Here is a 143,697-nt window from a genome sequence, read left to right on the forward strand (position 1 = left end):
GTTTCATTGTGCATGGCTTATTAGAAAAGGAAAATAAGAACAAAAAGTAAATACAGAGGAGAGACCAGCTAAATAAGGAGCCCAAAAAACTCCTTTCCTCTTTCACTTCTGCACGCCTGTGATAAAATCACACATGAATTCAGCATTCAAGGGTCCAATTTCCCACAGACTGCTTACCAGATGACTAAAAAAGTCACAAGAAAAGCTCACTTCTCTGCCATATGTTGTTATTATTATCATCATTTTTATTTCAGCACCATGAAGTGTACCAGTCACGCTCTTCAACTGCTCTTGTACTGATATTATAGATCACATGGTTACGTTTTTTACGGCTTAATTTCTTTAGAATTGCACTACTTAGCATTTGAATGTAAGAACAAGCCCAGCAAAACATTCTGAGTTTGCTGGGCTTACTTTCAATGCAAATGGACCACTGGCAGAGCTGGCTTCTGACTCTTGTGGCGTTAATCCTGTCCCGTACCAGTTGACACACACACACACACGCACTCTCCTCTTTACTGATCTCAGACCAGCACTGGCCCTTCCACTGTTGGGAATAATTGCGGTCTGCCTTGTAGCATGGATACACCGACGAGGGACTCTAAATATATCCAACCAGTGTGTCTGAAGGGCTTGGGCATGAAGATCATATACTTACACTGGAAAGCTACACCTTGCTCTATTAATTTTTCTGCTCTATTGTGTGCCAGTGTGTGTAAGTATATGTGCATCTACTTAGTGCTCTGACACTCACTCTCTTGCTTTTTTCATTTCATGCAATCATTTGATATTCCTATCAACAGCAACAGGAAAATAAGATTCTTTAATCCATATATCGGTCTTTTTTTAACACTAACAAACATAAGTTTGGACGTCTATTTAAACAAGGTGAGGCAGACAAGCTCAGAAAGACCTAGAAAAACAAGCATTAGTAAATCTAATATGATGTAAAATGCAGGTCTTTTAAGTGATAGCAAATCACTCGAGCTGCAGCATTACATTTAAGTTAGCATACATTCCTCCTCCTGGGTCACCTGTTTTCTCTTAGAAGCACATGTCACAGAGTGAGTGAAGATAAACCCAGCTGCTTTTCGTATTCATTTCAGGGCAGCACTGGCCGTCCCCTTTTAACTACAGCCAGCCTTCAGCTCAAAGCTCTCAAATCACCGGGGGCTGATATGAAAATAAACAATTTGTAGTTGAGCAGAAGATGCCTGGAAGCGCTGGCATGTTTAAGGGTACAGCCTAACCAACGACTTGCAATAAAGGACATTAGAGGCTTACTGCAGCTCAGCTGGGCAGGTAAAGTTCTTGGCATTTGTTGCTCAGTGAACCCACAAAGTAGTCACAGAGGTGTACTGTGATACTGTTCTATCTTGTAGCAGCAGCAATCTGTCGTTGACTCAAAGATGGTATTGTTTTCAGCTTGCGGTGCCATGGAAAGCCCCACTCCCTCCTTCTCTGTCCTGCACAACAAGACAAGGGTCAGTCTGTCTTTCCCTCTCCAGTGTGTTTTCAAGTCACTTCTCCTTCAGGAAAATATTGTGTAACCTTTGAACGTTGGCAGTGATCTTTTGAACCCAGTGGTCCCACCTACAGATGGATTATTCACAAGGATGTTAACAAAAATAAAGACAATACGTGAAAAGCAGTGCAAGACTGTGAAACTTTAAAATAATATCCACAGATATAATTAGTTACATACATCAGTTAGACGCGGCTGCTGAGCCAGGTCAGTCTCTGTTAAAGTATAATGAAATATCATTAAAATATACAAATCAGTCACCTATTACTGTATAGTAAACATCCGGACTATGATCTTCCTTTGGGAGGTGCCTATTATGGTTTAAAGCTGAAAAAGAACAAATGAAACATTCATAAAAGGATAATAAAAGTGCAGCTGTGATTATTTGTTTGTGGATGACATTTGGAAACATGAGCACAATACTACACATAATATTTTGATTTTGTATTTTTATGGAGGGCTGATTTACATAAACCTAAGTAAACAAGTACCTCAATGTTACTTTTCATGACTGAGTTCGAGTAGGTCTGCTAGCTCTATCTATCTATGCATTTAAAAGTAGGGAGCTGGAACTGAAGTGACAATGCACACTGCATAAATATCAATCAAAACATATTAAAATATAATAAATAAGAAGATATTTTAGTATTTTTGAGTTGTTTATCTTTTGTTATTGTGTGTCTGCATGTGTATATATGTGGGAATGTGAGTTTTTGTAATGTGTTTTACATGCCCAGGAACTGCACAAGGAAATTACCTGGCAGCTAAACGTGATACACTACATCTTTTCCTTTTATGTAATTAATGTATTTTGGTTCCTGAAAGAAATAAATGAACAGAAACAGAAACAACATTCCAGATCTCCTATTTAACATATCCTGAGTAACCCATCTAATACATAATTTTATTTATTTATTTATGTTATAAATTAAATTAAAGTTTTTACTAGCAGTATAAAATATTGTTAATACAATATCCGAGTATGTGCAGTAAATGTAAGGTGCGATAGGATTTATTTAAAAAGTGTATTTAATTTTTTTAAGTACAGTATTTCAAAATGATAGTCTTTTCAGTCTAGACAGGTCGCCTGGAAGAAAAGAAAAAAGAAAAGAGGAGCCTGTCTGAATGTGGCTGTGCGCTCTCTGGAGATACCTTGTCTTCTCGCCGCCTCCCTGTGCACCCTCCCCCTGTCTGCTGATATCTCAGCCCGGAGAGTTTTGAATCCACTCTGTGGCCTCAGTCGCCGCCATGCTGAGCTGAGAGAGAGAGCGTCAAGTCAAACTTTGTCACGCTGCCTCAACCCTCATCTCCGTACGCACCGGGAAACGTCCCACAGTGAGTACCTTTAAGTTCAGTGAAATGTTTAACCTGCGGCTATCTGCTCGGTGAAAGTAGCATCTGTGTTTTTTGTCCCCCTCTCTAAAACGCGGAGTGATTCAGGGCTGTAGCCTCGCGGCTCCGTACTCGTGCGTGCCGTCGCAGACTTCAAGCTCAGCTGCACTTGTTGCGCTGTAGCTGAAACCCCAACAGAGACAAAGGGAGGTGTGGAAAATGCATCGTTTTAGTGTTTTACTTCTAAGCCATTTTTTAAAACTCCAGCTTTCGGCTTTTACATTACTCTCTCTCGACGTTTCAGAGCAGAAAATAAGATGTTAGCAGCGGGCGGCTCTGGAGTCCATGCTGTCTTTTAATCGCAAAAACCCTCCTCTGTACTTCATTATCTCTTGTCCCCCAGCTCACACGCATTTTTTTAAAAGTATTAAACTGTTATTTTAAAATGCCAGTCTGGCACCTTAGAGGTCAGTCGAGGGTTTTCTACCCTTGGCATGCATAAATCAAGAGAGCGCTTTCACTGCAGCAACAAAAGCCCTTTATTGACAGCGCTGAAGCACACAGCCACGTAACCACAGTTTATATGAAGAGCACCCAAATGTCACCGAGTGAAATAAAGACCTGCAGCATGCACTCTGAGGCCTCTTGGGGGAGTTTTAGGAGTTCTCCAAGTTTCAGGGCATGTTGTACTACCAAGACTGGGGAGGGTCGGCAGTGACCTGCGCATGGGTTTCATCAGGAGAGCGTTTTCACCTGCATGCATGTCTAATCTTAGGTGGTGAGCAGGCTGCACTGAATAATAGGTTATGCTTTTTGTCTTCCTCCTCTCCACATTTGCCCTCTGACCTGGCAGTCCTGCATTTCTCTGTGACTGTTTTTGGTTCTTTGGTGATCCTCCCACGCCTGCTCTTGACCTTCTGTAAGCATGGAGGGAAGGATAGGGACAGGTGGCCTCTCAGACTCAAGTTCTTCTCCTGATGCCAGATGAAAGGACTGAAGGAAAACTAAAGAGGAACTTTAAAAAAATAATAATTGTTGTAATTATTGCCTTAATTATAAGTTAATCTTCCATTTTATGGGCTGGAGGAAAAAGTGTCTGTTCTGAAAACACCATGAAGAGTAGAAAATATGCATGCATGACAAGGTAGAACTAGACAATTTCAACATTTTGGCTCAAAAAAATAATAATTTTTTTTATCTTAGTCTCAACTTACTTTTTTATGTCTAAAAGAATCTATAGGTAACGCAGCAATTGTTAGCTGCAGACTTTAGTACAACAGAAGTTGTTATAAATTGCAGTATTTGTCTTACCTCAATACGTTAATGACTGAATGCCGATCATTTGAGTTATAAACCAGCCCTATGATATTACAATGATTATATACAAGGTTGGTTTACATTGCATAAGCGCTGAAGAATTTTGGAAAGTGCCAGCATCTTGTTTTCACAGCTTTGTTAGTGACTTTACCAGCCCCGCCTCTCTCTTCTCATCGTCCAGCATCGCAGCCTTCCCTGGCGGCTTCAATATGTAATTCTTCTGCCTCGTCGATTTTCATTCCAGAGGTCCTCGGAGGGTCACATTAGGCACGGGGGGCAGACACCCGGATCTTGTCAATATGATGGGCTAGCTGGCACCAAAGCACGCCAGAATCATGTCAGGCAGGGCCTTCAGGGGGGGTTCACAGAACTAGCCAGAACAGGATATTGCTGTGTGATCATTCACCAGCAGTAGACAAATCATTAAACCACTGGCTGCCTGCTGCTGAGCGGGTCAGACATTTCTGTCTGTCACTCTGACTTTCCCTTGGATTAGAGGTTTTAGTTGTGCTTTTTTTTTTAAGGTTTCTAGTGTTTCTTTCTGGGTTTGGAACATCTGCTGGAAAGAAAGGTTAATGTTGCAGAGTTAGTGTTTAGTCTAAAAGCAGTCTGGTTACAGTCATTTAAAAAAAACAACTCTTGTTTATCTCCCCGTACCAGATTAGGATGAGTGATTAGGTCATGTCTCTCTAATTGAAAGCACAGGATTCGCATGTGCTAAGTGAAATCACACAGGACACCGTTGCTTGTTAATGCTAACTGCACACAAACACGCAAACCTATCTTTAGAGTCCTTTAGGAAAGGCAATAATCAATTTAGAGCTGGTTGGGAAATCGGACATTGAGTCAGGAAGCGCTTGGCTGAATGAAAGTTTTGTTTTAAATCTGAACTTTCTGCAGAAATGTCACTTGTTATGGATGTCAGGCCTTATTTAGTTGGATGCCCTGTTTGGGTTTTCAGAACGAGCTCTCGCTGTTTTGCAGAGGAATTTGACAAAAAGTATTGAAATTGGTCCTTGCTGGAGCAGGTCCAGCATTTTTGTATAGGAAGCTTGCAGTAAGCACAAACACAGAGACAGACACACACTGTGTTTGTGTTCACATGCAAACACAACTATTCAGCCACCTTAAAGACAACACTTTTAGACGTGCCACCTTCCTTGGCATACCTGCACTGTATTTAGTATGAATTGAATAAAGTCTTAATGGCTTTTAAGGTGGCCTGAGCAATTAAGCCTTTATTATTTTTCCTTTCACTTGTCTACCAGCTCTTCTCCCTAAAAAGGCACAAAAGAATACCTGCAATTGATCTGGGCAGTGGCACCTTCCCCCTCCTGCTTTGGGAGGTTGGGGGAGTCACCGTAAAAAGGTGTTTTGTCTTTGATGCATAATCCTCATTGTTCTCCCCATCTCATTAACAATACAGTTTTCTTAAGGCAGACGAGAGCGTAAACATGATTCTTCCTTCTTTAAAGCTCAGTCCACACCTGCGTGGCGTTTGGCGTTCATACGTCGCCATTCAAGGAAATATGGGGGACGTGTGTGATGTATGGCTCATTGTTTTGGTCTTGCTGGAGTTAAAGGCTAGGGGTCAGTGGCCAGCTTGTGCTCCTCTGATGTTGAGGTGTGCTCGATGAAATGGACATCTGTGGCGGCCTCCCCCCCTCTTCCTTTGGAAACACCCAACCCCCCCTTCGTGGCACACCCTAGTATCCCTCAGGCTGGAATAATTTCCTTCTGGCTGCAGAGTAGCATCTGGTTCCACATCAGCAGCAGACAGTGGCATGTGTAGGCACTTTTATGTCTGCATGCATGGTACTGGCCATGCATAATGCACTGCTGCATTCCAGAGATCGTGTCACCATTGAATGGTGGTTTTGAGTCGGCGTAGGCGAAGGCAAACACTGGGTGTGAAACTGTGTTCTGTGTCTTTTGTTAAGCACGTTCTGAGAAAATATTCCAATAATAGTCCACACCCTTCAGGGTTTGGCTGCTGTAATGGTTTTCATTCGCCGCTATTGAAGATTGCAAGAGAGTTTAGTTGCAAGTTAGAAAGTGTGACAACCGTAATCGCGATAATGAAACTGTATACAGGAAAGCTGTGAAGATTCCCAAGGTGCTGGCCCCCGCAGCTATGACTGATAATGCTGAGAGAGCAGGAAGCTTAGTGATCCGGCGCTGTCATGCTATCGACAGCTTGTTTGATGTTTTGAAAAGGTTCCCAGCGTTGTGTTCCTGAGAGCAGGGAGCTGGGAGGTAATGGAGTTGGGAGACGACGCCTACATACAGTACATTCTGTCGCTGCGGAGAATATCACGGTGTGACACAGCTGACAAGAGGAGGGCATCTTTCATCTGAGATAAAGTAGTCGTTCTTTTGTCAAATGCTCAGCTGGGTTTGTTTAAAGAGGATAGTTTTTCTTTTGTCAGCCTGACGTCACTCAACGTTTGATAGTTCACTGACTGGATAAACAGGAAGAAGTCCCAGCTCCTCTTATTTATGTCCCCAGGATGCAAACTGTCTTCGCTGTTAACCTACGTGTGGAGTTTTTGTCGCCCGGGGCTGAATAAAGGAGTGCACCGGCTGAACCTGCAGTCCCCATTCACTCCTTAGAGAAGTGGGGGAAGAAAAAAAAAAGGGGGGGCTCCTCAACACTCGTCAACAATAGACACACTCCCACAGATGCACACACAGTCACTACCCTAACCTCCCCTTCCCCCATCTTCTCTCCCCTTACCCACCGCCCCCCACAAATTGTCCCCCTCCCCCTCCTCAGCGATTGTGTGCACTGAGGCTTTCCAGAGGCGCGATCTCAGGGCTCTCGCTCTCCGCCGGTGAGCAGTGTTTGACTGCTGCGACAGGGAGGAAAGGGAATACGAGCAGTTTCGCCTTACGCTCAGATGGAGACAGCCTGTCACTGGCATGTGCCAAAGTGAAATAGGTCTTGAATGCGAGCCCTGTCTCTCCAGCCTTTGCAGCATCTTGCGTTCCCTTTTTTTTCCTTCACCTTCAGTGTTGATCATGCTAGATGGAGAGAGAGAGAGAGACAGATTGCTCTTGACTGGTGAGCAGAGAGGGAGGAGGTGACAGGCTGGTTGTGCTGGATGACCAGATTTTATTATATTTTTTTTAACATCTGTCATGCAAACCTTTCACGACTGTACCAGTAATAACAGTGTGTCTGAGCCACGTTGGAAGAGCTTCTATACCTGCAGGATCTTCCCACTCAGATTATGGTAAGATTCACGTCGCACACAGCTCCGGCTGTATGCTGCCACCTAACAATGATAGATATCAACAGAATTTTATTTATTTATTTATTGTTTTGGCAATAGAAGATGCCTGTCAAAGCTTGCTCTGTAGGGTGGAGAGAGTGTCCAAAATGGTGCATGCTATTTTTACCCAAATCTCATATGTGAGGTAAATAATTCAATGTGCTGGGTGTGCTGGGGCATGCAGCAAGGGAGTTTCCACATTACCTTATTTCCTTTTTGGCTGTTCACTCTGGCTGTGTGAATTAATGGAGAAACAGAAAAGGACAGTATCTTATTTATGGAAATCGGTGTTTATTGGCAGACGTGGAAAGTGTTCGTCTTCTTACAAGCTGTTCATAAATCTCCCCCCAGGTTGGATATTTAAATTTTCCTGTAGCTTGCCACAAGTTGGTCTCCTTATCTGGGTATGAAATCCTTGTAGAAACAATGCTGGGTTTTGCTCAATTTAATGTTAATTTGTTTAGACTGCAGGTGGATCACACGTCTTCTCACTTCACTTCAAAGCGTGTCGTTCTTCTAGCTCTGAGCAGGTCCTCTTTCTGCTTTGCATGTGTGGAAACCACCGGTCTTTTGGCATTCGTGTCACTTATTTATGTTTTTATTTATTTCCCTCACCACTAGCTGCTTAAATCTAGCAGCACAGTTACCGAGCCAGGATCGAGGCACTGCATCATTGTTTGCACGAGGAGAAGGCGGTTTAATTTGGGGCTCTGGGTAAGGAACTCCTCGCTTTTGCAGGAAAACACCAAATGGGTCCAGCACCACAGTGGGCACGAGGTAGTTTCATACTTGAGTGTCTGCCACATTGTGCAAAACTGTGGCCTCTTGCATATTTGGAAAAGTCCAGTGTTGTAAGAAAATGTTATTTTGGAAATACTGGAAGGAAAGCTGACGTTAGATTTATCCTGGTGTCATGGATGAGTTCAGAATTATCAGCGACAACTCTGTTTGTTCTGGAGTCTATTTATCCTTTTTGGAAATAATTTCAACAACAATAACAACAGCATCTGAGGGAGCAGAGGAAATGGCCTCTAAATCGATTACCATCAATTACTTGGTTGTATACAGACAATGCACAAGATGGACTGAAGTTCAGTGAACATCTGTATGAGTGATGAAGGAAATCAATGCATCAGAGAGGGAAAAAGATGGGTGGCAGATGTAAAGTTTAGAGTTCAGGATGGAGGTGAAGAGTAGCTGTTTGCATAGATAAAAGGAGCAGGAAAAGCCACTGTCCACTCACTGACTGGCTGCTACTGGTGCCTCTGGGCTTGAGGCTGATTTACGATTGGATTGGGTGGGGCAGAGACCTTACCTTCACCCCCCCTCATGCACATTTAGCTGCATATGAATTGGTATTTAATGTTTATCTGCTTACAGGAGCTAAGTCCCACTCCTGCAGGTTGTAATCTGTGTCACGTTAACACATAACTGAGTATAATCTATAAATCTGATGTGCTGCTATCATAATCTTTTAAGGTCAGATAAGCTGAGGAGCTAATGCCAGGTTTGGAGATGGAGCATCAGCCAGCGGGACACAGACAGGATACGCCTCATCTGATCAGCTTATTAAACTTTCAGATTCAGAATCCTGGCAGCAAAGTTAATCTGCTGATTTATGATTTATGTGCATATGTAAATGTGCATCATTAGAGGGGCATTATCTAAACATTTTTTTCAATAGATTTGTATGGTATTTTTTAACACCTTGTTGATAATTATCTTTTGACCTTTTCATAAGGATGATTGATGAATTATTCATCCTTTGATCCTGGATTATAACCAGCCCCACTGATTCATAGTGTCTGTTCACTACCCGGTGGGCTCCTTGGTGCACTCTATTTATGCTAGCTAGCTGGCTGGTTGGCTGCTTTGGTAGCTATGGAAACAGTAAAGCTGAACAGACCAGGCCTTGCTTGGCTAATTGTGAGCAGGTCAAGTGTGTCTGCAAAAGTCAGATGTTCCCCAGCACGGACTACATGTAAGATGGTTTTTGGGGTTTAAAAAAATTTTCTCCACAAAATTTTTGTCTTTTGGAGCCAAAGATGTGCTGAACTTTTTCACCCAAGAGAAACTGAGATGCCTGTTAATATTCTGAAGATGTCATTGGTCAAAAATGCATAGCTGTGTCTTTAAATTACATAATTTTGCTACATCTGAAATGGATGGCAGTTCTTTTTTTTTTTTAATTGACTGTTAAAACACATCTTACATTTGAATACATTTCTGAAATGGTGACTATATATGGTGTCACCCATTGAATTACTGTTACTGAATTACTATTATAAAGGTTAGCAGTTGTCAGTTTTGTTTTGTTTTTTATTGAGATAAGTGACCAAACCAAGTCAAAGTGTTAAGCTAGCTGTTATTCAATGCCTATATAAATACAAAGTGGAAACTAGAGTTAAGGCTGTAGCTCATCTGTTTAAAGGTTTATTGGATTGTGCATTTAGAGACATTCGTCTGCATGCCTTGATTGTAATCAGTAGTACTCATGAGGTACTGCTGACTTCCTATCAGCTTGAAGCAATCTGGCAGTTCTCCTCTGACCTCTGGCATCAACAAATGAACAACAGTGCCGGATTCAAGTTCACTAAAATCACCTTCTCATGCAGCAAGTTATCTTGCCCATGTCGGCATGCCAATTTAAAATAAATATAAAAAGAAAATCAACTATAGTATGTTTGTTGTGGGTGTGAAATGATTACGATAGACCAAAACAGCATTTTTATAAACATGTCTATTTCTGGTGTAATGTCAGATATTTTATCTTGGGAGTCTACAAGGATCAACTTGCTTGGAGTCACCCCCAAGTGGTCATTTGAGGAACTGCAGTTTTTTTTGGCATTGGCTTTATTTTTTCAGTCCCGTTGTGACGCGTGTTCTGCTATTATTTACATGCAGAAGAGTGAAAGCGGGTACCCGATTGTTTTTCTCATTTCCGATGATTTACTCTAACCCAATGTTGTTGTTGTTTTTTTTTAACCTCTCTTGTAGACGTGTACTGCGACCTTAGCCCCGGGCGTCTCGCTCAACCGTTTCAGCTGTGTGAAGGAACGTGAAAAGAAGATTTAATGAATCAGTATTCGCTAGCCGACGTGATGACGGACAAGTAAGTGACTTATTGTTATTTCTCTGGAGAGCACGTTCATGTGTAGGCGTGCAAAGAGCTCACAGTAATCAGGCGTTTTGTTTGAGTGAGAAGTAACCAGATGATGCTTGTTCTTGTGGTTATTTTGCTTTGCACCAGCTTGTAGGCATTCCTGTAAGTGTGTTAACCGTGCAGAATTCAAGGAGGAATGGGTTCAGATAGCGCAGAGAGATGTTTGATGTGGTTTACGGTAAGCAGTGTTGGTAAAAAGACAGTCTGCTTGGCCCCTGTAGATGTATGTCATTTGCATCGGGGGCTGATTTGCATTTTCGTTCGCTGTGCTGGTATGTTGCTGTTGCTGCTAGCAGCTCTTTATTTCCCTCACAAAACACAGTCGTTTAAAGGGTTTTCAACCTTTTTCATGCTGCCTCTTCTTTTGCTTATTCTTTGTGTTCTTCATTTTGTTTCCCTTCCCCCTTTTCATTTTGCAGGTTTCTATCTATACTTGTCTGTCTCCTTTTTGTCTCTTTTGTCCACTTGGCCTTTGCTTCTCACTCCAGTGTTTGTTGGATTTGATCTGCAGAGATCTATAGAGAATTTGGGTGCAGTAGGAAAAATAATCTGCTGTCAGCAATCATTATAGGCGGAATAAGTGGTGCAGGTCAGTCAGCTGAAAGGGATGCGCACAAAAACTGCATAAAATAGGTCAAACAAGGCCCAAACTATTATGTGCTCGAGTTTACCAATTTCTCTTTCTGTTTTATAAAGCGACAGAGGGTTATATGCACAGAGTACAGTTGATAAGATTATGTTGTTAGCTGTGGGTCAGCAACTCCAGCATCTCTCCACTTATTGCTAATGCACCTGTTAACCCTTTTGAAAGTGCAACAGGAAAAGGGAGGGGTGGATCTGGTGAATCACGCTGTCTTTATATGAAGCAGGCCTTCGGGTGTCTTCCCTGGTTAACACTGGCGCTCTGTAATGTCAGCTTAAAATATGCATTTAGTTTAGTAAATCCAAATAATCCTATATTTGCCCAGAAGGGAATTTCCCTTGCAAATTAGAAGGTTCCCTCAAGGATGCATTGCAATTTTTGCCGAGCCAGACGTTTTTATAATGATTTGGATGCGGTATAAAGAAGAGAAGATATTCTTGGAAACTTTATTTTGAAAACAAGACGTGGCAGAGTTTTTATTAAGCCTCTGCTGCACGGAATCAATTGTAGCGAGGAACGGGGAGTTTCTAAGTAAGAGATGATGATATTGACAAGCTGGATGAAAGGTATCCCAGCAACCAGAAAGTGGTGGTGGTGGGAGGGTAGCTTATTGTGTGCTAGATGCTCGCCCGTGTTGTAGGATGATTGTTTGACTGGGATGAATGATAAATGTTATGTTGAAAGGAAGTGAGGGGAAAAGTTGGAGGACGTGCCCCCCGATGGTGACGGCGAACAAAGCCTCCCTCAACATGGGTCTACTTAAGATTCACACAAAGGCAGAAGAAGATGGCCACTTATTTTCTCTCCAACACACACACACACACACACACACACACACACACACACACACACACACACACACACACACACTTTTTTTTTCTTAGTTCACTCATGAGCAAACATTTACACATAGCTGGATACCAGTGGACATTCCTGCAGATGTGTGCATTCCACTTGGTATTCCCAAAGTCAAGCTGGCCTCTGGAAACGTGTTTTTTGGATTATTTATAATTTTCTGGCATTTGTTTAATCGAAGAGCTGATCTATGTTTTCCAATCAGATTTTCTGCTTGAGTCAGAAGCTGATTATCCACCTGTACATTTGCTCTAGTATCCTCAGACACGAACATGTTTCAGTTGCTGGATTTTCCTTTGGTACCAGGATGCTCTGGGATGAGGAAAGGTTCTAAAGCCAGATTTGCTCCCTGGTGCTTGGAGGCATTTTTTTTTTTCCTGGTTAAATTCAAGCCTGCATAATCCCTTACAACACACTGTTTTGTGTGTGTGTGTGTGTGTGTGTGTGTGTGTGTGTGTGTGTGCTAAAGTCTAGAGTCTATGTTCTGTTCACTCTGTGTATATTGAGTAAACAGGAATTTCACCTATTTTCTTTTCCCTCTTAAAAGAGTTGCATCAGGGTTGAACATATTACATCACATAGGAAGGACAAAGAGAAGCACAGTGCCTCAAACACACTCCGATACAGACAGAAGTGCGCTGAGTGTAAGCTCTTCATTGGGAATTGCATCTCCATCTGGTGCCTCTGGTCTTTAAGGAAAATGGGGACAGCAAGATAAAAAAAAAAAAAAAAAGCATTGTTCCTTAAGCCCTCAAACCATACTATCCGCTTTCTTTATGTAACTGTTCCTGTCTTGTTTTCCATAAGGAGATTCCTCCTACTCATTTTTCCTTGCCCTTCGCATCTGTTCTCTTCCCTTTCTACAACCACTGTGTGAATTTGCTCTCTCTCTCTTAGCAAAGCCATTTTTCCCTCTCTCCCTCTGTTGCTACCATTTTCCTTCCATCCCCCACCTGTGGTGGTGTTTGCTGACAGCCTTGTCAGAAACTTTGGATGTTTATAGATGGACAGTAATGGTAGCTGCACAGTGTGCATGTGCACGAGGTTGACACATGCACATTGACAGTGTGGTGTCTATTTATGCGCTTTGCTTATCTGTGTCTAGGCCCCATGTGTGTAATCATGTCAGTCTCAGGGGAGTGAGGATGCAAGCTGGTTATATGCTTAATGGCTGCTTACAGTAAAAACCACAGTGGCACCAGAAATGTGCTAAATGTTGCAGCCTTGTGAGTAAAGATATTTAAGGGCACACCACTCTGCAATTTGACTTCTTTATTGGATATTTATTATTAAATGTTTTCTAGTTTCCTCCAGCCACCTGAATAAAACAGGGGATAATACTGGTCTTTGCTTGTGGAAGTTTGTGCACAATTCGATGAAGTTCAGAAGAAGAATCCTGATGACTTAAAAAAATGGCCAGACCTTCCGTCCAGGGTGACATTTGTGGGTTTGAGGAAATTGTTTCAACAACTGTGGGATGAACTGACAATAAATTTGCGCAGAAATTTGTTTCCTTTTCAGGATGAACAGTTGCCAATTTAATGATCCCTTCATTTTTCCTTTTTGCCCACCAGTTGGATTTATCACATACTTCAAAACTAATAACACTTCCATCAGCTGCACTTTGTGGTAATTGCAAATGTTAGCAGAAAAACATACCAAACTGCTCGGAATAAGCATTTTTACCTTGGGAAATATGTTAGCATGTGGAAAGGAGCTATTCAGAGTAGCTTTGTGCCAAACCTGTGTGTAACCTAATAAACTTTGTTTGATGACTCACCAAAAGCCACTTGCATGACTGGAGAGTTACTGTGTACTTTTATGAATGGGAACCAAAGCTGATAAGGCATGCCATAGACATCTGAGATACTTAAAATACAACTTTGGGTTTGGCTTGAACTTTTTACTCGTTGAACTTCTTGCCAGTTTAAACTTTTATGACACATGCACTATGTGGGGGGAGAAAAAAAAGCTACTGGGCCACATTACACCTACAGGAGCTGCTCAGCCATAGAAAGCCATTGCATGAAGATCCCGGTGCACAGATTTTTTGCCAATGTTAATGAGTCTAACAGAGCACGGGCAGTTTTTACACACTTGGCAAACCTCATTCTGTATCTTTTGCACAATCTGACAATTCATGGCTTTTGAAATTCTTCCACAGACAGTTGATTGTGTAATAACTAGAAGGGAAGAAATTTTGCAAACTGACTTGTTGCGATGATGGCATCCCATTACAGTATCGCGCTCAAGTCTGTTGAGCTCTTGACAACTACCTTTTCTTTCACAAATGTTTGTAAAGATAGACTGCATGGCTAAGTGTATGATTATTATTTTTTTATACACCAGTGGGAGTGGGACTGAAAATGTCTAAATTCAAAGATTAAGCCATTTGGCCCAGTACTTTTGTCCATATAGTGTAATCTGAGAGTTCATCCAGGAAGTATTTGTTTCAAAGTTCCTGAATTCATTACTGTTACCAAACGGGGAGAGAGATCTTGACAAGACGTTCCAACAGTAGTTCAAACTGAGAAAATCGGGTGTCACAGAAGAGTGGGGTCAGTATGTTTACCATTAGCTGAGTTCCTGAAGTAGGGCTACTAAAGCGTTTGCTCTGGCTGGAAGAGTCTTCAAAAGGACACTTTAGCCCCATCCTCATTCAAGTCCACTCATCAATTTAAAAACCCTGACATTTCCATTTCCTCTCCGTCCGTTCTCCAGACCGCTGTGTCACCAAGGGCATGTTTCGGGGCACTGGCTCGGCTTGCGCCCAGTCTCAACATCCTGAATTGAGACATGTGAAGGCGTGGTGTCAGTTGTGTCATTGAGGTTTGTGGGTGCACGGTTTAAAAACTTTGTATCAGCTGTCACAGGGTTTTGTGGGAGCAGAGGAAAGCCAAGTCAAAGCGCTTCCTGAAGATGTCGAGGGGGATGCACCCTTTGGCCTTCGGCTCATCAATCTTGCGTCTGTCATCTATTCCCAGTTCTCCATTGATGCTGTCAGAGAGTCAGGGAGACGATGCAGCGCTCGTTTGTATACAAGCTTTTTTCTGTTTGGTGGTCTCGTAGTGAAAATTAGTTAAGAGTGGAAGAAGAGGAGAGAAATTTCTACTTGAGGAAAAAAATGTGTCAAGCAGACTAAATTTTGCCCGACCTATCCCACCCCATTGCAGAATACTGTGGTCTCCTCTTTAACAAATATCAAACCCAGAAAGAGCAATAATATGTTGGCAATGCTCGTGCAAATCTAAAGCTTTATTTATGCGATCAGAGAACTAGCCATGCTTGTAGTCGTCACTGCTTAACATAATCAGATTATTCTTTTATACAGTAGTGTAGGGGGCCTCCATTATAGTAACTTACCAGGCAAATGCTAATGAATCTGCATATTTGGGTTGATTTAGCTGACCTGGATTCATTCGAGGGGAACATTTATCTCCTTGTTCTGAGATAGTTTGGGACTTCTCCAGCAACAATGTCCATTCAGCTTTAGTCTTTTTTTCCCCTTGTTGTGTTGTCGATATTTTCTTGCGTTTTTTTTCTGAAGAGAAATTTGATTCTTTTTAAGAACCTGTTGAAACGGACCCAGAGGCACATATTGAACTCTAGTCAAAGCAAGTGAAACTCTAAGCCGAGTTTAGAGGACTGTGTGAATAAAGCTGGTCTACTCGTGTAGGAAGAATTAATTCAGCCTGTTTTCATTTTGCTCAGAGAAGCGGTGCGAGGGAACCGACTGGAAAGTGTTGTGAATGGAGGCCCACCCATCTGTTTCAGGGACAATAAGAAGATTTCTACTTTCATTCTTTAGACTAAAAAAATCGTATTTTTATGCACTAAAAAATAAAAGGGAAATAATTTTCCACCTGGCTGCATATTATTCCCTAATGTCTGTGTTATCTTTATGTTTCGTTAGTGATGCACAACACCAGGGCTGAGACTGTGCGAAACTTCATAAGCTCTTTAAAAAATATCAGCTCAGGGTTTTTCCTCATGAATACTTTTCTACAGTTCTTTCAACTGTGGAGTTTCACTGTTTGCTACTTTGACTGTTCTTTCTAGTGGTTTAGAGGATACTTGATGTACTTTTTAAAGTACTGACCAGGATTTTAGTAACGTTTGAAACAATCTGATGCACTGAGTGGCAGCACAACAAACAGCTACGCAGTCCAGAGGAAGCAGATGGGTTAAGAATTTAGCTTTTAATAAGAAGTTCACGAAGTAGACAGTGAAGCATAACCAAAAGGTTGACCTTTAGTGTACATTTACTGCTCCTAGAATTCTATTTAAAGTACTGTGCAAAAGTCTTAAGGCACTCATGTTTTAATATATTCTAGTAAAACAGATTAGGCAAGCTTTCTTCAAGTTTCTTTTAACTTTCTTCAGGAACAATTCCCCAGGTTTCTGGAAGGATATTCCAAAGCTCTTCCACAAACTGTTCTTTGCTGGATTTTTTTCCCTATTTCTTAAGGACGTGGCTTTCAGATACTGTTCATCTGCTGCAGATAGTGTGACTTAATTTTTTTATTTTTATGTGTGTAGCTTTGTGGCCTGTCACTTCTTGCTTGTTCAGTTTCCTCAGATTCGTTCAAAGGTTGCACACCAAGAAAAGTACCTCGTCTTTGGCATTTTTCTCAGCTCTAACTGAAGATGACGTGCTTTTTGTAACAGGCTGCTGGTAACAAAGTGCCTGAAGATTCCTAAATTGTCATGTGTAGAGACAACACTGGTTCTTTGAGTTAGGTGCCTTTTTTATGCTTGAGTGATTCAGAGGTCAGTGTTAAGTGGCTTAACAAACAAAAAACATTCCTTGAAAGTGCTGCGATACAAGGACTCGTCTGAAAATGAGGGGAAAAAGCAGCCAGTGTCCAAAGACAAAATCAATCAATCAAAGACAAAATCTGGCTTCTTGGAAGGAAAATTTAAAAAAACAAACAAACATAAAACAAGGGTGGCTCAAGACTTTTGCACAGTCCTGTACACATTTATTGTCAGATTAAGGTGTTTTAACTGTGAACCTCTGTCTTTCTTTAATTCACAGAATTAATACCATTCCCAAGAGCCTCTACTGAGCTTTACAGTTCAGTGTTAACATGCTAAGCTAAGAAAATGGCCATTGTCATTGTATGGCATTGTAGCATTTACCTCAAAGCACTGCTATGGCAAAATACAGCCTGAAAGCTGTGGACTTAAATTTCTTTACTAAAACTTATGAAATTAAAGGAACAGATTTAATTTAGCGTTTTGTCTGATGCAGAATTAAACATTTTTGTCGTTTTATTAAAGTGATGATTCTTTAGAAATTATGCAGAACAGAAGTTATAAGGTTTTGAGGCTTGGCCGTGACGGATGAGATTAGCACACACAAAGCAAATAAAATTCAGTGTGGAAGAGCAAATACTTCTTTATTTACATGTGGTTGTTTGACATGCAAGGCTGGAAAGGAAGTGGAACCTTAGCTGAGGTTAATGGTCATAACTGGCCGCTCACTATTGGTTCTAATATGATATCACCATGATAATACAGTCTTTGTGGATATTTAAGTTGTTATATAATTGTTTTGTCTTTTTAAAAAATGATTATCCACACACGTGCGTGTGCGTGCGTGCGTGCGTGCGTGCGTGTGTGTGCGTGCGTGTGCGTGCGTGTGCGTGCGCGCGTGTGTGCGTGTGTGTGTGGCTATTGCTTCATCTTTCTATAAATGTTATTTACTGTCATTCTGAATATACAACATGGTTTGCATTGAATCATCACTATATCTGTGTCACCATGGTCTAAAAAAAAAAAAAAGACCTAGCCACATTGAACCTTCTTCCTCTTGTAGGCTCTCACACACTACATGAATGTCATGTCTGATCTCTCTGTCTTCTTCCCCCCCTCCCTAGCTTGAGAATTTTATAATTCTCTCCGGAGGAAGAGCGTCGCATCCTTTAAGGATTCACAGGTCAGAAACTCAACTCCTCTCCCTCCTTCCCCTCCCTGTTTGCTGTGCAGACCAACACTGCACTGCTCGCTGGCTTGCAGGCTTCAACACGAATGCTGCATGCTTCTCCAACCTTCTCCAACCCCCTTCCCCTGTAACCACTTTGGGGCTTTACTGTTTTTTGGTGTGTGTGTGTGTGTGTGTGTGCGCGCGTTTCCCTTGCATGATCTCACTTGGACAGCCTGATTCTGATTTGAATCCTTTTGTTTTTGCAACTTCCTTTTTTCCCCCACCCATCATTCCCTTGTGCTTTCCTCTATGAGATTCGGTGTTTCTTTGCTTTTCCAGTCGTGATTCTTCTGTTCTGCGTCTGCTTGGAAGCAAGTTATCGGTCTGCGTTGCCTTAATTACTGTTATCTAATGATGCATGTAGTGACGGGTATTGTGTACACATGCAACTAGCTTTTCACTCTGGCTTTACTCAGGCCCCCCCAGACAGCAATTGTCCAGTCACAGCTTAGCTACCGTAACTAGGCACGGCAGGTCTGTCAAGCTTTGAATTTCTCCATATGCCAAAGTGGTGTCCGGGTGGCTGAAGATAGACAGAAACTTGGCACCTGAAAGCGTTTGGAGGGTGGTGTCTTTTTATCAACTTTCTGAAACTTGAACAGGAGAGCAGAAGTGTTGTTTTGGTGCTCTGCATGTTTAAATGCTAGCGTGCCCAGCTTCACTACCTTTCTAAGCAACTTTCAAAGCTGTGTTGAGCTTGTGGGGTTACGGTTTGCAAGAGCAGCAGAATCACCAAATGGGATAGAAGATGCAGGTATACTAAAATTAGTAGCCATAGCGTCTTTTTTTCTCGTCTCAAAACCAGTAAAGCAAGAATAAACTCTTCTTTTGTTACTTACAGACCCGTAAGTAATTGTTTGAGCTAAAACGTGTTCATTTATAATCTGAGACCAAAGCTAAAAAGAAGTAGTTCATTTTTTTTTCTTTTTAATTTTCATGAAATTAAATGTTTCTTTCTCTTGAAAAATTCCTCACTCAGTGTTCGTTCGTTCTGCTCGTCCCTGCTCCACCTGCAGTGGTTGCAGACTCGACAGACTGTTTGAAAACCACTTCCCTTAAGAAACTGCTAAATGTGAGAGTGAATGTTTGAACCACAATCGCCGCAATTTCATCTCGGCTCTAAAACGTACACAAAATACACAAAGTTAGCGTTCCAGGTAGGGAGGCCTGACGAGATAAAGTCTGAAAACATCAGCTGGCAGCATGGAGTGAAGTCACAGGAGCCTCGCTCCCAGCAAACTGTCAGTACAGGATGCGTCGCTCAGCCACACTCGATTATGAAAAGAATCCGAACACCTGTGGGATGTTTGCTTTTCCCCCTCAGCAGCTCGAGGCCTATCAACATAATGCAGTTTCCAGCCGCAGCCATCAGCCCGCACCTCTTTCAGCTGTTGTGATCAACACCAAAAGTGCTTAACAGAAATAGGACTGATTAGCAAAGTGTTGACAAATGTTCCGCTCACCAAAGACATGCATTAAAATGGTAGTTTATTCCTGTAGAGGTAGTTTTAAATCAGCTGTGATCTATTACCGAATTTGTAGTGTTACAATCCATTTTGGCTGGTGAAAACATTCGTTTTTGTGGGGGGGTGTTGTTTCTTAAATCCTGTCCTGTTCGGCAGCTTTTTGCTATCAGAATTATGATCTGAATGCACTGTTGTGCCAAACACACTGCTTTTCCGAAATGAGCTCTGTAGGCTCCTCTTGTTCATGTTTCTTTTATACATTTATTTATTATTGTTATTTCAGTTATTATGTTATATGTATACTTTAGATAGGACAACAGTCACATGATAAAACTATCTACAGTGTGCATAAGGCCAGGGGGCGTATGGCGGTCGGTTGAATATTTAAACATTTGTTATAATTAAAGTCAGCTGGTGACAAATGGACCTTTTGTATTGGATTTATTTTTAATCTGCTACTTTCACTGTAAACTGTGTATGCGCCACTTGTGAGAAGTGAACACTTGACCTAATTCTGCAGGCCAGATCACGAGAAATTGGTGTGAGAGGAGTTTGAAGTTTTTCTCTTGGCTCCGTGTTTATCCCTCTCCGAGTGCTGCGAAGGAAACGGTGAAATTAGTGTTTTATGTACTGGTTTGCCAAGTTCAGGAGGACACACTGTTAGTGTTGTGGCATCCTGTGGGCGATGGGATGAGTTTTCACACAGCACTCCAAAGGAGGGTTTTGTCTATGCCGGGCCAAAATTACCACCGTGAAATCAGTGCCTGCTGAAGAGTGCTTTGAGAGAGAGGCAGAAGAGAAAGGGGTCCTCTTTAAAGGCGGAAGAAAATATAGCAAGGTTTCAGTGATGTTTACAGCTAATTTTGAATGTTCCTTGACTGGTGGGAAACTGCAATTTGGAAGATTGTTTGTTTGTTTTGGATTTACCTTATTGCACTCTTTAACCACTTAACAGAAAAAGTCATTAACATGTTGGCTAACATTAGCTGATTTAAAATCCAGCTGCAGAGAAGTATCCCACTCTGGGTGCTGTTTTAAAAAGGTGGGGTTTTTTGTTTGTTTCTTTTAAACTACAACCAATGCAACTACCATTCACGAGCTTGGGACCTTCAGCTGGGCTTCCCAAAATAGTCTCACAGTATGTGCCCCATCACAGCAGCCTCAAGGAAATTACATCAAGTGAAAGGTTTATGATTTTACTGCGAGCGGTGGCTTCTGTGTGACCCCAAACTATATTATAGATTGAAGTTATTCACCTCAGACAGAGTGGCAACACTTTAAAAAATTAGATGGATTCTCAATGCAGCACTTAGCATTTCTTAATAGTTTGGTATTTTGCACTGTGTACCAATAATATTACCATTGCTGTATTAAAAAAACAAACTCTGAACACTTGTAAATAATGACAAAAAACAGCAAATTTCAGATTTGTAATATATTCTCTTGGTGATCACCAGAAGTTCCTTTTTCTTTTTGCCAGTACAGATGTCAATAGTAAAACTCCTCCACTTTTTCCCTCCTTTTAATTAAAAGAAAAAGAGCCTGGTGATTATGTTTTCATGTTAGACTACAGAGGCACATTCAGTACTTGGACAGAGAACACCACACAGTAATCCTTGTTCCTCTAGTTAGCTTACTTCACTTGCCTGTATGTTTATAGGGAAGTTTTTCCAGAGCCATGTGACTTAGGGAAAGGGCGTGTTGTTTTTAAAAAGCTTGCCATCGGCAGACTAAATATACCCTTTACTGGACCTGACCCCTCATTTGCCTTTGCTGTGGCCACTTTAGGTCGACAGGCTAGCTCAACAGGGGCCCTACAACTAGTAATTATATAGGAGGGTTTCCATTTTGCGTCCCCTGTATAGTGTTGCCTTCACACAAGCTCTTTTCCTCAATTTAGACATTTGGGTTGTCATCGATGGTTTACCTAGAATTTAATTCTACCTTGTTTAACTAAATGAAACCCAGAAATTATGGGTTTTTAGCCTGTTTTTGGTCAGAAATGAGGACAGTGTACACTTTGTCAACATTCAGTCTTAATGTAAATGGATATAGTGAACCCTGCTGATACATCCTGCTGATAATCCTTGATCTTAAAGCGCGCCCCCCCCCCCCCCCCCCTCCCCCAGCACATCCCAGTGAGATCACCATGGACAATGTAGAGTGACTGCTGTATCATCTGTTGCAGTTTTAAGATGATTTTTTTCTCCCATATGACCAATAGTCAGCTGTGCCGCAGAGGTCGTACAGCTGTTCACTGGCTTTCAGAGGACTTTGTTAAATTAATGGGGCTTTTACTAGGTGGCTTTGTAAGTCTGAGCTGTAGGCTGAAGTCAATCCTCAGTGAAATCCAGATGGCTTGAACCATAACTACAGCTTGAACTGCTGTGCTGATTTATCCTGAAAAGTTAAGCAAATCGCATCCAAGTTAATCACATCAAAGTCTGTTTGCAGGATTGGTGGAGCAATACTTCATACATGTCTGACTGTTCACTTTGACAAGCACAAATCTTAGCTTGAGAACCAGCAGTTCAAGTTGAATTATTGGTAAAATGGATACTGGATACACTAAATTAATAAAGTTTAATTAATTCAGAAAAATAAGGCAAGCTTATAGGAGTGAGCTACAACAGCTGGGTTAACTTTGAGTAATAACTATAAACATAAAGGATCACTCATATTAACTTAATCCGGTTGTTCAGTGATGACGTGACGAATCCTACTTCCGGGTAGGGCTGCTCGATTATGGCAAAAATGATAATCACGATTATTTTCACTGAAATTGAGATCACGATTATTTGACGATATTTATTTCGTCCGCCAGAGCTTATATTATTTTTTTACATGCTGTAGTGCCATTTGTGGGAGCATTTCAAGTTGCTATACATCAATACAACTGTTATAGCCCATATTTTAAAAATGTGTATGCATTAAGTCCATAGTAACTACATTAATTGCAAAAAAGTGCAATAAACTACAAAAAAAATTGAAAATCGTTTTTGTTTTTACATATATTTCTACTTGGAGAAATTTAAGAGGTTTATCCCTCAAAACTTTAAATACAAAAAAGTTGCAAGAAATCCTATGATGCAAATCCTATGATGCAAATTTGCAAAGAATATGCATGTGCATCAAAATAAACTATTTCCAGCAGTGCAATTCGAGTTCTAAGGCCTACAAGTAAAAAACTACATTTTCCGCAAAAATGACGTCACTTGCGATAGTTCACGTTGGTCTTTTTCAATGTGGGAAGTGTTAAGAACAGCTGATCGGATCGGCAAAGCGTGTTTCTGGAATATTATGTTTTTGTTCCTGCAAGCGCTTTTTATGCAATTTTTGCAAAGCTATATGTGGAAGGAAACCGTGACCGAGGACAAGCTGATGGCATAAGATGTAAGTACAACTCCTCCGGTTTCATATGGAAAAATATTTATTGTGCTAGCTTAGCGTTCAGGTTCTACAGGGATTTAAAAATAGTTACACAAAACGAGCATGCTGCTCTGACCGGCTTTAAAGGTTTAACAATAACAATGTATTGAATAATGACTTTAAAAAATAATATAAAATAGTGTGCAAATACTGATAACAGTGCAAATGTTTGCAATATAAGAAATAAATGAAAAATGTAAACTTTGCAGTGTTGCTCTGTGGTGCAGCTACGACACCATAGCAAAGTTTACACACTGTGTCTACTTGATCCACGTCTGACTCCGCGAAGCCATAATGTTTCCACACCACTTAAGTTTTTTTTTTTTTTACCTCTCTTTTCAACCAACGGCAGTCCACTCCTCTCCAAATAACTTCTGCTTAGCTTTCCGAGCTTCCCTCGGGTCCTCTTAATTGTTGTGACGCGTGTTCGAAATGCAGAGCAGTGCGCTTGATTTGCCACATGGAGCAGCGCGAGAGTAAAGCATGAGGGAGGGGCTAATAATCGGCTCAGTCATTTTTAATGATCGTTGAAAGCCCAGATCGTAATCGTGATTAAAATTCGATTAATTGAGCAGCCCTACTTCCGGGTCTAAAGTAGTCTGCGTTTAATATGGCTTTTGTGTTGTTAACATGTTTAATGTTATGTATTTTCTTCTATTTAATCTCCAAAAACTTCTAAAACAGTCAGTGATCACTGTTGACCTCCCTCGGCTTTTATTGCCACTAATCATTTATTTAAGCTCAGTTTTTAAAACCTTACGATGTAACTACAGCCCAGCCCATGCAGCAGTATATGAATGACTAACCTCGTATTGTGGATGGATTATCTCAGTTGTTCTCCTGGCTGAAGTTTGGTCCTTTTACAGCATCCTGCCATGCGATTACATTTGTTCCTGACCACGAGAACACTCACGTTAACTTTTATTGAGTGTAAAAAAAGTTAGCTTGTTTATATTATGCTAGCATAGCTGTGTCGCTAGCGGTCACGTAGCGCATCATTATATACCAGCTAGCCCAACTTCAGTAACCCTACAAACGTCACTGCTGTTTAGTTTTCTGTTTTCATTTATGTTGGAAGTGATAACAGAGCTGTACGTTTTAATTTGTTTCCGAAACCCCGCAGTCAGGACATGCTATATTGTATTTAGATAGAAGCTAGCGAGCTAACTTCCTGCTAACTTCTAACTCCGTTAAATGTCATAAATTCCGTTTTCATGGATGCCTGGATGTTAAACTCAATTGTTGCACCTGGTAGAGCAGAACGCTGATCATTTTATTAAAGATGAAAGACTTTAGACAGTTTTTCAACTCTCAGTAATGCCATAGTGATCGTTTGATATATGGACCTGCAGCGGAGTTTAGGCCCAGACACGGCTAGTGACGTCAGACTTAACGACCGGATACAATGTGACAAATTACAGGAGTTCTGTTTCAGTTAATTGGAATCACACACCTTAGTTCCCTGAATAAAAAATAAAAATGGAATCAGGAAATGTTCATGAAAGCCCACAAACATGAAACCACATTACAAATGCAGCATAATTAAAATGGAGATCCTGACATTACGTGAATTGTTATTTCAACTTTTCAAATTAATAGAAAAGAGTAGGTGTGCAAAGGTCATTATAGGCTAGCAACTAGCTGTGAAATAATGGACATTCTCCATGTTTTCCAGTAGCCCAGAACGCCGTCTTTGTGTATTAATTGTACTTCTGTTGCTGCCGCCCCAGACACATCTGGCCAGTTAATGGATTGGATGTACTCATGTAATTCATAGTGACACCTTTTGGTTCGCTTGGAAATTTTTCTCTGTGTGAAAAGAAACCATATCACAGGGAAAAGGTACAACTTTACAAACTCCTCAACTGATTCAGACCCGAGTAAACAAACAAGTGCAAACCTGTATTAACTGTTACCTTGATTTGTTTTTTACCCTTTGATTTGACCTTGATAATTGCACTCAGTAGACCAAAACAACCGATACCCTTTGGAGGTCATCTTTGTTTCCAAACAAACTCCAGAGCAGTTCAGCCTTGATCTAATCTTGATGTGACACGAGTACATGGTGTTGGCTGCAGATTTAGCTGGCCAATATGGCCAATAAGCAGACTGAATGCTTTCACGTGATTGGTAGTGACTCATTTTGGTTCACGTGGAAACCAGTTCAGGGAAAAAAGATGCAAGTTAACAAGCTCATCAACCGATTTGCACCAGAGTAAATAAACTCTAGTTTATTTAGTTTAAATGTCCATATATAAATTCAGTAAAAAACAGTCCATATATTTAAAGCGCGAGATGTTTTACAAGGAAAGCATGTTTAATAAGATTGTTATAGCCCTGTAATGCTGAATCAGTGCTGTAGTCTTTTAAGATGACTCCCATTAGTGTGGGGAAAACATAAAACAGGGGACAGAATATATCTTTGATCATCTGATCGAAGCGTAATAGTCAGCTGGAGCCAGTAGCGTGTCTGTAAAGCCTTGGCCATCTCAGAATGTCAAAATCGGTTCATCAGCCTGCGAAGCTCACGCAACCCAAAACTCAGATACAGCTGGCAGTATTTTAAGATGGGCCCCACGGTCCCTGTCAGGTTTAATAGGAGCAATTTAATGCCTACGGATGGCATTATCATGTGTGCATGTGAGCAAGCTCGTGTTTCTGCCACATCTATTGCTAAACTCCTTTTAATCTGTAAATGACATTGAAGCAGACGTCTGTCCCCATCAGTGTGTCATCCTCTGTGGTCTCTGTATTTTGTTTCAAATACAAGACCTCTGGCTTATTTATTATTATTTTTTTTTTAAATACAAATATGTTTCACAATAGCACGACAACATACAGCTGAAGTTATTAAGAAATACCTCGGCCATAAAGAAAACCAGATGGTTTTGAAAGAGGAGAAGAAGAGAAACAATTTTTTACATTTTTCTTGCTGGAACCAAAAAAAGAGGTTGAAAGACTCACTACTTCTCCTGCAGTATTGATCAGACTTTAATCAAACTTGCACGCAGTGATAATTTAATGGTTCTTCGCTCAAGCTTAAGGTCAAGGTCACATTAGTCATTTCATGTGCAATAATATGTGAAGGATAATGTGTGGTGAGCTAATAGGTCACCGATGCGGTTTAATCTAAAAAATGACGAAAGATTGGAATGCAAATTGTGAGAACTGTGACTTGTTGAAGACATCACCCATTGCTTTAATGAGGTCATCCTCACAACAATGCACAATAACTTCTCTTCTACGATCATCCCATTGTTGCTAGATGACATAAAATGATAGGGCAGGTCTATTAGCAAGCCCTGTGCAAAGCTGCCTCGTTATCATGCACTCTTAGTGCTGCGTTATCATTATTCCCACAGCTGGGTGGATACTGTACAGATGGTCCTGCTGATTACGTCTGCCAAGAAGGGTTTGTGATTGGTTTGTTCTGTTTGTTTCACTGTCTGTTAGTGGCATTACTTGAAAAGTTGTGGACTGGAGTCCACAGCTTTTTGAGTATTGGAGTTGGAGATTGGCCCGTGCTAGAAGTGTTCTGGGTCCGGAAATTATTGGAAGGATTCTTTACTGTTGTGAGATGGGGCGTTATACTGAATCCTGAAAAAAGACATTCTCCCCACAAAATGAGCTACTTAGAGCACATTTCCCATTACAGTTTTTGTGCGTGGTTAGGCACATTGGTGTAATGGCATCAAACGGAGCAGAAAAAAATGAGTTGCAGGCTCTTGACGTCCTGCGGCAAAGGAAGAAGAGCATCTCTGTGCATTGATGCTGATGATGGGTGAGTGCATGGAAATAGATCCAGCAAAGAGGGGAAAAAGAAGTGAGGAGTTGGAGCTGTTGGCAGGCACTGAATGTCCAATTCCCTCACGTCACCCTCGACTGCGCTCTGAATCTTTGCCCACTCTCTGCTCACAGGATGCGGAGCCTCTTGTCTGCACTCTCTGCATTGGAAATGAAGCGGCAAGTGGCAAAGCTGCCATGTGTGGCTACGTGACAAGTCGGCCTACCGTTTCATTAGAGAGTTAGATGTCAGCCTGTTCTTCCAAATCGATCACGAAGGATGAGTCGGGGTCTTTGCTGACTCAGCTCCACCTCAGACACGGATCACAACAGAATCTATCGCTCACAATCACTGAGTGAGTAACTCACAAAACTATGGCAGTAAAAAAAATTTCTTCTGTTAACATACCCATTGATAGCGGACGTCTACATGCATTACTTTTTGTCAATGCAAAAAGTTGCTCTACAGACAAAAAATGTTGACTACTTTAACATTGGAGTGTATAGAGATTGACTCACTACTGCAGCAGTGTTCGAGTGGCTCTTTGAGGAACTGCAGTTTTTAAAAATGTTCACTTTAAACACACAAATTAAAAAACAAAAACTTGCAGCTTGTTTTCCTCAAGTGATTGGGTTAAGCAAAATAAGAAACGGAATAAATCAGCTAAATAAGATTACACATCTTTGGTCCTTTAAAAGAAGTGCAAACATACGTTTTACTTTCATTTAAACTGACTTGAATTTGTTATTTCTTCTCCTTTTACTTTTGCTCAGACATTCAAAGTTCACACTGCAGATATGCTCAGCTTCTGTTTCTGCCTCTCTGTTCTCAGTGGGCCGCCTGCCAATATTAGTGCCCATTTAACAGCACAGTGCTGGGAACCCCAAGGCCCCAAGCAGGTGTCAACCTCCCTGCCCAGCCAAAGGAGCTGAGAGGGGAACACAAAGGCCTCAAAGAGACTTGCCAGCATGGTAACAGTCTTAAATATCCCCGGCCAGTATGGCCACTCCTCTAAATCTCAAAGCAGGAGAGAGTAGCTGCCAGTATGCGCTTTCTGCTACTGTAACACTGACTCTCAGAGGGTTTTGAAGCTTAAACTTTGCCTTTGACTCGGAATAGTGATGGGCGGCATCGGGAATGCACAGATGGAGCATTAAACGTATTTGGAGGCTTTCATTTATGGAATTTGGTATGAGAGGATATCTTTCAAAGGCACAAAAACCAAAAATTCAGCGTGCCTGGGGTCTTCAGCACAGATTAAGCATTGTTATCTCGTCCTTTCACACTGTTGTTATGTCCGTCCTTTTTGGTCGAACATAGACAGTCTCAGCTGCGCTCATCCAGCAGTTTGTGTTATCTTAATGGGATGCATCCAGAGCTCCTGAGCTTGTGTGATCTTTGAAAACACTAGTTTGGCTCTGGGCTTTCCTCGTGGGTAAGCTGCCCTGGCATTTAGACATTGGCAAGGCTGTAGAAGACCGGGATGAGAGGGAGAAGTGATGTCTCTCTCTCTCACTGTTCATTGTTGGCTGCTCTGCAGTGATGATGTGGATGTGATGGGGGTGGTGGAGTGGGAGTAGAGTGGAGGCTACTCTCATCTTCAGTAAACAATAGGTCCTTGTGTATTTGACCCCCTCTTTAGCAGAGTGGAGTCCATGGCTATGCCTGAAGCCGGGATGGAATTCCATCTTTGCCAGATTAGGTTGGTGGAAACCTTCCCCCCCCCCCGAAAAATAAAGGGGGGGGGGACCTATTATTAAGAGGGCCATGGCCTCTGGGGCCATTTGTTCTCATTTAAAACCAAATCAATAATCAGTTATTATCCTGCCTCTTTTTCTGCAGCTGGGGGTGGGCTCCATTGATTGGCTGTATGTGCTGCTGTATGATGCATCACCCCCTCCCCCGAATAACTAATTACTAACCTATATTTGAGTTGAATGTGACATAATGGTGCTTGTAGGTCATTAAAAGGTAGTTGACAGTGATTTATCTGTTCTTTGAGCTTAAACGATGTTCTATCATTTTAATTAAAAGGTCTAAAATGAGGACAAACGACCCAATAAAACATTTATGCACATTTTGCTCAAAGTGGCGCCTTGTGGGTATTCACCTGAAATTTAATCCTTATCTTACGAGACATCTGATAACCCTTAATCGCATTCCATGCGTGACTACTCCACCCGTTTTTTTTAATTTTGGTTTTGGTTTGTTTGTTGCGGTGTTGTATGGGTGCTTCCACTTCATTCATCGTGCCGTTGTGCAAACCAGAAAAACCGGCTTTGTGATCAATACGCTTCCGTAGGAGACGACTGTGCAAAGCACCTGACCCACCTGCTTCCTGTTTACTACAACAATACTGGCTTTAGTTGAACATAACACAGGGAATGCAGGCCTCAGTAAGCAGTCTGCTCCAATTATGTAAAAGAAGGGTTAAATGAGTGAGACAAAGCAGGGTACCAGCGAGTTGCACGCGTCCATCCGCCAACAGGGCTCCGGTGCTTGAGCTTTGCAATTGCATTATGTCCGTTAATCACTTTGAGAGGTAATGTTGTTTCCGTGTTAATATTTATAAAATAAAATCAGGTAAACCAGCTTCCATTCATGTCAGAAAGAGTTTGGTTGGCAGTCATAATATTGACCTCAAATCTTGCATTTTTTTTTTCCGTTTTGTCCCCTGCAGAGCAGTAAATTTGGCAATCGCTGCGTGTTTTACAAGCAGGATTGAGAACAGATTTAGAGATTTATTTTAATATTTTACTTAAGCTTTAAAGCTTTGCTTTTTTACCCCAGCTTTGCTGCTGACCTAAAACTGCCAACTTTGAAATGTGGGTTTGTTGAACTGTAGGATATTAACCATTTCAGATTTGAAGGAAGAATCCCAACAAAAAGACTGAACACACCAGAGTATTATTTGTTATGCTAACATGACACAGCATTTCAAGGAAGAGAAGCGGCGGCAATGTGTGACTTTCAAAGCTCAGAGCTGCACACAAAAATATGATTTGTTTGGGTTTATTTCATGTGACAGTGTCAGCCACCTGAGACAGGCCTGGAAACGTTTACATTTACGTAAATGGCACACAGAGCAGCTTAATGGAGGCTTTATCAGGCTCATCCTGAGGTGAAAGCAGCAGGCCTGAGCTGTTAGGAGGAAGACTGATCACAGCGATCTCCAAATTGACAAATGGAAAAGAACATCCGGATCTGATAAGAGCTGGTAGCTGCCAGGAATGCTGTCATCAGTCTGGTCATTGTCATCCTCCTCATCATCATCATCATCATCGCCCGAGGCAAGCGGATACACCTGTCTGAGTCTTCAACAATAACGCGGTGCAGGATGGCACGTCCGTCTGCGCACAACAACAAATGAAAATGTCAAACTGTAATTCACACCAAATCACACACTGCATTCTTCCTTAATCTTCCGGATAGGGTGTGTGTGTCTGTGGTTTTGTGCTTATTTTTAAAACAACAACAACAAACTTTTCTGTTACTGTAAGTCATATTAGATCGTGTGCAGCCTCTTCATTCTGTCTCCTCCTCACTGACTCCTCTGATAGCTCATTCAACTTCACATTTGTTGTTCTTCTTTATTTAACCGCACAAAAAAGTCTTTCAAGTGCTGCAACTATTTGCCAACAAGTGATCGAATCATTTTGTCAAAGTTGATTTTTGATTTCTGATTTGTTTGTGTGCTTGTGTTGTGTGTGAGGATGAACCCTGATAGCTTAGCGGGAGGGAACTAGAGTTGACACCTGTTCCCTTTTAGCATCTGTGCCGCTTGATACGATCTGTCTGTGGCATGTGATGAAATGCTTTGTCAGAACGGGTTTTTGCGCGTGGCTTTACTCGCTGTCTTTGTGTGTCCCTGCAGAGGAAACTTCACAGTTCCAAAGTTATCAGAATCTAATATGGGCTTTGGCGTGCTGGGGGTGTTTCTGGGGCTGCTCCTGGAGGTTTCCACACACGGGCCCCACGGTGTGCCTCGCACTTCCTGGAGACATCAAGGTAAGGCGTGAAATAACATGCCGCTGGCTGGTTATTATGATAGAATCAGAGAATGTAAGAATGTAATGCTTGTTAGTCTGAAACACGAATACGTGATAAAGATCATTCACTTCAGTGCTTGGTGAACTCAAACTGCACTCTCTGTATTACTTTCTAATATATCACAGCTCTGTTATAACTTAGCAATCTACTGTGAAGCAAAGACGTCAACATCTGTCGCCTAATTTTACCTTGAGACAACCTCACCACAGACCCTCAAGTTGGATCCCTTTTTGTGTGTGTGTGTGTCAGGCAGAAGCTGTTTGCAAGCTGCCGTTTACAGAAATAGCTTCAAGTAACTCTGTCTCTGCAAGAGAACAAGCGCGGCTCACCCTTTAACCATGTTTCTCAATTCGCTGGGTCACAGTCACTGTTTCAGTCAGTCAGTGAGGGTATTTGCTTTCATGGTGGCAGTGTTTATGACCTGGCACCTGCAACATGAGCCCACTTGCACCTGGCACAACCATCCAAACACAAACTCTTCCCCCCAGGTTTTCCCATCAATCACAACGCAAAGTGTAATGAGAGTTTTCATTTATATAATGTTAATGCAGAGTACCCAGAGATGCACAAAGGTGTGACTCTAAGATGTGATTATAAGTGCTAAGCAGCTGTAGGGATGCACTGTAATGCGATCACAAAAATTGCTTACGAGGTGGTCTGGGGCCTTTTTGACCACACTGTAAACGCTGATGTGTGCTGATGACTCTGTAACAGAAAATTTGACTTCCCTTTTTGTTTTGGCCTTTTTTCAAGATACAAGGGACTTGTCTTGCCAGTATCTCCAGCTAGAATGCCCATACATACATCCATGGATCCTTCCTTTCATCCTTTTTAAAACCTTTCGTTAGCCTCACTTGTCGTTGCTGACTGAACTGATGCAACTTGGTCGGTTACAGCACAGAAAATAGTGTTCTGCTGGCCTCATTATCTGTCATTGGTTAATGTTCCTGCTTACATGTGTACACTTGAGTCCCTTTAAAGTGTATTAAAGTGTGTTGCCTTATTCTCCTGTGTGTGTGGATGCATATAATTCCCGATTATTCCTGCAAACCTAGTTTCACTCAGCTGGCTAAAGAATGCACAGCTGTGCACAAAAACAGCCAATGACGCAATAAAGAGCAACCGGACTTTCCAATGTTTCCAGTATTTGTTATCTTAGTTTCACCTTAGTTTCACACGGTTTCGAGTATCTCTCAAAACCGGGTCTGAAACGTTTGGTTTATTGAACACCTTCTGATGCATAAACTGCAAATAGACAGCGCACTGTTTTGTTCCAGGTCCTCATCCAGCAAACCTCTCAGCTATTAGGAAGGGGAGAAAACAACCTCGCTCAGTACAGCTACACAAGCCTGGGTGTGCGACCTGGCCTAGTTCTAAAATTTTGGGAATCATAAAATAAAGTAAAAAATGTAGTGAGCTTTATTCACTTACTGCTTCATGAATGCTTGGTTTCACATAGGATTTTATTCTCTTGGATCTCATCTGTGCTTAATATGACCAGTTCTGGTTGTGAGCACAGCAGTGCCAGCCACATGCTGTTCTAATTGGGCAGCCAATCAGAAGAAAATTGGCCTAAAGAAGGAGGAGCTTAAAGCGACTTGTTTCAGATAGTTGATGAACTGAAAGGCTCCACTAATACAGTTTAAACTGAACGAAGATTAGTTTGCACTGTGAGTCATGCAAAGCTACTGTAGTAGAGCCCAAGAATCAAAATAAGGAGCTTATTGCAGTGAAACTTTAAGCTGTTTTTAAGTGTTTTTGGCCACAGAAACACCATAAACACAACGCTGACAGTTTTAGAGAATGATAATGTCCAGCAACAATGTACCTAAAGTCGTGTGTCTGGGTCCACGATGAGTAAAAGTCCATTTGATCTCCGTTTAGCTCCACCTTCAAAGAAACGTCTCGCTCTTCAGCTACTTAATGTTCGACCGTGTTCACCTACTAGTCACTAATTTAAACAGAGCAGTGTACAGTGGGTATTAGCACTTTGTCCCTTGTGACTGAATGTGAAAGCTGAAACTGTTGTGGCTTGGTTAATATTTATTTGCCTGCGCGTGGGTCCATATCTCAAAGCAGCTAGTTCTACTGTACAGATGCTCATTTCAACATATCAGCCATATCAGCTGTAAATTAAATTCTGACTACAGTTAAATACAGATGTTATTGAGTAAAAAAATGGTTTATGATGATTTTTTTTTTTCTGCTAGATTTAGATCTGATGGAGTTTTCAGAGCCGGGCATCTTCAACTACTCCACATTACTGCTGAGTGAAGAAAGGGATGCGCTGTATGTGGGAGCAAGGGAGGCCATCTTTGAGCTCAGCAAGAAGAATGTGAGCGTCAGAAACAAGAAGGTAGTTAAATCTTAAACGATTCATGGTAATGCATGTGGAGGGATGTTTTAAATAATCTGGATTATAATATTTTTTTACTTTATTCCTGTTTGTTTAAGGTTCCGTGGCCAGTTACAGAAAAATCTATGAATATGTGCACGCTGAAAGGAAAATCAAAAGAGGTTAGTTTAACAGCTCTTACATGCTGGGATGCATGCATGGATGCTGCTCTGTCCGTCTGATTAGAATTTGGCAACCGAAGATCAGTGTGACCTCCCAAAACACTGGTTTGGTGACGGTTCAAAAATGTATACTCTGATGACAAAGAAAAATACAAATTTCTGAAAGACAAAATTAAATAACTGAAGTTATGTAATTTAATTTTGAAAATGTCTAACATTAACTCTAGACGGGCGAACTGTAACCACAAGGTCATAATTCTCCTTTTGTTTTGTTCCCTCTTCTTTCAGAGGGAGTGTCTAAACTACATTCGAGTGCTCCAAGCAGTAGATGACACGCGGCTGTATGTCTGCGGCACACACGCCTTTCAGCCTCAGTGTGATTACTTGGTAGGTTAATTTTCAACCGCTCTTTACCCAGACGCCGTACTTCACTGTTTAAACTCACTTATTAACACCGCCGCCTCATCTCATAAGTAATCTTCTCTTTCAGTACTTTGGCAACTTCTCACTTCACGGTAAACCCGAGGACGGCAGAGGGAAGTGCTCCTTTGACCCCTCGCAAAGCTTTACTACTGTCATGGCTGGTGAGTTGAGGCCAGCTCTTCTCTCATCTCATTTCATAAAGTGCTTATTTTGGTTATGGCTGCAGTGAAATTCATAACAATCCCCTTTGTTTTGTTTTGGTTTTTTTAGAGAAGGAAAATAATTTTCTGATGTTTTATTCTCTGTTTTCCTATCAGATGGAGTGCTGTACTCAGGGACAGCTTATAATTTCTTAGGCAGTGAACCGATTATATCCAGATACTCCCCAACCCAGTCTCTGCTGAGGACAGAGTACTCCACATCATGGCTTAATGGTGAGTTGAATGAACTAAACGATTGTCAGGCTGTTGGGAGAATAGCTTTTAAAAATGTGTTTTGAAGGTTGAGAAAACATCTTGTAGAAATGTCCCCCGAGTGCCACTGACTCATGTTAATGGATCTGGATTGATCGAATCCCTTCTTTGCTGCAGTTTATTGACCTGTTGTTGCAGCATCACTTTCACATATGTATTTTGTTGGTTGGCAAAATACATCGACTACAACACCAAGAAAAAAAAAAAACCTCCTTCCTCTTGTTAATTAGAGGCCGTGTAGAAAACACAGCAGTGCTTTTAACTACACGGCTACCAATTTGTGACTGTGTGACAGATCAAAGCTGAGTAGGCCTGAAACCAGTGAAGTATCAACCTGTCATGCTCCCATGTTAACACGCAAACACACACACACACACACACACACACACACACACACACACACACGCTCAAAGATGATGATGAAGAGTGACACAGCTGGCCTTGGCTCTTTTATGATATTGTTGCTGATATGAACACAGCATTACACGTCACCAGAGGGAGATCCCCAAATTATCTCCATCCTGTGTGCCAGATTTAAATGTGTCACATACTTATTTAATCAAAGTTTAGGACTCTTAATCCCACCTTTAGGAATACAGTGAGACTTTTTACAGTACCATATCACCCTACTTGTGAAAAATCCCAGTTTGATTCTGGGAGGAGACACAGTCTCAGGGGGTCACAAGTAAGTGGGAGTGTTGCATCAGGGAGGTTATGCGGCATAAACCCTGCGCAGAATCGGACATCCATCCACTGTGCCAACCCCCTGGGAAATAAGGGAGCAGTCTAAAGTTTTTACCCCTTGGCCGTAAAAGGCTGATGGGGTATTGTCGTCACTCCGCCAGGCAGGACACCCAGGTTTGTGAATGTGATAACTCAGTTCAATTCAGTTTTATTTATACTGCACCAAATCACAAAATCAGTTGCCTCAAGGTGCTTTATATTGTCAGGTAGGCACTACAATAATCCATACAGAGAAAAACCCTCAACAATCATATGATCCCCTATGAGCAAGCACTTTGGTGACAGTGGGAAGGAAAAACTCCCTTTTAAAAGGAGGCCTTAAAGTAATTAATGCCTGAACTAGGTTTTCAGCGTCACTCTGAGACAGGATATTTCTAATTTTAGAGATATTGCACGAATGGAAGCAGTCCCAGATATTTGTTTATGGATGTGCATTGAAGGACATATGCTGCTGGTTAAAAATTGCCTCTGGAGGCAGAGGAAATGCCATCCAGAACTCGAGAACAAAGTGATATAGGATTTTGAAATTGATAGCATTGATGCATCTAGTATCTAAATCTTGGATGAATTAAAATCTCAGTGACCTGGACCTCAACGTCAGAGGTCAGGTTTGCTGAAAATGACCTAGTATTTTCAAAATTTACAAAATTTACTAGGAGGTTGAGGGGTAGCACTGGTGGCCTCCAGGATTTTTTTTTTCTTACCAATACCTTTCTCTGCTTTCCTCCCAGAACCCAGTTTCGTTTTCGCCGACGTGATCAGAGAAGGGGAAAATGGAGCAGATGGCGAGGACGACAAAATCTACTTTTTCTTCACCGAGGTGTCGGTGGAATACGAATTCTTTGGCAAGCTGTTCATCCCCAGGGTGGCGCGTGTCTGTAAGGTCAGTACACGTTGTGCGCCATCTGCACATACCAGCGCTATCAATCCATCCATCTTTAGCCACTATTTCCTGTGTCCTGCATGTTTGCGTATGTATGTTTGTGCAAGTCTTTTTTTCTCCTTTTTTTCTTCCTCCTTCCAGTTCCCTTTGCCTCTTTTTTTTTTTTTAAATTTAACCTTAGCTCATAATTGGAGCATGCACATGCAGAGACCCATGGCACGTGGACAATATAAAACACTGTTCCAGTGCAAGCACTTAACTTGCAACATACATCATAACAGCGTATTGTAATGTTTCAAAGTTAGTAGTATAACAAACAGGATAGTTCTTTTTGTACTATTCATTTCAAGTTTTACTGCTTTGAAAATGTAAAGGAATGTTAGGAAAAGTGGAAATTCTTTCTCTGCTCCAGCTGCCCTCTCATCCCTCACTGCTAAATATCTTCAATATTGTCACGACAGGGCGACCTTGGAGGGCAGCGCACTCTGCAGAAAAAGTGGACGTCCTTTCTGAAAGCCAAGCTGGTGTGCTCCATGCCTGAGCTCAACTTCGTTTTCAACGTGGTTCATGACGTTTTCATCCTGAAGGGGACAGACCGCAAAAACACGGTCATCTACGGAGTCTTCACCTCTCAGTGGTCAGTGATTTCAAGGTTTGGAATTGGTTTGGGTCGGGAGCGTTAAACAAGCAAGCAAAGAGCAGCATTCACATCCAGCCTAATGCAGAACTCGAAACTCACTCCCTTGCCTCATTTTCACTCTTCTCCTTGTCTCTTCCTGACATATGCACCTAGGGGTAACGTGGGTTTGTCAGCCGTGTGTGCCTACGAGATCAAGGATGTGGAAGACGTCTTCTCCAAGGGCAAGTACATGCAGAAGGCCACGGTGGAGCAGTCCCACACAAAGTGGGTACGGTACAACGGCATTACTCCTACTCCACGTCCTGGAGCTGTAAGTAGATGCCATGAGTAATCAAGATGTGATCTACTCAATATAGTAATCATGTTAATTAAAAGAGGATGCGTTGGTCATATGAAGTTGATTACTAACGTCATCGCTATTTGTCTTCCACACCAGTGTATTAACAACCAGATGCGACTGCAGAACATGAACAACTCGCTCCACTTGCCCGACAAAACCCTTCAGTTTGTTAAGGACCACCCCCTGCTGGAGGATCCCATCCTGCCCATCCACAACAGGCCCCGCCTCATCACCAAAGACGTCAATTACACCCAGATTGTCGTGGAGAGGGTCCAAGCACTTGACAAAATTACTTATGACGTCATCTTCACTGGAACAGGTGATCAGTTAAGATGAAATGAAAATGAAGCCGTTACAAGCACTTCCTTGTGAAGTTTTATCAGGCAAATATGCAAATCTGAGTCAGTCAACTTTGAATGTCTGTGCAGTGAGAAAGCCACGACTCGCCACAAACTTGCAGATAAATGTATTAAAGAGTCCAGTTTTCCTGCGATTACCTTTGCAGAATAACTGACATTTTTATTATTCTCATTTCTAGATAAGGGTGTCCTGCACAAGTCGGTGCTGGTTGAAGATGAGGTTCATATTGTGGAGGAGATCCAGCTCCTGAAGAACGCTGAACCCATCAAAAACCTGCTGCTGTCCTCAGAGGTCAATTTATTTTATTGTCAATGAGTTTTAGGAGATGAGTAAAGAACGAAACCAAGAAAATGTGAAATATGGATCACGTTGGCTCATTTTTATAAGTCACTTGGATAAATATGCGATAAACTTTGTGGTTCATGTGCGTTTCCACAGACACAGTGCCTGTATGCTGGGTCAGACCTGGGTGTAGTCCAGTCTCCTACAGCTTTCTGTGGCAGGTATTCATCGTGTGTGGATTGCATCCTGGCACGAGACCCCTACTGCGCCTGGCACCCGAAGACTGCCACATGTGTCAACATCTTTGACACTGCCAGCCAAACACTCAGGTAATCTGTCACTCTTAATGCCACTAAAACAAAGCTAAAAACACACGTGCACTGATTCGTCCTCCAGCTTGACCTGCTTTACAGTCTTTGTGCAGTTATTGCACTGTGCATGTGTATTTTTTGACTCATAAAAACAATGCATGTCTTGCAGGGGGCTGATCCAGAGCATGAAAGGTGACGCAAACATGTGTCCTTCAGGTAGGCCTCAACACGCTCACACACCCATATACAGGCTTCAGTTTTATAAAGTGGACAATGCTGTGTGATTTAAACTGTGACTCAGATGAAGTTATGCATAGATGAAGAGATTGTGACCGTAAGTCAGCCATAACTTTTGCATGCCATGTCAAACATTCATTTTGTTGTTGGTCGTTACTTATCGGTTTTCATCATTTGCAAATTCCCTTTGGCTGCTGTTTTTTTTTACAGCTTATCCATTACTCTTAGTTAACTGTTAACTTTTCTGCTGAAACCTGTTCAGGTCCACCCAGTTTATTTACACTTCTTGCCTACTGCAGTGTGTGGGTACTTGTACCTCGTGTTGGGAATTGTCCCCGTTAGACCAGACAGTATCTAAAACTCACAATTGTCTCTTTTGTTTGCTTATTTTTAGTGCCAGTTCTGTTTCGGAAGGACTACAGGCATGTGGCGGTGAAACTGGGGAGCTCTGCCGAGCTGCCGTGCCTGGTACATTCCAACCTGGCCCAGGTGATGTGGAAATCTAACGACTCGGTTCTCACCGAGGCCTCTCGCTTCCACCTCATAGCCGAAAACGGGCTCCTCATTTACAGCGTGGCTCCAGAGGACCAAGGGTACTATGAGTGCTGGTCCGTGGAGTGGTCTCCCGCTGCTGGCAGGAACTTCAGCCGCCTGCTGGCCGGATACACCCTGACTCTGGATCTTCTGCCCAGACCGCCGCACCAGGCGGGGCATGTCGTCACCACCACCCTTGGTGGCCACGATGCAGCTACCACGGGTGCAGCTGAAGGTAAAGTAGAGATGGAGAAAGCCGCACTAACTTCAGCCCTTGCCCCTCCCAGCTTCACAGCAGCAACAGTCCTACCACCCTCCCCTCCCCAAAGCGACGCGTCACTAACCCCGCCCCCCAGCAGCACAGTCAAGCTCCAGCCAAAGGTAAATCTTCTTCCCACTAATTCCAAAGGCCCCCATCCTGACAGTCGGGACCCCTCGGCAGAGTATTTGCAGCACAACAACACCGCTGCCCTCCTCTTCCTCTTCCTCCTGTTTTTCCTCCTCTTCATGGCTGCGCTGGTGTACAACTGCTACATGCAGTACCTTCCAGCTCCCTGCTTGAGGCTGCGGGCCACTCTACTTGGCAGCCACAAGAGCGCCCATCAGACCGAGTACAGGGCCTGTGAGGCAGGTTTAATAGAAACCTCTGCGATCGAGAAAATTAACATGGCCGAGCAGCCGACCCAGAACGGCAGCCAAACCACTCAAAACCTCCGGGCACTCCGTGACACAGGGTACGAAACTGAGCCGGAGTGCGGGAACGGTCGCGTCCCCTCTCTCAGTTTCGGAGAGGAAAGCCCCTCCAAGGAGAAACCTTTTGATGTGGACTGTGGATCTCAGGACATTCAGTATGCAGATGCAGATGCAGAAGCTTAACGCTAGCCACAAGAGACTTGATCCCTCCTCTCGGCACAGAGAGCGCAGGGGGCCGCGCTTTTTCTGCATTTGCAGCTTCTGTCCAGGGCACAACATTTTTGTAAGGCATGAGAATCCCGAGGCCCAGATCGGGCATTCCCGCTCGGTTGTAGAGTTTTAACTCCCGCTGTTTGATTTTAGGGCTAATGGTGATGGTGAAGCAAAAAAAAGAAGCAAAAAAACAACTGTATTCAAGGAAGCTGCAGCTCCTTCAGCTTAGCCCAGCAAGAAAAGCTATTACTTTTTTTGAATTTTTGTCAATTTTCTTTTTAAACATTCCAAATTGGAAACATTGTTTACCAAATTGGTAAGTTACTGTGATGCTTTCCAAAGTGCAGTCACATTTCTATATAGCCTGAGGGGGAGGGGGGGGGGGCATTTGAAGCATTTGCATCTCTTTACTTTTTTTTTTTTTTTTTTTTTTTAAAGCAGTGAATACTTCATTACACAGTGAATGCTTCAGTATTACATTGATTTCTCAGGGAAGAGTTGCTCAGTATATTGTAGCCTAGGTTAGCACAGCGTCACCACCCGGAGCATGTGGGCGTTAATCTCTCCCAGTGAACTGGCAGTAAGAGAAGGAGTCAAACTGTTTGTACCACTGTGTTTCCTGCGTGCAGACTCTCGTGTTTTATTAGTATTATTATTATTTTCCTTCCTGTGAAATCGACATTCCCCACACAGATACAACTCTGGTCGTCCTGTGTATTAACCCTTGTCGGAGATCTTTCCATATGTGGTCTGTTAATAATGTAAAAATGTACAGTGTGACATGATTAACAAAAAAGGGGGGCAACATCAGAAGTTATTTTTTTAATTGTAATTTTATAAAGCCTTCAGTTTTAGACAATTTTCAGAGAATTATTATTTATAATGAGTCACATCTGTGGTAACATTTTGTCTAACTAGTTGTGATCTTCATCTTTGTTGTTTTTACTTTTTTTTTTTTTTTTTTTTTTTAAATTTATTGCAGCTGATTTGAACTTTTTAGGCCATTCATTCGTCATCCCTTTGTCTGTTTGCATGCCAGCCCCTGTTTGAATTTCTTGTTTTTTCCTCAGTACTTTTTCTTCCGTCACTCCCTCTCACAGCCTCCTCTCCTGTCGCCACTTCATCTTCCCTGTCCTCTTCTGGAGGTAGCACTCCCTCTGCACTCCCTTCCTCCTTTCCCCATTCCTCTTCTCCCTCCTCCACGAAGCCCCATAACGCGGAGGCTCGGGAGGCCGAAGTGAGACTATTGCCTCCCCTGCTGAAGGACCAGGCCTGGGGGGTTCACGCGCAGGAGGCCTTCCTTCTCTTCTGCCTCGCCCTGGGTGAGTGGTGCATGTGACGTAGGCTGAGCTCACACCCCAGAATCTAAATCCTTCAGAAATTTCTTCCTTTCGCTTTTTAACCCATCACTCTCGCACATTCACTCTCCTCTCCTGCATCTCGCATGTTGGCAAACATCAGCTAACTGGGAGTGAGTGCGAGCATGTCAGAGTTCCTGTTTGTGTGTAACAAGTGATCCTCCCTGCTTTTTTTTTCTGTTTGTGGGAACGATTGACCTCCATTTTTAAGAGTATTTCATTAAAAAAACAAAGCAAACGTGAATGTTTAAAAAGATTAAGCTGGGATTCATTAAGCTGGAAAACTCAGTGATCGGGTCCAGTGACCACACTCTGACGGACGGACAGATCCTCCTTATCCAGGATATTAAGAATCTTTCCTCAAAACAAAGTTTAGTGGGTTCACTTTTCTTTATCCAGATCATTTTTGTGCCTGTAAACAAATGTAAATATATTTGTATATATGGGGAAAAAATACAATTTGACAATGTACATAAAACTAGGTGACGTAATGGGGCTGTGGTTCTTGGTAGGGAGGCAAAATAAAAATGTAAAACGTTTGCAACCCTTGTTTGTTTTTCTTTCTTTCTTTTTTTTTAAACTATCATCATCCGTTGTATTTTCAAAAGATAAGGGCTCCATAGAGAGGACAGATACATACTAATTAGAAAATGTTTGCCTATCAGACCTGAGATCAGGCAGCATGCATGCTCACTGATTGATGACCACAGGTGGACCAACCAAAGGCAAGTATTTCATGCATGTCTCAGTGGTGCCTTAAACATCAGAGGTCAACATCAATTCTGTCCCACAGGTCCCAGTGATGTCCACATTCACTGGCTAGTAAACGGGCACAGTCTGGACACCCCCATAAAGGAGTACCGTCGGCCGCTTGGTCAGAGGGAGGTTTTAGTGAGCAGCTGGCTCCAAGAGGGGCCGCTGATCAAGGACGCACGGTATAACTGTGTTGCTGAGGCCAGCACAGGAAATGACGTGTCTGAAGTTGACCTCCGGCTCTCTATTGGAGGTATCAGGTGGAAAATATTGACTATAGTCCTGCATGCAGAATGGAATTGGGAGTGTTCTGGACTGGCTGTTTCCATTGGCAGAGATGGATAATTGCACTGGTTTATTTCCATAAAGCGTGTTGTTGTTCGACAGATGAAGAGAACATTCCAACCCGAGATTTGAGCCAGTGGAGAGGTGCGCTCGCAGAGCACGAGCAACTGCTAAAGAGATGGGAAAAGGCCTGGGTAGGTCTGAGTGTGCTGTCTTCTCCGGTCAGTCGCCTGGATTGTGTTTGTGTCACGTGCGTCGGTTTTAACCTGCTCTGCATGTTCAGCTTTAGGCTGCCAGGCTGTTTTCGTCAAGAGTACTGGAGAAGTGCAAAGTCCAGGTTTTTATAGCAGCAATAACACGAAACGAGGGATGCGAAGAAAGAGCTAGTTCAAACGAAATGAGGGTCTGATTTAAGGGCTTTGAAGCTTTGAAGTGCACTTGTTTAAATACACCAATCATTAACCTGACTACAGCTTTAAATGCCTTTAACGTCATGTATCTAACGGTGTTGTACGAATCGCATGTTCTTTTAACCATATTTTGTAAATTGCATGAGTAACTAAAAGCTTATGTTCCTTTTAGAGAAGCTGCTAATGAGATTCCTCCTTCAATACAGGCACGTGTGAGTCTTGTGACATTTAACTAAATTTCCTAAATTTCTTGATGTTGCTGAATTTACTGGACATTTTTGACTAATATCTAACTAATATCAGTCTGTCTTCCTAGAGAGAAAACAATACCTGTAGGTCACGAATGGGTTAACTTAAGTATCGCCTGATTAAAAGCAGTGCATTGGTTATTACAGAATTTTAAAGTCAATGACTCAGTACTTTTCTCGTGGCTTTAAAATGGGGGAAATAATTATTTGATCTCTTGCTTAATTTGTAAGTTTGCTCATTTACAAATAAATGAAAGTGTCATATTTTTATGGCAGTTTAATTTTAATGGAGGCAAGTAATAAGTCATGATTTGCTTGGGGATCAAATACTTCTTTTACATTATATATGTGTCTTTTCTGGGTTTTTGGTTAATAGTCTGCCTCCATTAAAATTATACTACTATAAAACTTAGACTGTTACCTTCGTTGGACGTGAGCAGGGGATCAAACAATTATTTCCCCATCTGCATGTGCAGTTGTTGAAATGCATCAGTACTACTCCCAGCATTTCTCTTGTGTAATTAAATCGCACTGCTTGCGTAGTACAGCTGTGTTTTTTCCCGCTTTAGGAAAGCTGTGATGACCACAGAGCTCTGTGAAGAGTTGACTTGGCTGAATCTGGTTGCGAACATGGTCCTCCATCCAGGTGGACCACACCTTTGACACTGAAACTGTCAAAAAAACAACAATGCCACTTCTTAGATAGGAGTTTGGGGGACCATGAAGCAACACATTTACAATCTGCCTCCTGCAGGGGTAAGGGCAGTTGGGGGGGTTGGGGTCACCTATATGCAGTGATAATGTGGGAGTCTCCGACCAAACTCTGCAAGGAGATGAAGCTCATCAATCTGAGAACACGTGGGCTGCCTTTGTACCAAAAATACATTTCTGTCAAACGTCCTGAGAGCAGTGCTTGTAAGGAATGTTTCGCATTTTTAAAGAGATGGAACATGTCAAATGTTTATTGTGAGATTCATTTTAAGATGTTTGCACCTTCGCTGGCTTCAGAAGCTTCTGTCAAGTCCATCATAGCTACTTGGAATTTGTATAATCTTGAGTGAAAATGTCTTTAATCATCGAGCCCAAAACCCAATTCGTAGGATTTGATGGCAGGAATCGGGCCTGTAGCTCTCTTTTAACAACATGCCATCAAAATGCAAAATTTATCTTAAAAGAAATGCAGTTCAGCCCAAGTATGGAAACTTTTGTCACACTCACTGCTTTTCATCTGTTATTTTCTTCACATTAAAACTGTGACTACATATTTGACGCTGTAGCAGAAATAAACTATTTAAATGCTGTCGCTTACGTCATGATGCCTTCAAGTTTAACACATTCTAGTGTTTAAATTACATGTGAACAGATGGTAAATATAATCAAGAATTTTCTTTGAAAATCATGTATAGTTAATGCCTTTACTGAAATCTAATTAAAAAAAAGAGTTTTACCGGTAAGCTGATTTTGACACTTGTGCCTCAGATTTGTAGACTTACAGCAGTTTATCTTAAATTGTTTTTAATTTGGTTCTCCGTTAAGTTTCTTTTAATGTATGAGAGGAAGCCACATGTGGCTTCCTAAGGCACATTTCTGTATTTCAGCACAACACTGGTTTCATGGTGGTGTTTAGTGGAGCTACACCACCCTCTTGTGACCACTTACAGGAACATAACCCAAAAACAGGAGGTGGTTAGCAGGTTGTTTATTACTGTAAAGGTCAGAGCATGACAATTAAACAAATGTAACTGAACACACAGAGAGACTGACACCAGATTTGACCATCTCTAATTAATTTATAAATTCGGTTTGAAGTCAAAGAAGATTTCTTCCTCCTTTCTCCGCACAAAACAAAAAAAGGCAAACAAATCAGAGGGATTACATCAAAAAGCTGAGAAATTCACATGCTGCAGTGAGCAGCCAGACAGTATACACTTAATAATCTTAAATAAAAGATCACAGGAGGACTCTTCCAGTAGTGCGAGGGTGGGGTCTTGTGTCATTGCTTCGGAGGTAGAGGTCTTCTGAACAGAAGGATGTGTGGCTCTAGGAGAACAATAGCAGACAAATATACAAACAGGTTAGTGACCTGAGGCCTGATCATTGTGTGTTTTAAAGGCCTATTACCAGAATGATGTGCTACACTGTAGTTACAGCCAAAGTCCTACGACTCTGCAGCCATTCTGGTGATGCATCTTGGCATCTGGGCCTGCATTTAAATGAACTGGGAGAAAACCATTACTTTTGCTTTACTAGTCATCCAGACATAACAGTGCACGAATAGCATCAAAAATCAACTCCAACTTACAAGAGCTTTTAAGAACATAATGGATTTGCAGCCAAGTCCAGGTTGCCAACATTTCAGCAGCTCAAAAGCAAGCCAATAACATATTACATGCAGATTACCTGGTTCATGTATCATATAGTGGATCCATCCCTGGGACTGTTGCACTCCCAGCTGTCTCCACTCGTCTTCAGACATCAGGTGGGATTTTGGGATATATTTAGTCATCTCCCGAGGCAGAACAACATGTCTAGTGATGAGAACAAACGATTGTTAATAGTGGAGTGTAAATATCTTGTAAGGTTTGATGCAACTATCCTGTTGGACGACACCAGTTATCTGAGATATGATTTAAACTACAACCATGCAAAGTGTCAACTGGATCTTGCAGTTGTGATGTTATGTTGATAAAAACTGTCCAGAGACAGATATGTAGACAACATACTCAAAGTCTCTTAGGGAGTTCCTGCTATACAGGAGTCTCCAGGAACAATGTTTCATCACGACTTTAAAAGTAAAATGCAGCCGAAAGTCATATGTGAATTGTCTACAGAAAAAAAAACACATACAGATCGATACACAGGTGCCAAATTAAAGGAAACCGCTATATTTAAGCCATTGAGTGGCTTGCTATGCTGTGCAGAGGATCTTGCAGGCGTGCCTTGAGTCCATGTATTCCTTTGCAGGGACAGGTCAAGCAGTGCAAATCAATACAAAGTTGGCCTGAGGGGTCTTAAACGTATCTACTGTGATGGGGGTGGCAAAGATATTAACTTGCTTTCAAAAATCTTAATATAAAAAATGGTCACATTTGCCAACATACCAAGATGACAAAGCTCTGCTCATTTAAACCTCAGATGTTTCAGTGACTATAATCCGACTGACTTCTTGTATTTGTATTGTTATACCCATTATGAACTTCCAAAATCTTCCCCCTTGACAAATACATTTCATAAAAAAATAATTTAAAAGCCTAAAACTAGCAATGAAATTGATTAAAAGCTAAAAACTTTAACCCCCCCCCCCCAAAAAAAAGAAGAAACGAGAAAATTCATACTGGAAATTAACTGAAGCAATACTGAAAATGTGAACTAACTCAGGGTGGTCGCTTCCTTTCAAGGAGCACTGGAGCTGTTCTGGCGACACCTGGCGGTCAGACTTTCACTTTACAGCCACTAAAAGTTTGTCACCGTAATGGTGGTGTTCCCATTGAACGGCAACATTCAATGGGATTATTATTCTACTATTACACCTCCACCAAAAAAAAAAAAAAAAAAAAAAAAAATTATATATATATATATATATATATATATATATATATATATATACATTCATTCCCCAGGGTTTGAGGTGTGGGGATTTTTGCTGCTCAGCCATTTTAGGCTGATTTAAGAAATTCACACTGAAATATTAAAATTGACAGAAAAAAAAACTATCCTTTGGCAAATTTGGTTATATTCCACTGAACACAGTGGAAATGGCATGCATTTAAAACATGAAAGTGGCACAAAAAGGGCCCAGGATAGCCGGAGGGATATATATATATATATATATATATTTTTTTTTTAAATCGCACTATCATGCAAAACTAGCATGACAAAGCTTAAACTTTGAAACCACCTCGTGTCGGTTGTCTACGTTTAATTTTTGGTAGAAAATATCCACTGAAGACGTCTTCTCTTTGTTGCTAATCTTTAGTTGACGTTACTAAAGTTAAACATGCGAACCAATAATGCTCACCTGTACTCGTAATGGTCGTCACTGTACCTGTTGGAATAGTAGATCTGGTTCCGAGACATATTTACAGAAAAAAAAAAAATCAGGTTAATTATTAGAAAAGTTTTACGAGAAACTGGGGTTGTAGAATAACAACAAGTGCCCACCTGTAGCTCATTCCGTGCAGATTGCTCAAAGGTATTGATTGGACGACTTCTGTCATGTGACCAGAATTTCCCTCTTTATCGTAGTTCTCGAGCCGTCATCAAAGTACAGGTGAGTGTCTTAAGTTGTTTTCAGCCCTCTTTTGCAGTAGTTGTTCATCTTCACACAAAATAGAAACACAATATATCTCACCTGTTTAAATATGCATCGCAACACTAAAATACACTACTGTGTTATTCCTGATGAGGATGGTTAAAATAAAATACTGTGTACTACTAGTTTCCTTAAAGCCTTATGAATTATCATCAGATAAAATTTTTATTTTCATTTCATCATAAGCAAGTGTGGCCAAATTTATACAAGATGACGTTTTGGCAGTTTGCTAGTGTGGAGTTTTCAGGTGTGAAGATTTACATCTCAGACTCTACAGGCCTCAGTTAGCATGTTAAATTCATCCAGTCACTTCTGCTTATCCTTATCAGGGTCACAGGTGGCTGGAGCATATCCCAGCTATCATAGGGCGGGTGGGGTACACCCTGGATGGATCGCCAGTCTGTTGCAGGGCTAACATAATCTACAGCAGAATGACTCAAAAACAAAGGAATCAACATATTGCAATAGCCCAAGGCCCAGACCTCAGCCTGGTTGAAATGTTGTGGCAGGAGCTTTAGAGAGCTGTGCATAGGCAAATAACCAAAAACCTTGATGATGAGAAGCAATGCTGTAAAGAAGTGTTGCGTGTTCTTTTTATCTAAGGTAAAAGAGGGTTTCAGTCCCTGCATATGGATCTCTTTCCCGTTAGAAAACCACAGTCTGCAACAGTTTGCTGTGGCCAGCTTCTGGAAGAGAGATGACCCCAACTAATAGTACACATATTTATAAAGGAGAATATGTTTCTATCTGATCGGTCAAAAACCATTGAGAAGGGCCGCAATTTGGACTTTAGCTCCTCTTATTGGCACCCTTCTTCTTCTCCATCAGGTACAGCTTCACCTAGGGATCACACTCTCTCTCTCTCTCTCTCTCTCTCTCTCTCTCTCTCTCTCTCTCTCTCTCTCTCTCTCTCTCTCTCTCTCTCTCTCTCACACACACACACACACACACACACACACACACACACACACACACACACACACACACACACACACACACACACACACACACACACACTGGCCTGCCTCTTCCTAACCTGTAATCTAGTTTCATAGCCTGTGGCAGCATCTATCTGTGAGAGCTATTGTTTCTTGACCTTGCTCTGGTTCACTCCCGCATTCCTGCACACCGCCTTCCACAAAGTCTGCACAAACAACTCTCAAACCATCATCATCAATTAATGGTTTCTGAAATGGAAAAACTAAAAAAATGGTTTGATGTAAACAAATTATCTTTGAACTTGACAAAAACGAAATTTATGATTTTTGGAAATCGGGTAAGAGAGGATGAAGTAATTCTATCCATTGGTGGAGTTCCGATTGAGAGAGTTACTGAACTCATCTCATATTGAATATGTTAGAATAAGGATGGTTAAAAATATTTATATTCTGGGTAATGTCAGAGATATATTAGATTATAAGGCAGTGCATATTTTATATTTCTCACTAATTTCCCCCTATCTCAGTTATTGTGCTGAGGTGTGGGGGAATACATACGTGACTTATATACACTCAACAAAAATATAAACGCAGCACCTTTGTTACTGCTCCCATTCCCCATGGGATGGACGTAGAGACCTAAAATTCATTCCAGATACACAATATAACCATCCCTCCCAAACAGTGGTCACAAATCAGTCCAAATGTGTGGTAGTGGGCACATCTGCTATATTGAGATAATCCATCCCACCTCACAGGTGTGCCACATCAGGATGCTGATCTGACATCATGAGTAGTGCACAGGTGTACCTCAGACTGCCCACAACAAAAGGCCACCCTGGAATGTGCAGTTTTTTGCGCTATTGGGGGTCTGGGGACCCAGAACCGGTCAGTATCTGGTGTGACCACCATTTGCCTCATGCAGTGCAACACATCGTTGCATGGAGTCTATCAGATTGTCAATTGTGGCCTGTGGAATGTTGGTCCACTCCACTTCAATGGCTGTGCGAGGTTGTTGGATATTCGTGGGAACTGGTACACGCTGTCGTATACGCCGGTCAAGCACATCCCGAACATGCTCAATGGGTGACATGTCCGGTGAGTATGCTGGCCATGCAAGAACTGGGACATTCTCAGCTGCCATCTGCCCTGAACAATGTGAACCATGATTCATCCGTGAAGCGCACACCTCTCCAACGTGCCAGACGCCATCGAATGTGAGCATTTGCCCACACAAGTCTGTTACGGCGACGAGCTGGAGTCAGGTCAAGACCCCGATGAGGACGACGGGCATGCAGTTGAGCGTCCCTGAGACGGTTTCTGACAGTTTGTGCAGAAATTGTTTGGTTGTGCAAACCAATTGTTCCAGCAGCTGTCTGGGTGGCTGGTCTCAGACGATCTTGGAGGTGAACCTGCTGGATGTGGAGGTCCTGGGCTGGTGTGGTTACACGAGGTCTGCGGTTGTGAGGCCGGTTGGATGTGCTGCCATATTCTCTGAAACGCCTGTGGAGACGGCTTATGGTTGAGAAATGAACATTCAATGCACGGGCGACAGATCTGGTTGACATTCCTGCTGTCAGCATGCCAGTTGCACGCTCCCTCATTGCTTGTGGCATCTGTGGCATTTTGCTGTGAGATAAAACTGCACATTCCAGGGTGGCCTTTTGTTGTGGGCAGTCTGAGGTACACCTGTGCACTACTCATGATGTCAGATCAGCATCCTGATGTGGCACACCTGTGAGGTGGGATGGATTATCTCAATATAGCAGATGTGCCCACTACCACACATTTGGACTGATTTGTGACCACTGTTTGGGAGGGATGGTTATATTGTGTATCTGGAATGAATTTTAGGTCTCTACGTCCATCCCATGGGGAATGGGAGCAGTAACAAAGGTGTTGCGTTTATATTTTTGTTGAATGTACATCCTCTATACTTGCTACAGAAGAAAGTGATATGAATGGTTCATAATGTTAAATATAGAGAACATACAAATAATTTGTTTATAAAATCGAAATTGTTGAAATTTGAAGACTTAGTGAAATTACAGACATTATTATTCACGTGCAAGGCAAAAAATAACACATGTTTGTATTGTGTTCAGGAAGTGGGGACAGTAGAAGAAAGTTTGACTTTAAGTTTGCTAAGACCACACAAAGGCAAATGTGCCCGACAGTTAAAGGTATAAGAATATGGGATTCTCTTGAAGATAATCTCAAGAGTTGTACAAACATGCACCGTTTTAAAATGTGTTACATACTTAAAAGGATAAATCAGTATGAAGAACATGAAAGTAATTAGGGCTAAATGTGGAAGAAAAAAAATTTCATTGCCATTTAATGCTGTATATGGCTGATTATATTGATTTGTTGTTTAGTTTTGCATTGTTACATAAAGATACATGTTAGAGGGTTTTTTGGGGGGTATTGGCGCCCTCTTGTAAGAATATTTGGATTGCAGATAGGGGGCAGGTGCTAACAAAAATTTATTCTTCTTCCTGCTCCTTTTCACCCATGGGTGCAGTGTCATATTAATGGGAAGGAGGTTCTGTATGTAGGAAAAGAAACACTGTTGAACCATGTGTGAAATAAATAAAATAAATGAAATGTGAATCTGTAACTTTTATACTTATATTATTTTGAGTGCTCAGTATGCAATTAACTATTAAAGCGATCTAAAATTAATTACAGTCTCCATACCATTTGCTAGCACAGGTTTTGTAAATCAACATTTCTAGTCCTCACAGAAGCATGGGGCAGAAATTTCTCTACAACACTGTGAGAAGTCATACAGGAAACTGTTACTAAGTTATTGGTGCTTAAGCTGTTTCTACAGGCTACTGAATCATGGGTCAGTTGTACTTCCCGTGAATCCTGTGAAAACAGTCTTTTTCATATGACTGTAGTCTTCTGTTTTCGAGACTCAAAATTAATTGGAAAGTTGATCAACAAGCAGTTTCATGGCCAGGTACACCTTGTTCCCTTGTTATTTCTTGATAAATTAAACAGATTCTGTTGTTGATTCCAAGTGATGAAGTTGCATTTAGTAGCACTGAAATTCTCAGTATGAGGATTAAAGAGTTGGTGATGCAAGTGATGGAGGCCACTGTTGATTTAAAAAACCAAAATAAACCTATCAGAGAGAGAGAGAGCAAAACCTTTTGGAGTGGCCGAATCAACAGCCTGGTATTCTTACATTCCTTGGTAAGGAAAACCCTTCACAACATCTAGCAAAGTCAAGAACTTTCTTGAGGAGATAGGTGTATAATTATCATAATCAACAATCTTCACCAATGAAAAAGGTGCAAACCACTAGTTACACTCAGGACCTAAAGAGTATACTAATGAAGCAAATTCAACACAGCCACACTTGCTTTGTATAAGCTGGCTTGACAAAACCTAAACTCCAGTTGGAGAAAGGGGTATTACTACAGTGGTTATCAACTTTCCCTGTTAAGCTGGGCCTTCTGCTTCAGAATCTTTGCACACTGAAATAAAAACACTCTTCTTCTGGACAAAATGATCCCTGTGACTGTACACACTCTATTCAGAGTCATTATCAGATGATAATGATAAAAATCTATAAAGACCACAAAAGTATACAAAATATAACAAAAATTGCAACACTTTTGAAAAAAAGGACAAGCTGCATGTTAACCTATTGATGATAGCTTACATGACTGCTGCACATTAGAGCTCTGAAACTTTAACCTGGATACATTTAAACATTAAAGGTTACTGCCTCATAGCTTAATAACAGAGTCATGGAAATGACTCTGCCAGCTCAGAGTGAAATTTATTTTATTGATTGAATGGTCTGATTGATTTTTTTAGTCTGTGTTCTAGTAGTTCCAATTCAAGCAGTGTAAGGCAGACTTGGCAGCAGATTAGAACCAAGTATAAAACCATCTATACATTTTCTGTGCCCCTAACTGAATACATGCAAATTCCAGTTACAATGCAATGCACAGTTTGCACAGCTTGAACTTGAAAAGCTCATGTACAACTTGATAACTGCCTATATAAAATGTGTTTTTCCAACATCGACTCTATACAGTGCTTCAAAACATGTGGTAAGTAAGTTACCACAGTGATTTAGCTAGCCACTTCTGTGACATAGCTTGCTAAAGCATTAATCTTGATTTATAGTACATCCTTTAGGAAACCCAGAATACTCTTGTGATCTCTTGTGATCTTCTTGTGCTTCCGATGCTTTTTAATGAACCATTTACAGAAAGCTCAAACGATATCCCAGACATGATTATGAAAAACGGCTCTAAAGGCTTTTATTGTCCACATCGGAAACTCTTACATCACTCTGCTCTCTTTAGCCAAGCTATCAATATTTTTTTCCCTTCTGCTATTCATCATTTTGTGTTTCATTGAGTTTTTTAGACACATGATTGTATAACCATAGGCAACAGTGGTATTGAAATATGGTCAGAAATAGACCCGGAATTGGACGATGGATGTAGGGCAGGAAAATGACATGGTAGAAATGTGTCTCCTTTCTTATCCATCTTAACCTTCCTGTGAAAAATGAACGAGACAGATATTAAGTGACATGTGCATTAATGTTCTTACTTACAAAAGTATTTTTATATCCATTTAATGGCGAATATCTGGATTTGGATTTGAACACTTGTATTACAATAGGAAACAGGAGTCAGTACACCCATGTGAACTATTACTTACATGACTTCAAACAGGGTTTTTTGCCACTCAGCATATCTTTCATTACTCCAATTCTTTTTTTTTTCCAATAATTTAATATGCCACGATGTTATAATTTAGACCCAGTCTTCTTTTGCATGGAGAACACTAATGTTGCTCACAGTTTCTGGAAAGAAGTTCTGCCATCCCACAGAAGCATTTTTTAGCTGTAAAAAACAGAAAAGGATCTGTTGTTCTACCTTCTTCTCTAAAGTTTTTATTATTATCATTATTTTTCTGGATTCAAGTCATACAGTTTGGTGAGGTAGTACTTTTTGTCCTATGGAAAGTCTTGTGATGTGTTTGGATTCTTATTTTGTTAGAAGATTCCTTTCCACCCGTGTTTTTTGTTTGTTTGTTTGTTTGTTTGTTTTTTAGTATCCACAGGTACTCATGATTCCATTTATATTTACAACTCCCCAACACCTTTTGGAATCCCGCATGTCCATGTCATCACACTCCCACCTGTGAGCTTCATGGTTGGAACTGTACCTTCGCTGTGGTAGTAAGGCCACGTTCACGCCAAACATCCTGGATCCACCTGAGCTAAACCAGTGCCTCTTAGCCTTATGTTACCAAAAAAAGTGTTTCCAGTATTCATCAGGCTTCTTTTTATGTTCATGTCCAAGTATTCCACCTAGAAATTATAGTTTGTTTCCGTGACCACAGGTTTTCTTACCCGTGTCCATTTATTTGTTAAAGTCTGTCAAATTAGATTTTTCAGGCACGCTTGCCAGCTGCATATGTTAACATGTCACAGTCAGCTCATTATTTAGCTTGAAAGAGAAGCTTTTATAATACCAGGTCAGACCTGGTATTTATTATTTATCAGGTGCTCTGTGACCTGTTCATAGATGGCCCCCTGATATGGCAGGAAGCATCATACTGAGAAGGCCAAGCACCATACTGCACCACCAAACTCCTGCTGAGTGTCGGTCAATAGGCAAAAATCGCCTGTCGTGACCAGCCATCATAGTTCATTCCTGCACACCACACTGGTAAAGGAGAAGTGTTGGGACAGTTTAATTTAATGATGTCAACTGGTAACATGTGATTTAAAAAAAAAAAAAAAGTTAGATCAACCCAGAAGATTAAAGTTGTGCACACAACACTCAACAACTGAAACTTAACTTTAAATAAAAAATAGCAAGTTCAGGTAACAGGTTGTAAATTCAAGTTGACAGAAACCCAGAAATAAAACCACCGTCACAGAAAGCTGAGTGAGAATCATCTTAAATATTGCATTAGCTCAACTACAACTCCGATACCTATTTACAGTGCAGGACTCCAGGACACTACGTCTAGTACTTTATAGCCCACAAGTCGATGTCTTTTAAGCTCAGTTCAGCTGTCTTACTCAATGCACGTAGGTTGAAGCAATAGCACTAAGAGTATAGTTTCAAAACTGTGTTTTGTGAGACGGCATGTCAATAGTTTTCTTGCACATAAAATTTGAAAACAAAAATATTCTAAAAAGCAGGGGCTGCAGAGTGGTGCAGTGATTGGCGTTGTTACTGTTACCTCAAAGCAAGAAGTTATAGGGTTTGAATCCAGACCGGAGCCTTTCTGTGTGGAGTTTACATGTTCTGCTGGTGCTGCTGTCAGCTTTCTCTTGGTTTCTCCCACAGTCCAGAAACAAGCAGGTTTTAGATGAATTGGTGATTCTAAATTGTCCGTAGGAGGTTTCTCTCCCTGCACTACGACACACCCCATCTCTTGCCCTATAATAGTTGGGATAGGCTCCAGCTGCCCACACGAACCTGACTTGGATAACAGTAAGAGGATGGGTGGATTAAGCTACGTCCACAATGAAGCGCATCAACTTTGAAGTCGACAGCTGGTCACTTTCAGTCTCCAGTTGCCTGGGTGACCCTCTGATGTGTTTACCATGTAAGAGCTAAAGTCAGGCCCTCACACCAGCCACACGGAGTCCTGCCAGGTCCCAGTGTCCTCATGTAATGGCCCATCTCCTCATGTCTTCTCTTTACTTTTGAGAGTGTGCTAGGAGACTCGGCCAAGACTTTTGTGAAAGCATGTTTTGATGTGCTATGATGCAACCTGAAATGACTGGAGGTATAGTCTCAGTGATAAGGAGAGAGTAATGGTCACTATCTGAAAAAACATTCCCTTTTTGGGAGTTGTCTTGTTGTTGTTGTAATTTGCAACTGATGAGCAGATGAAATGGATGTATAACGATTTATGCTTCTTAATTGGACACTGACTTTGTGTTATCCTGCGATGCCCCCTTTATTTCTTGAGCATTGTATTATTAGTGTATTGTTAACAATTTAATGCATGTAACACAGCATGAGAAACCAGGCTTAGTCCATTTTATGCTTTATGTAAAATTATAAATTAACATGCAGCAAAAAGCAAGTTTTTCTTGGAAAATCTGCTTGATCATGGTGCCGGTTTGTCCTATGTTCCATATATACACACACACATATGACCAGTAATATCTGCAAATTGATCAGTGGATATATTTCCCTGCTTGACCTTTGCTAGTTTTTTTTTTAAAGTATGTTACTTTAACTTAAAAAAAAATACTATTGTCATATTGCAAGTTAATAAAACCCCAAATAAAATATATATGGATGGTAATTATTTATTTTCATGTGACAAATGTCCAGTTTTAGCTCTAAATATATTTGTTGTTGTAGCGCATTTGTAATGCCCTCAGATATGTATGTATATAATTACATACACATATGTGTGTGTGTGTGTGTGTGTGTATGTATAGGGAGAGAGAGAGTGAGAGACATATTAAAGTCAATTACTAATTAAATGTGTAGGTGGCAACTGTTCACATGAATGTAGAGAGGGGAAAAAGGTGATAATGGTGACAATCAAAATCACGGGGGTGGCTTTACTCCTCCTGTTTCATGTCCTGTACCTTTTTCTTGTTTCCCACTCTGTTAACAGAACACTATCTTATTTAATTATGCAAACATCTCATGTCTGATGATGCACGTAGGCTTTTTAAAGGACAGTTAAGAGAAAACAGAATGTACACCTGTGTCTGGAATGGTCTCTTCCACTATTCTGCTAGCCTCCTCTGAATGAGTCATCCAGCTGGCTCCTCATTGGATAAGACCATGCCATCCCTAGGGATTGCCTTGCAGAGGCAGAAAGGCCTTGCTTCCATTCACAGAAACACTGGTATGCCAGCCTGCTATTTCATTCACATAAAAGACTAAAAACTGCATGCCTTTTTTCTCTTGTCCACTGCTCCGTTTCTGCTTTGTCTTTTTGCCGTCACTTTTGATTTGCGAGGGCTTTCCTTTTTTCCCCCCTGCTTCTGTGTTTGCCTTTGTTTCTGAGGCGAGAAGGCAGACGTGCTGTCTTCTTCTTCTTCTTTTTTTTTTTTTCCTTTTGCCAGGCAGGAAAGGGATTGGGAGGGACTGCAGTGCGAAATCTGCAGCACAGTGAGAGTGGAAGCTGCTTATGAATGAGTGTCAGTCTTTCGCCGTTGCTAGATGCTCTTGAGGACATTTTATATGAATGTGTGCTTTCTGCTGCCGGGAGACAAAGATGCTTCATTGCTGTTGGTTTTAAGGAGACTCTGAAGCTTTTTTTCCCCTTTTATCCATCTGGCTATTTCATTGACTTATCTGCCTGAGAAACATGCCGTTCAGAATGTGTTTGTTTGAGTCGTATCATTCATGCAGTTCAGCCTGGACCAGTTGCTGGGTATTTTAGAGTGGCTGTGAATCTGTTTCTGCTTCATTGTTGAACTGTTTGCTATTGCAGATTGTCAACATTTTTAGGCTTAAAAAAGTAAAATTGCTTTAGTCTTTATATATATAATTGATGCTCGAATATAAATAGCTGTGGAAATAACTGGTGGTAGATTTTGGTGAGTGGTCCAGGACTGATGTCTGCTCACAATATGCAATTATACTTGAACATGGGCAATATATTAATGTTTCACCTATTTCCAATCATACTAAAATTTTGCAATATTGCTTCTCTTGATGATTTATGAAGATTTCTTTTGCATCATTTTAAGGTGAATCTTTATTTTTCTTTAAATAGAAATGTCTATTTTATTTTTGTGCCATAAGATTTTGACAGGCGCTTCGATTTAGCTGTGAATTGAAAGGATGTTTTCATTACATATTTCACTTCATTTACTGTCATCTAAGTGATTAGTTTATGGTGTGTCATCCTTTTATCAAACTTTTATTAGGTCGTCAGTTTTATGGCACTGTTCAAGACGCAAATTCCAGCAAAATATGAATGATTACTTCACGAAGTTACTAAGACAATCAAGTTACCTCTCATCCCTCATTTCCTTTTCACAGAAAAACAAATAAGAAGAAAAGAATTATGGAGAATGAATATGAGACTGGGGAATATAAAAATTGATTGGTTCTAGTGTGCTGTAAGTGGGAGGTTTTTTTTTCCCTCTCCCTCCAACAGGAAGTGATTTGCAGTGTTCAGCAAGCCTTTTGTTGAGAAGGTTTTCTCAGATCAGTGAGTCATGCTTTAGCTCTGAGCCGGCAGGCAGGCAGCAGTCAGTAGAGGGTATTTGCTCTTCCCTTGCAGTGTCCGTGATCATCAACAACACAGATCTTTTTCTGTTCTTAACTTTTTGGATTTTGAGCTAGGAATCAGCAGCAGCGTCACCGCTGGAAACTAAAAGCTGCACCACAACACTGGAAGCCTTTTAGAGACCTTTCCATCCTTTCCCCCCCTCCCTCTGCTTCAGTGTTGTTTCCGTGGATTGTGTCTGTATATTTTTCCTCTGACGGATTGGATTGCAGCTCTGGATTTTACAGAGAGCAGATTGGACTTTGGCGACAACAGCAGCAGCAGCAGCAGCTCAACACAACCACCACTGTAACCTCAATAGAGAAAATTACAGTCAGGTGGCCTGTGATTGCTAAAAAGGCGTTTGCTGCCTACCGTTGCTACTATGTTACAGGAGAGGGTAATCAGCACCGCTCAGCCACGTCTGCCAGCACGCTTGTGAACGAGGCAGGCTGTGCGTGTTGGTTGGTGGAGAGAGGGGAGAGAGCAAAGAGAGAGAAGGGTATGCTTCACCGTACCAAATACAACCGCTTCAGAAATGAGTCAGTAACATCCGTCGATGAGCTTCTTCACGGCCTGACCATGAACCCCAAGGTCTCGGCCACCCCCCAGTCTGCAGCCGAGACGTCTTACACACCCCCGACTGAGGTTCAGCCCTCCTCCGCCACCGCTCCTTCCAGCAACCCCACCGGCCATGGCTCTGACCACCTGGAAGATGGAGGCACCACCCTCTGTACGCTCATCAACAAGGTGTCCGGCCTGAAATTCAGCAACTCTGGCAGCTTGCTCGGCATAAAGGGTCTGCCCTCGGCCGTTAAGGACCTGGCTGTGTCAAAGCTGCAGGGGGGTGGGGGATCAGGCTCAGGCTGCCCGAGTCCCAGCGCAGCTACAGCGGCAGCCTCTGGTGCGGGTGTCTCTCTGTGCAGTTTGGCCTCCCATTCAACCCCCTGTTCACAGCTGGAGCCATCTGTCAGCATGAGCAAGAAGAGCAGGCTGGATGAGCACCAGCCCAGCGGAGAGGACTGGAATCCAGGTGGAGGCGGTGGACTGGTGAGCAAACCCTCCAAAGGATGGCTAGACTCAAACGAGAAGATCTCTGGTCCCGGAGTCACATACATTGTTAAGGTTGGTGGACTCACTCTTTCCCCTCACTCGTTTTGTTCTTTGTTCATCCCAGTCATTTTCCCATTCTCTCTTTTCTTTGAATGAGTCGAGTTTTAGCTACCTGCAAGTGGGGGTGGGTGGGGTGGGAATAATGTAGTTTCTCACAACATGCCCTTGAGTGGGTGTATGTAGGCTGGGCGAAATAGCAGCAACCGGAAAACTGGCACTGAATAATTCAGGAAAAAAGGAGAAGGTCACCATTAAGGGGAAAAGTAGAGGAAAAGCTCATAATGGCAAAACAAAAACGGTAATTATCAATGTGAACATTGTGTAAGCATTTACATTTCTCCGATATTTTGGCCAGTCTCATGTATACAGAGAGGCAACGTTATGCTTTTGTAACCATGGTGATGAGTTATTTCTGTACATTGTGCACCTCTGTGGCTGCTTTAGCTTGCCAACAGTGAATGGGTTGAATGGGAAAAAATATTCGGAGCATCCTCGTCTTAACACACTTATCACTGGCTGCTGTTACTGTTGTCCAACCATCGTACATCATTTAAAGGTGAGCAAGTTGGCGCACAACTACAGGAGCTGCGAATGTCATCATGCCAGCAATGAGTCACTAGCATAAGGAGTGATGATGCAGAGTCCTGGCTCTTTAAGGTGTGAAAGGGGGGGGGCGAACATTTTTACTGGGTGAAGTAAAGGAATAATTTTGCTATTTTTTTCTGCCTTGTCTTGTACTGCAGTGCAAAGAGAAATGCAGCTTTTTGGAGAAAATGAAAATTGAGGCCATCACTGCCAGGGGAAATGTGTTATCTTCCAAATCAAGTTACGATTGCCATCATATGACACCTACTACAGCTAGCCCAAACAAAGCCTACAGTATCTGTGACCAGCGTGACATTCCATTAACTGCATTAAGGCAGAGAGCACTTATTTGTCCAGTCAATGCCGCTGAAAGCAGCCACACTGTGAGAGGGGAAATGGGTCTGTCCTGTGCTCACCCTCCACCCCCGGCTTTCCCTGTGGTTTCAGTCCCGTGTGTATTGAGTTCAACGTGGTGTTCTGCTCACAGCACTTTTAATTAGCGTCATGTGGTCACTCCTCGCACATCACGCACCATTACCCCCAAGCGGCATTGACTGACAGTGATGCTGTTTACACTCTCACTTTTATCTCGTACTAGTGTTGTGTTTTTAAAAAAGAAAAAAAAAGAAAAGAAATGCACATTAGATATGATAAGGTTTTCTGGTAGCAGATTTAACAGGGGTCTTTCCTAGTATTTCATTGTGTTTTTAGGAAGGTCAGAGTTCAGGCTATATGCATAGCACTGTCTGTGTAGGTTCTGAGTCATCCAGGTCACGAATGATTGAAAAGAAGGCAAGTAGACTTTTTCAAGTTAATGAAAATCAAGTTGTCGTTTCTTCCAAGTACTCAAGGCTAGCACAAGCCTACCACTGTACTTACAGGAGCAATATGTGACAAATACTAACAAAATAATATGTATAGAATTGGTTATACTGTATAATATGTTCACATAAACAATAAAAGAAATACAGAATAGTAAAGCTGTAATTAACCGATCACTTTCTACATTTCTTAGATCTGCTTTCTTTGCATTTCAGAACCAAATAACACTGACGTATCGATTGTTTGCAAAGCTGATGTGGCAAACGTGTGCTTGGCCACCTGATCAACATAAATCCAGTCCTTTATATTTATTAAATTATGTTATTATTCCTGACCACATTGCCGCATTGCAAAAGTTGTATCCCATAAATGTTTTACTGCCTAAAACCCCCCCAACGATTCTTACATGATTATTTGATTATTAAATTCAATTGCAACCAATTAATTATTCTTTTTTATTGATCACATGCATTATTTCCTGGACCTGATTATCCTGTCTAGACTGTACAGAAGCAATACAGTCTCAAAGCAGTCTGTGTAAAGTTGAAACTTTTTATCCACCGATTCCTGTTTTTGGACACAAATGTTCCCTTTTTTCATGATTCTGAACATAAATATACAAACATTTTCACCTTTAAAATAGGGGAAAGAAGCCACACTTGAAGGTGGGCGTTCAGTTGTCAGGACGATTCCTCCCAAGAGTCTCAAGAAAAAAGATGCTGCAGACACTAAATATACTTCATGTTAAAAGAGTAGTTTAAAAATTGTGCATGCTGTCATGAAAAGTTGGGGCAATTTGTGTTTGTGAGCACAAACCAATGGATTTTTCACACTTTTCATACAGAAGAAATTTTTAGATAATGCACACAATAAACACCGTAGCAAAAGCAGGTTTAGACAATGCAATATACAGTATGACTTAAATATTTAGAAATGTTTGAAATTAATTACAGTTTGTATTATTATTATTATTTTTTATCTAGATCACTTGGAAACCTAGTTAATCCGAAATTCAGTTTTAGAGTTTTGGTTATGTGCGTTCTTATACAACATAAGGGAATATAAACCCTGCGTGAGCTCAGAATAGAGCTCTGCTAATTTTAGAAGTGCTTGATGTATTTTTGGCCCTGCTAAAGCACGCACTTCAAACACACCCTTATAAAAATAGAGAACATAGGCAATTTGAGAATGTCACGTTGACAAAATAATATTTTTGTTTGAGTGCAAAATGCTGAGCAGAAAGACACAGAGTTATAAAAGGAAATTTATGATTGTAACAAGTTAGTTTCTTGAACTGGCTCTTTTTAAAGGCCAGAGTGGAAACACTGATGTGTCTGGAAGTCTGTTTTGTTTACAGAGAAATTCAAAATATGATTTTAAAAGTGATGGAACTCATCAGCACCAAATGTTCCTGGCCTGTGCATGAGCTGTTGCAGTCTGGTTCTGGAAATGATTTGATTATTTAAAAGGAAACTTTTAATGGTGAATAAACCTTGACTTGTTTTATTTCTAAGTTAGCATCAACTTTGGCTTCATTAAATTTAACTTTGTAAACTTCTTCTATGGCTGGATGCTTTTATTTTTAACTAGAAAACCATCTGCTTGGTCATGAAACAAACTGTTGTTGTAATTTGGGTGTCGGTCTTCCTGCAGCTCTTTTTTTACAAAAGCATACATTGAAAAATAATTATTTTAATTTGTTTTGTTCAAAAAGGATCTCAGATTTCACCATTATCTTTAATTATACTACATAAATACTAGCTAGCTACTTTTTTGGGTACACCTGTTTAACTTTTTGTCCTATATAATCACGCATTTAGGCATCTAGACATGGTCCAAGAGACCTGCTGAAGTTCAAACCGAGCATTAAATTATCATAAAGAAAGGCGATTTAAGTGACTTTGAATGTGGCATGGTGGTTAGCGTGAGACAGGCTGGTCTGAGTATTTGAGAAACTGCTGATCTACTGGGATATTTCCACATCACCATCTCTAGGGTTTATATATCAAATGAGCAGCAGTTGTTTGGTGAAAATGCCTTGTTAATGTCAGATGTCAGAGGAAAGTGTTGTAACTGCTGTGAGCTGAGAGGGAGGCAACAATAACTCAAATAACCCTTTGTTACAGCCAAAGTATGCAGAAGAGCATATCTGAATAGCAGAAGACCACACTGGTGCCACAGCTGTCAGTTAATAACAAATAACTGAGGCTACAGTTAACACTGACATTAAAATCGGACAACAGAAGATTGGGAAACTTTTGTCTCTGTTTCTGCTACAATATTTAGATGGAGTACAGCGACAGATTGGTGACGTGTCCAGGGTGTACCCTGCCTCTCACTCTATGATTGCTGGAATAGCCTCCTGCCACCTCTGAGGAATGTTTTCAGCCCCTCACTGAGTCTATTCCTCAAAGAATTAAGACAGTTCTGAGACCAAAAGGTGGTCCTACCAGGAGTTAGCAAGATATAGCTATTGAACTGGCAAGTGAGCGTTTAAAAAGTTAGAGAAACTCAATATTTTATTTCCTTTCCAAACAAATACAATCTCTTCATCTCAAACTTAATATAGTTTTTTTTTCAGAGTAGGTAACAATAACTTGACTTAAATGGCCCCGCTGCTTTTGAAAGTCATGCATGCGTCACAAGTTTTAATAACTGTATCATGCCTGATGTTAAACAATGGGTCCATTTCTTTCCTTTCTAGAACAAGCCCCTTGTGTCAAAACTTGTGTGTGTGGTGATTTTGTATGCTCTTAAAGACTGCAGTAATTTTTATTTTTTTTTTAGGCCTTGAAAGGTAACACAAAGATTTGTTTTGTGCATAATGATGTGTAGTCTTTGTTTATTTCACACAGGGTTTTCATTCTTACTTTGCAGTATCTGGGCTGTATAGAAGTCCTGAGGTCGATGAGATCCCTGGATTTCACTACAAGGTCACAAATAACAAGGTATGTTCACACATTTATATTTCTTCAAGGACAAGACAAGTTGAAATTAAATGGATTCTTGCTTATGATGAGAGTTTTTAATTTGATAAAATACTTAAACAGCCACACACACACACACACACACACACACACACACACACACACACACACACACACACACACACACACACACACACACAAATTGTTCAGCAATGAACAATTTCCACATTTAAAACTATTTAAATCCATTACTTTATTTCTAATAAACAACTGAAACACATCAATGGCAAAAGGATGTGGGGGTGTCAAACATCCATCCCTTCATTCGCTTCCTCTTGTCCTTTTCAGGGTCACGGGTGGCGCTGGGGCCTATCCCAGCTGTGGTGTCAAACATGTTCAATCTAAATAAAACAAGGTTAAAAAAACACTTTTAGTTAAACACATTTAAGTACGTCTTAAGAAAAATACGTGCAGCAAAGAAATGCCACTGTAGTAACTTTTTCCTGTAAATTTACTGTAAAAACAAAACAAAACAAGAACAAAAAGATAGAATATGTCATGGTCCGGAGTCTGTGACTCCGTGTTTATGTTTAGTTTATTATCATTCTGTGGTTTACCTTGGGTGTTTGTACTCTTCTGTTTCATGGTTCATGTTCCTATGTTCTGTGTCCCCCAGTCTGTGTTAAGTTGGTGTGTTATGTCATTACGTGTATGTTTCCTGTTTTACTTTGAAGGTCCGTGTCTGTTCTCAGTGTGTTCAGTATACTTTTCCCCTGTCTCGTCAGGTCGGATTACTCCCAGCTGTGCCCTCCTTTTGTGTCTCATCCCCTCGTTATCCTTCTGTGTACTTTAACCTCGTGTCTGCCTCTGTTAGTTGCTGGTTCGTCTGTGTTGTTTCCCCTCGGTCTCCCTGCATCTCTCCATGTGTATTTCCCCGGACCTCCCTGCATCTTCGTTTCTGGTTTGTTTTGTTAGTTTTACCCAGTTTAGGTTCCAGTTTCATGTTCCCAGTGCCTTTGCTGTTTGTATTTCCTTCGTTAATAAATACTCACCTGCACCATAGCTGCCGCGTCCTGGTCCTAAATAATTCCACACGGCTTGCCCCGGTAAACCGTGACAGAATAGAAGAAAATATTAACAATAAAATGCCATATCTTTATTTTTTATCAGTTACTTTTTTACTTTGATGATTTATAGCAGGCCCAGGTTTTATCCACATCAGCAGTATTTGCATATTTTCATTGTCAGATAGTATTGAAGATGTGGTTTCAGCACCAGTATTCATATGACACCAGACCTAAAATGATATTTCACAATCCTAATTTTTATGTCATTGTTATTGAATTGACATTTTGTGCTGTATGATAAAAATAATTAATTCATAATAATTAAATAAATAAAGAAATTAACAATTTAAAAAAAATGAAAAATGATGCTATAACCGTATGTTGAATATAAAGAATACTGTGAAAGTGTAAGTGCAACATCTGGTTTCTGAAAAGTGAACCAATTTACAAACACATAAGAAAAGTAGAGAAATACATTTTATGATCCAACCGATGAAAGAGTGCTGAATAAGCACCCTCACATGCTGAGGTTAATAAAACTGCTCTTTCTTACATCTGTTGGTAGGAATTACATACAAGTGACTAACTTAGATAGCAATTATTACTGAACCTTTAATGTGATTTTTTTTTTTTTTTTTTTTTTTACCAGTTTGGTTTCTATCTAAGAAATAACATAGCATAACATAACAATCATAGGACAATAAGAGATTAGTCACTATTAACAAAATATTTTGTATATTCATTTCAACTGTCAAACTCATTGAAAAAAAAAAAATGCATCCAAACATTTGCTGTCAGTATCTAGAAAAATATAATTGCTTGTGGCCAAATGTATTACATCATTAAACTTCTCACTAATAGATGCATTGATTTTTTTGTATTAAGCCAATTTTGTATTAAACAATATTTGAACAAAATGTTCACCTTCTACCATGCCTTACATGCCTGCACAATAAAACTTGCATGAAGAAAATGGTACATTTAAAAATGTAACACTTTAAGGTTATATGACTTTAGAGTACATTTAGGATGCACATTTTGTTTGCATGGAATTTTCTGCCTCTGAAATCCTTGACCGATGTGCAGTGAGGCAAAGGGCGGCGGGCGAATCGGTTCGTGTCATGTCTACTTTTCTGCTTGACTTCCTGAAGTTGGTAACATTAGCTAACACAGAGTAGCAGGCTTTCTCTCCTTCTCTCTGCCACTGTGTGTTTGTGTGCTTATGTTTCTCTCTAATATGGAGAGGCATGGCAAAAAAAGACATACAGAGAGAGACGTGTTCAGATTTCCCTTCAATGCATTTCAAGAGTATTTGTAATATATCCTATTGTGCAAAACAAAACACTGCAATGCTGGGTTTTGTTTTGTTTGTTTGTTTGTTTTATTTAAATCTCTATGAGCCAAAGTCATTTTATCAAAATGTAATTATCTGTAGTTTTTTGGTCAAACTTTCAAAAACTGAGTGAGGAGCATCAGTATCAGTAACTTCCAAAACAAAGCTCACGCTCATGCTAGCAGTTCTGTTCACCTTATATTTATTATATTTATCATTTTGACTTAGCACGTTAGCATGCTAACAAATTAAAACGAAGCTCAAAGCATAGTTGAGGCGCTCAGTTTATGTTTCCATTTTAAAATTTTTTATCATAGAACAAAGTAGTGGACTAATTAAAATGTTGATGGTACTACATGAAAGGGACTTTGGGAGTTTGTATCCTCGGGGCATTATGAAAGTTAGGGGAACTCAAACATGTGAACCTCATGTTGGTCTTAGAAGAAAGAATATATATATATATATATATATATATTATGATAGCTGACTGTTTTCATTATTAACAATTTGCCTTTCAAAACAGTTTGCATAGAGATAGAAAGGAACTAATGGACACTGAAGCATATGACCTGCAGCAAAGGTCCCCCTGAAAATCAAACAATGATCATGCCATGCAGGCATGCCATCTGTGCCTTAGCCATAAGCATCATGGGATGCCCATCCCAATCATAAGCCAAGCTGGTTGCACAGCTTTTCGGATGACGGGGTTGGTTGAAAGAATTGGAAGAGCTGTCATTAAACTTTATGCACACATTCAGGTTCCCAGAGGATGAATCATGCCAACTTTGTTGATGTGTCACCTACTGCTCCCGGGAGGTTCAAATTTTCAGTGCACTGCCACAAGGTTGATGTTGTGGTTTTGGAAACTAGAAAAACTATTTTGTAGATCTGAATAAAAAAAACCAAGTTTCCATCAACCTCCGCTGGACCTTGTGTTGCGTGCCAATAATCATTTATAAGCATGCTAGACTAAAATTTAAAGAAATGACAAATATGTCGAACTTGCTGAAGATTACTGCACTAACATCATCACTGTAGGCATGTTTGTGTGAAGAGGTTTAGTACCAAGTTACAGAATACGTTTCTTGTGTATGATTGGGATGATTAGTTACTGCAAATACAATCAAAATTACAAGTTCATCTTCTTCTTGCCCTCCTTCTAGGGAAGCCATCAGCCTGGTGTGTGAGGCTGTTCCAGGGACCAAAGGAGCTCTGCGGAAGAGAAAGGTAGCTTGCATGGATGTACAGAATGGGAGGGAGGGAAGAAGGATAAAAGAATGGCATAATCACTGGAAAAGTAATGCCCACTCCATGAGACCTGAATGTTAGTAAGATATATAGTAGCTGGAAAAATAGGAAATGGCATTACATATTAATTTACCCATGCACATTCTATATATAGCGTCCCATCTCTATGTTTCCTTTCCTTCCTTGGTTTATATAAAAAGAGAGGGAAAATAAAGAGGGAGAGAGGGGGAGATTAGAGAAGAGAGAGGCTGAGGAGAGAAGAGGGAGAGATGAAGAGGTATGGGACTGTGTGCGTGGGTGTAGCTCCAGCCCACGATGCACTGCACACCGCACACAGTGCTTAGTGACTCATGTAGCGCACAATATCTGTGATTAGGACGCCAAGCTAGTGTGTGTGTGGGTGCGCATGTATATGACCGTCTGTATTCTGTGTGTGCGTCCACAGCCTGTGAGGATCTGTGTCTTAATGTGGGGTGTGAAATGAAGCATTGCTCTCCTCTCTAGAGCTTGTTCAAATGTCAGGGAAGAGTACATAACACAAAATCCAAGCAGGCTAGTTTTTCTTCCTCTTAGAATCGATGTATGGTATAAGGTGCTGCTGGTTTGGCTGTGTGACAGACACACGCTTGTGACATCAGCTTCACGCTGAGAATTTTGAATGGGTTTTGACTATTTTTTCTGGCTTCTTTGAATCCTACCTTTATCGGACATATCCTGTCCAACACTTTACAGTCCTGTTTGTCTTTCTTACTGACAAAACATCTGCCTGGATTTCCGTGCAGGAGGAGAGCACATGTTTGTGTGTTTGCAACAATCATGTTACCACAGATTTTATGCAGTTGCACTTCAGTTATGCATCAGTGAACTATGTAAAGGAACTGTTTTATGTTTAAGAGAAAAAGCCAGCAGCTGGTTAGTGCACCTTTGCAGAAACAGTGGAAACTGCCCAAAGGAAACTAGTAGAGGTTTAAAAAAGTACCAGGATGCAAACAATTCCAGAGCCTTCATGTTTGTTGGGGAACTTCTAAGGTGCTCGTCTTCTGATTTTGTTACCTTCCAAGTCTCTATTCTAGGCTAAATCAGTTTTGTTTTATTTGTGTCTTATTGTGTCTGATCCTTACAGCCACCATCCAAAGCTCTGTCCAGTATTTTGGGGAAGAGCAATCTGCAGTTTGCCGGCATGTCCATCAACCTCAACATCTCCACAAGTAGCCTCAACCTGATGACCCCTGACTGCAAACAGGTCAGTCGGGATCTTTGTTAACAATTACAGAACATGTAGTAGAAATACATAATACTACTACCAATATTAAAACTGCTGCTTAAGACAATTACATCAAGGAAGTGAGTTGTTTTGTTTTTTTAAGAGTTTTAGAGTTTAAGAGGCAAACAGACAGGAAGAGACTAGCAGGAATGTGACAACCAGAGACCAATAAAAGTCAAGGCAGTATAATCCCTGGCCATGTACCTAGTTATAGTTATTCCAACTTTGAGGGGAGTGATTGATCCACCTAACACCTAATATAGCTACAAGGCTACAAATTATGTTGCAGTTTCCCTTAAATGCTAGAACACCCCTCTAATCTTTGATTTGATTGTTTGTAGTTTCTGATAGGAAAAAGCAAGATCCTAATACACCCTGGTACAAAAGGAAATAGAAGTATAGACAACCACAGAAAACTGCACTAAAAACAAACTAAAAGCCGAAGCCATGTGAAGCAATGGCATGTTGGAGTTCCCCTTGAATTGTTGCGTGGCCATGTAGTTCACCTACGATAAATATTTAGGAGAATGAATTGTATTGTATTGTATTGTTGTTGCACCTCATGAATACGAACATGTATGTGAAAGATGTCTTTTACAATCCAGACCTACAAGCTAGCAAAATTAGCAACAAGCGGGTGTTTGTAGGCTGCTGGACAGCCGATCCAAGCAACCACAAACCAACTTTTAATGAAGTTTGAATAAAGCATGAGCTTTAGAAACCCAACGAAAAACATCAAACTATGAGAGTTCGATATGGAAAAGGCAAGTTATTGTTAGGCAACACTGCAGTTAATTAGCTGCAGCATAAATCTGTTCAATGTAATCTATTTAAAAGAATATCCAGAGATTTAGTAAAAACAAAAATCTGCAGGCAAGAACACAGCATTGAGTCTAAAATAGCAGTTTAGCAGTTCCTAGAATATTTCCAAGGAAATACCTGTACAATAACACATTTTACACATGTCATGATTCAGACTGCAATGCCATGAAACTCAGGTTCTCTCCGGGTATCTGAACAAACAGCTGTTTCAACTGGCTGAACACAGTGGAAAGAGGGCTAAAGTTAATGAACTTGGAAACAGCTGGTGTAAAGACCAAAAAAAACCCGACACTGGCACGTTGTGAAACATGCTTGAAACCTCAGAAATAACTGCATTTTATTTTTATTTTATTTAGCATTTTCACTGGAATGGCTCCATGGTATAGTGATTCTAACATTCACCTAACAAGTGAACGAAAGATAGGAGCATATTTTAGTTTTACTGCTAAGAAGTTTTAAGGGGATGAAGGGCAGCTTTTAAAGAATTATTTTTATAAAAGAACAGATGGTGAAATTCAAATTTTATCATTTCATCAGTACACATGAGAACATAGTGACTTCATGTATGCTTGTATGTATGCATTACCATGTGATAACACGTATGCACTGTATTTTCTTCTTGACAGATTATAGCCAACCATCACATGCAGTCCATTTCCTTTGCATCAGGTGGAGACCCTGTAAGTACTCAAATAACAGAATAGGATATAATTTTTAAAAAAATACTTGAAATTTGACTTTAAAAACACTACATTTTGTTAAAGATGTTTAAAAATTATCTTAATACAATTATAAGTGCTGTTTTAAGTACGGGCATGCTTTACACTGCCAATCAGATATTTTATTTTAATGGAATGTATTATAAAATTCTACACTATATCTTTCTAATTTTTATAATTCTGTTTGTTTTATTTTATTAGTTTTAATTATATCAGTGGTATTTTACAAGATGTATCATTCATTACAGGATACAACAGATTATGTTGCCTATGTAGCAAAGGACCCAGTTAACAGAAGAGGTGAGCATTCATTGATTAAACGCTCTGCAGACTTGCAGCGTCATGCTTATGAAAATGTGTTGCTGTGACTCTTGTCAGCGTGCCACATCTTGGAGTGCTCTGATGGACTAGCCCAGAACGTCATCAGTACCATCGGCCAGGCCTTTGACCTTCGCTTCCAGCAGTACCTGCAGTGTCCCTCAAGCAAGCTGTCGTCCACACATGACAGGTGAGATAAAAACAGCGCATCACAAAGTACCTGTTCACTAACACAAGAAAATATAGAAGGTGATAATTTTATCAAATACAGCACAGCAATGCAGTACAGTGTTAAGTTTCATGACTGAAGTGTTCATTCAGGGTATTAAACATGGAGGAGTTACCTTGGACGGAGGAAGAGGAGGAGTCAGCAGAGCACCCTTACTATAACAACATCCCCGGGAAGATGCCTCCCCCTGGAGGCTTCATTGACACCAGGCTGACCAATCAAAATGCAGATGGTTGCCAGGTACAGCTTAGTTTAACTTTGTGTTTCTTGTGTAAACAAACGTATACAAATTGATTGGCTATTTTTAATGTGTCATCCTGTGTCCTGATATATGGGGAAGAAATCAGAAGGATATAAACAATATTTTCAAATGATACAAAATAGTGTCACTTTTTTTCATTGATGTTGTTTGACAGTTTCTGTGATTATGGCACAATGCACACTCCATGACCAGAGATTCACCTCTTTTATATTCCTGTCATATTCCTTTCTAAGCATGTTTCCAGTATTCTATATTGTCAGTGTACCTAATGATAATACCTCTAAATTATAAGGTGTCTTAAAAACTGTAATCTCCAATAGTTTGGAAGCTTATTCTGGCAGCTCTAATGGTCATGCTCAGGACACTTAGTCTTGTTGGACCCACTGCAGTTACATTGGTGATTTTGTTTACACATAGCAGTTGTCTGATTTTAGCCTAAATTGCTGGGTGCCATTTAGACATTTTTCAAGATCTCAGTTAAATGGAAACTTGCCCAATGAGATCCTGCTGAAATCATGAATATACACTCACTGGTCACTTCATTAGTTACACCTTACTAGTACTTGGTTGAACCCCTTTTGCCTTTATTTGAAAAAAGTAAACTTAATGTCATATTCCAGAAACCAAGTTGCGATTGAGCTTTGTGATATGGAGCATTTTCCTGCTGGAAGCAGCCATCAGAAGAGGGCACACTGTGGGTATAAACGTGGTCAGCAATAACACTCAAGCAGAATGAGTAGTTTTTGGTATTAACGGCCCAAAATTTGGATAAAAATATCCCCAACATCCCCACCAACACCACTGTAGCTTCGACTTCCTGTTTTTAGTTCACAGGAGTGTCCACCAGTGTGGTCTTCTGCTGCTAGATGCTCTTCTGCCTACCTTGGCTATAATGAGTGTTACTGTTGCCTTTATATAAACCCGAGGCAGTCTGGGCATTCTCCTCTGACCTCTGACATCAACAAGGAATTTAATCCTGAGTAACTGCTGCTCGCTGGATATTTCCTTTTGTTTTTGGACTTTTCTCTGTAAACACTAGACATGTTTTTGTGGGAAAATCCCAGTAGACCAGCAGATTCTAAAAGACTCAGACTAACCTGATTGACACCAACTACTGTGCCATGTTCTGAGTCGATTAAATCACCTTTCTTCCCCATTCTGATGCTCAGTTTGAACTTCAGGAGATCTCCTGGACCATGTTTGCATGCCTAAATGTATTGAGTTGCTGCCATGTGATTGGCTGATTAGACATTTGCGTCAACAAGCGATTCAGCAGGTGTGGCTAATACAGTGTCCAGTGAGTATATATAAAAAGTAAACAATACTTAAAATAGTCTTAAACCTTATCAACACATCATCATTTATTTCAAAATAATCTTAAATATCCAGTGTTTTTCTGCATGTCATTAGATGGGTCCAGGATCTGTCGATCAGACATATTACCAAGGGCGGCAAAGCTGGGGAGATGAAAGAAAGACTTTCTTCATGCAACAGGGTAAGTACATCCACTATGCAAGATATTCAGTTCTGCAACATTTTATGCCTCCAAAAGTATAAATGATTGTTTTTTCAAATCTCTAGGATCATTTGATATAAGTGGACTCCCAGAGACTAAAGGTCAAGCACCAAATGCAGAAGAAATGCCCACCTATGTGAACACCCAGCAGATCGATGCCCAGGTGCTCGCAGCTCTCCAGGCAGAGGCTGAAAATGTGACAAAGGGCATGGCAGCTGCAGCCAAAGAGAGCCCACAGAAGGACCTGTTTGATATGAGTAAGACTTCGTTACCTTGTATTAAAAAGTCAGTTCGTATTCAGATATTGGATATGGAAGTACTGTCTGATTTATTTTTATGGTAAACATAGTTTAACATTTGCCAGTACATTTTTATTTATTTTCACTTTTTATCTTTCATGACTTTGATGAAAATATAATTTAATGCTTGTATGATAAAGCAGTAGAAAGAAGCTGAATAGTATCTGTTGGCTTCCTTCAGAATAATACTGTAAGACGACTAGAATCAGAGTTCGTAATTATAGAGGTTTCCCAGATTTTGTTTCTCAGTGACTTAAGCTCGGCGTCATAATAACATCATGTCAGTATGAAGACAAAAGGACGACTGTGATAATGGCAGTGTGTGGTTGTCCCCTTCCTCCTTCTAACTTCAGCTTTAGCTTTGCTATTAATACACATGGAAGATCAAAGGCATACACATGAAGAAACCATGACACAAATTACATGTAAAGCATGAGCTGTGCAATTTAAATGTGAATGTTTCTTTTGGAAATTTTTAAATTCAGGCTTCAATGTCCACCTACTGTAGTTCTATAACAGTTAATCACATTTTAGTGAGTTCATGTTAATTGTTACCTTTTTTTTTAATCCAGGTAAAAGTCATTGAGATTAAAATCTATTTTCCAATAGAGACCTGGTCAAGAGGGCCAACAGATAACAATATAACAAGTAAAAACACAACAAAAACTAAAAAATAGCTGAAAAAATATATACATTGTTACTATTCTATTTCATAAATATTATATGTACAGTTTCTGAGCTGCTCCTCATCATCACAACAAATGACTGACTGACTCTGATTGGTTAAGTTATAGGTTGATACCTTTGTAGGCAGCTGACAGTCCAGCAGCCCTCTCTCTGTGACCCTGGCTTAGGACACCTTTCAAACCATCAGACACAAAACAGTGTCATCAGCATATCATCACATCAGTTTACATGCTATGGGAAACAGTACAGGCACATTCAGGGGATGTTTAGTATATTTGTCACATTTAAATGTTTCAGATCATCAAACCAATTTAACACTAGGCAAAGATAAATAAAGTAAATGCAAAAAATGCAGTTTCAAAGTGAGGATTTCTTTTATTAATACAATGGTATCCAAACCTACCTGGGCCTGTGTGGAAAAACTGCCCCCTAAACCTAATAACTGGTTGTGCCACTCTTGGCAGCAAGAACTGCAATCAGTTGTTTGTGATAACAGGCAATGAGTATATTACGTCACTGTGGAGGAATTGTGGCCTCTGCAGAATTGTTTGAAATCAGTCACACTGGAGAATTTTTGAGTATGAGCACCCTGTGTACGGTCAGCATCCCAATCAAATTTATGTCTGGATTTTCACTCCAAAACCTTCATTAACATTTTTGAGTCATTTGTGGCTAATGGCTCTCACTGTGAATTGCTGGAGTACCAAAGCCTACCAAAGCCTTAGAAATGGCTTTCTAGCTAGATTTTAAAGACTTTGTGTCTCAGCTGGTTCTTTAGATCATGATATGGTGCTTTTTGAGATTGTTTCGCTACCTACACTTTGTCAGGCAGGTTCTATTTAATTGATTTCTCAATAATCAGACCTGAGGATGGCTAGTGAAATTCATGTAGTTAATTCATGATTTAACAGTTATTCAAATAGACCAGGTAGGCTTAGATAGTTTTATCCCCTCAATAAATAAAATCATTGTTTAAAAACTGCAGTTTGGATTTACGTGTGTTATCTTTATATGATAATATACACAATATGCAAAAAACCAAAAGCTCAAGAAGGGGACAAATATTTTATCACAGCACGGCGGATGGAGTATATTTGGGGAATGAATACAGTATGTGTTTCTATTTTGAGGATCAACTCTGAATTTAGAAAAATGAAGCTCATATATTGCAGTTATTGACAAAATCAACATTTGATTTGTCAAAGTCAAAAGGAAGAAACACATTTAGATTCCGTTTTTGTCTATTTGATAGTTATGCTGATTTCAATTTTTAATTTCCTCTACCTACTTTTCCTCTCTTAACTCACCTTTTGGCACTGTCCTCATCGTGCCAGAGCCCTTCGAAGATGCAATCCAGTCCCAGTCCCAGTCTCAGGGACAGGCCCAGTCCCAGGTATCCGGTCTTCACAAGGCAGCATCCGTGGACAACTCGAGCCCTCTGCTTGTGCGCTCTCTGGCCTTCCGGGCTCAGGAGGAGCTGGAGGGCCAAATGTGGTACCACGGTAAAATGAGTCGCCGCGATGCTGAAAAACTTCTGAAAAATGACGGGGACTTTCTCGTCCGTAAGAGCACTACCAACCCAGGGTCCTACGTACTGACAGGCATGCACAATGGAATTGCCAAACACCTGCTGCTGGTGGACCCTGAAGGCACGGTAAGACGGGTGAGGGGGGTGTAGCAGGACACACGGAGCTTGATTCATTAACTCTTTTGTGAATGCATGAAAGTAAAAGCTGAAACTCTCATTAGACCAAAGCAGACTCTGAATATCTGTCTTCCTTTTTCTTTTTAAGGTACGGACAAAAGATCACATATTTGACAGCATTAGCCACCTTATTGGCCATCACCGTGACAACAACCTGCCGATTGTTTCAGCCGGGAGTGAACTGTGTCTCCTACAGCCTGTGGGAAGGAAACAGTGATGCTTGCGATGCCTGACCGATAATAGGAAGCGCTAAAGTGGCCTCTCACTACAGAGCTTGAAGATGAAACATGAGTCGATGCTTCAAGGCTCAGTTCGCTCAAAGAGTTATTGAGACAAACTGATCTGCAGTTACTTAACCGGAGACGCTGGAAGATGCAGGAGTTGTTAAAGATGAAAAAAAAAACAATAGAGAACTGTTATTATTTTGTTGTGATGACTGAAATGCTATATTTTTGACAAGACTTAGGTGCATTTGGACACAATATCTCGATTTGGTGTTTTAAAAGATTAAGAAAAAGACTATTGTTCTTGTAGTTTAGACAAAGCGCAAATCAAACCTCAAAGAGGTATTAACAAGAGTATTTTAGAATAAAAATCTGAAACTTTCGTTTTGTCTGTCAAGCACAACCACATTTCTACAGGAACCGTCGGCTAAGAGGTTGAGGAAACGGAAACGCTCTTTATAACGAAATTACGTTCAGAAAAACGTCCTTTAATCTCACCAACAGCGTGACAGCTTATTAGTAACTATAAGAAAAACCTAGCTTTTATCGGGGTTTAGGCCTGAATGTGTTTTTTTTTTCTTTTCTTTTGCTTTGCAGTTGTCACAAATTGTTGGGTGGGGGGAGGGGGTGCAAACAGCCACCCTTTCACAGTGCTGTCAATGGCTTTAACGATAACGTTTTTTATGAAGTAGTTTCTCGTGTCACTGCAGTCGCATGACTTAAAATCAACCGTTCTCGTGGCCATGTTCGTAGACCTTGATACCCCTTTATTTGAAAGAGGTGCTTATGTATGCTGACACTGTAAAAAAATAAAAAAGACAAAAAATATATGCTTTTCAAACTATTTCCGAATTGGTTTTTCGCTGAATTATTTTAGGTGTGTAGTCGGTGATTAGTTTTGGGGCTTGCAATGGATATTCTCACATCTTTGATTCACATTTTCAGCTTTTTGTGAACCTTTAAAATCTTAAATATTATTATTACTATTATTATTTGAAGGATCTGAAACCAATAGCACAAAACAAAGTTAGGTCACTTAGTTCACGCGTGTCAGACGAGTGTCTTGCGTTTACGCCAAATGTTTTCGATCGTTTTCAGTTACTGTTAGCTTTTGATTTCTCAGTGTCGACATCTTATGATAAAAACAGTTTTGCCACAAGATGTCACCCTAGAGTTGGATAGTTACCCCTGTCAGTTGCATCTGCTTTGGATAACACTGCGTTTGAAAGGAAAATACAGCTTTTAAGCCAGTTTTTAACCATTAATTTTCAGTTTGCAATCCACTGTATGCTCTCATTCCTCTGGACAGTTTAGTATTTATGTTGTTTTTAAAAAGCCCATAGAAGTGGTACACAGCAGCACTGGAAACTGACTTTTTTTTCTTTTATTTAATGCTTTTATCCTTACTAATGTCAGGACACCGATGGATACCAAATGAATGGGGCATTGTATCTGATATGCACTGGATCACTTCAGTTGAACCCAAATCAGCATGTGTTCAATGAGTTTGACAAGACAGATGCAATGTAATATAATGTGCCTGTGTTTTGCTGCAAGAGGGAGTGTACAGTACATGCATCTCACAACCCACAGCACTGGGGTCCTTATGAAAATGTAAAAAAAAACAACAACAACAAAACATCCACCACATCTGTTTTGGGTTAATGTGTTTGATTCATTGTGTCCCAATGGAGAAGGACACAAAGAGAATTTTGTCATTTACTTTTGCATTCTCCACTTCTTTGCGACATAATTTCATCAAATCAAATAACTCTGAAGAAAGAATAATGTGCTAAATGATTTAAAAGCACTCTGCTAATGTAAAAAAAAGAAGAAGCTTTTTTTCTAAAATCTGAATTTGTAGGAACACAAAATACCAAACAAACAAAGCGTATATCAAAAGCAACCGTACTCGAATCTCGCCGAGGATCAGCTTTGAGACTTAAAGAAATGACCAAACTCCTCACTGGGACAAAAACTAAGAACATGGCGTCTTTCCAGATTTCTGTTGATGAAAATGTGCCTTTTATTTGTACAATGTTTGTTTTTAATTTCTCCTTTCTCTCTTCCTTCAAAGTGCAATAGCTGATCTTCAATGGGGCATGCCTGTTCACTAGAGGTTGTGTTTTTGCCCTGCTGCGTGTTGCTGCTTGAGACTACTGTTCCCTCTCACTATCTGTCTCCCACCCTCCCTCCTTCCCTCTCTATTATATATTATAAATGTATCATTTCGAGATTCTAAATATAAATCTTTGTCAGAGGAAATCACACAGAAACTCACTATTTTGGGACAGGTATTTAAAAAAACTGGGGGGAAAAAGGAAATAAAAACATAGAGACAACAAGTCCAAATGATGTTTACAGATTTAATCTTTTGGTTGTATTAGTTAATCATTATTCTGTATGACTGTTGGCAATAAAACCGTGAATGTGTAGAATCGCTGTTGTTTCTCTGCTGTAATAGTTTCGGGTATTAATATTTCTGCTCATGAGTCACAGATTTCTTATCTAAAATGCGCAGGTGGTTTTAATTTACCCACATTCACATATACTTGACTTTGAGATGTGTTACTCTGGGTCATCCACAGTCCGCACTATTTATATTAGTTCCCATGACAAGCAAGAGTAAATAAGTTCCAGGTGCAGTCTGTGGATTGTCCACAGTGACTGGAAATTGGTTTTAGGAAATAGATGTTGTGAGCCACGGAAAACACAACTTAGTGTATATGCATTGTGTGTTCGATTGCCTCCAGAAATCGTTAAAACATACCGGTAACATTTTACATCTTTTTTTTCCTTTTCTTTTTTTTGCATTTTCAGCCTTTATTAGATGGTGCAGTACAGGGAGTGGACAGGAAAGCAGGGAAAAGAGTTGTGGTAAGGACATGCAGAAAATGGTCTGGGTCAGACTCAGAGCCGAACCTTTGCAGCAGCCTTCAGCACTGAGTCACCTGTACAGCCAGGTGAGCTACAGCGACACCCATGCTTCTAAATCTTGACTAACAAAATCAAAAGCATGGCTAGATTACACAGTAAATACTTTTATTGGTGAACCAAGCCTTTATAAGTTCCTTTCATAAACAAAGCAGAGCTGCACTCTCTTGGCCACAAGGTGATTCTAATGAATTGTTACACAGTAAATTTAATAGTTTTCCATTTTAATTTACTGAGTGAAAGCAGATTTTTTTTTATCTAACATGAATATCTGCAATTTGTATTTCACATGCTGCATTCACGTGCCTCTTTACAGTCTTCAGCTTTCTAGCGTCATGCTTTTAAAGCTCAAAACAAATGCACACAAAGAACTGCTGTAGCTGCATAGAGAACATGCAGCAGTACTGAGTAAGACCAGCAGATGGAGCCCTTGTATCACGAACGCTTTCATTTTGAGCACAATGCTACTGATATAATACAAAAAACGCACCTGTTTGTTTCTTCACAATGAGTAACTCTTGCCTTGGTTATTATACAATGCAGATTACAGTAACTGCCCAGCATACCGTAGGATTACTGAGTAAATACAAACTACGTCGATTAATAAATACCTTCAGCTGTGTGCCATTGCAATAATAATAGTCTACAATCATTCTTCATTACATTGGTTTTTGCAGTGATATAATTGCACTTATTTCGTAACTGCGGGTAAGTTTTCACTTCTAATTTATCATAGGAGCTCACAGCTGCAACTACAGAGGTAAAAGTCCTTTCTGTTGAGGGTAAGAGCACCAGTCATCTGTGGAAGTGACTGTTATCCAGCAAAAAAAACCCAACAACAAAAAAAGGACAATGTGACTCCAAACTCTTGAGCACTGGAGGCTGGACTTGAAAGAGCCATACATTACAGATGATGAACATATAGCAAAAAGAAACCACTGCCCTGCAGCTAATGTCAGAAGTCTACCCTTCATTTAAAGAAACACTTTTTTTGGGAACAATGCTCTCCGTTGTGACCACTGCACAAACCCTTAAGCTCAGAGTATTATTGTAAATTACTCCTGTCTCCTTTTAATCTTCTCTGTCACTCGCAGCCTCAGCAGTACCTCTGCTTGCTCCAGCCACCACTGAAACCTTTCCGTGGCCCCTGTCTGACTCCTGTCCTCTCTCCGGCTCTGACTGCCTGGAGCCCTGCTGGTTCTGGCTGCTCCACGACTTGCTCCTGCTGCGGCTGGGCTCTAGGGACTGTCTGTTTCCGTTCACAGACGCCTTCGCCCTGTAGCAAAAGCCGCAAACCAGACCCAGGAAAGCTCGCCTCATCTCGCGGCTGGCCAGAGTGTAGATGACTGGGTTCATCGCGGAGTTGAGCACCGCCAGCCCAATGAACCAGTGGGCTTCGTAAAGAATGGGGGACCTCTGCTCGGACGCTACATCCACCAGGAGCAGGACAAAGAGGGGAGTCCAGCAAGCGATGAAAACTCCAACTACAATGATGACAGTGCGCAGTAGGGACATGGCGTGCTCTGAACTGCTGTGCTTGCTCACCTTTCGGCTACTGGACTTGACCAAGATGTAGATGCGGGCATACAGGATGGCTATGGCTGAGAGCAAAAGTATGAAAACCGTGATGCAGAAAGCAACATATTTCTTGGTGTAAAGAGGGAGGATTGTAGAGCAATCAGGGAGGTTATTCAGGCAGTTCCAGCCCAGAATAGGCAAAGCTCCAAGAGATATAGCAATCAGCCAGCAGGTCCCTATGAGCAGAAATACCCTGTAGTTCTTGTTCGCATCATAAGGCCTCATTTTGATCATAGTAAGGTGTCTCTCTATAGCAATAGCCAGGAGACTGAAAATGGAGGCTCCAAGTGCTACAAACATGCTCCCCTCTCTCACAAACCAGAGAGCAGGTGAGAGCTGCAGGGTCTTCTCTCCAGACAGGAGCAGGTTGACCAGGTAAGCGACTCCAGCCAGCAGGTCGCACATTGCCAGGTTAGCGATGAAGAAGTACATGCGGTTGTGGAACCTGTGGTTCCTCCATATGGCTACAAGCACTGTGAGGTTCTCCAAGACGATGAAGCTGCAAACGATGAGGAAAACTACGGTTTTGGTGTCCACAGTGCCGGGGCTCGCGCCAATGCTTGGTCGGTTGGCCAGCTTTCCTGTGTAGTTGTAGTGGAGCTGGATCTGAGAGTTGATCATTGTCCAAAGAATACCAGCAGCCGACACTGGAGGTCAGACTCGAGCAGGGAGCGCGGTGTCCACTGTGTTCAACTGCAGGAGTAGATTGAGCGTTATTTTAGAGAGCAGCCAATTTACAGATCATCATGCTGCCATCATTGTCCTTGTGCGGTTTGTTTGATTAAATTCCACTAATTATAGAAACAAAAGGTTATTCACCAGAAACACACTCGCTATTGTAAAAAACACCTTGAAATAAACTCTGATGTCGCTTTCCCCCCTCTCCTTTGAAACAGAGAAGTCTTGGAAATCGAAGCCGCTCATTTGAAAACACCTAATTATGCATAAAATTAGCATATTTCTGGCACAGTCGTCACGTGTAAATTATCGACGGATTTCAGCAAATAGCGCCAGTTTAATTACTGAGTGGTTGTTTTTTTTTTTTGCAGCTTCAAGCTGTCTAAATCTCCAAGAAAGAACCAGCAGCTTTAAAACAACTTACCTCTGGATGCTCGCAGTTCGCTTTGTTTTTAAAGTCAATCCCGCACTTTTGGACGCACATTTCATCGCAGTCGATTATCTGAGTTCCTTTCTTTTCTGTTGAACTTTAAGTCTTTCTTCGTTGTTCGGCAGAAGAGAGCAGCTCCTCATCTTTTTTCTTTTTTTTTCACTGAGCTCTGGAAACTCCGGAGCTGTCGACGGTCGGCTGGTAGTCACACCCCTCCCTCCCCTCCTTCAGCCCGGACTGCGAGCGCAGGGAGGCTGCTCTAGGGGGTCAGAAGCGCATCACCGACAGGAGGTATGTTTGTGGACACGAGATGCAAAGATTCATTCTCACACGTTGTCCTCTGCTATGTTCGTTATAGCACTCACAACAAAACACTTACTTAGGGTTTTATTAACTGTGGAACCAAAGGTGCAAACCTACTTGTTTTTATCGTTTGCCTGCGCACCAAAGTGCTTTGGGTTTGTTTGTTTGTTTGTTTAAAGAGCTTTGGTAGCGTTGCTAGCTCACTAGGTAACAACAGTGACTCTTAATGTGAGCAGAAATGTTAAATATATATCTTTGGGCTACTTAAAACTCTGATAGGACTGTAATGCCTTATTTCACGTGAGTCCAATGTTTAAATTGAGTGGTTAAATTTAGGTTGAGTGGAGGTTCTGACCTGGTTCAGGTAATGATGAATCCCAGTGGGAAGTCAGCAGTCTGGTAATATTTTTTTTAAACTACAAATAATAAATGATAAGTATCGAAAGAAAAATCTAAATGCTAGCCACAACAACTGAAATTAAATCACTGATAAAACCTGTGAACAGAATGCAAATCACTACTTTTTATTTGACATGGACCCAAAGGAGAGAGCGGTGCTGTAAGAGTGTATGACTGCTGCCCATCCTTTGTTCTGGTCATTCTCTTGTGACCTCACATCCAGGAAGGATGGGCAGGGCTGGCAGTAAAGAGTCTGAGAGGCAGACTGACAGATAATAACTCCTTAAAACAGATGTGACAAAGCGCTTTGAGGAGATTCTTAAGACTTCCCTGACTGTAACGAAACACAGTGAACCAAGTAGGACTAAAACACAAAGCTCCATTTTCAAACAAAAGTCCGCAGCTCGAGCCCAGAATAACTGAGTCACTGCTTCCACTGCTAGGAACCTTATTGCTTTGCTTGATACGGTGCCACACATCTAGCTTTTTGCAATTTTCCCCCCAAACCAAGCACATACTGTACTGTGTCTCAGACCAAATCATTAAATAGTCAATATCTTGGAGTGTCTGTGGCTATTAACCCAGAAGAATGCTTTGTGTGGTTAAATAAACAGCTGCGGTCTGGCACCGGTCCATTAGCATTGTTACAGTCACAATTCTCAGTCATTTCCTGCAGGTCACACACTGTGCCAGCAGCAATGGGGAAAATTTCAGGGAAAAAGCCAAATAGTTACTCCGGACCCACAGTAAATCTGGGACCAATCACGGAGTGGGTGTATGTAAAAGGCAGCTGGATTAACAGACTGGGAGCATGGTCGGAAAAACCTTGGGTTTTTCAGCAAACTGCAGTGATGTGGGGCTCACATCTGCATTTACATAAACGTAGTTCCAAATATGAAACCATCAGCAAGTACTAACCCATAATATGTGGTCAGAGTGAGTCTATGTTTATGTGTATTCATAGCCTACAGAAGAGGAGCATGGGTGGAAGTGGGGGGCTTTTCACTTTTTCAAGACCACCCTCACTAAATTGTTCCTTTGCAGACGTCTTTGGTTCAAACCGGGCTGAATCGTTCTGTGTGCAGGACACTAATTTAACAAGTGGTGTGTGTAGCTTCCACTCTTTATGATCTGATGTTTTACAACTACCCTAAATCATCAATGCACCATGTGTGTTATGTGCAATTTCCTGCTATTATAATGCCATATTATTTAAGTATAACCTACAAGCTGCAACCCATCATTTGAAAGTACTGTACAGTATAACCTTGCTTCCCTCAGAGTAGCTGGCCTCACAGATGGTAAGACCATTCCTCGGGGAAACTTTCCACTGCTAAGCTACAGTCGGCCCCGGACTTTTTAAAGTATATAGTGTTATGTGACATGGCGGTCAATATTAACATAATTTCTTTAGGTAAAAGCTGCACAATGTTGAAGTACTCTAAAGGTTATTGACTTAGCAACCTCTATTTTAGTGCATTAATATCTATTACATTATTCGCTTATAGAGAGACCTTGCCATATAACATCAGTTTAATGTTGCAGCCTGTACTGCTTTACATATATCTAGATATTTTTGGCCTGCAGTATAATAAAGCATGCATCAAATTTTTGATGTGTCTATTTTTCTTAAATAGCTTTGCACAAGGTCAACTTGCTCTCTATAGATATATAGAACATTTAACTAATAATATAACTTGACTCGAGACCCAAACCTATAAAGATATCCATTATTCATGCTATAGTAATGCTATACAAAAAGAAAGTACACTTACAAATACCTATTTGGATAACATATCCCAGAGACATTCATAATTGATTATAATGCTTTGTTCTGACTGCTAACATAATAGCCTCTCATTCAAACAGGAGAACTAGTGGTTACATGAAAATGGCCGGATAGAATAAAGATAAGGGCCCTTTGCTATAGTACCATGGGCACATTACAAAATCTATTTGGCTGAAATCCCTGTAGCCATCACTCTGCCAGGGTTTTGCCTTGTTCAAGCTTTCAACCTTTCATTAGAGTGCAAGAGCTGGGGTCAGATTCATGGGCAGTGGGCACATCCATGTGCAATTACATGAAGACGCTGCCTTTAATTTCACCCTCACCATTTTGAGACAAAAAAACACACCCTGTGAGTCTGAGCTGCAAATCTGAGGCGGACAGTCCCCTCCTGCCCTGTGGGTTTGTGGCGGCAGTATTTCTAGGCATGGCGGTCTCTTAACAGAACAAGGCCTCGGAGAGGTTTCTGGGGCATAATTTCAGCTGTGGCACAGTTTAGTCTAGTCTGCCAACATAGGAAGGCCACACAGACAGAAATAGGTCTTTAGTTCTGTCATTTCCTTTGGCTGCAGGGATATTTAGTGCTCTTACCTTCTTTAACTGTTAAGTGCAGCACTTTTAATTTTCTATTTCATTTGTTTCCAGCTGTGAGAGTAATCTGATGGTTATGATTTTTGAGATTCTGCCAATGGAACTGACTTCAGTGATAGTACAGTGAGTCCTCAATATACTACCCAGTGCCAGACTGACTGACATTACTTTACAAGCATAAAATACAGTGACTCTGAATGTGCAAAAATAAAAGCCTCAAAACCCTAGAAGTCACAATTTTCACAATTTTCAGAGGCACAGTGCTGTGGAAGCACCCTGTGGTAATTAACATGGTTCATGGCAAAGGTTACTGGAAGTTTTGTTTCATTCAGACACACACATTGTTTCCACTTTCATGTATCTTCTGCTTTTAGCTGCTCCAAATGTGAATAAAGGAACATGCATAAAGGAACAAAATACCTGAACTACAGTTCAGTACATAATAGTCAGTAAATGATCTAAAGCCATAGCATGTCATTATCAGATCAGTCTAGTAGTCCCCCCATCCATTTTCTTCTTACCCAATTCAGAGGCCCAAGGCGGCTGGAACCCAGCTATATACACAGGCCCTGTACACACTCTGGATAGGGTCACTTGTCCATGACAGGGCCGACACAGAGAGATGAACAATAATTTATTCATTCACTTTGGACAGCGTAAGAAAGCCACAATACCTGGCGGGATTTAAGGCAAAACAATACAAACTTCACACAAAAAGACCTCAGTCAGCTGGCAGATTCATACCCAGAATCTTTTCCGTTCATGGTTGCATTCACAGTTGTTAATTTTTCTCAAAGCTCTTTTACTGATGATATAAGAGCTTGGTCATTCATTACAATCAGAAGTTCAGCTGACCTCATCCTTTGGCACTTAAGATTGGTTAACCTAGACCCAACCAACTGAAGCAACTCAGATTATACCACTGCCACACAGGCATCAGTAATCTTTGGTATATCATCCGCCTGCTTTCTTAACTTAATGCACACATGCCTCTAGATCAAGGTAAATCTGGACTCATCAGATCTTATTGTTTTCATTTCAAGTAACCTTTATTGCAAAGCTATTTATTGCATTCCAAATATTTTTATCTCCTTTTTTTAAAATACTGTCCCTTTAAGAAAAAATGTTGTCTTGGGTCTTACACTTTTCAGCACGCCACACACCCAAGTAAAAGTATGTGGCCACGTCATACGTGTCTCTTACAAGTCTCGTGTCGAAGCATTGATTTTAGCATGTCTTAGTTTTTTTGTTTCCAGAATTGATTGTGCTTAGTCGATGCACATGTCCGCAAATGCACATGTCCGCAAATGCACATGTCCACTATAAGCTCTCTAGTGCTACTTTCGTTTTTTAGAATGAGGAAAAACCATAACCCTGACCTGACCCTAACACTCTTTTATCAGCTCTATCATCTGTGGTGCTGACAGCAGTTTTTATTGTAAGTTATTAGTTAATCTATTCATTACTGTGAAAAAGTCTTGAGATGCTACTCATTTGTTTATATTTTGCTTACGAGAAGCCAGACTAGAGCCAGATCTTTTTTAACCCTTTAAGACCTACCATAGAACCAAGTCCGCCAGAGCTTATCTTTATATTTTTATGTGCTGTAGTGCCATTTTTGGGAGCATTTCAAGTTGTTATACATCAATACAACCGTTATAGCCCAAATTTTAATAATATGTATGCATTAAGTCCATAATAACTACATAAATTGCAAAAAAGTGCAATAAACTACAAAAAAATTGAAAATTTTTTTGTTTTGTTTTTTACATAAATTTCTAGTTAGAGAAATTTCAGAGGTTTATCCCTCAAAACTGTAAATACAAAAAAGTTGCACAAAATAGTTTCCAACAACAGGAAATGCATTTTGAGTGTCTTCATAGTTTTTGAGATACACCAATTTTTATGTCCTGCAGGAAAAACAAAAATAAATATTATAATGGTAATTTGCAAAAAGACAAAAACAAAACTAATTTCCAAAAACTATTTCCAGCAGTGTAATTTTAGTTCTAAGCATCCCAGAAACTATTCAGAAAAGCATGAAGTCAAACATGAATTAAAAACACTAGTATAGGCTTATAAGGCCCCGAAGGTAAAAAACTACATTTTCTGCGAAATTACGTCACTTCCAGTTTCGAGCAGGTAATGGCGGATATGTGATAGTTCGCACTGACGTCTATTCCAACGTAGGAAGTGTTATGAACAGCTGATTGGATCGGCAAAGCGTGTTTCTGGAATATTATGTTTTTCTTGCTGCAAATGCTTTTTATACAGTTTTTGCAAAGCCATATGTGGAAGAAAACTGTGACTTAGGACAAGCTGATGGCTTAAGATGTAAGTACAACTCCTCCGGTTTCATATGCAAAAAAAATTATTGCGCTAGCTTACGTGGTTCCGGTTCTACAGGGATTTAAAAATAGTTACGCAAAACGGAGCATGCCCGCTCCGACCAGCTTTAAAGGGTTAAATGGTCTTAAGCCATAATTCTCCAGGCTTTCTAAAGGTCTATAAAGTTTGTTATTTGTTTGTTTTTTTGTTTGTTTTTTGCTTGTTTTTTGTTTTTATCATTTGTTTGTTAAGCCACTTAACACTGACCTAAGATAAAAATCAGCTAACTCAAGGGATGAGTCAGTGTGTCTACACATAACAGGCAAAGCTGAGCAAAGAAACTATTTTGCATTGTATCTTTAGACTGTCATGAAAACACATAATTTGTTGAAATGTCTTTAGTTGAGTCTATGAAAAACGCCAAAGTTAACACAGTTTGACAGTCATAAAATAGTATTTTTGAACCGACAAGGTGATTTGCAAAGAGCTATTAGCACAAAACTTGGTGTGTCTTTGCCTGCGTGGTGTAAAGTGCATCCTTAAAAAATCTGAGGAAATTTTGATAGTTGGGATACAGATTTGACTTCTGCGACTGCTTTTATGTGGGTTAAATTAGCTGTGTCACCAGGTTCAGGGACACTTTTTATACCTTCAGTGTCAAGAAGCTGAGATTCCCCAACAGGTGAAATGAGGGGTACTGGAATCTCACTATCCTTCCGAGAAGATTCACTTTCATCACCTCCCGTTCTTCCTGGCTCTTCAAGGTCAAAAAGGCTGACCTGAGGTGAGCTTGCTGCTGGGGGCTCCTCCCCTGCCTCTATCGGCATTTCCACCTCAGTTTCATCTGAAACTGCTTCGGGAACGACACCTTTGGTAAGAGGGATCACGCTGTCAGTAATGCGCTGCTCTAATGCAATGTCGGGTGACATGGGATCAACCTCAGGCATTATGGTGGAGGCAGCTGGATACAAAAGTACCACACTTAAAGGATACACTTCATTATTGTCTGATATGGCATCATCAAAATGCTCTGTTACATAACCTGGGTTTTGATGGGTTTTTGGCCTTCGCACTGCTGGTGGTGCTGGGGTTTCAGGAGCACTCACGGACAGAAACCCACAGGGCAACAGGAGGTCCCTGTATAAAGTGCACAGAGGACCATCTCTAGCCTTAGGAGGCACTATATATACGGGAAGGTCACTAGCACATGACACAACCACGTAGACATCTGCCTCCCATTTGTCTGCTAGCTTGTGCTTTCCTCTCAGTCTCACATTTCAAATTAGCACTCGAGCTCCTGGTTCAAAGCTAGACCCAGTAACCCTCTGGTCGAACCTTTTGTTGCGCTCGGCAGATTTCTTAGCATTTCTGCTCAAAAGCTCATAACTCTCTTTCAGGCGGTTTGTCAGGCCTTGCACATATTGTGTATGAGACAGTGGCAGAGCATCAACAGGAAGCCCGAAAGCTAAATCCACAGGGGGTCTTGGTTGTCTCCCGAACACAAGTTCATAAGGTGCAAATCCTGTGACTTCATGCTTTGTGCAGTTGTATGGATGCACAAGAGGCTTACCATAGTCTCTCCAATGAGACATGTCCTTGTTATTTAGAGTGCCCAACATCTGTGGCAGTGTTCAGTTAAAGCGCTCCACAGGGTTACCCCTTGGCTGGTATGGGGTTGTCTGCGACTTCCGGATCCCTGCCATTTCACACAACTCTTTGATGGTATGGGACTCAAAATCGGGGCCCTGACCACTATGGAGTTTCTCAGGGAACCCATAATGTGATATGAAATGTTCCCAAAGACACTCAGCCATGGTACTCGCCTTTTGTTTCAGTGTCGGTATTGCGAGGGCATGCTTAGTAAAATGGTCCGTTATTACTAGTATGTCCTTGGTATTACTTTGATCTGGTTGTATGCTCAGAAAGTCCATGCAGACTAATTCCAATGGCCTGGTGGTCTCTATTGAAACCATTGCGGCTGCTCTCACTGGTGGAGTTTTTCTTTTCACACAACGATCACAAGTATTAATCTTTTCTTCAACCACTGAGGACATTTTAGGCCAATAAAATCTAGCTGTCATTAGATCAAGGGTGCGTTCAATACCAAGATGGCCTATGTTGTCGTGCACACGTTCAAGTACCATGTCTTGCAATTCTCTTGGTAGGACAAGTTGATGATCACTGCCATCACGCCCTGCCTCTTACGAAAGAAGACTTTATTTTTGAGCTCCAGCCGGTTCCATTCTCTCAACAAGAGTCCATACTCAGGGAGCTCTTTTCTCACTTGAGGTGGAGGTGCCTCACCGCTTTGCAACTGAGTGATTATTTCTCTGATGCTTGGGTCTGCAACATCGGTCGGTTTCATTATTGACTATCACAGCCAATGTGCTCACACGCAGGCAATGTGACTAAACAATTCGCTATCAACAGGCCACCAGGCATGGAAGCGGTTGTTGGATGTGCTACCAAGGCCCACTTTTCATTAAAGAAGCTTCCAACAAGGGCTACCCCTTCTAATGCAACAGTTTGTCCAGCAGGAATCGTCTCCGGCTTCTCCCCAGAGAGTTTTACTTCGCCCAGTTTGCCATTTGGTTGTTGTCTGTGCCTAAGCTCCAAGACTTTGAGGACTGCATAGTAGCCATTCTGGATAGGTAGGCCAAATTCATTAATGTGAGCAGCAACATTTGAGTACAACACATCCAGAGTGTTGGTGCCAATAAGGATTTGCTCTTGGGCAAGGGCCGATGTAGGAATCTCAATCTCCTCTCCTACAAACTCTTTGGGAAAAGTGATATCTATTTCCACATAGCCAAAATATGGAACTTCCTGTCCATTAGCTCCTTCAACCTCCAACAAATCATCCAATGATTTAATTTCTTGGTCCTTTAGGTTGCTCTCATAGAAGGACAACAGGATCGTTGTAACTTGAGATTCAGAGTCGAAAAGCCAGTTGACTCTTTTCTCAGCAACACACACTTCAGCAGTGCATTTGCTTCCAACCAAACTCTGTGGCAGCCCACTTGGCTGACCTTCTGGCTGTCTTTTGCCTTTTTGCTTGGAGGTAAAGGGACTAGTGTTAGACTCAACTCCTGTCTGTCCCGCAACAGGAGTTGACAGGAGTTTCTGTCAGTTTAAATGGTGTGTGTCCACAGAGCCATTCTGTGCACCCACACCATTTAAGTCGTGCTGTTTTCTTTGAAATTGCTTCCTTTTTGTTGCTACCAGCCCGGGGTTTGCCTCATTACTGCATCTCGAGGCTACGTGGCCATCCTCTCCACACCGAAAGCAGTACCATGGGCGTGGCCTGGGAGGTGGCTGATGCTCTGGAACAGGCACTGGCAACGGCTGCTGATGAGCAGGATTTGTCTGCACAGTTACCGTTGCACTTGGGTTTGCCCTTTTACTTCTGCTTTTCTTTTGGGGGATTAAATGAGCAATTTGAGCCGGTAACTCTGTGATTTGTTTCTTCAGAACATTGGTTTCTGCTGCAGCCTTAGACTCAGAGAAGCACAGGCAGTTTGGAGTTGGGACCAAACATGCTGTTTGGGTGGGGTTGGCTGTTGTCTGGAGGCACCAAGGTGCTTTTTCTTATGTACTGCCTTGTTAGTATGCTTGTCTACCTCAGTACGTAGCAGGAGTAGTAATTCAGCAAAGGAAGGAAGGAGAGTTTTGAACCTTTTGTTCTGGAGCTCTGCTAATAAAGAGTTATCCCAGCAGCCTCTACAAAACTGCTTGGCAAAAGAAGCTGAAATGACTTCCCTGTTAACTTAGCAATGGTTTGCAACTCAGATATCTAACTCTCAGTAACACTGTGGCTAACCGCAGGTGTATATGACCTAGCAAGTGCACGTACGTGGAAAGTCACATCAGGCCGTGTGGGGCTTTTGTGGTCAAATGGCAACAAGGGAGCAAGTGTTTGCAATGCAGTACCAAAAGTGAACTCAACAATTGCATTGTTATGGAACTCTGAGTTTGATTCATCTATACACAGGACCATGACTGTCTAAATAGCTCTGGATTCATTGTCCACCTCAGTCCAGGTTAACCCTCCAATCATAAAAGAGTTGGGGATTTTTACTAGCTCACATGTCACTACTTCCATGTCACCAATTTAATAAATTACTGGTATGACGATAAAAGATAAGAATTTCACCCAAAATGATAAAAAATGAAAGCAGAACATCTGCAAGTCTGCCCCTTGCTTGTGGCTGGCTCGCCAATTATCTGTAACACCCCTTTTGATAGTTAGGATACAGATTTGAATGTTTACCTGGGTGCTGGGCCAATAGCTAAGGTTCGACTGCAGAGCAAAGTGAATGACTAATGAAATGCTCAGAAAACTTGGTTTGATGAACTTGTATTCACAAATGAATAATCACCAGTGTTGGACAAGTTACTTTGAAAAAGTAATTAATTATAGTTACTAGTTACTTCTTCAAAAAAGTAACTGAGTACAAGATTCTAAAAGTAATTAATTACTTGAAAAGTAACTATTGCGTTACTTTAAAAAAATGTTTAATCCTCTGGGGTCCAGGGTATAATTGGCCATTTTTAACTACTTTTGATTTGACCTCTATATTTCACCTTTAAAAACTGTTTACTTTGCCTTGTTTGGTATCATTTTTTTTCAGCACAACCTCACGTGTCTGAATTTACAGTTATGTTTTGATATTGATATTGATATTGATATACCTTTATTAGTCCCACAAGGGGAAATTTCATTTTTCATTTTGACATAATGTATTAACACAATTGATCTAAAATCAGACAAAAAACATAGTAGAAAAAGTTATATATGATTCAATATACATGTTTATTGAATCATATTTTATAACTTTAAATGCAAATATAAATTGTCAATTTTAAAATCCTATGCACAAGTTTTGCAAACAACAAAGTTATTTGCACCCATTTACCTTTTACCCTCTTTTTTTTAAATAACTATTTACATAACCATCAGGTGTTCTCCATTAAATAAGATGCCACACAAACTATTTGTGCCACTCCAAAAAAATAATTTCTGTCCACTATAAAGGAGAACATCACAGCCTGATACCTGCAGGTCTGACAGCAGGTGTATCACTCCTCCTGTTTTTTACCTGGAGACAGCAGTCGCCTCATTGTTCTGACACACAACACAAAACTATCCACAACACTACACACTAACTACACACCCCAAATACGCTAAACATCACAAATCTCTCACATCTCAAATTTTGCTCTCTTTCTTTTTCTGCTGTCTTTCTTTCTCTCTGTCTCTCGCCGTCACTCCTAAAACTTCCCCCTCTTCCTAAACAATCAAATGTCTTGGTGCCATATCATTTTTGATTGGAGAGTGCTTGCTAGCACTGTCCTTAGACAGTAAACGTGACGAAAGCATTCAGGAATAAACACCATGTATATATTGTTTATCATGACTCTGGTTTTACGTGGCCTCTCAGCACAATTTAAAAACTGGTATATATCACATTATTGCTTTGTCACCTTGAAGTGGTCATGTGATTAGCTTACCACGACTACTTTATTCTTCCTCAGTCAAACAGCAGCACTCATGCGATTGTTTTGCTCCCTTAGCTTCAGGTGTTGTGGGAAAAAGTGATCGTCGGGGAGAAAGTGATTGTTGCTTGTGGGAGCGCGCGCAGCGGCTTAAAGCTGTAGCGTCCAGATTACTTACAGCTACTTCCATGCAACTGATATAAGATGCGGTAAGCTGAAGACAGCTTCAACTGTCTGTTTGTTAAAAAATAGTAACGGACCGCGTTTTCTTGTTAGTAAAGGTAACGGCGTTGTAACGATAGAAATAGTAATTAGTTAGATTACTCGTTACTGAAAAAAGTAACACCGTTACTAACGCCGTTAGTAATGGCGTTATTCCCATTACTGATAATCACGTATTTACCGACTGCAAATTAACATCTGAACAAAGCCAGCTTCAGTTCAGTTTCAAATATCCTGAAAAAACCCAGACTCTATCAAGGACATCATTTGTTTTCTATTATCTTGAGTTATTAGAACCTAAAGGGTAATGGTGTTTCTTCTAAAAATATATTCTGTGCCATGAGTGTAGTAATATACAAGCTTTCACAACTTGAAGAGAACGGAAATGTCTCACGGTTTTGCTTAGTTAGGTCTAAGTATAACTCTGAGACATTTTTCTCAGAGTAGACATTTAAGGCTGCTTTTTTAGTGCTGTGAAGCCTCAGCTATTAATTTTTTGTCCTTACCTCACGTTGAGACTTTATTTTGGCCCTGATAAGTTGTTAGTCAGGCTGCCATTCTTCAGCTGCATTAGGTAGTGAGCAAAAGCTTTTTTTTTTTTTTTTACTTTGTTGAATGCAGTTGCACTGGTCGTCCAGACAGTTAATGTGAGCGTGTGCAGGAGTCCATTTATCACAAGGCTGAGCAGTGCTTTCCTCTCTCAGGTCCATTAGGTCTTCAGTACTTGGACATCAATACCACACTCTCTAACAGTCTTTGTTCATCACCTGACTTATTGCTAAATGGATGGCTATTACATTAACCAGAAAGTTCATAATAGCTCCTCCTAACAGCTCTGTGAAGCATGCATTTTATTCATATATTTACAGCTGCCACATTTGTGACCTGTTCCTTTTCTTATTACGCCGCTCTGTTTAGAAAGAGATATCAAAAATAATGAATAGATATCTGTAATCTGTCTGTATCTTTGAAGTTAGCACTTTTTAAGTCTGTGCTGACAGAGAAATCCATCTGTGCAACACTGCTGTGAAACCACGTTTGAAGTTAAAGTCAGAAGAAATTCAGTTAAACCACAAACTGGCAAACTGTCAAGATGCAGCCAATGCAGTAATTTAGATGTGTTACAGAGGAAAGCATGTTACACAGAACAGCGTAATCGCTAAAATTTATTTATATGATGTCTGTGCTGTAAAATTTGTCAAATGTTGCCTGTTTAGCAGTAGTTATGACAAAATGTCATTGCATTAAGTGTAAATATAGTTATTACACATCACAGATGTTATTGTATCTCTCACATTTTCACTCCTCCTCCTCCGTTTCCTTTTTCTTCTTACTATTCTCTTACTCACCTTTCCTACCTGAGGTTGAAAATATCATTGAGTTTGAGGAAAAGTGAGCAGGAGAATTGATAACTTAGACTTAGGGAAGGGGGAAGGTGGTGGGCTGAGAATCCAAACAATCTTGATCAGTGTCCTTAACAATATTAATCTATGCGTCCACCGTGTTGAAACTACAATTTGCAGAAGATGGACACACTCCTCAATTCACCACAACTCCGCTGTTGGAATTTTGAGGAAGAATTTTAGGGAAGAATGAACATTTAAGACCAGATTTACTGATGTCCGCTGCTGTATTTACTAAAGAGTCACAGTGTCAGTTTTGTTACTGAAAGTTGCGAGCAGGAGTATTTTTGTAGCTGGCTGTGTAACATGTGTATTTTGTAAGAGTTTCCCTTTCAAGAGGAGGATGTTTAAACGAGTCACGCAAATAATTTACAATGCCTGTGGGAGATCGTTTATTGCAAATTGCATGAAATCTAACAGATGTTACTGTAATCACAATGAGTATGCAATCTGCATTTTGTGTGGATGGCTCAAAGCTATGAAGGCAGTGCCAAAACCTTGGCTCCTGTGGCTAAAGACCATTTGTAGAGGTGTTGGTTCAACAGTGCACGACACAAGGATAAAACCTTACAGATGGAATCTTGTTAAAAATTAAGACCATGATTCCATAACTTGTAGAAGAGTCTCATCAACCGTATGAAACCATTAGTGAAGACAATCGAAGTGTGGCCAGCGGGAGTAGATGCTGTACTCCAGGACTGGTTTAAAAACACGGACTGGGCTGGAGCATGTTTGCGTCTCAGGCCACCTGTGGCTCTCACATTCACATCGACTCTTACACATACTCAGTACTGGAATACATCAACACCACAATTGACAATGTTACCACAGAAAAGCAGATTACAATGTACCCAATCAGAAAACATGGATGAACAAGAAAGTATGGCTTCTACTAAAGGCCCCCTTATGCCTTCAGATCAGTTGGTGTTCAGGCCTACAGTACGTCCAGGGCAGATCTGAAGAGGGGCATCAAGATGGCCAAGCACAGCTACAAGCTGAAGGTGGAGGAACCCTTTTCAAGTCTGACCCATGACACGTGGCTGGGCACTCAGGCCATCTCTGACTATAAGGCCAGCAATGCCACACAGACAGCCATGAATGTGTCCTCCCTCAGTGAGCTAAATGAGTTTTACACTCATTTTAACAAGGACAACAATGAAAGTCTGCCAAAACCCTACCCTCTGATGACTCCTATACCCTCACTCTTACCATCATAGATGTCAATAACGCACTGAGCAGTATCAACGCTTGCAAGGCTGCTGGCCCTGATGGCATTCCTGTACGTGTGCTTCGGGCATTTGCTGAACAGCTTGCAGGGGTCTTTACAGACATGTTTAACCTGTCGCTTGTCCAGGCAGTAGTACGAGCATGCTTCAAGACCACCTCCATTGTGCCAGTGCCGAAACACTCATCACCAACGTGCCTGAACAACTATCACCCTGTAGCACTCACACCCATAGTTATGAAATGCTTTGAGCGACTGGCCCTGGTACACCTCAAAGCATCCCCACCCCCCCCCCCCACCCCCCCCCCCCCCCCACACACACACGCACGCACTACATCCTCACCAATTTGCCTATCGAAGCAATAGGAGTACAGACAATGCTATATCCACAGAGCTTTACTGTGTACTCACACCTGGACAACAAGAATATTACAGTTACAATAATACAGTTATTCCCTCTAAACTGATCACTAAAAATATGGATCTTGGACTCTTGCAACTTTATCTGTAACTGGATCATGGATTTTTTGACCAATAGACCCCAGCATATTAGGTCAGGCCATAACTGCTTTACCACCATCACACTCAACACCGGCACTCCACAGGGCTGTGTGCTGAGCCCGTTTCTCTACTCCATTTTCACCTGTGACTGCAGCCTAGGTATAGATCAAACTCCATCATCAATTTTCTGGATAACACCACAGTGATTGGTCTCATCAATGACAACAATGAGTCTGACTACAGGGAAGAGGTAAAGCACCTAGCTGTATGGTGCACTGACAATAACCTGCTCCTGAATACCAGCAAAATCAAGGAGCTCATTGTGGAGGCAGAAGAGAGACACCCATGTCCCCATCTACATAAATGGCACGGCTGTTGAACGGACTTCCACCTTCAAGTTCTTGGGGACCCACATCTCTGAAAATCTGTCCTGGTCAACTAACATCTCCAGCCCAGTCAAGAAGGCCCATCAGTGCCTCTTTTTCTTAAGGACACTGAAGAAGAACCACCTGTCTACTGACATACTGGGTAACTTCTACCGCTGTGCAATAGAGAGCATCTTGACCAACTGTGTCACAGCCTGGTATGGGTATTGCTCTGTTGCTGACCGCGAGGCACTGCAGCGGGTGGTGAAAACTGCCCAACGCATCTCAGGGACTCCACTTCCTGCCATTGAGCATGTCCACAAGAAGACATGTGTACGCCGAGCACACATCATTCTCAGTGACTCCTCTCATCCTGCCAATCAACTCTTCCAGCTTGTTCCCTCCAGAAGGGCCCTGTAGAAGGTGCTACAGCAGGTTAAAACTGGAACAGCTTCTTCCCCACAGCTGTCACCCTTGTGAACTCAGCCCTCCGCTGAACCTTTCCCCCACACTCACTTAACCACTCCTCCTCCCCCTTATCCCTCCCAGTGACCATGATCATAATTGTCATTCATTCTCAACATTCACTGTATGCTCACATTGGGGACTGCTATAGTTTAGGACACTGACATGGCATAGTCTCTGTTATAGTACGTACTTACACTTACACTGTTCACTATTATAGTCTGTTCAGAGCACTACTCTTCCACTACTGTAGATATATTCATGGCTGTTAGGATGCCTGGGTCGTTGACCCAGGGTTTTTGAGTTTATTATATTATTTATACTTTCTAGTCTTTGGTTTCTTTGAGTTCTGTCTTATGGTTTATGTCTCTGTCTTCTTTAGTTGCTCTGTCTCCCCTATCACCTGTATCCCCTTGTCTAGTTCACGTCTCCGTGTATCCTTAGTTCCTATATCCCCGTGTTCAGTCAGTGTTTGTGTCTGCCCTGGTCCCACGTCTCTGTTCCCTCTGTGGTGCCTGCCTGTGAGTCTGTGTTATGTTTCCTGTTTTACTTTGAAAGTCCATGTCTGATGTTAATGTGTCTGGTTTTGCTTCCCCTTGTCTCGTTAGGCCTGATTTGCCCCAGCTGTGTTTCCCTCCTGTTACCCATTCCCTGATTGCTCCTTCTGTGTATTTAAGCCCTGTGTTTCTCTGTGTCTGTGTCGCGATCTACCGTTTTCCTAGCTGTGTGTTCTGTCATTCCTCCAGTTTAAGTTTGTTTTGAGTTTTTTCAGTTATGTTATATTTTGAGTACCAAATTAAAGCCTTTTTGAGTTCACGACTGTCTCCGGAGTCTGCACCTTGGGTCCTATTCCTGTCTGCACACAGCCACACCTAACAGAAGATCGCGACCATACTATGGACCCAGCAGACATTGAACTTCAGGAGCGACGCCGAGCAGCCTTTGCCCAGCTGGAGGAGGAACTCCGCTGGAAGCCATGGCTCACCCCTGACGTCGGGCGCATTTTTCATGGCACTCAGCTGGCTCTCGGCGGTCCCCGGAGCTGTCAGAAGTCTCCACCTGTTGCTCCGCTGGCACTCAAGATGCGGCCGCTTCAGGTGGGAGTCCTCCGCGTGGCTTCAGGCGCTCACGCTCCGGCCTCAGCATCACCATTCTGTGCACCAGAGGCTCAGTTGCTCACGCCGCCAGCTACCTCTGCCCAAAGGAAACGGCGCTCACGTCGCCGTCATATGGACACGTCTGAGCAACCTCCAGTGGTGAGTCAAAAGGACTACACTTTCCAAACTCCACCTGAGCCGTTGATCGGTAAAGATTATGAACTCACCTCAGACACTTTTGGGATTTCTTTTCTCGACGAGGATTTGGATTGGGAGGCCAGTTTTGGTTTGAATCTTCCCGCGCTAGTTCATCACAATAAGCATTCGTCTGAGATTTTTAGTTCGAGGTCTGCTCGTTGGGGTGGGAACAAATTAAAACCTGAGTTTGCCGAGTCTGTTTTTTCTGAGATTGTGAACACTGCTAAACCTAAGACTGTACAGACTGTTAAACGTGGTGGGAAAGGGTCGTCACCTGTTTTTGATGAGCCAGTTTTCAGTGTGCCTGCTCCTTTGCCTTCCGGTGCTCCTTCGCCCAGGGCAACTGCGGTCCAGTCATCTCCTGCACCTGTATCAGTTCCTCGGGTGAGGGGGGCTAGGGCCCAGTTTGTCCCTGCTCCAGTTTCCAGGCCAGCTGAGGCTACGCTAGTCTCTGCGCCCGTGCCTATTCCGCATGTGGGAGCGGCTACTGCCCAGCAGGCCCCTGCACCGGTTTCTGTCCTCGCTGGAGGCTCGGGTGAGCCCGTCCAGCAGTCTTCCGTAGGCTCGGAAGACATAGCTCAGCTTAGTGCTCATCCACCACCTCACCCACCATTACTGCCATCGTTACAACAGTCAATACAACTTAAACTTCTGTCCATAGCTCGAACATTAGCTCACCTATCGGCTCAGTCACCTGCTCAGTTACCGCCTCAGTTGTTTACTCAGCCTCCCGACTCCGCTGGAGGGTCCGAGGAACCGCTTCTGCCGTCTCTTCCTGCTGGAGGATCCGAGGGGCCCGTTCAGCCACCTGTTTCCGCTGGAGGGTCCGAGGGGCCCGTTCAGCCACCTGTCTCCGCTGGAGGGTCCGAGGGGCCCGTTCAGCCTCTTGCCTCGTCAGCTGGGGGTCTGGGAGGACCCAGCCAGCATGTCCCAGTGTCTGCTGATGGTTCTGGCGAGGCCGTTCAGCCACCACCGGCTCCACCGCCTGGTCCGGCCTCCGAGTCTGCAGCTCCGCCTGGTCCGGCCCCAGCCTCAGCCTCTGCAGCTCCGCCTGGTCCGGCCCCAGCCTCAGCCTCTGCAGCTCCGCCTGGTCCGGCCCCAGCCTCAGCCTCTGCAGCTCCGCCTGGTCCGGCCTCAGCCTCTGCAGCTCCGCCTGGTCCGGCCCCAGCCTCTGCGGCTCCGCCTGGTCCAGCCTCCGAGTGTTTAGCTTCGTCTGCTCCTGAGGTCTCCATGCTGTCTGTTCCTGCACGTCCTGCTCGTCCTGTCTGGCCTGCACGTCCTGCTCGTCCTGCACGTCCTGCTCATCCTGCACGTCCTGTCCGGCCTGCACATCCTGTCCGGCCTGCTCGTCCTGTCCGGCCGATGACTGGACGTCGTTGCCGTCATGGACAGCCCCCTGAACTACGTCGGTGCCTACCGCCCGGCCGGCCTCCTGATCTGCTCGGTCGCCGCCGGTGCCTTCTGCCCGGCCGGCCTCCTGATCTGCTCGGTCGCCGCCGGTGCCTTCCGCCCGGCCGGCCTCCTGACCTGCCCGGGTTTGGACTGTTGTGCCGTCAGCCTCCGGGCCGGCCCCCTGAACTTTTTTGAGTCTGTTGCCGGGGCCTCTGCGCCTTTCGTGAGCCCTTTTGTTTGTTAGCTTTTGGACTATGCCTGGGCCTTAGTGTTGTTGTTTTGGACTTTGTTCCTGTGTTTTGTTCTGTTGCTTTCCGGGCTCCATTCTTTGTTTGTTTTTGTTTTTTTTTTTGTTTTTTTTGTTGTTGTTTCTGGCTCCTTGTTTGGTTTTGTTTCGAGCCCTCCATCCTGTTTCCCCCGCCGCCCGCCCTGGTTGGGTTGTTTTTGGTTTTTTTTGTTTTGGTGTTTTGGTTTGGGCTGTCTGGAAGCCAGCCCTTAAGGGGGGGGGGGGGGGGGTACTGTTAGGATGCCTGGGTCGTTGACCTAGGGTTTTTGAGTTTATTATATTATTTATACTTTCTAGTCTTTGGTTTCTTTGAGTTCTGTCTTATGGTTTATGTCTCTGTCTTCTTTAGTTGCTCTGTCTCCCCTATCACCTGTATCCCCTTGTCTAGTTCACGTCTCCGTGTATCCTTAGTTCCTATATCCCCGTGTTCAGTCAGTGTTTGTGTCTGCCCTGGTCCCACGTCTCTGTTCCCTCTGTGGTGCCTGCCTGTGAGTCTGTGTTATGTTTCCTGTTTTACTTTGAAAGTCCATGTCTGATGTTAATGTGTCTGGTTTTGCTTCCCCTTGTCTCGTTAGGCCTGATTTGCCCCAGCTGTGTTTCCCTCCTGTTACCCATTCCCTGATTGCTCCTTCTGTGTATTTAAGCCCTGTGTTTCTCTGTGTCCGTGTCGCGATCTACCGTTTTCCTAGCTGTGTGTTCTGTCATTCCTCCAGTTTAAGTTTGTTTTGAGTTTTTTCAGTTATGTTATATTTTGAGTACCAAATTAAAGCCTTTTTGAGTTCACGACTGTCTCCGGAGTCTGCACCTTGGGTCCTATTCCTGTCTGCACACAGCCACACCTAACAATGGCACTAGATCTGTTAACCACACATCGGTACATCTGAATATGTAGCACATCTGTATATTTGTTCATAGTACATCTGTATATCTGCCTGTCTGTATAGCAATATAGAACATCTGTATGCTGTACAGTTCAGCTGTATATCAGTACATCTGTACATTTGTCCATAGTACATCTGTATATTTGCTCTCTGTGTAGCAATACAAACCTCTGTATACTTAACTTATTTGTAGTGCTGTCAGCGTTAATCTTGTTAAAATGACATTAACACCATAACCAGATTAACGCGGCAAATATACGTTAGCGAGTTAGCGCGGATCGCCCTGTGCGTGGGGCTGCACGGCGTCAACGCGGTTAGCTCATTGACACATTAGCATCATGCAGCCCCACGCACGGGGTGACTCGCTAACGGAGATTTGCCGCGTTAATCTGGTTATGGTGTTAATGTCATTAATTAATGCTACTACTGCACATTCACCCAATGTGTATACTATATGTGTATATATATACGTTTTTCCTCTACACCCCCCCCCCCCCCCCCCCCAATTTTTTTGCACATGTCGAGGAGCGTGTCAGGCTACATTTCACTGTGTGTTATACTTGTATAACTATGCATGTGACAAATAAAGAACCTTGAACCTTGAACCTATTACAGCTGGGATGGGCTCCAGCCCCCCTGCAACCCTGAACTGGACATGCGGAAGAGAATGGATGGCATATAGACTGTAGGTCCCTTGAGTGAACCCATCACCATGTTATACTCATGAATTGGACCACATCCATCTTTAAACTTGGCCTTGTTGCTAAGAGGAACAAATTAGATATATTTATTCATCCCTATTGGGAAACTACAATAACGGGGCAGCTACCATGCAGGATCCATGGATGCAACAAACTGGCCAAGGCCACAATAACCTAGCATGTCTTTGATGTCAACTTTACACCTGTAAATTGTATTTTTCACATTACTGACAAAACCTTACCACACAGTCTGCAGCTTGTGGGCCGTGCAATTGCACATTTAAGATTTTAAACCAGTAAGTAACATGACATGGAAGCTATATAATTTTATGCAAGGTACTTATATTCAACACAATTAGGTATTCCCTCTGTGGACAACTCAAACAAATTTCACGAAGGTTACTGACATTTTAAACTAGTAAAAAGCTTATGCCATCATTATTAGCTCAGTGCAATAATGAGCCACAGTTTAAAGTAGCTTCAAAAACTAGATTCAAAATCAGTTTGGTATACACTTTAAATAGGTTTTTATATTTATGTAAAAAGAAAATTAAATGTTAAATTTCTGAAATCCTGAAAGAGCTTAGCTGGTGAGAAAATACCAAGGAGCGACATGCCATTGTTTAGTCGGCTCAAAATGCATTTCAAATCAATGTCTCTGTCATCACGACTGTTTATTTTTATTAATTTCCCAAAACCTACGTGCTATTACCTTAAGAGCATATTTAAAACCACATTATGTCTGAAATGTTCCACTGGAAGCCTCAGGTACCATCATCGTTTCTTTCTAGCGCAAGGCAGACAACATCAGTGTTGCATAATAATATTATCTCAAATAAATGCTCTGTTGGATCAATATTTTGCATCCACCAGACATCTAGGAGTTCCAGCAGACAGCTAGGTGAAGCCTTACAGTATTAAACAGTTTTTTTTGGGTTTTTTTTTTTTAGATTTTTCTGTGTCTGTGTGCCACCAGAGCAACAGACTCAAAATTAAATACACTTCTCCTGCGGGCTATTACCAGTATGGTTTCAGCTGACGCCTTCCAAGATAGAGAAGAAATAGTGCGTTATGTGTTGCTTCCTGTTAATCAATAAAATGTCTCTTTAGCTAGCAATAAGCTTTGTAAGATGCATAGTAAGTGTACAGGAAACCACTATAGCTTTTCTAATTAACTCCAGACGGACATCATACCACAGAATCCTGTTGTGCATCCCGGTGATGGATGAAAAACTTGCATGCCAGTATATGCAGCTTACCTGTCTTCAGAACACATTTGTTTATCCAGAGAATTGATCACAAAAGACACAGGAAATATCGTAGATTGGGATATTTCAGTTCACTTGTTCGTCTGCAGCAGTTGGAGGTCAAGATTTTTTAGATTTAAAAACAGTCGCTAATAATGTAAACCTTTATTTAGACTACGTTTCAGTTGTGAGTGTGTGTGGAACATTAAGAGAACCTAAATGTCAAACTGTATTAAAAAAACAAAAAAACAATTAGGACTAGATCCCAGGAAGAGAACAATACTCCACACAGGATTGTCAGTGAGGGTGGTTAAAATCACCTCATGGTTAAAAATAAACATGAATAAACTAAAAGAAGAACTGGTCCTTGTGTAGACACTTTCTTTATTGTTATATCTTCTTGGTGATGTCTTGAACTCGTGTGTGCAGACTTGCCGTCACAGTTATATACAGTGAATTTGCTCTGTACAGTAAAACCTTCTAGTGTTGTATTCCTATAAATATTTCATTGGTTGTCCTATGACTGGTGCCTTCCTGACCCCAGTTATCTCAGGCCAAGCACACACAGACACACACCCACACACACACATACACACACACACTGATAGTTCAGTCTGCCATTGATAACTGTGGAGGGATTGTCTGCGAGTTACAGCATTGATGAACCAAAGTCTGAGAAGGCAGATGACAAAATGCAGCACATGCAATAAATTACTCTAATATACAACAACATATTCTCTAATGTGTGCACTCACAAGACACTTTATTAGATACATCTTTTGCCTTCAGGACTGCCTCAATTGTTTTCAACAGATTCAACAAGGGGCTGGAAACATTCCTTAGACATTTTGGTCCATATTGACACGACAGCATCATACAGTTGCTGCAGATTTGTCATTTGAATATCCCAAAGGTTCACTGTTGGATTAAGTTCTGGTGATTATGGATGCCATTTCAGTACAGTAAACTCATCATTATGTTTGGGTTGGGTTTTGAGGCAACTGTTGTTGTGAATTAATATATAGAAGTAAAATAGAAGTAAATATAGAAGTAAAATTTAATTTGTGTCACAAAGATCATAAAGACATCCACATTATTAAACAAACCTCCAGATATTTGGTGCCATACGGAAACAAAAACACAAGACTGATATTAAAACCAAAAACTGAAATGAAGTTGCAAAAATCTTAATTTTAACTTCACTGCAACTTCATTGCAAAAGTTTAACCAATGTTTAGGCATTAACATGTAATCAAATATCTCTGTAGTGTCAATGTGTTGTCTTCTTAGCACTTAATATTGACAAGTACGGGTATTAGTGGACTCGGGATCACATCTTTTCTTTTTGTAAATGATGTGTTCCTCTTGGCCTAATTGGGTGATGAACTCCTGCAGCATAGAGTAGAGTTAGTCCCTCCAAGCCTGAAGCCTTGCTTCCTACCTGAAAAATGTTGGATGCTGCATTATGAGTAGGAAATTGGGGTGTTTCTGCAAATGGATAAGTTAAACTACCTTTGGGTTGTTGTTCAGGGCCCTGTTTCAGGAAGCCGGTTTGGAAAACTCAGAGTGAAAAACGACACTCACGGTTGAGTAACCCCGAACTGTCCAACTCGGAATATTCGGTTTCAGAAAGGCTGATAACAATTAGTTCAGTCAACGCGGAGTTGCTTTAACCCCAAGTGAAGCGCGCGGACGAGGATACATAAAGCCCTGATAAGCGGAGCACAGATTAAGCGAGTCACCATGGAGACGGAGGGAAAGAAGGCGCGGTCAATGTATTTTACAGCGCTTGAGGCCGAAATTCTGATGGCAGCATATGCCGATAACACGCAAATTCCGCGGAAAAAAGTAACACAGCCACAGCTGCGAAAGACAGGGAGCATGCATGGCAAAACATAGCCGACAGAGTCAATGCGTGAGTGTTAATTTAAACATTGATCTAGGGATTTCCACCCATTTAACACGTTATTTTATCATATGTTATTTTATTTGTTATTTTATACATTTTATTTTGTGATGTGATGTGAGCGCAGGTGCAACCCAACAGGCCCCAAACGTTCCTGGCAGCAAGTAAAAATGAAATATAAAAATATAGTCCAAACAGGTAAGGTGTAATTGTATTATGAGCCATAGTGCTTGGTCTGTTTGTCCCATGTAAATCAATTGCAGTTAGAGGCTACATTAATTTTCTTTCTGTAAGCACTTATTGAAATTATCTGAGCACATTACAAGTACATATTTGCTTACTCTGTATGCTCAAATGTGGCCCGTTATAGCCAACAGAAAAAAAGCGGAGGCCCGAAAAACAGGTGGGGGTCCTCCACCACCACCACTCACAGAGGCTGAGCAGTTGGCCCTCAGCCAAAACAGTGGGCGCCCTGTGGCCGAAGGCATCTCTGCGGGGAAATCCTCTGAGTCAATAACCCCGCAAGACACAAGTGCCTACATAGGGGGTAAATCCAAAATAATACATGATGTGCATACATCCTTTCTTCACAGTCACCTTTGCAGTGCTACTCATTCATTTAATAAACTCTTTACCATAATGGATTATTTTGTAGTGAAGTTATTTTCCTACTGATTTTGCCTTCCCTCAGGCTTGGTTGTCTTTGAGAGCATAATGACAATGAAGTGTAAGGTGATTGGTATGTTTGTTAATTGCCATTTGGTCCCTTGTAAGTTATAAGTGACCTGTATAAACCTCATATTCTATCAGTTGATGGTGGTGGTGTACTGCATCTGGTGCAGCCTCCTGTTGAGCCAGACCAACATGCAGTTGTGAGTAATACTCCACAGATTATATGAGTTTACAGTAGAACAGCAATGTTGTTTATTTCTTTACTACAGGAAAATAATGAAAAAACATTGACAGCTGTTACAGAGGAGGAAGCAACAGAGACACTTTATGAGGTTTACATCTTGTAATACTTTGTGTACAGGAAATACAGGCGACCAATAAAGCCAGTTGAACAAAAAATCTGTTTTTTCGTCTTTCAACATGTTGAGGTGATGGGTCAAAAGAAATGATTGTGACATATGGTGTCTCTGACTGCACTTCCATCTTGTATGTCCGTGGGAGGGTCAGGATGTTCATGGTTTGGATCACTGCTGATGTTTGGTTCAGAAGGACAGTGTTCTCCTCTAATTGTGGCAATGTTGTGAAGAATCACACATGCCACAATAATGTCACATGCCCTTTCTGGGGTGACCCTGAGTCTTTGCAGGCACTGGAACCGGGCCTTAAGCATTCCGATAGTCATTTCAATTCTGGCTCTTGTCCTGCAATTAGCCAGATTATATCGCTGCTGTGGGCCCGGTTCAGGGTCAGGGTAAGGGGTAAGCAAATAGGGTAAACATGGATACCCCCTATCACCAAGCAAGTAGCCAGTGAACTCTCCTAAGACAGAAGGATACACTTCTGAAGCAATTGGTCTTTATATATTTTAAAGTATTCTCAACTCACCATGTCCAAATTTTGTGCTCAGTGTACATTCACGGAATATTTGTGAGTCATGGACAGAGCCTGGCCACTTGGCTTCCACATTTGTGATAATGTTGGCAGCATCATATATGATCTTCACAGTGCAGAGAACACAAATTAGCATCCATTACTATAATGAAATAATTTGTTAGTTTGAAATGCTACAGGGAACTATGTACCTGTACATTAATGCTGTGGAAAGACTTCCTGTTCACATAGTCTCCTTCATTTACTGAAGGAGCAATGATTGGAATGTGAGTGCCATCTGTACAGCCAATCACGCCTGGGAACCCTGAAAATAAATGTGCAATTTAAGTAGTAGTCCAAGTATCACCACATCATAAATTGAGTTTTGTTCATCCTGATACCTGCAATTTTGTGGCATCCCTCTTTGATAAATCTTGTGGGTCTATGACCGGGGAACACCACAAACGAGTACAGGAGACGTTTCAGTGCAACTGTAACATTCCTGACTGCCCGACAGACGGTAGCCTTGGAAACGTGCTCAGCGTCACCAATATTATACAGAAAGCTCCCGTTTGCAAAAAAACGAAGTGCAATACAAATAATATGCAATGAACTGAGAGCATGTCCGCGATGTGTCACATGCGTAATATATGGCCTGAGGATGTTATTCAAATAACTTATAGATTGTGCTGAGAAACGGTAACGTTCGCACAGAAAATCATCAGGAAATGATAAAATGTCCAAACGCGCTCTGATCACTATCTCCCGGCGGAGAGCTCTGCGGAGAATTTGGGCTTCACGATCTACTGGCTCTTCAAGGAAGGGACACGCCATGTCCGACACTTCCTACTGTCAGGTTTCCGACAAAGGGGCGGAGACAGTCAGGGTTAGTTGTAGTAAACCTGCTAGGGGGCAGGTTAGCTTCACGACGTGTGTCGTCATAGTGACTCACTCAGGCTGCAGCTGAACTCGCTTTGTGAAACCGAAAACCCAGAGTTTTCGTTAACTCAGGGTATACTTACTCAGTTTTTCCACTAAACCGGCTTCCTGAAACAGGGCCCAGGGCTAGAAGTCTGTTCTTATGCACAAACAGCTGCTCCATCTACTGAATCACAAACCCCTGAACTATGGCCACAAGCAGCAGAAATTAGTTTCTTCCATAGGTTGTCCTGTTTCACCATTAGAGATACTGAAAGGTGAGGACTCTGGGCACATGCTTGCATTCGATCCCTCATGAACAATGCTGGAAGACAGAAGTGATGTCACTTTGGTGTTGTTTCAGCAAGCCATGTATCTCTCTATTTTTGTAACCTTGTGCAGGTGTTGCTGCCACCACAACCAGGTTGAAGACATGCGTTTAAAATGATGAAGGGGTATTTTTTTTTTTTCAAGAATACCTCTTGAATGTCTCCTTAGGTAAAGGGGCATATCCAACCAGGTGGAGACTCTGGGTCAAAGCTGAGACCCACATCATCCCCCTGAACCTACAGTAGCAGGCTAAACTAATAATAAAAAATGAGCATCATAAGAACATAAGAGTTAAAAGCACAAAGAAATGTAGGAAAACACAAAGAGCACAAACAAACAGTTTGACAAAAGCAAAATACAAAGCCCTGTACTACAGAGCTGGATTAGGGCCGTTGTGAGTAGCTACATAACTTCAGGGTTAACCCTTGTTTCAGTATTAAAAGTTGGCTCGCATGTTACATTACCATGGTAACCTGCACTGCAAACCTAACCTTCTCGGGAGCACGTTATGTTCAAGACACATGATTGTCACTGTTATGATGATTTCTGATATGAGGTTCAGTTCTACGGTGGTGATCGCAGGGTGTGCACAGGTCAAGTGCCACTATGACCCTCCAGAAATTAACGAGGACAGGGGATGATCGTTCAGCTCTTTAATGGCAGATTTAGCGTGGGTGTGGGTATGTGTGTGTGTGTGGTTCTACAAACAGAATGGAAAATAGAACACAAATTACAATCAAATTATAGACAACAATAATCACCATATAACATATTACAGCCACATACTTGTCTTATAGGCCCTAATACTAAGCTGGCGGCTTTTACTTATAGTCTGAACCATATTTGACAACAAAGAAAATAAACATCTTCCCATCACTTAACTCTTGTGCCCCACTCACTTATGATGCCAACTAAAGAAGGCAAATACACATAACAAATCCCCAACTCAAACTGAACTCAGTTTGGCCTAGGCGAACTTAGCTTAGCTTAGCCCGCTTAGCTTAGCGATAACTTAGCTTATAGAAAATGTACAAACAGAGGACGTCCAGAGCAAGAAAACATACAGGCTATCCTTCTTACACAAGAAATATCCTGTAACTCACCAGTCTTATGGACGCACACTCTCATTGAACCCACATAAACTGCTCCCGAGCATAACTTGTGATTCACACTGCCTTCATGAACACCATTTTCCATCCCAGTCAAACATTACTCACAAAACGGCCGCGCCCTCTAGTGGCGAGGCAGAAACTGCATCACAGTCCTGCCTTCAGAACAGTCACATACCAAATCACCACCTACTGGCCAGTCAGTGTATGTCTTTGATGTCTTTTTTTAGATTGGCATCAACTAAGAAATAGATTTTTTTCAGAGCTAATTTATTTCTTTTTCTTTTTTATATTTCCTGCAAACAAGTTTAAATCAATTGCATTTTTCTGTAAGCCTTAATATAGTGACATGATCATAAAACAGGGCACCTTTACACTACTTCCAGACCTTATATTCCTATACATAGCTGAGTGTCAGCATTAATATAGCACTTTTCTGGTCTCACTGATCTCAGTGCTTAGTGAAAACATATTCACAGGGTGCCTTTTAATACTTTGTTTCTGCACTTAACCCTTTTACACACAGCTCTATAACTAGATAGATAATATAGTTTGCGTACCCTTTTCATTTTTTATACCACTCTGCTGCTGGGAGACCCGTATATGTTTCTGACTGGTCATATACTGCCAACACTGCTTCTTTTATGTGAGGACGCTCATAGGTGGACTCGTAAATCCTGGTTGATTTATTGATAATCACCTTCATGTGACTGCTCGGCCTGATTGATAGGGATCGATTGTTGGGCTAAGTGAAGGCAGATAAGGGGAAGATATTTAACTTTAAAGTAAGACAGGAATATAAAACAACCAATAGAGAAACATTAAGAGTAACAATAAGTAAGAAGAGAGAGACAGGAATGCACAGAGGGCACAGGAAGAAAATGTCTAGTAACTAAAAACTAATGGATTCCATGACAACTATGACGAATGCCACACCTGAAGGAGAATTTTAAAAAAATGGATATACTGTTTACAAGAAATGACTGCTATTCAATTCAATTCAGTTTTATTTATATGGTGAAAAATCACAACATCAGTTGACTCAAGGCCCCTTATTTTGTAAGATAAAGACCCTGCAATACATAATACAAAGAAAACAGAGAAACCCCCAACAATCATATGATGCCCTATGAGCAAGCACTTTGGCAAACGTAGGAAGGAAAAACTCCCTTTTAACAGGAAGAAACCTCAAGCAGAGGAGGGGCAGCCATCTGCTGCAACTGGTTGGGGGTGAGTGGATAAAGACTGGACAAAGACATGCTGCAGAAGAGAGCCAGAGATTAGTAATACCAAATAATTACATGCAGAGAGGAGTTTAAACACATAGTGAGTGAGAAAGGTGACTGAAGAAGAAACACTCAATGCATTAGGTTAATCCCCTAGCAGACTAGACCTATCGCAGCGTAAGAAAGGCAAATATGCAAGTTTTAAGCCTAATCTTAAAAGTAGAGTTAGTGTCTGTCTCCCAAATCCAAACTGGAAGCTGGTTCCATAGAAGAGGGGTCTGAAAGATGAAAGCTCTCCCTCCCATTCTACTTTAAATACTCTTGGAATCACTAATATCTAACTAACATCTCTGTTGCTTGTGGGGCTCGCACACAAGAATTTCACTCGCATGTGCTGTGCCAGTGTGCCTGCACATGTGATGTGACAATAAAAGTGATTTGATTTGATTTGATTTAATAAGCCCACAGTCTGAGGGCAAAGAGCTCTAATGGAGTGATACTTTACTATTGGGTCATTAAGATATGATTGGGCCTGATTGTTCAAGACCTTGCATGTGAGGAGCAGGATTTAAATTTGATTCTGGATTTAACAGGAAGCCAATGAAGAGAAGCCAGTATATGAGAAATATGCTCACTCTTTCTAGTCTGTGTCAGTACTCTACTGCTACTACGCTAATACAACATTTTGGATCAATTGAAGGCTTTTCAGGGAATTTTAGGACATCCTGATAATAACACATTACAGTAGTCTAGCATAGAAGTAATAAATGCATCAACTACTTTTTCAGCATTAATCTGCAATGTTTCTAATTTTAAAGATATTGTGCAAATGGAAGAATGCAGTCTTACATATTTGTTTAATGTGTGCATTGAAGGGACATATCCTGGTCAAAAATCACTCCAAGATTCCTCACAAAGTTAATGGAGGCCAGGGTACTGCCATCCAGGGTAACCATCTGGCTAAAAACCACATTTCTAAGATTTTTACGGTCGAGTACAATAACCTCAGTTTGATCTAATTTAGAAGCAGAAAATTAGAGGTCATCCAGGTCTTTATGTCTTTAAGAGATTCCTACAGTGCTAATTGGTGTCTTGTATATGGCTTCATGGATAGATAAAGTTGGGTACCATCTGCATAGCAGTGAAAGTATATGCTATGCCTTCTAATGATACTGCCTAAGGGAAGCATGTATGATGGAAACAGAACTGCTCTTAGCATGAAGTCATTACTAGTTAATGTTGAAGGAATGTTTGGCCCAACAGAGGCCTGACTTTTTGTCAGCCTGGCTACAGTGCTGAAGAGAAACCCAGGGTTATTCTTATTTCCTTCAATCAGTGATGAATACCAAGATTTTCTAGCTTTGCCAGAGGGCTTTTTTAAAAATAGAGCAGCAAACTAACTTTCCTGGCTAAATGATCATCTAAATTAGTGAGATGCCATTTTCTCTCCAGTTTATGAGTTATCTGCTTTAAGGTGCAGGCTTCATAGTTATACCAGGGAGTCAAGTACTTCTGATTTGGAGCAGCATCTAGAGTTGTAGGCACACTTGAAGTAAAACTATTAATAATCAACCTCTATGGGAGTAGCGTTCAGGTAGCTACTCTTTCCATTTTTTGGCATTATCAAAGCACTGAAGAAGATAACAGTGGATGAATTATATCCTTAAACTTAGTTACAGCGCTTTCAGAAAGATATGTGATATGCCGTATGTCAGAACATGATCTTGAATGTGATTAAAGTGATGTATGATTATTTTTTTTATTTTTTTTACATTTTGAATCAAGTCAATTGAATCCGGCTTTCAAATGAATAAAAACTGTCTAGGTGTTCACGAGTTTTACCAAAGCTCAACTTGTTCTTTTCATTTTAACTGACATTTATTTTGGACGGGAGGATTCTTCGACATGTCTTAACATGTAATGATGTCCAACCACAGCCGATACATTGCCGTCAGAACTAAAAAGAAATACAAACTTAAATGCGCAAGTTGCCTATGACAGCAGCTACACTAGGTCTTTGCTGAACATGCTGAAGTGGGAGATTGCTGCCCTCGCCCTCCAGCAATTAGTATAACTCAGGGGTGTTTAAACTAACATAATTATTATGCTGTAAACAGGTTTCTGTCAGGCAGAGTAAATCAATTTGTTGATCAATTATTAATTCATGTACCGTAATTGTCGGGCTATAAGCCACTACTTTTTGCACAAGCTTTGAACCCTGCGGCTTTTAGTCAGGTGCGGCTTTTCTATGGATTGTCCATGATTTTTGTGATATCGTAAGACGATTTGTTTTGTTTGTTCCGCTGTTGTACGGCACTACGTTGCCTGGCAGAAGGGCATGTGATCAGACACACAGTATTGGGGTTCAAGAGTGGTATGTTGGTCACATGTCCATCCGCCAGGCAACGTAGTGCCATACGAAGTAGCACGAAAAACAAACTTCAAAGTAGCGCTACGCGTTCAGCAGGAGGCATGGATGACGGGCGGTGATAAACTTGCGAAAAGCAAGTTATGCTCAACACCACCAGTGGAATCTGACAGCGTGGAAAAGTGTGAAAACATCCACGATCACCAACGGATTTCGAAGGACTGGACTGCTGCATGATGGAGAGGAGGACACCGCCACGGCCCTTCTGAGGGTGTTCGACTCTGACACTGACAACGAGGATTTCTCTGGTTTTGAAAGTGACAACGAAGGAGAGAAGCGGAGAGTGGATGACGAAGCCATCCTGAGCCTGTTCGTATCCGATGCTGGAGAAGAGGACTTTGGTGGTTTTAGTGCGCAGGAAGAAGAGAAAGATGGTGAATGACTGACTTTTCTTCTTGTTAAAGCCGTGTCACTGCACCTGAGCCTAAAAGGTAGTCCGAATCTATTTTTCTGGTGTGCTGTAGGTTATTGTTATGTACTACATTTGTTACTCGTTTACACAGTGCATGTTTCGTACTTGTAATTACCGCTACTTGTACATATACCTAAAAAGTTATGCAAATATGTACCCATAACTTGTTTTTCAAAATAATTAATAAAAGGGGTGTGTCTCCAAACAGCCATCTCTTTCCTGACAATTCCCTTTGTGCATATTCTCTTACATATGATAAGTCAACATTGAAACACCTGCGGCTTTTAGTCAGGTGCGGCTAATGTATGTACAAAACAGGATTTTCCCCTGATTTTAGCTTGTGCGGCTAATATTCAGGTGCGCTTTGTAGTCTGGAAAATACGGTACTAACAGGGACTTGAAAGAAAGAGACATAATGTTTATGACTGGAACTTCCTGGTCCCAACTCTGGACAGTGGCATTTTGTGTGTGTGTGTGTGTGTGTGGTGGGGGGGGGGGGGTTAATAAATTTGGCCAGATTTCTAGAAACGACAGCTGCTCCATCCAAAGTGTGATGGATGCAGTTTCTCCCAACAACACCAGCTTTTCCCCAGAAGGTTATCCAATTATCTATAAACCCCACATTGTCTTTTGGACACCACTCAGACAGCCAGCAATTTAAGGAGACGTGCAGCTAAATGCTAATCATGTCACTCCTGGTTCGATTGGGCTGGGACCAGACGACACATTGTTTTGGCAAAGTTGCTCGGGTATGTTGCTGCGTGGGGAAAAAATTATTAGACACATGAACGGTTTGGTAGGGAGTTTCTGATTAGGACTATGCTTCCTCCTCACCATCACCTAGCCATCCTGTTTTCCTGGTGCTCGGGACAATCTTCCAGGGGAGAGCTAACAGGGCTTACGCTACCTTCGGCTGCACTGGTTACAAGGTTGCAAAGCCTGGTTCTTCAGTTCAGTTATCCTGGCCTCCAGAAAGACAAACAGGCTAAATTTATTACAAGTATCATTGTTACTGAAGGCGCCAAGGAGTAACTAAACATCTGACACAATGAGCAGGAAAGTGCAGGAGGGACAGTTGAAGAGGCTATGCTGCTTGCAAATTGGCCAGGCTAGGAGCTAACCTCAGCTAGCGAATCCCTAAACGTGTGCTTTGGATGAAGCACGTAAAGATTACACTATGAAATAAAATGTTATCTTTAAGTTTTAAATTAAATAAGGTATGCAGATAAGCTACACAAAAACAACACTGTGACAGGAACAAGAAGTAATACTCACCGCAAACAGAACCAACACCAAAATGAGAGCACCACCCAAAGGCAGATACAGTTGGTGTGCCTATCAATGCTCAATCTGCAAAGTAACTCTTTGTCAGCATGTATTGCACATTTTTATCTGCTCTTTTCAGGGTGATCGCTTATAATATTGCAAAAAAATTCGGCCACTACTTACTTTTGTTGTTGTACAACTGTAGCTCATTTGTCACTATCTATGCCTACCATTACATCATTTTTTTAAAGGAAGTGTTTGAGTTAGCAACACCCAGGTGTTGCACTCTTCCCTCTAAAGAGCATGACTCATGACTTTTTAACACGCAAACCACTTTAGATTACTAGAATTCAAATACAAGTAAGATTACCCCTGAGAGAGACCTACTTTTGTATGGTATTGAATATCATCGTATAGTCCCAGTATCAAGCATTGCAGAGTCTTTTTTCTAGACTGGCTAAAGCAGTAAAATATCACCCAGTAATTGCTTATCTGAATGCAATCTGGATTAAAGTGGCTCGGATGTTTAATTTACAACCATACTTAAACATCTCATTCACTATCTATTCGAACCCAAAGCCATGTTTGGGCAAAACTCCATTTTATAATGGAAAAACTGGAAAGAAAAGGGAGTGGCTACATGCCTCCAATTAGGCATGTCTGTACTCTTCTGTTGATCAAGAACTGGGACAAGGAAGGTTTTACTATCAAACAGACAGGTGGAAACCTTTTTAAATTTGAATTTGAACAATAAAGAATGGGACTGGAAGGGTTGGGTGTGAATTATTTAATTTATGATTAAATATGCTTATTACTGGACACATACATTATTTAGAGTTGGGCTAGAAAGAAACTCCAAGTTGCTGCAGATGTAATCACTGCACACTTATGATTGTGTAATATAGTTCAGGAATACTGGACCAGATTAAACTATTTGTGATGTTATAGGGAGTTATATCCCATGAAATCCTGGAATTTGTGGCAGATTTGTCAGAAAGTGCCATGTAAGAAAGTCAGTTAGGTAAAGTGTGTAGTAGGTGTTGTCGCTGTCATTTCAAAGTCTTGGTTTGCCAATAGATCAATAGGTTATAGGCATGACAACAACAGCGTTTCACTTATTCCACATGTTGTTACGATGCAGCCTGATGGATTAAATTAATTTTTCATCTTGCAAACTTCTTAAGAATGAAAAAACAGACAAACAAACACCAGTATAACTCTAACATAAGTATTCACAGCATTTCTTGTGATACTCAAAACTGAGTTCAGGTGAATCTTGTTTACGCTTCCAAATGATGACGGAAGTATGATGCTGTGGGGATGTTTTTTGTCAGCAGGAACTGGGACACTGGGGAGCAAAGATCCATGCAGGAATGCACAGAGACATCTTTGATGGCAATCTGCTCCAGAGTACACTTGACCTCAGGCTGGGGCCAAGGGTCATCTTCCAACAGGACAGCGACCCTAAGCACACAGTCAAAGGAGTGGCTTTGGGACCACTCTGTTAAAGTCCTTGAGTGACCCAGCCAGACCCCAGACTTGTACCCAGTTGAACATTTCTGGAGACATCTGAAAATGGCTGTGCACCGATGCTCCCCAAACCTGATGGAGCTTAAGAGGTTCTACAAAGGTGAATGGGAGAAACTGCCCAAAAATAGGAGTACCAAGCTTGTAGCATCATACTCACAAAAATTTTAGGCTGTCAGAGGTGCTTTAAAAAAGAATACTTGGGTGCAATCTTTTTGTTTTTAATAGATGCAAAGAATTATGAGCCAACTTCTTTTTTTTTTTTGTCATTTTGTCATCATCATTGTTATTATGATAAACATTTTGAATACCTTCTGGATGCACAATTACGGTGGCCCCTAGAGACAAAGCACGTACAAACTCCAAAACACTTGCAAACTCCAAAACACATGCAAATTCCAAAACACATGCAAACTAAAAAACACTTGCAAACTAAAAAACACATGCAAACTCCAAAACACGTACAAACTCCAAAACGCTTGCAAAATCCAAAACGCTTGCAAACTAAAAAACACTTGCAAACTAAAAAACACGTACAAACTCCAAAACACGTACAAACTCCAAAACGCTTGCAAAATCCAAAACACTTGCAAACTCAAAAACACATGCAAATTCAAAAACACAACGGAAGTGCTCCAGGACGCTAGGGGCAGTGTTGAGCTTTTGTTACCTAGTAACTACACAAGCCAGGAAGTACCAATGACCGGATTTGGGGTTTGCAGCCTTAAAGGCCGCATTTTAAGGCCGATTACCTCACAGCGACAAGAGAAGGCTTTCCGAATTCAAAGGCTGCCCGAAATGCGGCCCTGAAATGCGTCCTTAATTTCCCTGAATTTTAAGGATGGGTCGGTGTAGCCTTCATGGCCCAACATATCCCAGACTTCATAGTGCGGTGGTGGTGTGGATAATTTTGCCGGAAAAAAAACGGTGGAAGCGGAGCGGAGGAAGAGTAAACTTTCAGAAGTAAGTACTGAATATTATGTCACTTATTTATGCGCAAATATTTTTTTAATGAAGAACATGAAACCATTATTGTTGGCCACATGTCGGGAAAGTTGACATTAGCGATGTTTGTACTTTCAGAATTACCTTGGTTTTAAAGCCTTTACTTTAATAAATATATATATAGTCGACCTTAATCTTACAGAGATGATTTTGTGGATAATTAAAGTCAGTCATATATCCACAAACACAACAAGCTGAAAGTCAGTGATGCTGCTCGGTTTGCAGTCCTGAATATCACGGCACAAGCAGGATTCACTGCACTGTTAATGTTAGCTATGTTATATTGCTGCCTCTGTTCGGTGGTGTCGAGCCAAATGGACTTTAACGTGTGTTTGAACAAGCTGACGGTTCACTCGTTAAGCTGAAAGAAAGATGCTTTAATCACAGCAGTCACACATGTGTCCACTGTACCATCTGGGAACTCTTCTTGTTTTGTAATAACACAAACTAAATCCTCCTTCTTTTGTGCTGTTTTGTAGCAGTGTATACACCTGAGACTTTAACCTGTCTGTCTGTCCTGCACTCTCTCTCTGTTTCTTTCTCTCTGATTGTGGAATAAAAGTATGAACATGTATTTATAAGTTACACTTGTGTTTGAATCCTGCAGCTTATCACACATTTGATTTCCATGTGTGACAACTGCAAGTGTCCAGAGTGAGGACAGACTGAGGGACCCACTGCTGCACATCATCTGTGAGGCTTTGCACCCCTGATGATCCACCGAACTCAACAGTGTGTGAGGAAGAGGAGGAGGAAGAGCCAGCAGCAGCTGACAGATGGAGAGAATAGACAGACTGTTCCCTGTTTGTGAAGGACTGCTAGAAAAGTTTAACATAACTAACTGTCCTGAATCAGTCTTATTAGGTAATGTTCAAATAATTTTATCATTCCAGTGTTTTCAGTGTGGGAGAAAGTACTCAGGGCCTTCAAGTTACACACTATGAAAGGCAGCAACAAGTGTAATATTCAGAAACCTAAAGTATGTATCAGCAGCAGAATGGAGCTAAAAATAAATGTTTGTTCCAGTTCTATGAAGCTTTGAGTATTTTGGATCAGTAGCACTGCTGTGTTTGTTGCATCATATTGCTGTAATTGTTTATATGCTTTATATATTCTGAGGTAAGTTGATCTATAGTGTTACATCATATTCTATAAGGATGTTATGTGTTTGTTTACTTCCTGCCCAGTTTGACCCATTTAGCAGAAGCCAGCCTGTTTAAGGCTCTGATATCTATTCTGTATGACTTAAAGCAGTTATGACATGGTCTGATTTTTCTCACCCAATAAAGGAATATTTCATATATCAGTCTACTCTTCATTTTATCAGAAACAGTTATCACAGCTTGTACATTTTCTTTTTATAAATATATGTAAGCAATGAGCCAAATTTAGTAATGGCAACATACTGAAGGAACAACATTTGTCTCTGATATATGATACACCTATATATACACTGTCAAAGATACTTGTCTTTGAGTGAAGATTTAAGGTGATAAGACATAACTGCAACTTGAATCTGTACTGGTCAGTATTTGACACAGAGTTCATGTTCACTGCTGTAATAGCTAATAATTAATATAATAACTATAATATTGGCCATATTATATTTACATTACCAAAGTGATATGACTTTAGTCTCATGAACAACATTAGCTAATTGTTATTTACTAACTTAAATGACTATTCAGTACAGAAGCCCAAAAATCATGTTTTACTGTCCTGTGGTCTCAGCCTCAGATACTTATCAAATCACACAAAGCTCTTGTAGAAACAAACAAATGAACAAAATATATTCTCCCTCATTTCTGTCAAACCAAGTTGTATGACACGTTTCCAGCGGTTAGTATCATGGTTGCTAGGCAACCTGGGAAGCGCGACAGAGACTAGACCGTCCCATACAGACAAACTTGCCGTTTATTTTGCAAATAGAGCTCAACACTGCCCCTAGCATCCTGGAGCACTTCCGTTGTGTTTTTGAATTTGCATGTGTTTTTGAGTTTGCAAGTGTTTTGGAGTTTGCATGTGCTTTTTAGTTTGCAAGTGTTTTGGATTTTGCAAGCGTTTTGGAGTTTGTACGTGTTTTGGAGTTTGTACGTGTTTTTTAGTTTGCAAGTGTTTTTTAGTTTGCATGTGTTTTGGAATTTGCATGTGTTTTGGAGTTTGTACGTGCTTTGTCTCTAGGGGCCACCGTACACAATACATAGCAATAGTTGTCGTTTAAATGAGACATCTCTCATTCTCTGTGGTTATCATGACATCATTTTTTTGAAGGAAGTGTTTGAGGTGTTTTGGCAACACCTAGGACAGAAGCGTGAAAGCAGGTATCACAGTAAGAATACCTTTTATCAACACCTAAACTTTACAAAAACACAAAGCACTCATCCATGAGAACTTTATCGTTCAGACCTTGTGCTCAGCTCAGATAATCCGAAGTTTTAGTGGTACACTCTAATCCTGCGCTCTCTCTCTCTGCTTCCTCTTTTGAGCACCACTTTTAGTTTTTTTGTTGGGGGGTTTTTGCTATGTTTGCTAAACATAACTTAAAATGCCTCTTCCTGTCTAACTTCTCTGTAAGACACTTGCAGAAAGACAAATCCTTGCATCGTTGACATCAACAGGTTTGCAAGCATTTTGCGCAAATGGCAGAGAGCATGGTTAGGAAATATAGGTAAAATATTTGCCAGCATTTTCAGCAAAGGTGCCCATTTTAATCAGTGATGTGTGAAATTACCCAGTAAAAGTTAAACATACATACAACATGTAGAGGAACTCCTATAATGTGTCCAATTTACTGAAACATTGTGAAGGTGAATATCCAGTGTGATGTAGAGGGGCTGCCCTGGGGTCACACTGTTGGATATTACACCATTGATCTAGATATAGTCATTATAGTCATTATAGTCAATGATTTTAGATGACTAGAATTTAAACACAGTTTCTTTTAGAATGATTCTGTGCTGAATTCTATCAGCACCCAGATATTTACAGCATGTAGTCACTTTGGACTGACATGAATGGTAAGCTGCTTTCTGATTACGTCATGCGTATTGTTCCTTGTTCTTGAGAAAAAAAAAGTTATTTTTTCAAGGTTCTTTGTATTGAAGGCGTTTCCTCTTTAGTCTCTCAGAATCCCGCAGAGAACATCAGACTGTGTTACCTTCAACAGCCCCTGTGGCCAACTTGTAGCTGCATTGTCAGACTGCTTCCTCAGAGGATGTTCAATTAGAAATGCTTTGTGTGTTTGCAGGCACACACATACACTGTACACGCAGACGCAGCAGGAGTCACTGTGCGTACTACTGCAGGCCTCCGAGGATTATTAAGTTAATAACCAAGCAAAGAGAGGGTGAGGAACCCAGGAAGTCACACCACAGCAGGGCTGGGGCTCACAAAGTCACGCACACACTTCAATAAAGCCACGTTTTACATTGTGACTTACATTTTTTAACCACATTGTTTCAGATCACTAGACAGTATTATAAGCATCAGTGTGATTTTTACAACATCTGTTTGATTAAAAAGGTGTTCTTTTTTTATCTATTCACACAGAATAAGATCTTGCTGCAAAGACATATCCATAAAAAGCCCATCTTGTTCTGATCAACATTTGTATACACTCAAAAACCCAAATATTAGTCACATGGCAGCAACTCAGTGCCTTTAAGCATGTGGACATACTTAAGATAACCTGCTGAAATCGAAAGTGAGCGTCAGAATGGAGGAGAAAGGTGATTTGAAGTGACTTTAAATGTGTCATGGTTGTCGGTGCCAGACTGGCTGGTCTGAGTATTTCAGAAACGACTCATCTCTGAGTTTTTCCCACATAACCGTCTCTTTGCAGAGAATGGTCCGGAAAAAAAATACAAAAATATCCAGCGAGCACCAATTCAGGTCAGAGGAATATGGTCAGACTGCTTCGAGTTTATAGGAAGGCGACAGTAAATCAAATAAGCTCTTGTTGCAATCAAATTGTGCAGATGAGCACAAAGTGTACAAAGTGTGGAACGTTAAAGCAGCAGAAGACCACACCAGGCGCCTCTCCTGCCAGCTGAGAGAACGATAGTGGGCTAAAGTTCACACGAGCTCTCCAAAATTGAACAACAGAAGAGTGGAAAAATATTGCACTTATTTATTATCAAAGAATTTCATGTTTACACATCCAGAAGACACGAAGCCACAGTTGCATTCATTTGGGGTTATATTTCTGATAAACTGATTGAAAGCAAGGATCACATTCACCTTCATTCTCATGTTTCCTCTGTTTTAGTTTCCACCAAATCCTCAGGGAAATTTATGTCCAAGTGCTGCACTCTGTGTTCACCAGTTAGTCGCTAACATTGTCGTCCTTCTTGGTGCTCAGCAGGTGATTCACAGTAGAAATGATGAGAAATAACAGTCGCGTAATTGCCTATAAATAATGCCACATGAGTCTGTCTTTATTCATATCTGACCCATTGTTTACCTTAAATATGGGTCTGAATGTGTTTTCTGGAGTGGCTCTTCATTTCTTTAAAAAGCAGCTGGGGCTGTTTAATGAATGGAGTCAGGTTTCTTTTTGCCTCATTTTATTGTAAAGTTGTATTTATGGACAGATGGATGTTGTGAGCCGTGGGAATCCAAACGCAAGTGTTTGTCTTTTTTTCTCTCTCTTTGTTTATTGAAAGGTTTATAATATCTCTATGCATGTTTAAGGACTGAGAATCTGACTAAACAAGGCCATATAGTATAAAGGCCATGGCAACACATTCAATCAGCACCCTCATTTATCTTTAAAGCGACCTTTCATTTTAACTGGAAATGCCTTAACCTTTGTCGTATTTCCTGGAATAGCCTTCAGCCTCTTCAGGTGGACAGGTCATCGCAGCAGTGAATAGTCATTTACAAAAAAATATACATCAGAAAAAGCTGGCACCATAGAGAGTCTTTGCTCCGTATAAAAGGATGTGGTTTATGTTGTTGAGGCGTGACTCATTTCAAGCATATTTTTGCCAAGATATATTTTACTAAAAGTAAAATAAAAAGAAGAAGAAGGAAGCAAAGAATACCGCTATTTCTGCAAAATTGGTTGATTCAATCACAAAGCTGGTTTTGTTGTATTTTTTCTTACCCCTGAAATAACCTTCAGGCCAACTGTGAGACTTCAACTTAAACCTTTAGCGCCCTCTGGAGGTATTAAGCTGTATCTAGATTTAAAGGCACGCATCAGGCAGCCAATGAGATTTAATTTCCTTAATGAGCCTGTACATGGGTAGAAGTTATTTAAAGCAGCGGAAATGAGACAAGATCGGTAGTTTTGATATCTTACTTAAACATCAGTCTTATTAAATATTACACAGGTTGTATTTTAAAAAGGAAACACTTTTGGATATTCTCTTGATACACTTCCCCTTACAGTACCTTCAACCCTCCACTAGAGGTCAGAGCAAAAATATAGAACGATGGAGGGCGGCATGGTGAAGGGAATTTGTACTTGGAAGTCATGAAGAGGCTTTTTGTGAGCTGAGTGTTCTCTTTTTTTTATCTTCTTTTATCTTGTGAAAAGTGACAGTACTTTCTCTGTGTTACTCATACATTTAGAGATAAATACTAAAACGACACCTCTGGGAAGGCTTAGACCATAAGGCCAACACAATGAGTTATTACTTAATGCCAAACGCGTCATTAAACTTTAATAAATCAATAATGGATCCTTTTATCTCTTTACAGCCGAGGGATGTATGGGTTTGCTCAAAATGTCATTCATGAGTGAGCTGCACTGTGATTTTGGTGATCTGTTATCAGCGGGTACATTTGCTCACATATTCTAATATGCTGACTTTATCTGGGGTTTTTCTCTGAAAGATTAAAGTTCAGATGAACATATCTAACTGTTAATCTGGTACAGAGGGAGCAGGACGTAGGCCTCTGAGTTTTTGTGTCAGGGGTTAATTAGTGATGTCTCATCCCAGTAACACGTTGAACAAATCCATCAATCACTTCTCAAGCAACACTTTTATAACCTCACTCTGTGCAGTTCACTATTCATCCTGCTACGTTCTCTTTGTGTCTCGATTTCAGTCTCATTAATGACAAATACGTGTTTTATATATACTACTATAGGACTCATATGCTTGACCTCTGCAGGGATATGAACCCGGCATCACAGTAATGCTGCCTACCCATAAAAGCTCCAGCTGAGGAGCTCTGTGGTGTTGTTTGTGTGGGTGTGAATAATAAACAGTGTAGTGGCAGTGGAGATTATAAAGAGCAGATAGCAGATAACAAAGCCTACACTTGATTTACTGGATAAAACTAATTTCGCTCGCCTTTTTTATGCTAATAAAGACATTTAAATTATTGTGTAACTTCTTGGCCACAAGCAGCTTCTATGGCTGTCGTGCCTCCTGAAAATGATGCATAAATAGCACGATTAAAAATTTTGGGCAGGGAGCTTGTAAGCATCCCACCACCACCAACACATTCTTAAGTAGCTAAATGTTAGGGTAATTAAATTGCTTGATATAAAAGTGATGAATGAATGCCTAAATAAATGTGCGACATGAGGGAACTTCTCTGGGTTTAGAGTCTGTGGAGACCTGAACGAGGCCTTCTATAATTACGTTTTATGATCATTTGATGGTAAAGTTATTTATTCATCCATAATTGTGCGGACACACGTTGACACGTGATCCCGTGTTGTCTCAACTATAATCTCTGCCTGCCTTTTCTAAATCTTGTGTTATTCTAGCACTTATGCCAAATACACACCTAATCACTAACTTTTGCTTGATGTAAGCCTAAACCCAAACCCTATGCTAATCTTAACTTTAAGCAACAATTTAGCATGTGACCGAGCTTTCCAGAAACCTTTGCCTGGATCTGGAGAAATAAAATAAAAAATAGGAGTACAAACACATTTGACATAATAAAGACAAGAGCAAAGTTGGGTTGTTTTTTAGTTTTTTTTGCATTTAGTGTCTTTATAAAACAGATTTGCAAAATATAGCCAAGGCTCATTCATTTAAATACGCCATAAATAGCAAGAAAATACTTTCCCATTTCAATTCAAATATTTTTTTGTTACTTCTTTATACACGAATCAGAGCTGAACATTAGACGGAAAAAAAATTATTGATTTCTTGCAGCAGAAACCCCCCAAAACAAACCAAAAAAACCCAAAAACCCCCCAAAAAACAAAACACAAGCATACCGTGTAGCTAGAGCGGCAATCGATTAGTCAGAAATATACATCCTCTGAAGACACGTGGTCATAAACATTAAAACAAAATCTTATTCAAGTCTGAAATATCAAAGCACACATCTTTGGATGGATTTCTCATAGTCTTTTAAGAGCTTTTCTTTTCTTTTTCTTTATTTATTTACTCCTTTATTTTTACAACATCAGCAACAGAACTGTAATTAACACCAGCATGGCCAAAAAGTTTGGATCCATATGTACAATAGTGCAGACAAAAGAGCTTAAATGTGAATAAAGGCAGTGGAGGGATCGTAATGCATCATCGTGTCTCCTAATTAAGTTTTCAAGTGGTCTCCCTTTATTTTTAGAAAACTATAAGATGACAACTAAAGCATCCTAGCACCATAGATGCTTTTATTTGGAGAGCGCTGCCCTTTTTCAACACATAAACCCAACGACTTAAAATAAAAACGTGAAATTGTCTCAGTGAAGGGTTATTTATTGATTTATTAAGCTATATTTCAATTTTCTTTTATGTTAATTAAATCTACTTAATGCCATTTTTGACAATAAATTCCCCCTTTTTATACATTTGCGATCACGTGTTTACATTCTGCATTTTAAAGAAACAAATTTTTCAGTTTCAGAGGAATCTTATCAGAATTTAAAATTTTTTTTTACAGCGTTTTGAATAAATAATGCAAAAAATATACATGTACGAAAACGGCATCCCTCATAAACAGACTGTTTTGCTTCTTTTGAAGGAATATGTAAACATTCACGGGGATGAAGAAATAGACCTTTTTGTCGCCGTCGGCCACGACATCGTGCTGCAGGTACTCACGGGTGCTGCTAATCACATTCATTTAGAAGAGAACCTTCATTAATGTGAATAGTAAGACCTGTGTTGACCTACTGTTTCGTGCAGATGTGACAGAAGTCTGCTTTTTGATTGAATATCTGTTTGCCGTATCAGCAGGCTTCAAGCTATTCATTGACACGTCACTCTCTCTTGCTGTCTCTCTCTCTCTGTGTAAAAGGTGCTTTAGCTTTCTGGAGCAGATGAGATGCAGAGATTAAAGACATTTTCTTTGTCTTTTTTTTTCATTTTGTCTTCTGCAGACCAGTGTTCATTTGGCCGGCTCAGGGATGGGTGGAGCCCGCTCCAGCCTCATGGCCCAGGGGTTAGAGGTCGCAGCATAATATGGAGATTGGGTAAGCACTTCTTCTCCAGCTAGAGCAAAAGCAAACACTCCCCTCTGCCTCCCAGCTCCCGGCTTCTCCTCCTCCGAGATGTGCTTCCCTTCTGCCCGCAGCTCCTCCCTACTCTCCCTGCCGGCAGCGTCCGCGCTCTTAAACCCCTGACCTCTGTTCCCGAGGCCCAGCAGCTCCCCAAGTGCGTGACTCTTGACCCCCTGGTATGCGGGGCTCAACCTGCTCTCCTCGAACCGGTTGGTCGCAGCAGTAGGGGGACACAGGAAGTTGCCGGGGGGCGCTGAACGCCAAGCAGCTGGCTTCCGTCCCCGCCGGGGGCGTGAGATTCGGCAGCTCTGCCGCTTGATGTGTCGATGCAGGTGGTCAGACCGCGTGAAACTTTTGTAGCAGTGTTCGCACTGATACGGACGGACGCCCGTGTGGATGCGCAGGTGATTTTTCAGGTCGTAGTTGTGGACAAACTTGGAGTTGCAGTGAAGGCAGATGTAGGGGCGTTCACCTGTGTGCTTCCGCATGTGGATCTTCAACTTGTCTTGTCTGAGAAAAGAAGAAAACCGCACACTTTCACAAAATGAGTGTAACACATAAATCCTACACCATTGCCCTTTCAGTCATCGAGTTTTACAAGTGACTGATTTACAAAAAAAAAGCCAACACAGATGATTTCCTTTTAGTGTCAACATTAAAGTTCTGCTCTAAAAATAAAAGTGGAAACTATGCCAAAGTGGGAGGATGTAGGTAAGTGAGATACCACTAATGCAAAAGCAGAGGGGGCTTTCCACTTTACCGTCTTTGATATTCAGATGAGGTGAAAACAGATTAACCTCAGTGAAAAGAGCATGGGGTACTTTTCCGTTAACCCTGCAGTTTACACTCTTTGTATGCTAGATGAAGATGTCAAGATAATGCAAATTGTTAATGTGCAGCAGTTGGGTTTGCTTTCCACATACCTGGTGAATCGTACTTCACAGATTGTGCACATGTATGGTTTCTCCCCTGTGTGTGTCCTCATGTGCCGTGGCAGTTTCCCAGCTCCTTGAATGACCTTGTTGCAGATGGGACATTGCTGTGACGCTTTGGGCTTCATCTTCCTCTCCTCCTCCAGCTGCCAGGGGGGAAACAGCGCACCCAGGTGGGATGCGGAGCTCAGAAAACTCAGGTACGACCGAAAGTCTGCCTCATCCTTAATGGGACCCAGCGGATGACTCTCCGCTGGCACTGACCCTGCGTTCATAGTGCCGTCCAGGTTCGAGCTGACAAACTCCTTCAGCAGTTCGCCTTGGAGCATACTGGGAGGGACTTCATCTTTCATCTCCTCCTTTATGATCTCTCTTTTTACGGCCAGATCAAGGGGTCTGGAGGCTTCGAGTGGTGTGGAGGCAGGGAAGCTGTGGGGGAGCCTGGTTTGTGGTGAAGCCCCCATGTGAGGGTGGTGGGCTGGCTCCAGGAGCTGCTGAGGGAAAGCTGGGAACTCAGCGGCCCACATCGGGGGGTAGAATCCTGGGAGGAGAGGAGAAAAGTTGGACCTCCTGTCCAGTGCTGGCATGCGAGGGTAGAGCCCTTCCTGCAGGAGAGACTCGATGGAGAAATCTTTCAGAGCTCGAGTCTCAATGCTCTCCTGAAACACAAGTTTTAGATACATTAGTTTTAGAGCTTAAATAAGATAAGATTATCAACAAAAACAAGATGATATCCCCTGAATTTCACCTGCTTTCTCATGGTTTCTGGAGACTGCGACTGGGGCGTCTCCCTGTGCAGCCCGAACTGCTGGTGGTACTTAGAGGTGCTCGGAGGTGGCGAATCCTCCATCCCCGGGGGCGTCCGCTCCCCCCTGCTCGTGGAAGACTGGAGCGACCTCTCGCTGACATTGTCCTCTTCTTCCTCGTGCTCATCCTTTCTCGACCCCGCGTCCTCCTCTTCGTCCTCCTCTTCCTCTTCCTCCTCTTCTTCTTCCTCCTCTTCATCTTCCTCCCCTTCCACCTCTCTCCCACCCCCACCGCCACCCCCTCCGCCACCGCTGTCCATGATCTCCAGGCAAACGTTAATGATGCAGGGTATCTCCAGCATCTGAGCTGCATTCAGGATCTCTTTGACGTTTGACGCCGTCACAGTCAGCGTGGACGTGTAGGCGAACTCCAGGATGGCTGTGAGCGACTCTGGAGCCACAAAGTCAATTTCATACACAGCCGCGGCGTGATTGGGATCTCCGCCATCAGTAGTGGCCACTGTGAAGAGCTTCTTGAAGTACTGACTGCAGGCGGCCAGGACGGAGCGGTGGGTGCGGTACTCCTGGTCTTGGACGATGAGGATGACATCGCAGAGCAGCCCGTCGCGACGCTGCTCGTTGAGGCTGCAGAGGACGTCGCTGCTGTGATTTGGGAAGGGGATTCCGATCAGATCCTCCTCTCTGTGGTGGACCATCTTCTCTCTCTTTATCTCTGCTGGTTGTAGAGACAAAAAGCGGTACAAGTGAAACATCTGGTGGCAACTGAAAAAAGATACAAATTCTGAATCGTCACCGAAATTAATTCTCTTATTCTCGACCTGAAACTTTGCTTTTTACTTAAGCGGGGTTACATTTTGACAAGGTTCCCATCATTTATTCTGCGTCTTTATTATTTGTTAATATTTGTTGAATAATGTTTTAGGGAAAAAAAATTGAATCTAATGCACTATTTTTTTTTAATCCCAAAGGTAAGCTACTTTTATTTTCTAATTTAAAAAATAAATACCAGTGAATGGTTTTGATTTTTAATGCAGAAAAAAGTATAAATGCATAATTTAACAACATCAAAAAAGGTATTGAAAAGTATTTTTAAATACTGTTCATTTTTACACTTCAGATTTACTGTGTGTAATAAATGTCTTTGCAAATACTTTGATATACTCATCACAAAAGCTCCTTTGACGCTTTTCTCACAACTGACGTTATAAGAAATCTGAAAATACTTTCAATATTATTACATGTTGTTCAAGAGCCCTTTGGTTTTTTTAATATGGGGGGATCTTTCAGGAAAAAGCCCACATGCTGACTTGAAAACAGTACACACAAGTGTGAAATATTATGCTGATCGCTTTAAACAGGTCCTGTTTAATTTCCTGTTGGCATTTGATGACTGGTCACATGTACTTTCACTTTGACTTGAAAGCGGTGAATAATAGTTCTTTAAAATCCACAGAGCTGGCTTCTTGCTTCCTGGCCGTGCAAAGAGCCTGCCCTGTAAACTTGACTTGACTCATCCACGTGGATGGTGCAGGATTTAATGAAGGCATGTTAAAGAAAACAACAAAGCGGGGTTCTGAAACGCCGACGCAGAGAGTGCAGCGGTAACGACGGGTGCTGCTGCTGTCACCGGTGACAAGCGGCGTCCATTCATGGGGTGAAGGCTTTCAAAAAAAGCTTTCATATGCGAATAAGGGGAGTCTCTCCGCCGAGGCCGATAGTGTTAACACAATGAGTGACAGTCTAACTTTATTAAAATATACTGTAGGCATGCTTGTTTGCGTGCCATCTGTGCAGCAAAAGCAACAAGTGGTAAATACAGCATGTCTCATTTCGAGCAAACATCACGTTGGGTAATATTTATTCTTGAATGTGTTATCATCATTTCTTGTTGCAAGTGTGTGAGTTAGGGAAGCCCATCATTTTAATAAGTCCTAAAGCGGTTCTTGATTTTTTTTTTCTTTCTTACTTCTTACTTTTCAATTCGAAACTGGGTGGTGTGATAAAAAAGTGTGTGAGAGACGTTCTGTGATAGCGCTTATAACGTCCATCCCTCTTGTCTGCGTCTATCAGATATGAAAAAGAGGCAAGCCGATACGTTCATCGGAACAATACTGTGTGTGTGTGTGTGTGTGTGTGTGTGTGTGTGTGTGTGTGTGTGTATGTGTGTGTGTGTGTGTGTGTGAGAGAGAGAGAGACTGGGATGTGGTGAGAAGTGGAGAAAACGACAAAAGAGGTCAGATTGTACTCTAGATACTGTATCCTGTCAAAATGCTTACTTGCAGTCTATCCTCACTCATTTCACTTATAACGCGGTGCCTGAAAAGCCTGATATATAGCACGTTATTGTCTAAACGCACAGATGAATCTCTTCTCGGTCTGCTCTCTTTCTTCACATTTTCCACTCCACAGCTGCCTGAGCTCCCACCTGTTGATTCACTGTACTGTTGTTTACAGTTCTAGTGATCAAACCTCCGCTGGCAGGGTGCTCATTCATTCACATCTATGAATAGAGCTCAAACTTAGCCATCCGCACTTGGTGGTCACTGGAGGCATGTGTAGATAAATACTTTGAAGCAGCCCCACACACCACAGCTGCATTGTTGACTAAACCGAAATGGGCCAGCTCTGAAGCCACACACACACACATACAGACCCAAGTGTCTCACTTTCTTGAGCTTCCTGCAGTGAATCACGCCAGAAGTAAAAAAAAAAAAAAAGGAAAAACAAGGAGAAAAAAAAACCTATTTCAGAAAAAATCCCCAAGTTCACCTGCAGGTGTACAATTCAGGTACCTTACCAATCTTACATGTAGTTTATTCTTGTCGATCTTGTTGCTAGGGAACTGTTGCCATGTTCGTGCCATTGATACAGTGTGGACATAATTAAAATGTCTATAGAGGAGGTGGCAGTGTAGGATATATGTCCGCAGGCACGCACGCCGGCCTCGATGCGACAGTGAAAGTTACAGTGAGCTGGGGGGGCAGAGCTGTTTGATTGGCGATTTGCATAATGGAAATGATGATGAGGATGTATGCAGCTCACATCACAACTTTACACTTTTACAAGGAATAGAAGTTTTTTTTTTATTGTATTCCCACGCCATGTGCACAACCTCCCTAAAAGTAATAACCTGGCCTGGGCAAAAAGGTGAGAGAATCTCCAGCAGGGAGAGATCAGATGGCCCTAAAAGTTCCCTAACAGGTTGCACAAACACCAGCGGAGGGGCCCCTCCCTGCGACAGCCTGCCAAGGCAAACAATAGTGCAGAGCTTGGAACAACACTGAGTGGATAAGAGCAGGAGAAAACGACTGGGAGGGCCTGGCGAACTCACTGTCTCGCATTCGTTTTTTTTTTCTTCTCCTTTTCTTTTTTTGCTCTCGACCCATCCCACCCACTCCTGGAACTATGGGACACGTGCTGCTGTTGCTGTTTGTTCACCCACTGAACCGACGAGTGCCACTCCCCTCCCCGTTCCCACTGTTTGCCTGCCACTAGCTAGCACTAGCTCTTAGCGGCCGGCCCCTAATTACAATGTGGAGAGGATCTAAGGAGGATGTGCCACATAGACAGGGAGGGGAGGAGGGCACCGCTTTCCCACCACAAGGTCCTGGAGCGACATTTCATCAGCCAAACAAGTCTTAGCCCTTTAGACGCACACGCAACACCCCACCCACCCATCAAGGGGAGCGAGGGCGGCGACGCCTTGAGAAAGGGCACAAAGTGACTCGCCTTCTGTCCCCTTTTCAAACCAACTTCAAGTTATTAGCAATAAAGCTCAACTCGGTAAGTAGTCGTCAGGTTTAACAACCTGCCATAATGAGATGGCTGGATTTTTTTAGTGAATTAAAAAACAAAAAACAAACAAAATTTGTTTTTGATTAAAACTTTTAGCACCTGTCACAATTGCATCACCGCTTTAAAGGAAGAAGTTCCAAGTGTGGGGAAAAAAAAGTTCACACGAGTTCAACTCATTTACTAAACTGACCTCTAATAAAGGCTTTTCCGTCTCCCTCTCTTTCTGCCTTCCTGTACTGGCCAGCATCTCCTCTCATGCCTCACTTAGTCACCAACACTTTCAACTCAGCACTCCCGCCCCAAATTATGTGTCACCTCCATCCAGTGTCGTCTTTCTCCCGAGAACTTCATCTGCTCTCCGGGCACTGACCACCAGCGCCACCTCCTCCTAATGATTCTCCTCTTCTTCCTCTTCCTCCTCACCACCTCCTCCTTCTCTTCCTCCACCTCGCTCTGTCCGTGTTGCAGCTGTATCATCATTATGCCTAGAGTAGAGTGGCTAACTTGTCCCCAAACCTGACTGCTCAGGCCACAAATCACCAGCTAATGTCCATCTCAAGCCTTGTGACGGGCAGACGCTCATTTGGCCTGTGCGCTCCAACACCCAGTGCCTAGTTTATTCCTGTCAGGCCCGTTCATCCACCTGACCCCCATGCTAAATCACCAGCCGCCAGAGTTTACCCCTGTCACCGACTGCCCATAGCAAACACCTGCGAAACAACTGTCACAGGTGGACAATTGCACAGCCAATAATTTACAGTATTGACAGCCAAAATTCACCCCCCTTATTAAGGGAAGACATTCATTTGACCTGCTGTGTAAACTAGTCCATTATCGCCAGTGAAACAGCAGTGCACCTCGAGGAGACACTTCCATGGTTAGTGTTAGTTTTGAGCCTCTAGGCCGCATGAAGGGGGGGAGATTTTTATATTTTATCTTAATTGCTGTCAATTAGAGAAGGTGAGGAAGGAGGACACAATGCCAGTTAAACTTCATGACTGGGGCTTTATTTTCTCTTTGCAGTAATGGTGAAATGTCAGGGTCAAAATCCGAGTATTTAAACAGAAACCGCTGCTTATTTGGAACAGTCAGTGCTTTAGGAATTAGTGTGTGTGTTTTAACAAAAGCACAGAGGGTTTTTTTTTAAGTATTGTTAGCATTTAGGTTAAAAAAAAACCCAACTAAACAAATAAACTTTTGAAGCTGTGCACTTCAAAGTAACTTCAAACTACAGATTCACAGTCAAATGCATAAAGTGCCATTAAATACAATGTTATACTGCATTGCTCACTTAATTAATTCAGAAAGTCTGCAGTTATTTGTACCTTTGGCTAGCGCTCAGCCTTGACTGATTAAAAATGAATGATTCATTTAAAGTTAACACTGGACCTGATCCAAGGTCAGTTCAAATCGCACGGCTCCTTAAAGCGCCTCTTTGCGCTAAATGTCATCTCTCGAGCCTTTCAGGGGGGCCCACAGTTACCCGCCTCCGTCTCAGTCACCCCAAAAGTTTACTTTATTGCCAATAAAACAAGAAAGATTTTCAATCACACATATTCAGTTTGAAATAATGGACAGTTTCTAAATCTCATCTGATACTTTCTTCAGTTTGGCCTGAGGAAAGACCCCCAAAAATGAGCAGAGGAAGTTAAAACCCAAACCACAAGTAAGGATGGTACAGTATAAAATGATCATTACAGCATTTTTTTTTAAAAAGTTGTTTCAGTTTTCCAGTTTGCAGTTATTCACATTTATTTGTATTTTTAAAAGTCAGGCTGTTTAAACTTTACACTTAAACAGGATAATATTGAGTGTCTTTACTAAGCTACACACTGGCAGGTAAAGCTTAAAAACTGATTGGATTAATTGAGATATGATTAATAAATCATTAAGCAGACTTTTAACATAGTGTGTAACTGCATGTAGTTTACCACCAGCACGTCAGCATTACAGCACAGCCTTGTTTTGCATCTCTGTATGCCGCTGAATAATGCTTTCTAAAATGTGCTGGTTGTAGGCAACTGTATTTACATTTTGTTCTGTTCAGTTGGCTCCAACAAAGAATTTGATGTAGAATAAAAAAAGAAGACCAGAAACTTTAAAAACAGCGGCGAGTAAACAGTTACAAGAGCACTACGGGTCACTGCTTTTTGTAACTTTATGAGCTAAGAGGTCTTATAAGCTGACTTGCTGTAAACAATCATTTACAGCTCAGCCTCAAATCCATAACATGTTTTTTTTTGTCTATTTTGTCTGTGCTCTAAAACATGCCCCCTCCCTGCTTTTTAAAAAAATTACCTGAGTATTTGTGGATTTAACGGAGAGTGTCATATAGATACAGAAACTGTAATGTGTAATTACTTTTGGAGACAAAACACGCACTTAAGTCCACCGAAACTACTATGTTTGGCATTTCCAAGATGTGTTGTGATGCTATAAATGCCTGCGCTATTTCCAGCATCTTTACGGCACAGTGTTTACACTGCACAGCCCGAATAATGACACGAGTCGTTAAGTGGTTTTATTGACCTGTTTGCACCTTTTCGGGCCTTTATGGTCTAAAGCGCTCATTTGAAGTGATGCACACAACCCAAAAGTGCAAGCTGATTCACACGGGCGCACACACACACACACACATCCTCTGTAATACTCAGAAATGATTACACACACACACACCCATGTGGATGTTCCACAAGTCTGACATCCAAATAAATTTGCACATGTCTTGATACGTTCCCCCAGCATTCCACAGATTTCAGCAGGCATCACCTACCGTACCTTCTCTTTCTCAGTTCCTCTCACGTGTCTTTGTATTTCCAGACTACTAAGAAGCTCCGCTGCTCCTCACTTGACCTCTCAGCATAGCTCTCTTTAATTGAAACACAGCTGCCTCGCTCTTTGCCCGTCTGTCAGTCAGTCCATTCACAAGCTCCTCACACTAGATTCAGATACCCATTCACAAAAAAAAAAAAAAACACCCCAGGAAGGAAAAATATCCAATGAAGGGAAGCAAAGCAGCGCAGCAGAGGAGAGCAGAGAGCGATTCTTGGGTTTGTCTGTGTAGCCGAGTGGCTGGTGTGGAGTTTAGAGTCAGGCAGGCTCACTGTTGTGTGTGGCTCATGTAGGACGAGCGAGAGAGTGAGAGGAAGAAGGGAGGGAGGGCAGCAGCTCTGCGCTGTGGAGATGTCGCACCACTAGTTTTTATAGCAGGGTGGGTAGCTGGAAGATAATAATACCCCATCCTCCTCCACAACACAAGTTTAAGCGCAGTGTGTAATAAGCCCATGGCGCAGACACCCTCTGATTTAGGTCAGACAAAATGAATTTTTAGTTGTGTTAGAGTGGATTTTGGTAGAAAGGGACCGGGGCAAAAGAAACCCGAAGGGGTTGTTTGGGGAGACTGAGGGAGGGTAAAAATGGAAAGGAGAAAGAGAGGGAGCGAGAGACAGAGAGAAAAGTTGGGAAAGTGTTTTGTGCACCTCTGTTGGTGAGTCTCAGACTGAGATGAGGAGAAGCAGAAATGCAAGTGGAACTTAAATCAGGTTAGTTTTATTCCCACACCTGCTCTTTTCTATTCTATTAAAAATGAAACTTGAAATAAATCTAAAGCTATTTCCACAGGAAGCCACACACTGACCCCACCTTAGAGAAATACTGATAGCAAGAACTGACTAGTTTCTGGAAAAAGAACCTAATAAATCAACCTATTTTGACCTGAGAGACTTCTGCATAACCCCGTTAAACTAGCTGATTCAGTCAGTGGCGTTAATTTGAAAGGCTGTATTATTTAAAAGCTGTCTGTATCTGAGACAGAATTAGACCACAAACGCGACAAAAGAAAAAAAATACCACAAGCGTCTGTTTACAGACCTTTTATTTTCTCTCTCTCTCTCTCTTTCTCGCTTTGTCGAACCGTTGTTTCAACTAAGTTTCAGAAACCCGGCCGTGAAGAGCAGACGGCCAACGTTAGAGTCCTGTTTTGAGTCAGAAAGCGCCGAGGCAGGGTAACAGTTGGCGAGCACCACCACCTCAGTCTGTGGAGAGGAGGAGGAAGTTCATGCAGAAAAAGGTGTAGAAATAAGCCATTCTGTAAAGGCTCGAGCACAGAGGAGGAAACTCGGTTCGGCAGAAGTTTTGAGGAGATGTTAAACTTCAAGACGAGATTGCCTGTTAAGCTCCTTTCTGTGTTGAGTCAGATGTTTGTGATGGCAAGACGGAGGGAAAGAAAAAGGGAGAACAAGTGTTTCCTTTGCCTTTGCTTTCACACACGCGCGCACAAGCCAAATGTTATGACAAAGCACATTCACAGTGTCGAAAAAGCCATTGGGTTTTCCTGTGTGACATCATTAAACCACACCCTTTGTCATACTTCACTGTTTTTATTCGTATAAGTTTTACCGCCTAAGCAATATGAGAGAGAGCGGCAGTCTTGCTGTTTAAAGGCAGCAAGCGAGATCCGAGCAGATGTTCGTCCATGATGGTAGAGCACGCAGCGAGCCATTGTTTTCCTGGTGGCTGCTGGACCTTCAAATCTACTAAAATATTTCTGACCGACCGTATATCATAACCGACAATCAGACAGTGAAAGGAGTCAAATTGTGTTGAGTTAACCTCCACAAACAAGTACACATCAGAGCGTACATCAGACTATGCTATGCCCACTTCCACTTGGGGAAAAAATGGACCAAAGCAAACCGCAGCCCATGCCCACGGTGGTTTACACTGTTTTGTACAGGGTGAGAGCCCAGGCCAGTTCGCATTGGCATCTAGTATATATAAACAGGGTAAGCCACTAACTGCTAGCAGCCCAGCCAGACGGCCAGAAAAACAGCGTTTGTCTTCCTAAAAAGTTCGACTATCTGTTCTAAACACGCCTGCTGCCGTCACAGCAGCGCTCTGTAAGTGGTACCTGTGCGTATTGCTTTGTTCTAAACTCGGAAGAAAAAAAAGCACAAAAAAAGAAGTGCAGGCTTTTGAACTGCAGATTGAAAACAGTCATCTCGTGGCGCTGACATGCAATTTGTTAAACACAGATTTGCCATGCAGCTCTGTGTTTGGTGACAAAACTTCACAAACGTCTATGGCAAATTAATACGCAGCTTAATTTAAAGGCCTTTAAAACTGCTCGTACAATCTCAGCTCTGCCTTTCTTTCTTTTCAGGACAACCTGAACATGTTATATGACTTAAATCAGAAAATCTGGTGAGAAATGTGCATTAAGGCCAAAAAAAGTGCATCTTCATCCCATATGCAGCGACGAGTTTAATTGGCTTAATCACAAAATAACATAAGCTATTTTTAACTGCTGTGCAAATAACAATCAAACGTTTTTTCTGTGTCTCTCAGTCTTTTGTGTTTCTCTAAGCTAACAACTCATTCCTCCTCCCCTTTCTCCAGGAAAAAGCGGTGGATCTTGCCGCCTGCTCTGTGCGCGCTCACAGTCATGAGGGCTGAGTAAGAGTCATCTGTTTTGTCTGTCCGTCTCTCTGACTGGTGTGTCAGTGTACCTGTTTACTGCCACCTGCTGCTCCCAGCAAGATACACATACAAGGGCACCAGATTGGCACTTTGGATGGGGGATGGGGTGTGAAGCATCATTACATAAAGTTGATATCATGAAAACTTTGGTGCTATACTCAGCTTGGCCTTCTGTGCAGACCATAAACACGGCAGTCCGATTCTTAATACTAAAATTGGCTCTTTTTGGCACGTCTGAGAAGATCTCATCAGCATCTCAGATGGTCTCGTAGCAGCACAGCAGCCACGTATCACAGAGTGAATTTTTACATGTGCCACTGGTATGAAATAGTGTGATCCTAGACTGCTGCTTTTTAGTTCGCCTTGTTTGGCAAACAGGGCCCTGCCTCCGCCACCTAGCGTTTAGGTAGACGCTTCTCAAACTAGCTGCAAAGAGGTATTACAAGGATGCCTGGAGAGTTGAGGCTGTCTTATGGATGCACTTTGGTTCTGAATATCTGCTGGAATCACTTTTTCTTAAGTGTTCCCAAAAGACATTCATATTGTTTCATCAAGTTGCGAATATGCCAAACTGACTAAAGTAGCTGCATAAATATAGATTTCACCTCCACAAAAGTGACCGACCACTTTCTGATGGGATAAATGTGAACTCTGACCTGAAAGGGGGTCTGTAAAGCAGTTCTGGATTCTGACTTTTCAAGAAGTACTTATAACTGCTAAGAATCAGTGTTAAAATGCAGCAGTATACACATAGCCCACGAGCGTGCTAAAACAGTTCAGGGACAAGCTCAGCTGACCTTCCCAGGATTAATAAAAACTGTAGAGGCAGACAAACACGACCGGCCAAACTCATACTTTGACTCTGAAGCCAGGTGTGGCCTGGTGTGGGAGAGAAGCAGGAAAGGGAGGCATTCACTACCCCCACTCCTCTTCCATCCAGAGATAGGGCATCGCAGCAGCCTCCCAGGTCTAACATCCCTTGCCTCAAGTGCCAAGGACAGCCAGGCACTTGGAGATGCAATGTTGATTAAACACAAAGGGAGTGTTGAATGTGTTCAAACCCACTGCAAGCTCTGCCTCGCTCACTCGCAGACAAACATTCACAGAGATACACACCCATCTGTCATTGCACTGAGGTCATTAGAACTCACCTTGGAGCATGCCATTTGGGTGAGTGAGACGAGGGCGTTTCCTGTCTGCTGACCTGTCTGTTTTGGGCTTTAACTTTCTCCCATTGGGCCTTCTTTTCAAACAGCCTAATAAATATGGGAAGCTTTGCCAGAAGGGAGGTAAAGAACTGCAAGTACTCAGTGAAAGTCTCACACAGTTGGCTGCACTCCTTTGTATGAATCCACTGAGTGTTTTCTTAAAGGTAAATTTGATCATTCGTCATGTTTGAGGCCGCTTTTTTGAGAAGAATGTATTCAAGGCGTAATAATCCCAACAAAATGTACAAAGAGTCATGGCCCCGCTAGCGCAATTTGACTTCAGAATGGGTTTTGTTGTGTTTGCTGGATTGGTTTGGTGTCTGTATTTTTGTGTGAGCGTTGTGTACGTGCGTGTTTCGCGAGGGTCGTCAGGTGAATGAAGACAACTCCTTACGGTGATAACGAGAAGGAGGCCAGCCTTGGTGGGACAGCCTCTGTCTGCCCTCAGGTATTGTGTGTATGCTGTACGCATGTTTGTGTGTGTGTGTGCGAGTGTGAGAGAGAGAGCATGTGTACGTGTGTGTGTCAGCAAGAGAGCCCTCGGGCACTCTGGCACCTCCTAATTAAAACCAGTCAGGCTGCAGGGCAGGGGAGACAGATGCCTGTCATGGAACACACACACATGCACACACACACATGCACGAGGTGGCGGACCGCTGTGAACCGCATGCACACTGGCAAAATACACAAGCTCGATGCGCAGGTCAGCTATTTTTGGAGGCGAACCCAATTTCATCCCACCCACTCAGGTATCACAGCAGGTAACTAATCTGTGACAAAACACAAGCAGAACTTATAAAATGATCCACACACGGAAAGCAAATATTCTGAGATAAAGAACGTTGAAATCTGCGTGGACGGGGTTAAAATTAATTTGACTAATCTGGTTAGAAAACAAAAGACAGTGAGCGATGTCTCATTAGAGTTATTTCGACCTGAAACCTGCGTGTTTGTGTGTTTGGCAGCTTAAACTCAAACGCTCTCTCTTACGAAGTTGTGAACCACAGTGGCCTCTAGACTGACACATCTCTGTTTCTCCCAAGCACAGAGTGAGGCATAATTGTTCTGTGTGTGTGTGTGTTACCTGCAAACTCTGTCACATTTTATCTCCCAGTGAAGCACCTCGAGCTGCAGGCGACTACATATAGTACTTAGCAGGCTAACTGCTGTTTGTCTGGGGTAGGTGGGTGGATCAAGGCATGTTGCTCTCCTTTCTCTCCCAGTGATTAGATAGCATAAGCAGGCCAGCTAGCCTAACCCACACACTCATGTCTCTAAAACTGCCATCCAGCCCTGCTTTCTCTCTCACTGCCTCTCACACACAGGTGGGTGGACCCACTTATTCAACCCAGATCTTTCTTTTAGACATTATGAAATCACGCTCTCTTTTTTCCTTCTCCTCCCTTTCTTCTTTTCTTCATCTAACTCCCTGATGCTGAATGACACGCGGCTCTATGCTCTATATGTTTCCCCGCACTATACGTGCGGCTGTTCTTCGTTTTCTAATTTACCAGCCAGTCATTTTACCCGATTGCCAAACTGCCGAGAGCCAATGCCTTTCTTTGTGCTTGTCTCCAGGTTAAAGCTAGGTGGGTTGCTAGTGGTTACAGGGGCCCTATTTTGTATTATCTAGGTAACATTCAGGAAACACCCACAAATTGTATGTGAAATGCTTCACTGCACAACCACATTACAAATTGCGGCTGCCACTGACATTTCAGATGTTGAAATGTATGACAAAAATATTTCTCTGATGACTATGACCCTGCTAAGGAATGCATAAAAAAACCACTACAAGACACTCTGTGATTTAGTAAATACAAAGCAACTGTTGCATTATTAATAGAAGTTCATAACATGAAACAAGTTTCTGTGTGATCGAGTTTGTTTTTGCAGTTTTGCGAGACCTTTCAGATAAAGCACAGACACACACAGCTCAAAAGTAAAGTGATATATTTATGTAAAGCAGTAATAACTTAAAGGAACCCAAATGCCTTGATTATGTTGTTTTTGAAGAGTTTAGTGTCAGGGTAGGTGGTGAGCAGGAAGTGTGAGGCAAGAGGTGTTCCCAGGAAGTCAAAGTGTGCGAGTATAATCGGTCGGTTTATTATTTTTAAGAAAAATACTGGATGTGGAGATGAAAAGGAGGAGCACTGTAAACGGAAAGATGGGATATAGCTTGAAAAGCAGAGGGTGTGATCGAGCCGACCCCTGGGAGAGAAAGGGCCCACCTCCCTCCCCCCGGCTGCTTCTGTCGTTGGAGCCAGGCGCTGTGTTTCGTGAGGAACGCAAAAGTACACAAATCCCACAGAAGGAGCTTTTTTGGCAGGGCTTGGGCCTCCCACCCACGGCAGCCTCTTCAAGCCTCCTCCCATCCTCTATTCATCTGTGAGGGGCGGCTTACTCACCCAGCCCAACTCCACACACACACACACACACAGAGAAAAACACACACACACAACAAAACCTGGACCTCGATCCTACGGAGGAGGGCGGACACGCACGCGTGCACACAAAAATGGCTCCTCTGCCATTGTAGACATGCAAACACACGCAGCACATTAACCTGAACACAAGTTTTTGCGGGTATGCGTCTAACAGATCAGGTTTTTTTGGAGGGCGTTTTTTTGTCCTCTCTGCTTTCTGAGCAGTTTTCTTAAAGAAAAAGAATCAGATTCAGGACAGCTGCCGTGATGACATCTGTGTCACAGAAGGTTAGCATCAGATTGTGTATCCCTGTGTGGATGCTGTTACATGGGCATGCCCACATGCTGTCAGGTGGGAAGAAGGCGTGCGGACTCATTCACCGTCAGTCTCACAATGAACACATTGCATAATTCTTCAGATGTGAAGCCGCGTCTTCATTCATTTTGACAAATTGATTCAGGGCTGTTAAAATCTCTTAGTCAAGCACTTTTTGTGCCCTTACATGCCGGCTCGCTAAGCTAACCGGCTTGTCGTGATCTGCACGGCATACTGTAGGTGAGATTATACAAACACCGGCTGAAATCTGTCCCGGGTAATGTTTGTTAAACACAGCCGACGTAAGCGAGGCCCTGCAACAAAAGACAAGCGAGGATCAGGTTCAAATCACTAATCCTAGAGAGAGAAAGAAGCAGACGTGGAGCTGTAGTCAGACGAGAATAGGTGTGGTAGCGTCTACTTGATTTTATCCCCATCTAACCTCACAGCAACAGGAAAGAAAGCTCTGTAAGGTTGTTTTTTTTTTTTTAAATTAACAATGATGGCTGATAAGCTTTCAAGCTGATATCTTCTGTACATGCTGCTTTATTGTATTTGAAGTTTTGTTTTGCTCACATTCCCTTTATCATCTCGCACCGCATTTTGAGGAAGCGGCTCATTTTCTAATTTTCCATTCATTTTCATACGATCCATCTAGTTCTCTGATAAACGGAAACACACTGCGTATCTAAATTGAGAACCTGGTGATAATAATGTGGTTCGTGAGCTGTGAAGCTGCTTTAGACCACAGCTGCCTGTTTTTAGGTCGGTACTGGAAACTGAGATCCTTTGTCATAACCTGTTGATTAAAACCACCGCTCGTTTGTACAGTATTTGAAGCATATAGTGCATAATTGCAAGGTTTTTTTCAAATCAGCCGAAGGTTTTGCATTCGCCACTTCAGTTAGGACCATGCCAGCCTTACTAACACGGAAAGCAGGACAGTTGACATCTCGCACAATGATTCAGTCGTGTCGTCTCAAGAATACTTCAGTACCTTGTTACAGTATCGCGTATAACTGCCCTGTAATGATACTCTTGAAGTTATTCGTGGCATTTGATGAGGAGTCACAGGAAGAGTGAAAGAAATGTGAATGTCACACCTCTGCCCCCACATCTGTTGCACAGAAGCTAAGATCGCTCTAAAACGCGAGCGGTGATTAAACGGACTCCTGCCGGACAGATGTTAACCCATGTGTCCGATCGTCTTGTTATTACTTCGTCAGTTAGAGGCATTGTATGATCAGGCTGTGCTCGGGCCGATCGTACAGTCGCAGATGCGAGATTAAAGTCACGTGCAATCAATCTTCGTGTAGTTCTACAAGCTGCTACTACAACAAAAACAAGTAACAGTAAAAAAAAAAAAATGATATCAGTCTTTCAATCTGTTCCAGCTCTGTCATGCTTTCACTTGCTTCCTCCCTTGGTGTGCGGTTGCTGTTTGAAAGGGGGAGTCTTTTCACTCACTGTGTGCACATCTGTTGCGAGATATGCACAGAGAAAAGTTTCTGCATAGCTGAGCAGTCTATTTTTTTTACATTTTTTTAAACATATATATTCCATCGTGAAAAGTTTGAAACATGGAGCAATTTGCAATTTTAAATGGGTCGCACAGAAGAGCCCGATTCTGCAAAAGGTCAGCCATCCGTTAGTTTGATTCTGGTGCGCAGGAGGTAGCCGGCAGCTTGTGTATGCTTTGAACTTTTTTGTTTGGTTTTTTTTGTCAGAACAGAGAGAAAATGTGAACCTCACTTTACGACTTTTTCGATGATGACAAATGATAGCGTGACAGAGAAAAGAGCAGAAAAGTGAACAGAGACAGCGAGATGTTACTGACCTTTTAAGAAGAGAAGTTTTGATTTCAGTTCCTCTCTCACTCCCTGTCAGGAAACACAGCACTGTCTCAGCACTGGCAGACTTGTGAAAGTGAGAGCAGGCACGAAACACACTCAGATTTGCTCTGAAGGTGTGTCCGTGATTTGGGGGAGTGAAAAGGTACCGCTCCACGAAGCGGTTATCTAAGAAACACAACAAAAAAAAAAAAAACCTGCTACACCCACCAGCCTCAGCCAACACCCCTCCCTCCGTCTAAACCAAAACTATTTGGCAATGTTCCCTACAAGTCCACCTGTGCTTAGGGGAGGGGAGTGACACACACTCTAACACTAAAACAAGCCAAGCCTAAAAACCTGCTTGCACGTTTGACTGGGGTGGTATGATTACAGCTGAGAAATGACAGAGCTTAGCTGTGGTGCTGACTAGAGCTGAGAGAGTGCTCTTGGGCCTGACCAGTGCCTGAAGGTCTCGAGCCCGAGACGACGCTGGACGAGAGCTCCAAACCAGGAGCATGGGTTAGAAAATCCGAGCAGTGAGGCAGGAACTGGGAATAAAATAGTCACAGTAAGGCTGATCTGCAGGGTGAAGGGAAAAAAGTGGGTGGGCCTTTACCTGTGCCAACCAGGAGCTCCAGGGGTTCATATCAGGTGTCGAACAAAAGACGTATCAGGGGGAGAAATGAAAGGAGTTTGAGAAAGGTACGGGTGGTAAAGAGTCGCTGACAGTGTCTGAATGTACTTGGGCGTGTGCTCCACTGTAACAGCTCGTACCTGGCAAGATGTTGGAACCATTGTGTTGCTCTGAAGCCCGTAATGCAGCATAATGGCAATATAATAAGAGGGTGTAATCGGTGATGTAAATGTTGCTGGGCGATAGAGGGGCAAAAGGCTCTGTGTCTGTCAAACAAGCCCCAGAGAAAAGCTGCTGTTTGCCTTTTCGCTTTAACACGTGGAAATGCCACACTTGTGAAAAGCAACCACATCACTTGATTAAAGTGTCAATGATTCATATTTTTATACCGTAGTAAGGTATCAAATGACAAAGTGAAAACAGCGCGGAAATGTGAAAGGATTTCATCATTCTTACAGCGTGAGATAGAAAAAGGTTGTTCAGCCAAACCTGCAGCTCCTGCCTGCTTTATGGAGCCCTGTAGTGCGTTTAATCACGTTTAGCTACATTACTGTTTTGGATCACTCTATAGCATTGACTGCCAGTCAGACATACCTGGGACTAGCTGTTGAACACTGTGGGGAATTTAGTTGCTAATGTGCCAGGTGCTTCCCTGAGTGACTGGTACAGACTAAAAGAAAAAAAAAAAAACCATCATAAAAGATGAGAATATTGCCTTGTAACATCAGAATGAGCAAATATTTGCTAACACGTTTCCTAAAGAAACCCCATAAAGACAACCTTTGACATCTAACTCCAACGGCCTTCTAAGGGGGGAGAGTGTGAAACGTGGTGATCTGTCAGTGATATGTTCACAGCTTGCTAGTGTTGTGGCAAAAACAATGATCTCAGTATCAATACATCTTCTGTGAGCCCTTAAAATACACAGTATGCAAGGAAGGAAAGTGGTAAAGGGTAGGTGGTCAGTCCATCATATTTGCTAGACTCCATATTAAAGATGGACACTAACTCTGGGTGTGCAGATTCTTTATGCTCACCATTGTCTTCTTTTATTAGATTTTTTTTTTTTTTTGCTTTGTTTTTAGGAAGGGCTCTCCATATTTGGATGAGAAGGTGGTGCTGCAATAGACCGAACAGATGCTTTAGAGACAGCCGGTAGCCACTTGCCACTTAAAGTAGCTGCATTATCCAAAATTCATGAGATCAATTCTTAATTTAATATAAATGCATGAGTTATCAGAAAACACCACCTCCTGTGAGGTGTCACAAAAGGTGAAAGCAGCTAAACATGTTTATTACAGCTGGGAAGTTGCGCATTTTAAATTGGGGGACTGTCGGAACGGACTCACTTTGGAGTCAGCCCCAAGTGGCCATTCAAGGAAGTGCAGTTTTCAGCTCTTCTGTGTTTGCTTCATTTTGTTTAAGCCCAGAGGAGAAGCTGCGTGGGCTGCTCTTACCTATTTAGCTCTGTCTTGAATAAATCTGTAGCAGGATTTGTTTTACAGTAACGTACTATTTTATAATTAATCAGTGTGCAAACAAACAAACTGACAGGCAATTAAAACCGAAGATTCCCAGGCTAGGTTAGGGTTTGAACCAGTGACAATTAGACATAAGAACATACCAACGTGATAGCTCTGGCATCCTCTGGTTATTGTCTTTTGCAGGTTCTTGGTACACACCCAACATGTGTTTGATTATTTTATGTCCTGTCCCTTGCAGTGTGCTTTGGAACAAGGATTCCAGTATTTGCTTTCTCTTTTTTTATTTGGCATAGAGACATCGTACAATAGGACAGAAAAGCAGGTGTAACACAAATAACACTGAGCTGATCTGTCTGTGCAGCGTTTTCTGTTTTTCTTTTTTTTTTTTGGCACTGTTGTTGTTGATAAAACCTAAAAAGCCTGTGAGGAAATAATCATTCTTCAAAAGGCTATACTGAAATTTCAAACCCTATACACAAAAGCAAAAATAAAACTCTCCAGTATCAATTCGTGAAAAGTACAGGTATACTCCATATTTCAGATGTGGCGTAATTGCAATGCAAATTCAGCGGCGAGAGATAATTAGTGCTGAAATTGCCTGCAGTGGTGCAAACAAAACTGACACATTTACACGAGTTAAAAAAAACTAAAAACATTTGAGCTTGAGCAAAAGAAAAATCTTGCTTTTCTCCAAACTGTCTCAGAGACAGAACAAAACTAGAAGGAGATGACAGAAAGTTGGAGTTACTGTGTGTGTGTGTGTGTGCGTTCTGAGATCACCCGCGAGATGTTGAGTTAAACAGAAACACACAGATCGTGATACCTAGCAACAGCTGTCGTCTGAACACTTGGGACATGGTAGGAAAGGTTTAGATTTTTTAATAAACTTCAATTATTAAATCAAAATAATACAAATTTGGGGTTAATGGGCCTATTTTGCCGTATTACCTCTACCATCACCAGACCTGCCTAAAAGTGTACCATGGTCCACTTTTGCCACCAGCTCTGCCTCAATTCTTTGTGCTACTTATTCAGCAAAGTGCTGGAAACATTCAGAGATTTTGCAGATATTGCAGCATATAGCATCACACAGTTGCTGCAGATTTGCTAGCTGCATGTCCATAATGTAAACGTCCCGTTCCACCACATCCCAAAGGTGCTCTGTTGGATTGAGATCTGGTGACTGTGGAGTCCATTGGTGTACAGTGAACTGCCATGTTCAACAAACCAGTTTGAGCTGATCTGAGCTTTTTGGCATGGTGTGTTATCCTGCTGTGAGCAGCCCTCAGAAGATGGGTACACTGTGGTCGTAGAGGGATGGACATGGCCATCAACAGGTAGGCTATGGTATTTACACGATGCTTAATCAGTACTAAGGTGCTAAAAGTGTGCTAAAAAGTATCCCCCACCATTATACCTCCACCAGTGGCCTGAACCATTGATATAAGGCAGCATGGATCCATGCTTTCATGTTTCTTAGTGCCTGATTTTGACCATACAATTCAAATGTTGCAACAGAAATCAGGACTCATTAAACCAGTCAGCATTTTTCCAACCTTCTAATGTCCAGTTTTGGTGAGCCAGTGCGAATTTTAGCCTCCAGGGTCTTCTGCTGCTGCCCATCTGCTTCAAGATTCAATATATGATGCATTCAGAGATGCTCTTCTGCATGACTTGGTTGTAACAAGTTGTTATTATTGCCTTCCAGCTGGAAGCAGCATGTCCATTGTCCTCTAACCTCAACAAGGCACATGAGGAGTTTACATGGGTTGCTGTCAGCATTGAGGTGGTCCATATGACAGCTGATACTTTAAAATCAGGTGTAAAGGCACATAACCACTCTAAAGTCCTTAGAGGTGTATGTAGAAGATTTTGCTACGTTTGCACAGTGCCATGCTAGCTGTTCGCAAACTTTCTTATCTTTTTATCCCCATGTTAAGCGCATAGATATTAAGGCTGATATCAGTGAACACGTTTCATTCCAGAAAAGTTGAACTGTTAAGATTTTGAGTCATTTTTTTTTCTGTAAATGACAGCTGTACGGTTTCAAAATGATTTGTTCA

General features: G+C 41.6%; 6 protein-coding genes and 1 long non-coding RNA gene across 16 annotated transcripts; 3 read left to right on the plus strand and 4 right to left on the minus strand.

The window, feature by feature from the left end:
- The first annotated feature begins 2,755 nt into the window (after positions 1–2,755).
- On the plus strand, positions 2,756–45,852 carry sema4d (sema domain, immunoglobulin domain (Ig), transmembrane domain (TM) and short cytoplasmic domain, (semaphorin) 4D). Of its 5 annotated transcripts, none has more exons than XM_085279802.1 (20): positions 2,756–2,860; positions 10,447–10,561; positions 17,993–18,051; positions 30,653–30,786; positions 33,039–33,184; positions 33,283–33,345; positions 33,634–33,732; positions 33,836–33,929; positions 34,086–34,202; positions 35,717–35,868; positions 36,330–36,520; positions 36,662–36,818; positions 36,945–37,167; positions 37,387–37,499; positions 37,647–37,819; positions 37,971–38,017; positions 38,433–38,807; positions 40,579–40,800; positions 41,630–41,842; positions 41,977–42,486. In XM_085279802.1, exons 4-20 carry the CDS (start codon positions 30,690–30,692, stop codon positions 42,219–42,221), a joined length of 2,727 nt encoding a protein of 908 aa, XP_085135928.1. In that variant the 5' UTR covers positions 2,756–2,860; positions 10,447–10,561; positions 17,993–18,051; positions 30,653–30,689; the 3' UTR covers positions 42,222–42,486. The 5 variants fall into 5 exon arrangements, with proteins under 5 accessions (XP_085135928.1, XP_085135927.1, XP_085135925.1 ...); XM_085279801.1 differs by lacking the exon at positions 2,756–2,860 and adding an exon at positions 7,003–7,410; XM_085279799.1 differs by lacking the exons at positions 2,756–2,860; positions 17,993–18,051 and adding an exon at positions 7,004–7,410 and having other exon boundaries at positions 36,330–36,505.
- On the minus strand, positions 44,216–46,683 carry LOC146570954 (cyclin-dependent kinases regulatory subunit 2). Its single transcript, XM_085279806.1, has 3 exons — positions 46,551–46,683; positions 44,933–45,060; positions 44,216–44,572 (listed from the first exon to the last, which is right to left on the minus strand). Exons 1-3 carry the CDS (start codon positions 46,607–46,609, stop codon positions 44,526–44,528), a joined length of 234 nt encoding a protein of 77 aa, XP_085135932.1. The 5' UTR covers positions 46,610–46,683; the 3' UTR covers positions 44,216–44,525.
- An 8,966-nt stretch (positions 46,684–55,649) lies between these two features.
- Positions 55,650–74,790, plus strand: shc3 (SHC (Src homology 2 domain containing) transforming protein 3). Its single transcript, XM_085279804.1, has 12 exons — positions 55,650–58,153; positions 62,426–62,496; positions 66,039–66,102; positions 67,247–67,366; positions 68,836–68,889; positions 69,177–69,228; positions 69,307–69,436; positions 69,568–69,715; positions 71,148–71,232; positions 71,319–71,510; positions 73,574–73,893; positions 74,033–74,790. The coding sequence occupies exons 1-12, from the start codon at positions 57,533–57,535 to the stop codon at positions 74,159–74,161; spliced, it is 1,986 nt and encodes a 661-aa protein (XP_085135930.1). The 5' UTR covers positions 55,650–57,532; the 3' UTR covers positions 74,162–74,790.
- Positions 74,791–75,595: 805 nt separating this feature from the next.
- s1pr3b (sphingosine-1-phosphate receptor 3b) lies at positions 75,596–79,994 on the minus strand. Its single transcript, XM_085279805.1, has 2 exons — positions 79,783–79,994; positions 75,596–79,373 (listed from the first exon to the last, which is right to left on the minus strand). The coding sequence occupies exon 2, from the start codon at positions 79,299–79,301 to the stop codon at positions 78,174–78,176; it is 1,128 nt and encodes a 375-aa protein (XP_085135931.1). The 5' UTR covers positions 79,302–79,373; positions 79,783–79,994; the 3' UTR covers positions 75,596–78,173.
- A 15,774-nt stretch (positions 79,995–95,768) lies between these two features.
- LOC146570957 (uncharacterized) lies at positions 95,769–97,862 on the plus strand. Its single transcript, XM_085279535.1, has one exon. It carries the CDS (start codon positions 95,769–95,771, stop codon positions 97,752–97,754), a length of 1,986 nt encoding a protein of 661 aa, XP_085135661.1. The 3' UTR covers positions 97,755–97,862.
- Positions 97,863–103,404: 5,542 nt separating this feature from the next.
- Positions 103,405–104,727, minus strand: LOC146570958 (uncharacterized). Its single transcript, XR_014893217.1, has 3 exons — positions 104,335–104,727; positions 104,138–104,249; positions 103,405–104,071 (listed from the first exon to the last, which is right to left on the minus strand). It is a non-coding gene; the product is annotated as an uncharacterized LOC146570958 (long non-coding RNA).
- Positions 104,728–121,270: 16,543 nt separating this feature from the next.
- zbtb7c (zinc finger and BTB domain containing 7C) lies at positions 121,271–139,838 on the minus strand. Of its 6 annotated transcripts, none has more exons than XM_085279810.1 (4): positions 139,522–139,838; positions 124,443–125,173; positions 123,686–124,353; positions 121,271–123,272 (listed from the first exon to the last, which is right to left on the minus strand). In XM_085279810.1, the coding sequence occupies exons 2-4, from the start codon at positions 125,154–125,156 to the stop codon at positions 122,651–122,653; spliced, it is 2,004 nt and encodes a 667-aa protein (XP_085135936.1). In that variant the 5' UTR covers positions 125,157–125,173; positions 139,522–139,838; the 3' UTR covers positions 121,271–122,650. The 6 variants fall into 6 exon arrangements, with proteins under 6 accessions (XP_085135936.1, XP_085135933.1, XP_085135935.1 ...); XM_085279807.1 differs by having other exon boundaries at positions 124,443–125,176; XM_085279809.1 differs by lacking the exon at positions 139,522–139,838 and adding an exon at positions 131,035–131,433.
- Positions 139,839–143,697: the final 3,859 nt, after the last annotated feature.

The sequence above is a fragment of the Mchenga conophoros genome, linkage group LG7 (genome assembly GCF_057382185.1).
Source record: "Mchenga conophoros isolate Kocher_MC1m ecotype Shallow Benthic linkage group LG7, M_conophoros_male_GT1.1, whole genome shotgun sequence".
Classification (NCBI taxonomy): domain Eukaryota; kingdom Metazoa; phylum Chordata; class Actinopteri; order Cichliformes; family Cichlidae; genus Mchenga; species Mchenga conophoros.

Coding starts and splice junctions, on each gene's coding strand:
- sema4d (XM_085279799.1), top strand. CDS start 10,524: ATGAATCAGTATTCGCTAGCCGACGTGATGACGGACAA. Junction 10,562..30,652: donor GCCGACGTGATGACGGACAA/GTAAGTGACTTA, acceptor GTGTCCCTGCAG/AGGAAACTTCACAGTTCCAA. Junction 33,185..33,282: donor TGAGCGTCAGAAACAAGAAG/GTAGTTAAATCT, acceptor TGTTTGTTTAAG/GTTCCGTGGCCAGTTACAGA.
- LOC146570954 (XM_085279806.1), bottom strand. CDS start 46,609: ATGTCTCGGAACCAGATCTACTATTCCAACAGGTACAGTGACGACCAT. Junction 45,061..46,550: donor GACGACCATTACGAGTACAG/GTGAGCATTATT, acceptor TCTCATCACTAG/ACATGTTGTTCTGCCTCGGG. Junction 44,573..44,932: donor CTATATGATACATGAACCAG/GTAATCTGCATG, acceptor TTGTTCTCCTAG/AGCCACACATCCTTCTGTTC.
- shc3 (XM_085279804.1), top strand. CDS start 57,533: ATGCTTCACCGTACCAAATACAACCGCTTCAGAAATGAGTCAGTAACA. Junction 71,233..71,318: donor GACTTTCTTCATGCAACAGG/GTAAGTACATCC, acceptor TCAAATCTCTAG/GATCATTTGATATAAGTGGA. Junction 73,894..74,032: donor TGGTGGACCCTGAAGGCACG/GTAAGACGGGTG, acceptor TTTCTTTTTAAG/GTACGGACAAAAGATCACAT.
- s1pr3b (XM_085279805.1), bottom strand. CDS start 79,301: ATGATCAACTCTCAGATCCAGCTCCACTACAACTACACAGGAAAGCTG.
- LOC146570957 (XM_085279535.1), top strand. CDS start 95,769: ATGGACCCAGCAGACATTGAACTTCAGGAGCGACGCCGAGCAGCCTTT.
- zbtb7c (XM_085279810.1), bottom strand. CDS start 125,156: ATGGTCCACCACAGAGAGGAGGATCTGATCGGAATCCCCTTCCCAAAT. Junction 124,354..124,442: donor CAGAAACCATGAGAAAGCAG/GTGAAATTCAGG, acceptor CTTGTGTTTCAG/GAGAGCATTGAGACTCGAGC. Junction 123,273..123,685: donor TGTGAAGTACGATTCACCAG/GTATGTGGAAAG, acceptor TTCTTTTCTCAG/ACAAGACAAGTTGAAGATCC.